Genomic DNA, 144179 nt, shown 5'->3' with positions numbered 1-144179 from the left:
ACCTGATCTACTTTTAATATCTACAGCAACATTTAGGAACATAAGGAAAAACTTTTTGATTCAGCAAAATACATTGATTAAGAAAGATACTGGTCAAAGGAAAAAGACTAAAGTGGAAATCAAGAAAATAGATGGTGGGACTTACCAAAGAGAATACTTAAAAAAGAAACATTTGTTTGGATATGGTTAAAGAAATAGAAAAGCTTTGGAATATATATATGTCATTCTAAGAGGGATGAATTCCCTAAATAATATAGTATGCTTTTTTCCCCTTTTGCTTCTCTTTCTTGATATGAGTAATATAAAAAAGTGGAAATGACTTAGATACAGGAAATGTTTTAGATACTTAAATGTGATTGAATTTAAGAAAATTATAATGGATAAAACAATGCTTTTGAATAAGAGTTAAAGGACTAGATGACTAGATGTATTAAATGGAGTGTTTAATAATTAATTTATTTTTAATTATGGTTAAAAAGAATAAGAAATTTAGGAGACACACACACACACACACGCGCGCACACACACACACACACACACACACATACACATATAAAATTATTTTTTTAAATCCCATTTATATCCTGCCCTTCTCCGAAGACTCAGGGCAGCTTACAATCTAAGAAGCACAAATCAATGTATATGCCTGCTTATTATTAGGGCTTTCGCCCCCCCCCCCCCAAGCGGCATTTTACAAAGTCAGCTTATTGCTCCCAACAATCTGGGTCCTCATTAGCTATTATTAGCTATTTTAAGTAATATGTTAATTTTTTATGTTTCTTTACTCCTGCTCTCCTTTCTTTTTTTCATTGTTTTATCTACTCCTTAAGAAACGTAAAAGTGTGAGATGGTTCATATGGAAAAATACAGTTAAATTTTTAAACGTAATTAATTTTTGAGAAAATCTTAACCCGTAAGAATACCTAGAATTTGGTGGGAGAAACAAACTAAAATAAGGACTGTAACAGGATCTATGATAAGGGAAGCTCAATTTTGATAGATAGATGATAGATAGATAGATAGATAGATAGATAGATAGATAGATAGATAGATAGATAGATAGATGATAGATAGATAGATAGATAGATAGATAGATAGATAGATAGATAGATAGATAGATAGACGGGATGGATATATAGACAGACAGACAATTTCAAATGAAAACTTCTCATAAGCCACTAAACATTTGAAGAGGCTATTTATTAATACAGCAGGAAATTTCTACCAGTACAAGCAATGGTTGCAAGAAGGGGCACCTTTTCAAAATTAATATGTAGAAGGTTACTACTTTATTTCATTCTTCTGCTCAGTGCCTAAAATAAGCCTGAAATATTGTGTTTCAATTGCCAACAGTGATGCAAGTAAGAAATTTAGGTCCTGGACTTAATGATCTTAATGGAGCTCCAGTGTAGATGCCAAAGTGTTTCTTATTTACAATAGCTTACATCAACTGACTAGTGGCACTCAGGTTGCTGGCTCTTCCAATTAGAGAAGGATTGGCAATATAGTATTTGTACACAATATAGTATTTGTATACATCAATGTGCTTTCAGGTACCTTCCTCTTCCACCCGACTTTAAAAAAATAATAATAAAAATAACGAATAAAGTTAATATGCTGTAAAACACCAGTTTTTTAACCACCATATATACTTGAGTATAAGCCGACTCGAGTATAAGCCGAGACCCCCAATTTCACCCCCAAAAACTGGAAAAAGTTATTGACTCGAGTATAAGCCGATCCGCCGTTCTGCAAGCCTCCGCCGCCAGCAGAGGCTCGATCCGCCATTTTGCAAGCCTGAATACACAGGAATACCCTGTGTGGGCGCGGCTCTCGGGGAAGCCCTGGCTGTCCGCTTCCTCGCTCCACGCTGCCATTTGGGGCCCGCGCGTTCCCCGGGCAAATCGCGGCGCCCAGCAGGCGAGGAAACACGCCTGCTCCAGTCGCCCCCCCTTCCCTCAGGAGACGCGAAGCAAGTGACCGCCCGGAGCTTACCGAGGACTTGCGCGCGGCCGAGGCTTCGGTGCTTCCAGGATCGCGCGCACCTCTCCCAAGCCGCTGCCGTCCGGAGACCTGCCGAAGTTTGGGGAGGTTTGGGGAGGTGCGCGCGCACCTCCCCAAACCTCCCCAAACGTTGGCAGGTCTCCGGACCTCCGCGCCCTGCCTGCCTGCTTCTTTCCGCTGCGGAAAGAAGCAGGCAGGCAGGGCGCGGAGGTTTCCGCTGCGGAAAGAAGCAGGCAGGCAGGGCGCGGAGGTCCGGAGACCTGCCGACGTTTGGGGAGGTTTGGGGAGGTGCGCGCGCACCTCCCCAAACCTCCCCAAACTTCGGCAGGTCTCCGGACGGCGGTGGCTTGGGAGAGGTGCGCGCGATCCCGGAAGCACCAAAGCCTCGGCCGCGCACAAGTCCTCGGTAAGTTTTTTTGTTGACTGGAGTATAAGCCGAAGTGGAATTTTTCAGCCCAAAAAGTGGGCTGAAAAATTCGGCTTATACTCAAGTATATACGGTATATTTGTTCATAATAATACCTCTGGGCTTCATTAAGTTACCATTAGGATTGTGGTGTGTGTGTTTTTTGGGTGAGTGTTTTGTTACCGGCCATATTGCAACAGTTGCCATTTTGTGATGCTGGTCATTAAGTGTTCCCCAAACTCCATATATTTCTCTGCTCCAAAAATTCTGAACTAGAACCAAGGAATTCTCATTATTCAAATAATAATAACTCTCATAAAATATATGGATGGGAAAGACATAGAAACCTTAATTGACCTATTCTTGTGGGCCTTAAATATATGAAAGAAGATATTGAAAATTATTAGGGGTTACTCAGTAGGAAATGAAAAAGGGGAGAGAAATCAATGTTTACTATGAAATAAATAATTAAGTCAGAGAAAGGAAATTACTTTATAGATGAATATTGGGAAATGAATCTAGGATAAATCATATAAAATACTACATATGATGGAGAGGACAGGAAAGGATAAATGTCCACTGTATTTATAGGAATAACTAACAAAAATAGCTGATGCAAAACACTGGTTGCGCTGAAGTGGTGACTAATGTAAAAATTCCTTCCAAATAATTAAAGACTTCTTAATTATTAAGAAGTATTATGACAAAAGTTTGCAGGATTTCTATAACAGTTGAAGTTATTTTATTTTTAAAGGAAGGGTCTCTATAGATGATTCTGCAATATAATGATATGGATTTCATTTCATTGCTAGTTTTTCACTAGAGCCATGTTTTCATTTTAAGAATTGTATACATTGAACATCTATATTTACACTGTGTACACATTTTTAGTATTGTACACATTTGAAGGGTCCATGAAGGGCTTGGGCTGCCATATCAGACGACTGAAACTGCAGAATGTTCTTATTTCCAAAGCAGAATAACCGAATAATAGAGTTGGAAGAGACCTTGGAAATCTTCCTAGTCCAATTTCAGACAAATGTTGTCCAATCTCTTCTTTTTTTAATAATTTTATTAGTTTTTGACTATAACAATCGCCAGTGCCTGGTGTACAGCGTGTTCTCTTGGTTTACATTTTAACAAGAAAAAAAAGACAAGAAGAAGAAGAAGAAGAAGAAGAAGAAGAAGAAGAAGAAGAAGAAGAAGAAGAAGAAGAAGAAGAAGAAGAAGAAGAAGAAGAAGAAGAAGAAGAAGAAGAAGTTGGAAGGCACCTTGGAGGTCATCTAGTCCAACCCCCTGCTCAGGCAGGAAACCCTATACCATTTCAGACAAATGGCTGTCCAGTCTCTTCTTAAAAACTTCCAGTGTTGGAGCATTCACCACTTCTGGAGGCAGGTTGTTCCACTAGTTAATTGTTCTAACTGTCAGGAAGTTTCTCCTTAGTTCTAGGTTGCTTCTCTCCTTGACTAGTTTCCATCCGTTGCTTCTTGTCCTGCTCTCAGGTGCTTTGGAGAATAGCTTGACTCCCTCTTCTTTGTGGCAACCTCTGAGATATTGGAACACTGCTATCATGTCACCCCTCACCCTTCTCTTCATTAAACTACACATACCCAATTCCAGCAACCGTTCTCTATATGTTTTAGCCTCCAGTCCCCCAAATAATAATTAATTAACAATCAATAATAATTAAATTTGATAATTCCATAATTAATATATTAATTAATGATACATTTCTTTTATCTTCCCTTCTCCCATTTGTATTCTCCTTCTTCAATATTTTTCAATATATAAATGATTAGATATAGGCATTTTTGATATTTATACAAATAATAATAATCTCCCTATGTAACATTTTTTTCAGCTTATTCTCATAACCATCATCTCATTAGTTCAGCATACATCCTATTTTTATAAAAAATTTTCGCTTAAATTTCCTTATATTCAATCCAATTCTTATAAGTCATAATTTCTTCATATTAGTCATTTAACTGTTCAAATTTTCCCATTTAGATACATCCTCCCAATATTTTATATCATGCATTATAAAAATATGTACTTTTATCTATCTTATAATATCTAGATATAACATCCTTTTTAATCAGTTTATATTTCACTTATATATTAATAAAAGTTACATCAACCTACTATTTTAACATTTCATATATTATAAAACATACTATATTACTTAAATCTCTTATTCCTCTTGTTATAAGGCCCCTTTGTGCTCAAAATTCTCTGTTCTTTTAGCCATATTCAAACAAATGTTTATTCACATAATAGTCAATCTGGTAGGGCGAATCAAATCTCTTGTATCTGTCTCTGGTCTTCTTCTTTTGCTGAGTAATTTTCCAAGTTGACGTAATCCGCTTACCCAGTTCCTGTATTTTTACAAATGTTGGGAATACAAAAGATGAAGTAAGTAAGATAAATACTTTCTGTCTCCCAAACTTTGATGTTTCTCCTGATAGTTCCATTTTTCTTGTTGTCTCCGAACCTTGAAGATTTTTTCCTCTTTGTGTCAAATTGTAATTCTTTCCCTTTGTTGTTTCATCAATTTGATCATACTCTTCTAATTTGTAGTCTGCTGTCTAATTTCTTTGTTCCTTTGTTGTTATTCCCTGGGTGTTTTTTAATTGTAGATTTAGATTGGAAATATACTTATTTAAATCATCAAAGTTGTTTTGGATTTCCTTGTGCTTTGAGTATATTGTCATTTGTATTTGTCCTAACATTACATATATTTCCTCCGGGAAAGTATTTATCTTGCCTTGAAGTATTGCTTCTGGAGGCCCTTGATTTTTCCAGGCTACGTCCTTCAGGAGAAAATATTGAATGTGGTATCCTGTCATTTTTTGATATGTATGTGATATCCATGTTGTTTCCCCACTTCAAATAATCTTTCATCAGTGTTTTAATTCAAAAGTCAATTTATCAGTCAGTCAAAATTACAGTACAATATGTTAAGACATTTTAAATCCTTCCTACAGATTCTCCGATGATACCACTCTAATGGCAGAAAGTGAAGAAGAACTAAAGAGCCTCATTGCGGGTGAAGAAGGAGAGTGCAAAGGTTGGGTTGAAACTTAACATTAAGAAAACCAAGATGATGGCATCTGGCCCTCTCAATTCCTGGCAAATAGATGGGGAAGAAATGGAGGTAGTGACAGATTTTATTTTCCTGGGCTCCAAGATCACTGCAGATGGGGACTGTAGTCAAGAAATTAAAAGACGCTTGCTCCTCGGGAGGAAAGCCATGGCAAATCTAGACAGCACACTAAAAAGCAGAGACATCACCCTGTCAACAAAAGTGCGTATAGTCAAGGCTATGGTCTTCCCAGTTGCAATGTATGGCAGTGAAAGTTGGACCATAAGAAAGGCTGAGCGCCAAAGAATTGAAGCCTTTGAACTATGGTGCTGGAGAAGACTCCTGCGAGTTCCTTGGACTGCAAGGCGATCAAACCGGTCAGTCCTAGAGGAGATCAACCCTGACTGCTCTTTAGAACGCCAGATCATGAAGCTAAAACTCAAATACTTTGGCCACCTAATGAGAAGGAAGGACTCACTGGAGAAGAGCCTAATGCTGGGAAAGATTGAGGGCAATAAAAGAAGGGGACGACAGAGAATGAGGTGGCTGGATGGAGTCATTGAAGCAGTAGGCGTGAGCTTAGATGGACTCCAGAAGATGGTAGAGGACAGGAAGGCCTGGAGGAACATTGTCCATAGGGTCGCGATGGGTCGGACACGACTTCGCAACTAACAACAACAACACAGATTCTCCTCTAAAAGATTAGACAAAAAGCCAAGGTTTTTCTTTTCCATAAACAGTTCTTAGATTTAAACAACAGTCCAGGTGTTGTTGTTTTTTCTTTCAAACACTTTTTAATCTTATAGCTGGCTCTTCCTTTGTTCCCAGCTGTCTTCAAGGTTATTTGCAATTCAAAGGAACATTTTTTTCTTTCTTTCTAGGCACTCTGCCAATTTCTGAGTCATTATTGTTAGTGTTCTATTCTCTGAGTCTCCACTAGATGTCAGCAGTTATTTCTTTTTTCAGTTTTTCTTTCAGTCAAAAAGTTATTTTTGTTATATATGTTTATAATTCCATAAAAAAATTTAAGGGTATAATCTTGACAGTGTTTTAGCTCCTAAATTCGTTCAGACTGAAGTATTTTAAATCAAATTTTAATATATTTCTTCCCTCCTTTAATATTAATTTGCTGCTCTCATCTGTAAGGGATGGGGATATAGTCCCATCCCTTCACTTCTGGAGGTTTTCTTGCTTTGGGGATCTTTTCAAAGATTTAGATAGCAGATAGAAGACAGAAAATCAGTACTCTCATCAATTCCAAGCACGCTGTTCACCGATTATTCTCCAAAGCGCCCAAAGGCAGGACAAGAGGCAATGGATGGAAACTAATCAAGGAGAGAAGCAACCTAGAACTAAGGAGAAACTTCCTGACAGTTAGAACAATTAACCAGTGGGACAACCTGCCTCCAGAGGTGGTGAATGCTCCAACACTGGAGGTTTTTAAGAAGAGACTGGACAGCCATTTGTCTGAAATGGTATAGGGTTTCCTGCCTGAGCAGGGGGTTGGACTAGATGACCTCCAAGGTCCCTTTACTATTATGATTATGATTTAGGTTCGTGCTCTGGGACATTGGCTGCAAGCAGCTTGGGCTAGATGCTGATCTCATGCTAGCCTTTGTCCTGTTGGGTTCGGAGGGCTTTCCCCAGATCAAACAAAGTAATTGCCATCACTTTGTGATCAACGGGGCACCCCTCCTTCACAGTCACCTCTCCGGGGCAACTTCAGATTCATCTAGGGTCCCCCAAGCAGGAAGAAACTAGCCGTGGGGAGTGGAGGTCTGCTCTCACGTGGCCATGTGCTGCAGGCACAAAACCAGAAGTCTGTTCAATCTCTTCTTAAAAACTTCCAGTGTTGGAGCATTCACAGCTTCTGGAGGGAAGATGTTCCACTGATTAATTGTTCTGCCGGGAAATTTCTTCTTAGTTCTAGTTGCTTCCCTCTTTGATAATTTCCATCCATTGCTTCTTGTCCTGCCTTCAGGTACTTTGGCGAATAGCTTGACCCCCTCTTCTTTGTGGCAACCCGAGGTATTGGAAGACTGCTATCATGTCACCCCTTGTCCTTCTCTGCATTAGATTAGAGATACCCAATTCTTGTAGCCATTCTTCATATGTTTAGCCTCCAGTCCCCTAATCATCTCTGTTGTTCTTCTCTGCACTATTTCTAGGGTCCAAACATCTTTTTTATATCATACCAACCAAAACTGGATGCAATATTACAAGTGAGGTCTTACCAAGGCATTATAAATTGGTATTAACACTTCACATGATCTTGATTCTATTCCTCGGTCAATGTGGCCTAGGAAGTCATTACTTACTCCAGGAGCTACTTTAGATAATTCCTTCTCACTGACCACAGAAGGGGAGTGAGAAAAAAGAATCAGAGGAAGAGATAATAAAAATCACATTACTTCATGGTTGTAATGAGCTACTAGAAAGTCCAAGTGATATCCACAGAAACAGAGGGCTTTTTTTGGTCAAAATATCCAAAGGAGATTTCCAGAATCACAGTGCAAGTTCTGCCATTTTTGTATGAATATCACAATACACACAGCATTTCTCCTTTCCTGATGCTTCTGGTTCTAAAAATCTTATTTCTCTTCTATTCACACAATTGATTCACACAGCATGCTTCCATAGGCCAAAAATCTGGTGTCTGCAACTTGCACAATGTGTGGTTTGATAACTTTAGACTGTTTTTGTGGCCTGATGAATTAAGCAAGCCTAGTCCATTCATTTAATCTAATGTATGTGTTAAATAGCGTGTTCTTTGGTGCAGGAATGAAGACATGAGGCTGAGTACAGGATAACTCATACTTTGTTTCTTGCTGGAACTGTACTGAAGCAAGGGCTGCAACCAGCCGCAATATATAGTCTAGCCCCTAGGCAGCAGCCAATAGGTTTGAATCAACCATTGCCGCCTGGAGCTAGCCAATTGCAGGACTGGAGACTGTTAGTCTGGGTTGCTGGAGAGCCGTTAGCTGCTCCAGCTATCCACGTGGTGTATCACAAGAGCCCAGTACATAACACCCCTCCCCTCTTAGATCAGACTGTGACAACAACAGTTAGCCTTGACAGTTGTCAAGACTCGTTAATCAAACACACACAAAGTAAAGTAATAATAATAAAAATAATAAAAAATCAATGTGGAATACAATGAGATTAAATAACATCTCAACGATCAGGCTTCCATTTGCAGTAATACAAAGGCTTCTGCTGCCACTCTGTCTGGATGCAACCTGTCCAGTTTAGTAATCAAATGCCTCCCCCAACATAGTTCTGCAGGACTTTTACCTGTGGCAGTGCAGGGCGTAGAATGCTGGCAGATCTGCCAATCTGTGATGCCAGTCACCTGTGACAATGCGCTTGGGTGCCTCCCTCATTGTCCTCACCATGCGTTCAGCTTGACCATTAGAAGATGGATGAAAAGGTGCAGACGTTGCATGTCTGATGAGATTAGCTCTAAGAAAAGCCTGAAATTCAGCAACAGTGAATTGGGCCCCATTGTCTGAAACTAAGACATCAGGCAACCCATGTGTTCCATTTGCAGTAATACAAATGTGTTGCAAAGAGTTTTCTCAGCACCTGGATGGTCCTAGCAGTAGTCATGTTAGGAACTAGAATTACTTCCAGCCATTTTGAGTGGCTATCCACTACTATCAGGAAAAGCTGCCCCTGAAAAGTAGTCTATGTGAATCCTAGACCAGGGAGTGTACGTTTCCTCCCACCTGTGAACTGGGGCCTGTAGCATTTCAGGCCTAGATTGCTGGCATGTATAACAACCATGGACTTGACCCTCAATGGCCTTATCAAGGCCAGGCCATCAGAGGTAGCTTCTAGCTAAAGCTTTCATTCTGACAATGCCTCGATGGCCTTCATGTAATGATTGTAAAACCCTGTCTCTTAGGGAAGTGGGAATTATTACTCTGTTTCCACATAAAATGCACCCTTTATGTGCAGACAACTCATGCCTCCTGACAAAATAGCTTTGAAATTCAGAACCTGGACTTTTTCCAACCAGCCCGTGTATACCCATGACAACACTCTACTAAGTATTTTATCTGTGGCAGTTTCAGCAGCAATGTCCCCTGAGTGGAGGGGAAACTCAGGTATGTCCTGTATGGACAGTATTCTAGCAGCAGGAGCTGGATCTGGATCCATTAGTGGCAGTGGTAGTCTGCTGAGGCCATCAGCATGGCCCATTTCCTTTCCCGGTTTGTGAATCAATTTAAAATTGTATGCAGATAGGAAAATAGACCATCTCAACATTCTTGGAGATAGTATGTGGGGGGTTTGTTTGTCTGTTGTGAACAGTCCCAACAGAGGTTTGTGGTCAGTGTAGACAGTGAAATCCCTGCCATATAAATAATCATGATTTTTTTTTTATTCCAGCAACCATGGCCAGAATCTCTTTGTCAATCTGAGCATAGTTGCGCTCAGCAGAGGACAAGGTCCTTGAGTAAAATGCTATAGGAACCTGTTTCCCATTTTTTTCTATGTGGCTTAAAACTGCCCCTACCCCATAGGGAGATGCATCACATGCAAGACATACAGGTTTAGACTCTATGTAATGAGTTACAGTGGACTTTTCTGACAATAGTGCTTTTAAGTCCTGGAAACTTTTTTCCTGTAAGTTAGTCCATTTCCAAGGAGCTTTTTTGTCTAGAAGCCTGTGGAAGGGCTCTGCTATTGCTGCCTTATGAAGTAGGAATGTGTGATAGAAATTTAGGAGACCCAAGAATGCTTGAAACTCTCCTTTTGATTTGGGCCTAGGAGCCATTTTAATGGCCTTCACTTTAGAATCAGCGGGGTGAATGCCGTTAGCATCAATGCGGAAACCCAAGAATTCTGTTGATGAAACCCCAACACTACACTTGTTCTTTTTTTAATTTGAGGCCTGCTTCGTGAAGCCTCTGCAAAACAGCCGTGACCCTTCTGGCCAACACTTTTGGGGATTCCCCTGCAATAAGAACATCATCAAAATAAGGGCAGACGCCCTGAATACCCTTAAGTGTACGTTCCATAATCCCTTGGAAAATACCCGGTGTGACACTGACTCCAAACTGTAAGCGTTTAACCTTGAATGCCCCTCTGTGAGTCACGATCATTCGAGCCGCGGCTGTGGCCTCATCAACCGGCAATTGCTGATAGGCCTGTGCTAAATCAAGTTTAGCAAAAATAGTCCCACCTTGCAAGGAGGCTAAAATATGGTTGACCACTGGGACCGGGTAAGCGTGTTGCTTGAGGGCCTTATTTAATGTGCATTTATAGTCAGCACAAATGCGAATTTCCCCGTTTGCTTTAAGTGGAGTGACAATAGGAGTTTCCCACTCCCCATCATCAACAGGCTGTATAACGCCCTGTTCTATGAGCTTATCAATTTTATGTTTTAAAGCAAACGGGACCCCACAAGGCTTAACCCTGATTGGGACTACGTTGCAATCTAACTTAAAAAGAGATAGGCGGGCCTGTGTATGTCCCTAGGGTTGAATCAAAAACATCCACGTATTCTTCGCACACTGACATGAGGTCTGCAGTTTGTGTCCAGTTTATGCCAGTAATCTGAATACCTAAGGCATCAAACCAATCAAGTCCAATGAGACTCGTTCTCTGGTCCCCTACTACTATTACATCCAGGTGCCCCAAAAACCCTTTAAATTTTACCAACAAAGTGGCTTCTCCCTTAACTTTAACGTGAGCATTTTGAAAATCCGTTAAAATTATATCTGGGGGTCTTAGTTTGGCCCAATTGTTACTGTGCCTACACACGAAGTTAAAAGTGTCTTGAGAAATCATGGAGACTGCAGAGCCGGAGTCTAATTCCATCTTACATGGAACTCCTTGTAGCTCTATCAATAGCTTAAATTTGGGTTTGAGGAGGCATCGAGCCCCAGTGCAGCATACACTTCTATGGCTTCTGAAGAATCCCACACTAACTGGACCCTGGGCTCCAGTACCTCTCCTAGTCGGTTCTTCCGACTGGTGTTTGAGTGGCCAGTCTCTCTGGCAGGCTCTGCAAACCACCGTGATGTGGCCTGCCCTCCCGCAAGCTCTACACGTGGCCGAACAAAATCTGCAATTGGTGCGAAGATGGTTGCCACTGCACCCCTTACATCTCGGTAAGAGAACTGCCTTGTAACCATCCTCTCGCTGGTGGCTGTTGTGGTGTTGCGCGTTGGGTTGCTTTTGGAGTCAGTTGATTTCAGGTTCTTCTTCCTCTGACGATTCTCCGGTGCATTTGGCGACCTCAAGATGGACCGATTTTTCGACTTTTGAAGATTTGGCAGGCTGAACTGTCTGCACTGTGCCCCCGGCGGCTTTGTCGGCCATCACCTTGTCCTGTGCTTCAGAAAACGTTAAATTGGGTCTAGCAAATAGTCTCTACTGAAGCGTTCTGTCCTGTAGGCCAAAGACGAGCCGGTGTCTTAATCGTTCTTCTAAATTTGAGAACTTGCATAGGCAAGTGGCCTGTCTTAGGCCTGGTATGAACTCCAAAGCTGTCTCCCTGGGTAGCTGCATTCTTTGGTCAACCTTGAACTGCCAAGCCATCTCAGACATCCTGGGCTGGAAGTGCCTGGTTAGCTTCTTTTTAAGATCTGCATAGGAGACCGCTTTGATTGGTGTCGGCGCAAAAAGATTCTCGGCCAAATCAAAGGTTGCTGGGCTGCACACGCAAAGTTGCATTGCGGCCTTCAGTCCTTCTTCCGCAATCTGATTGGCTCTGAGATAGTTTTCTACTTGCGAAAGATAAGATGGTGTACAGGTGTTTCATCTCGAATTCTCTTAATTTGCCGACCTTCGGCATTCTTCTTTCTGATTCCTGCGATCTTTGGATCCTGCTTCTAGGCTCAGGGAATGCGTCCACTGAGCACGAGGCTGCTAATGTAGCTTGCTAGCCGGCCTTGAGGGGGGGGAAATGCCTCTTCCCTCCGGCGTGTGCTGCCTTTCCCTTGTGGATTTCAGCTCTTAATCAGCAAAGCAGGATCCCACCTTCATCGCCACTGTTAAATAGCAGGTTCTTTGGTGCAGGAATGAAGATGTGAGGCTGAGTACAGGATAACTCATACTTTATTTCTTGCTGGAACTGTACTGAAGCAAGGGCTGCAACCAGCTGCAATATATAGTCTAGCCCCTAGGCAGCAGCCAATAGGTTTGAATCAACCATTGCCGCCTGGGGCTAGTCAATTGCAGGACTGGAGACTGTTAGTCTGGGTTGCTGGAGAGCCGTTAAGCTGCTCCAGCAACACACGTGGTGTATCACAAGAGCCCAGTACATAACAGTATGTATCCAGAAAAAGGGTAAATCTGATACCTTCAGAGTTATATGAATGTAGCTGTTATAATACTACAATCTTGTGATGTGGCATGAGGATTTACTTAGAAATTAATCTCACAGAATGGATTGATCCATCATGAATTATATCACACTGACTTACTCAAAAAACCTGTTTAAACAAATCATGGCTTACCACAATCTGTAAATCAGCCGTTCAAGTGGCTTTATCTCAGGTAAGTATGTATTCAACTGCATGTAGAAATATGTTTATGAATGTTTATGTATTATTTATATATATGTTCAAAAGGAATATCAATCTGAATTAAAGATGATGCCTCTCAAAAAGCAAGGGTGGATGGAAACAATAGATGCATCCATGCATCACTTTTATGCAAATATGTATGCAATAATAAGACATTGATAATTATAGTATTAGTAAAATACAGTAATATGATTAAACCAGGAGATTTAAAAGGCACAGTGAATAATCTAATGGTACAGCCGAAAGAGAGATATAACTTCTAATACAGTCCCTGTAGCATTTTATTTCCAGAACATAGAACTGCTATCATTCTTCTTGGGGTTTATTGTATTTACCTGCAGTCTGGTATATTTTTTATGGTACTTCTTTTATCTCAACATCATGAAAAGCTGACTGTTGCACTTAATTTTTAATTAAAAGACTTATAGACCACATTTCAAGATAAAAATGTACCTAATGATGAATTAACTAAGAACAAGCAGTTAAGAACTCAGTTCTCTTTCCCTGTTTAGCATTTTCTTCTGTGTAACACAATGGTAACACTCTATAAGCATCTATTTAGTTCTCTTTTAAATGGCAGTCGGTAGTGCCCTGCAACTGGAGAGGATGGAGGTGCCCCCAGCAACCATTATAGCCATTTAGAGCTGAGAAGATCCCAATCTCCAGCCATCTTATCAATCATATAGTCAAGGAAGCCTCCTAGATGATATCAACAGCCAAATTTGTGCAGGGAAAATGGGAAAACACAGTTTAAAGCATTTCAGAAGTGAGGTGTGTTTGTGTGTAAGAGAGGGGAGGGGGAGGGGAGGGGGAGGGGAGAGAAAAGAAGGGAAGGGAAGGGAAGGGAAGGGAAGGGAAGGGAAGAGAAGAGAAGAGAAGAGAAGAGAAGAGAAGAGAAGAGAAGAGAAGAGAAGAGAAGAGAAGAGAAGAGAAGAGAAGAGAAGAGAAGAGAAGAGAAGAGAAGAACGTTCTTGGTATGGTTAGGGGGATCTGATGTTGGACCTTTCATGGGCTCAAAAAGCTACAGGGATGCATATATCTATTTTTCTTTTCACAAAACTGAATCTTTCAAGCTTCAGGATGAGAACACATTTCTTTCTAGCCCTTATGAGAGAACAGTGTATATTACAAAGGAGAATATATTCTCAAAAAAAGTAGGCACTGTCCAACTGTAACACTCCTACATTCTTCCAATTCACTACAGTAATGTTACACTGAGGAACCACACAGTTGATTATTTCTGCAAAATAGTTTTTACCTACACAAAAAGCAGACATGGAAGTTTTCTGTATTCCAAATAAAGAAAAAAGAATGGTCAGAAATACTTATTTCAGCAATACCGACCAGCTTACAACTATATCATCTTCGTTTCTCATCACCATAGATATTTAAATCATCTCTCATGAAATTGTAAACTCTGTCCTGTCTCTATTGAGTCATACAAGTACCATACTTGTTCGTTCACTACAAACAGGTTTTCAATGGTTTTCTTTTAAATGCCTTAATATGAGATTGTTTCTCCAAATACTACTGAGTGTTTAGCTTAGGATTCCTTTTCCTCAGAAGAATGCTTTCCCAGAAAAATATGCAGATAATGACATCAATCCTTGGTGAGATTTTTTAGAAAAATTCATTTAAAGACATCCTTTTCCTGGAGCAAAGTAACCTTCAAATCTCTTCCCATCATTTGTTCCACGTAACATACGCTTTTACATCTTGGCTTCCTTGTTGCTGATCCATCCATTCCTAATTAACATAAACAAGAAATAACTTTTGCTTCATCTCACATTTGCAGCCAACTGGGATCACCCCTCTCTTCTGAAAGCTCCCCCTCCCCTTGATCTTCTTCCAAGAATGCTACATCCAAGAAAGCTAAAACATTTATTATTATGTTTGACTGCTCCCGTATTCCAAACCCATCTCAACTAGTTAAATCAGATTTAAGGGCAAGAGTATTGTAAGAGTATTACAACAGTGGATGTAATATTAAACTGTTCGAGCTGTGTTACCCAGCCCATAATATGCCAGTCCCTGAGGGCATGTCCCATGTGTCATGTTGACCACACTGTAAAATAACAGAGCCATGAATCACGGACTGTGAGAACTGCCCTGTGCCTCTGGGATTGCTTTTGTGCAAAGGGATACATTAGTCTAAATGTTGTGACTGGAGGCAGTGTGAAGCTATTTTAAAATCTAAAAGTTTAGACACGCAACTTACTCTTTCAGATAGCAGGCAGGCATATTTTTAAATTCACAGATGATTATTTTAATGGTCAATCTGCATAGAGGTTTGGTAAGGATAGCAGGCTGGGTGCTGTCATTGCTTCATCTTCTCTTGGGCCCTGCATCCTAATAGAGTAAAACATATGCTTCCTGTGGAAATTTTTAAAATTTATTTTTATTTTTTTATTTATTTAAATCCCATTTATATCCCGCCCTTCTCCGAAGACTCAGGGCGGCTTACAATTTAAGCACAAACCAATGTGCTTAGCAATAGCCTTCATTCTATGTATATGCCTGCTTATTAGGGCTTTCCCCCCCCCAAGCGGCATTATTACAAAGTCAGCTTAATTGCCCCCAACAATCTGGGTCCTCATTTTACCTACCTCGGAAGGATGGAAGGCTGAGTCAACCTTGAGCCTGGTGGGACTCGAACCTGCACTAATTGCAGGCGGCCCACGTGACAGGTTCTACAAAAGCAGGATAGAGAAAGTACCCCTGTTAACATGGCAATAACTCTTTAGCTAACAAGCCACTTGTCTGCTTGGACTCCCATGTCCAATGATCCCCAAAGGGCAAGGTCTTGGAGAAGCGGGCGTTCAAGCCCACTCTCCACCATGGAAACTTACTTTGGCCCAGCTGTTCTCTCTCAGCCTAACCTACATTGCAAGACTGTGGTTATGAGGGGAAAATCAAGGAAGATGCTGGAACGCTGGAGAAAAGGCAAGCTGGACATCTCACAAATAAAAGAGCTAATTCTAAAGCAGGGGTCTTCAAACTTGGTCCTTTTATGACTTGTGGACTTCAACTCCCAGAATTCCTCAGCCAGCATGCCTGGCTGAAGAATTCTGGGAGTTGAAGTCCAAAAGTCATAAAAGGGCAAGTTTGAAGACCCCTGTTCTAAAGTCTACTGTCAAACCCCACTTCTCCCTGATGGTTTTGATTTTTCACAAACTGTATTAAACAATCAATCCTCTTTTAGAGAAACGTACTTCAGCTTCTTTCCTGCTTTTCACTTTGGGCTGTTTCTTTTTCCGCCACTTACTTTCTGAGGAGGAAAAAATGTCTCTCTCCCTCTCTCTCCATGTTGCTGTTGGATAGCTCGCAAACAACAGGAAGCCCTCAACTTACGAACACAATCGAGCCCGAAATTTATGTTGCTAAGTGAGAAATGTATTAAGTGACTTTTGCCCCGCTTTTCAACTTTGCTTGCCACATTTGTTAAGTGAATCACTGCAGTTGCTTGTCAGAAGGTTACAAAAGGGGATCACACAACCCCAGGACATTACAACCATGGTAAATATGAACCAGTTGCCAAGCAATCTGAATTTTGATCACGTGACCACTGGGATGTGGCAATGGTTGTTAAGTGTGAAAGATGGTCATAAGTCACTTTTTCAGTGCCATTGTAACTCTGAACAGCCACTGAATGAACTGTTGTAAGTCTAGGACTACCTGTATTCCCCCCCCCTGCCCACCCCCCTGACCTTTTTCTGCCTTGCAACTATTCAGCCCACGGAGAAACTGCTTTCTCTGCGCCCTTTGATTTCTTAGCAAGACACAAATCCAGCCGAGGTTTCCTCGGAGGCTTTCCCGTCTTCTGGGCCTTTGCCCCGGCTCGGAGGCCAAGCGACTCGCGTAATGAATTGCCTCCCGAGTGGCCTTTATGCGCGGGAGGAACCGGAGACCCCGGAGGCGGAGACGACGCGCTTGGTCCGTCCTCCCCTTTGGCTCCAGAGAGAAAGTCACCCTCCGGCAACCTCCCGATTTGGAAAGGAAGAAAAGCCACGCGCAGGGCTCACCACGGACTCTCCCTCCCTCCCTCTTTCTGGCGAGTAACATAGCGGACATTTGTAGACGGTGCCTGGACGGCGTTGCGAGGGGGAGCTGTCTCTCCGGCGTGGCCCTCTCATCTTCAGAAGCGGCAGACAGCGGCGGCGGCGGTGGCGGCTATAGCACTCGAGGCGGGTTCCCCGGGATGGCTAGAGGTGATTCGGGAGCCGCTCAGGGCTAAGCTTGCAGGCGCCTTCGGCATCAAGAAGAGGGCGCTGGGCTGCTGCGGCGCTAAATCCGCTTCCAATCTGGATCCGGGAGAAGAACGAAAGACCCGGCGCTTCCCAGCCAAGGCGCACATGGCTCAGGCGGAGCGCTGTTCTGGCGGGGTGAGTTCGTCGGTGTTGCTGCCGCCCGGCATGTGCGCGCTACGCTGCGTCCGGAGTCCTTGGCCAGGGCGCAGCGGCTGAAGGCACCTGCCGTGCCTACAGGTAAGTGGCATTCGCTGGCGATAGCTTTGGAAAGAGACGGGGGGCCCGCCAAACTCAGACCTAGCCAGACACTCAGGTGAAGTTCCTTTTCCAGAAAACCGGGGCATCTTTTGCCCTCATTAGTGTCCTTTTTCTCACGTTCCGCTGACTCGGTTTTATCTGCAGGATTCTTGCTGAAGAAGAGCGCCCTTGAGCATGTGCAGAGTGTTTGTAGTCATGGTAGGGACTGGTCTCATCTTATGTAATGGCAGGAGAGTAGGCACTTGGAGTTCTGGAGCAGTAGTTCGGCAGTTCGATTCTCCATAGGCTCAAGTTTGACTCAGCCTTCCATCCTTCCGAGGTCGGTAAAATGACCCAGATTGCTGGGGGGGGGGGGGACAATAGGCTGACTCTGTAAACCACTTAGAGAGGGCTGTGAAGTGGTATATCAGTCTGCTATTGCTATTAATAGGAGGAGCTCTGCCCTGACTGAGTTGCACTGAGTTATTTCAGTGTTTTACTCCAGGACTTTGAATAAGAAAGAATACTAGAATATTATTCAAATTAGAATTCAAAGTTTAATAAGACAAGGTAAAACACTCCAGGAAATAAGCAATTCTTATGTGTCCCTGTATACGTGCAGTGTGTTTATTAATACAAATATTCCAAGTCATATTGAGCAGGATGGGGCCATTTTGTCTATGTTCAGGCTTTTTTTTAGAAAGTAAGTATTTTGTATTCAAACATATGACACCCCCCCAAAAAAACACCTGAAGGTTGTTGCTTTGGCCAGCAGCAGCTTGGGTGAGAGCTCTGGTAAACTTTTCCAGCAGAGCTGAGGAGGAAGGACGTGGGCAGGAAGTGTAGGCCCAGCTATCAAGTCAGGCGTCACAGAGATTGAGACTGAGAGAATGTGAACGTAGGGGGTGAACTCCAGACAGCACAGACCATCATGCCTACCCAGCAGAAGATTTATTGTACGAAAGAAAAGACAGGCTGTCGTGTTATAGATCCAGAAACTGGAAAATGATGTTCTGGAATGCTCTGGCTCTCCACCTCTGTAAACACAGCAGCCAGTTCTGGGCTTTAATGGGTCATGAAGAGGCAGTAACTGATTGCCAGTTGGGAAAAAACAGGATTCTAAATGTTTTTATTTGCACAACACATTTTTCCTTGCTGTTAAATTGACCCACTTTCTCTGTCCAAATAATGTGGGTTAGATACACATACATACATATGCAAACACAAATTCAGAGTTTGAAAGAACATGTTTCACACATTGTGCAAATTCTAAGTTCTGGACCAGAATAAATGCACCCAGTTTCCTATCTCCCTCAGCCATACTGCTGGAAGTGATTGCGGAGGATTTTTCAGCATAATACTGTATAACCCACAAGGCTGTTGTGAAAGATAAACCGTTTCTTCAGCTTTTAGGGAAAGTTAGGATATAAATATAAAATGACAGTTGCTAAGTTTCAGGCAGTCTTACTGAAATGTCACTGAAAGCATCTGTAGGACTCAATTTTCTACAGGGGTAGATTATTTGGGAAGAAGGCATTCTTCGTCGATGACCCCTACATGTCAAAATCAAAATTGATGTAAGAAATCTGATGCTAATTAGCTATGAGACATAGCACATAAATGAATTTTTCAAGACAGAGTTTGGAGAAGCAATGCAACAAATGGAATTTTAATGTGGCCATAGAAGGTGGAAGTTCAGGTCTTCACTCAACCATGACTTTCACTGTACAGCGTTCCCCGCTCTGGTGTCCTCCAGGAGGACTTGGAAATGCAGCTTCACAAATTACCCTCCAGAGAATTGATGGCCATGCTGCCTAGGAATCTTGGAAGTCACAGGTGCCAAACTGAGCCCTTCAGTTAAGGCAAGTGAAGACAATCTGTTGGACCAGCTATTGTACTAATGTAAATGAAGAGGAGACCACATGATTTTTGGCTGGAGCAAAGTCCACAAGGACACCACCTTTGTTCATTCCAGGCTCCTTGCCTCCTCAATGTTTTTAGACATGTCTTTAAAGGGAGAACCAGTTGGTTTAGTGCAGGGGTCAGCAACCTGAAACAGTGAAAGAGCCACTCGGAACTGGTTCCCTCACAAAAGGAAAAACTGGGAGCCGCAAAAAAATGTGTGCACATGCGCATACATGCGCGCATGCGCAGAACAGGGTTTGACTCAAGAGTGGAGCCAAGGCGAGATATGCACCTACCCTGCATATTTGAATTGATTGAACTTTTTTAGTCCCACTTTTTTTTTGGGACTGCACATGGCAGATGACTGGGAGCCGCAGGAGACGGCTGAAAGAGCCGCATGCGGCTCCAGAGCCGCGGGTTGCAGACCTGTGGTTTAGTGGTTAAGGCATCAGCTAAAAACCAGGAGTCTAGGAGATCATGAGTTCTAGTCCCACCTTAGACACAAAGCCAGCTGGGTGAGTCATTCTTTTTTATCCCTAGGAAGAAAGCAACGCCAAGTCACTTCTAAATTTTGCCAAGAAAATTACAGGGACTTGTCCAGCAGTCTCCAGGAAGCAACACTAACTTGAAGACATCACATGTATACATACATATATAAATATATAGGTTTTTTTTAAAAAACACAGGCCCCTAGCATCTTCCTTATTGACCAGAAATGCTTCTCTCTCTTTCTCTCTCACTCCCCTTTTGCAAGAAAGCTAGACTCCTAAGAATAAGGTGTCCACTTCAGTTTTAAAGGCTAGTTTGCTGAATTTTTACCTTCACATAAAGCCTCTATTATTTTGTCACAAGTTCAAGATTTTGCTCCGAAGATCCACAAAAGTGTAAGTGCCACACAGTTAAAAAAAATTCAGAGAGGGTTAGTAAGCCAAAATTCTACATTTCATCAGTTATTTTCTTCTTTCACTCCATTTTTCTTACTTTTTACATAAATCTAATCAAGGACTGAAAGCAGTAAATAATATCTAGTACATTAATACTTAATGGATTTTATAGGCTTTGTGTCTATTTTTATGCCATCTTTAATTTATTCATTTACTTAGTTATATGGACACAAATATTTTGCTCTCTTTTTCTTCTTTTTTGTATTGGCAACTGACCACAATGACATTCCATTCAATTCCATTCTGTTATCTGTCAAATAGACATTCTTTGCATAAAAAATCCAGTGAATTGCTGCAGCCCAGGGTTATTTTTGGAAGTTCCCCAAGGGGAAAACCCCCCCCAGAAGCTGCTAAAACAGAAGCAATCCAAAGAAGCTGGAAGAAGTGGTAGGAAGCAATTTTACCCCGCATCTTCCAGTGAAAAGGATTTTTAGTGATTGACTGTGATTACCATAGTAGCCATTTTGTGAGAGTGCTCACAGCTGTCTCACAAAATTCCACATGGACTTGTGTCTTCCTTTGACCTAGATCAGTCTCTGCCACCTTGGTTCTTTCAGGATCTCTGAGGTTGCACAGCCCCTTATCCACAGGCATTACACAAACGTGTCGCTGGAATGATGGAATTTGCCCTATAAAAGGGAAGCCTGGGGCTAGAGAAAGCCAACCTCATGCATTCTATCCTCAGGTGGGTGCTCTTGCACATCCACCCACACTGTTTTTCTAAACAGTCTATGTAGCAGACAGTCTTTTTGTACATTCAGCAGAGACCACTCCAGGCACGAATGCATAAACAGACTTCATATAGATTCAGGTATGAGCCCCCATGCTCAGTTTTGTGCTTTTGTGCTTAAACAGAAGCAGGAGAACAACTTGTACAGTTTGACTTCTCAGAAGAGTGAAGGTTGCTATGATAATGGTTGTAGAGCATCCATGGAAGTTATAAGGTACTGTCTAGAGAATATTAATATCATCATATAGATGTCAGAGTGGTGAGAAGTGTTGCAAGTTGAGAGGCAATTTATACATGGGGCTGAGAGGGAAGAAGTTGAATGGATGGTGAGTGCTTTATGTTCCATTCCTTTTATACAAATACCTTAACTGAGTTGTGCACATGAGGATGACCGCACGATGGAAACAAAGAGAGAGGGGTTTTTTGTATCTCATTTTGTATTCTCATTTATTTATCCATTGATTGTATTGCAATTTATTTGATAGTTAGAGTTGTTTAGAATCAGACAGTGTACAAGCTTCATAGATGATGATGGTGATGTTGATGGTGATGGTGATTATACAGCCCAGAGGTAGTATGCATAACCTTTTCTAACTCAATTGCTTGTATTTTCTGTTCTAAAGCAGAAGCTAGAATACATTCTATTAAATTCTTTTTTTTTCAGTCATGGGGTAAAAGAAACTGAAGGAAGTCCGAATCCTTCCAACCCCAGACATTTTTATCAAGTGATGGATTATGTGGTTGCTTGTTTGAAAATCCTAAACAATTTGTGGCGTCCAATGCTTTGTAACTGAGCAGTAGCTATATTAGCCTTTAAGACTATTTGCAATAGATTGGCATATTTAGTACAATCTAATTTTTTGTGGGCAACAATTTATTTTATTGGACATGAAGATTATTATCCCAACAGAGAAGTATCTCTGTACATTTATGGTTTTAAAAAGTTACAGCTTTTTAAACCTCTGGTGTACAACAGGGACATTGGTCTCCAGAGTTGTCTTTGGTGCAGAAATCTCTGGAGCACCAGATGGTGTTTGACTGCAGCCTAATCTGTCCTTGAAAATGAAATTAAAATGCAGGGAAGAAATTTTCCATCTGTTTTGTCCTCCTGATCTTCCTTAACCAGATGTAAAAAGAGGTAATCCTTGGATCACTCGCATTCTGCTAGCACCATCTTGCAACTGCAAAAATGTTGAGCCTCGTTTGCATTTTCGAGGATTGGAGGACCAGTAAGGGGCAAAAATCATTCTTTTAAGCCTGGGTGGCATCTATAATTAGTGTCATGGTTCCGATTAAAGAGACACATCAAAGAATAATGCATGATTGTTTATTCTAAAAAAGTCTATATTAATGAGAATGGAGCATCGGCACTCATGGATGGATGCCAGAATCTGAATTCTCCTCCCCTTGACACATCATATCCTACAGAATCTCCCTCCCTTAATTGCATGTCACGAATCACTTTCACCAATTAGTTTAACACACAAAGTTTCACTTCCCTTGAAGCGTGCTTTCTTATCTTCTTAAAACATCTGGGTTGAATTCCTCCCACACTTTAGTGATTCAAAGCCAAACAGTTAAAGCAAAAAGCTGCCTCTTATATTGTCAGTGCAAAAACATGTCAATGTTTGCAGCATTGACATCCGGCCCCCCTTACAAAAAGAACAGATCCTGTAATGTAAACAAAACATAAGTTAGGAGCTGGCTTTTGGTTTGTCGGGGTGTTTCTCATAAAACTTTTTGATAAGTCTGTCAGCTTTCACATCGCTAGATTTCACCCAAATGGCTTCAGACAATGGGTATCCCTTCCATTGTAATAGGTACTGCAATTTTCCCTTAAAGATTCTAGAGTCAAGAATAGGTTTCACTTCATAATGGGTCTGACCCACTACTACAAGGGGTCTGGGTGCCTTCTTAGGGGGAGGTCTTAAAGTGGAGGCCTGAAAAGGTTTTAGTAAGCTACAATGGAAAACCGGGTGAATTTTTCCCAAAGGTCTGGGGAGTTTCAATTTTACTGTGACCGGGTTGATGATTCTCACAATGGGAAAAGGTCCCAAGAATTTTGGTCCTAATTTCTTGCTGGGTAATTTGAGGCGTAAATATTTAGTTGACAGATAAACCTTTTTCCCCACTTGGAATGTTCTTTGGGCAGCCCTCTTTTTATCAGCCTGTTTTTTATAAGTCTCAGAAGTCTTTTTTAATGCCGTTTTCATGTTTCTCCAAACCTCTTCCCATGATGAAGATTCTTCCCTGAATCTTTGCCAGCTTCTGTCCCTTGCTAGAGACAGCGGTGGGGGCTCAGGACTCCCCAGGATGCTTGAAAGAAAGGAGATTCTGGCATGATGTCATGGTTCCGATTAAAGAGACACATCAAAGAATACTGCATGATTGTTTATTCTAAAAAGTCTATATTAATGAGAATGGAGCATCGGCATTCATGGATGGATGCCAGAATCTGAATTCTCCTCCCCTTGACACATCATATCCTACAGAATCACCCTCCCTTAATTACACGTCATGAATCACATTCACCAATTAGTTTAACACACGAAGTTTCACTTCCTTTGAAGTGCGCTATTTCTTATCTTCTTGAAACATCCGGGTTGAATTCCTCCCGTGCTTTAGTGATTCAAAGCCAAACAGTTAAAGCAAAAAGCTGCCTCTTATATTGTCAGTGCAAAAAGCATGTCAATGTTTGCAGCATTGACAATTAGGTCCTAAAGGCCCCAACTCTCTCTTGAAAATAATGCAACCCTGAGTGTGCAGTACAAAGCCTGCTGTGACCTTGTTATCATAGTGGTTGCACACTTTTATAGAGAGGAGTCATTATTGAAATAAGAGTATAGATATACAGTGATCTTAGCTGGGGTTAAAGGCCAAATTTATATGTAGCACCAATCTGTATCCCAAAGTTTATTCATTGTTTACAAAATAAATACTGAAGAAATTATGGTTTAGAAGGATGTTTGCATCCAGTCATTATTCCTAATAATGAGGGAGACTCAGACACAAAGGTACAATATGCACCAACATTTGGGGGAAGTGACAGATTTGTACTAGAAGCAGTGGTGGGATTCAAATATGTGAACAACCAGTACTCTGTGTGGATGCCGCTTCCGGGAGTCCATTCTGGGCCTGAGCAACAAAAAAATGGCTACCAGTTCTGCCGAAGTGGTGCGAACCAGCTGAATCCCACCACTGACTAGAAGTTGCTACTCTATCCCTTGGTCTCTAACCTAAGGATTGGTATCTTCTATATCCCTTGGCTCTCCTCTATGTCTCTTCTTGTTATCTTCTGGTCCCAAGGAAGAAGTGGGTGTTCCAAATCAGTTGGTATAAACCTATTGACATCTTTAGCTGGATGAGAGCGCATGGAAGGTAAGGCAACTATGCAGCTGTCTGAGGATTCTATTCATCTAAGATTAGCTATATATCCCATTATGAATAATTTTATTCTCTATCCTGCAAAGCAGCAAATTCTCATATTGGAATTACTCTTCTGCCTAAATCTACTTACATAGAGTTAATTGGAAGTTCTGGACTAAACACCATCTTTTTAAAAGACATCATCTTCATCCTCATGGTTTCGTAACCAAAACGGAGCCGATTCTTGTTTGACCTGTACTCTGTGCGGAACTATTCTTGAAGACTGTTCTGAGGCCTCAGTTTGCCCAGAATGCAGCTATCATTGCTTTGAGCAGAACCACTTGGTTAAATTAAATTATTGTGATTGGTAACCAGAGTCAGGGATGTAATTCCAGGCTCAATTTATAGAGCTGGATTTGACCTTTAAAAATCTAAGCAGCCTGTGGATCAGAATTTCAATTGTCTCCCATACTGTGAGCCTTCTGAAAACTTTGCTGGATGAAAAACCTTTCTTTGTACTCTCCAGTTGTTAAAAGTAAGTACATTAAATAAAGGGACACAAAAGGTATTTTAAAAAGACAGGTACAAGTCTAGGAAATGAAAAACCTCTATAAACACACCCTGCTGAGTTTTTAGATAGCTAGCTTACAGCTGTCACTAAGATCTGTCTCATAGTTCAGAGTTAATATTGCTGTTACTTTATTGCTGTTACTCTTTTCTGATGAGAGCAACTTTTGCATCTCATTTGGAAACCAAGGACTCAGAGTCTGGAGGAAGAATGGAGAGGCACAAACTGCAAGATGCTTGAAGTCCAGTGTGAAGTTTCCACAGTCTGTGTTGATTTGGGGAACCATGTCATCTGCTGGTGTTGGTCCACTGTGCTTCATTAAGTCCAGGGTCAACGCAGCCGTCTACCAGAAGATTTTGGAGCACTTCATGCTTCCTTCCACAGACGAGCTTTATGGGGATGCTGACTTCATTTTCCAGCAGGACTTGGCACCTGCCCACACTGCCAAAAGCACCATAGAGAATCTATGGGGCATTGCCAAGAGAAAGATGAGAGACATGAGACTGAACAATGCAGAAGAGCTGAAGGCCGCTATTGAAGCATCCTGGTCTTCCATAACACCTCAGCAGTGCCACAGGCTGATAGCTTCCATGCCACGCTGCATTGAGGCAGTAATTGCTGCAAAATGGGCCCAAAACAAGTACTGAGTACATATGCATGCTTATACTTTTCAGAGGTCCAATATTGTTCTATGTACACTCCTTGTTTTATTGATTGCATGTAATATTCTAATTTTCTGAGATTGTGGATTTGGGGTTTTCATGAGCTGTACGCCATAATCGTCACAATTATGACAAATCACGGCTTGAACTATCTTGCTTTGCATGTAATGAGTCTATCTCATATATTAGTTTCCCCTTTTAAGTTGTATTACTGAAATGAACTTTTGCACGATATTCTAATTTTTCGAGTTTCACCTGTACTAGGCTCACACACACACACACACACACACACACACACACACACACATAAAACTTTCATTGTAAACAATGGAAATAAATTAATTTAGGCCAATTTTCCAATTGTTCTACTATCGCACCATTGCACTCATTTCTCATGCTAGTAAAGTTATGCTTAAAATTCTACAAGCTAGACTCCAGCAGTATGTGGATCAAGAACTACCAGAAGTACAGGCAGTATTTCGAAGAGGCAGAGGAACCAGAGATCAAATTGCCAACATACGCTGGATCATGGAGAAAGCTAGAGAGTTCCAGAAAAACATCTACTTCTGCTTCATTGACTATGCTAAAGCCTTTGATTGTGTGGATCATAACAAACTGTGGCAAGTTCTTAAAGAGATGGGCGTACCAGACAATCTTATTTGTCTCTTGAGAAACCTATATGTGGGCCAAAAAGCAACAGTGAGAACTGGACACGGAACCACTGATTGGTTCAAAATTGGGAAAGGAGTCCAGCAAGGCTGTATACTGTCGCCCTGCCTATTTAACTTATATGCAGAGCACATCATGAGAAAAGCAGGGCTAGATGAATCAAAAGTTGGAATTAAGATTGCCGGAAGAAATATCAACAACCTAAGATATGCAGATGATGCCACTCTAATGGCAGAAAGTGAAGAAGAACTAAAGAGCCTCTTGTTGCGGGTGAAGAAGGAGAGTGCAAAAGTTGGGTTGAAACTTAACATTAAGAAAACCAAGATCATGGCATCCAGCCCTCTCAATTCCTGGCAAATAGATGGGGAAGAAATGGAGGTAGTGACAGATTTTATTTTCCTGGGCTCCAAGATCACCACAGATGGGGACTGTAGCCAAGAAATTAAAAGACGCTTGCTCCTCGGGAGGAAAGCCATGAGAAATCTAGACAGCACACTAAAAAGCAGAGACATCACCCTGTCAACAAAAATGCGTATAGTCAAGGCTATGGTCTTCCCAGTTGCAATGTATGGCAGTGAAAGTTGGACCATAAGAAAGGCCGAACACCAAAGAATTGAGGCCTTTGAGCTATGGTGCTGGAGAAGACTTCTGTGAGTCCCTTGGACTGCAAGGCAATCAAACCAGTCAGTCCTAGAGGAGATCAACCCTGACTGCTCTTTAGAAGGCCAGATCCTGAAGCTAAAACTCAAATACTTTGGCCACCTAATGAGAAGGAAGGACTCACTGGAGAAGAGCCTAATGCTGGGAAAGATTGAGGGCAAGAGAAGAAGGGGCCGACAGAGAATGAGGTGGCTGGATGGAATCACTGAAGCAGTAGGCGTGAGCTTAAATGGACTCCAGAAGATGGTAGAGGACAAGAAGGCCTGGAGGAACATTGTCCATAGAGTCGCGATGGGTCGGACACAACTTTGCAGCTAACAACAACAACGAAGAAGTGTAAGGTGGAGCAAATAGCTTAGAATCCAGTCAGCTCCACCCATTTCACCACTTTGGGGGACTTTCCAAGATTAGATATCCTTTCTTGGAAATAATAAGAGTTGTGGAAGCTAGCATGAAAGAGAATTCAAAACTGGATTTTCCTCTACAAGTTTGCAAAGTGATATGCACCCTGTCTTTGGCTCAAGGATGTTGTCTGAGAGATGATAAGGTAGTTCCATGAGCAAATATAATCACACTTCATTTTCATTCCATCCTTTCTCAGCTATCATCATCTTTTTCCTTTCTGTGTCTGAAACAACTCAGCCAATTCAGACCTTGGAGATCTCTGGCTTTTGGTTAAGCTTAGATTGCAGAATTCTGCATTGATGGATGGAAATATATAAATACTTTTTGATCCTGAAAAAGTAAAGAGAAATGGTCATTTATAACTATTATAGCTTAGATAACTAACTTAATGTGCTGGAATGTCAGGAAGACTCAGGAATGGGGGAGAATATGTAATATGTAATTTTGGATTTAATCATGGTATGTTAGTCCTATAGACAAATTGCAGCAGTTATAAGCTTGACATTACAATTGTTCTCTCAAAGTGGCTGGATTATGTTTACTTAAATAAGAATCACCTTTGCATATACTACAGTTGAATTGTATTCCTATTATGAAAATATAAGTTTTTAAAAAAACTATTTTTAAGTCTTTGGAACTGAATCTCATTTAATGGGATCTTTTTCTTCCCATTACATGTATTTCAGTTTTATTTTATTTTTTCTTTCAGCTTAACACCCTAACCATGACATCTCTTGAAAAGCAACAGGGAAAATCAATAACAAATATAATGGTCTTTCAGAGAAATTGCTGAAATAACTTTTGTTAGTGTGTGCTGGTAGGGAGGGAAAAGCATTAATAAAGATTTAATGACAAATCCTGCATGCACCAGGTCTGGATGTTGTATTAATTTCTAATTTCAAAGTATTCCTAAGACGTTGTAGAGATCCTTGATTTCTAATATGAAAGCAAGGGGACTGTACTGTCCACAGCACTCCAGTTTATTTTGCAGATAGTCAATACCTGAAACATGCAATAAGAGTTAGTGTTAGGACTGGATCCAGACAATTAATTAAAATGAAAGTATACAAAATCTATTCACTGGAGAAGAGCCTAATGCTGGGAAAGATTGAGGGCAAGAGAAGAAAGGGACGACAGAGAATGAGGTGGCTGGATGGAGTCACTGAAGCAGTAGGCGTGAGCTTAAATGGACTCCAGAAGATGGTAGAGGACAGGAAGGCCTGGAGGAACGTTGTCCATAGGGTCGCGATGGGTCGGAGTCGACTTCACAGCTAACAACAACAATACAAAATCTATACATTTTAGTTGCTTTCCTACATATATGTATTTAATTGTAACACAAAAATACTGAATTACATCAATTTGGAATTTTTACTATTCCATCCTGATTTCTGTAATGAAAGAGGGGAAAAGACTGGTAAAATAAAAAATACGTTCCTAAGTCTAAAAAAATTATGAAAAGATCAGTTTTATTCCCATAGAGAACATTGAAAGCTATCTAGATGTGGCTTCCAGAGGAAGTCTCATATATGCTTTTTTTTCCCCTCAAAAAAGCAAATGGATTGCTTTTTCCCTGAAGAAGAAGAACAAAATGTTTTGCTTCTCATTCAAGAAGCTTAATCAGTTGTGATGGCGAGGGGGCGGGGGTGGAAGGAGAGGAGGGATGGAAGGATAGGTACTGACAGTTGAGATTGGATGGTGGAGAGATGGAAGGATAGTTTCTGATTGGATGGTGGAGGGGGGATATGGAAGGATTGTTTTCTTTGCAGACATCTAGTTGTTAGCACTCTCCCTGAGAGTTCTTGAGGCCACTTGAGGGCTTATCTTTGCCCTCAGGATCACCTGAATAAGAATGCAACAGGTTGTGGAATCTTCTTGGAACCACTGCAAGGGCTGTGTTGTAGACTGGAGATAGGTAAAGGTAAAGGTTCCCCCGCACATGCGTGCTAGTCGTTTCCGACTCTAGGGGCTGGTGCTCATCTCTGTTTCAAAGCCGAAGAGCCAGCGCTTGTCCGAGGACATCTCCGTGGTCATGTGGCCGGCATGACTAGACGCCAAAGGCCCACGGAGCACTGTTACCTTCCCACCGTAGTGGTCCCTATTTTTCTACTTGCATTTTTACGTGCTTTCGAACTGCTAGGTTGGCAGAAGCCGGGACGAGTAACAGGTGTTCACTCTGTTACGCGGCACTCGGGATTCGACCCGCCAAACTGCCGACCTTCTGATCGACAAGCTCAGCGTCCTAACCCACTGAGCCAGGGCTGCTCATAAATGCCCTCTGTAGCCTTCTTTCAACCCAATGAGCCTCTCCAGAGGAAGGAATGGACTGAAAACAGCATCACTCCAATATTTATGGGAGATCTCAGATTCTCTCCCTGTCTGGAGCGGAATGATCAAAGAGCCCATTGCCTGCTCTTCATTCCACAGCCATCACCAGCTCTGATGATTGCTGATGGAATGAAGATCAGGCAATGGGCTCTTTTGATCATTCTTCTCCAGACAGGGAGAGAACCTGAGATCTCCCATAAGTGTTCTAGACAATTACTCCTCACAAGCACACTGCAAGATAGTGGTCTCTGGTGGGTTTAGACTCTCTGGTAAGACACGGGAATCTTGTCATCTTGCTCAAACTAGTTGGAGCTTTTGAAAGGCTACTTGCTTTGCATATTTCCTTATCACTTTTGGAAATTGCTTGTTAACTGCTCTTTGTTACTAAAAAAAACCAGAAACCTTTGGATCCATACATTTCACAGCAGTTGCGTTTCCTTCAATCCTTAATGAGAGAATGTTTTAACAAGTTTAAGAACTTTTTTTAAAAAAACAAAAAGTTTGTAATAGATAGCAAAAGAGTGAAGCTTGTTGACATTTTGAAGAATCTTGCAAGAAAAGAAAAAAAATGAAAAATCAAGTTCTGTGACATTATTTGAATGGATTAAAGATTAAGATTGTTAGACGTAAAAGAAGGGATTATAAAGTTGATTTATCTGATTAAGGTTAAAATAGATACGTTATTATTTCTGGCAACAGTTAATAAACCTTTGCTGACACTGGAGCTGAAATGACCATGCATTATGGATTTGTTTACAGGTAAAAGATGGTATATGGCAAGAAGAGATTGTTTGTTGTATTTTAAGAGGAAGTGATAAATTACTAAAATTGTTTATATTTATGATGAAGGTGGGAAGTCACTTCTTTATATTTTTTTCTTTATTATATTCCTAATTTTTCTTTTTTTCTTCTTTGCATCGTCTGCGCTTTATTCTTCTGTCTTGTTTAGTTTAGTTTTTACTGTTGTAATTATAATCTTGAATAAAATTACTATGTAGAACACTAACAAGATACGTCTGTAAATAAAACATTTAGACCTAGATCTTGGCTTGGTTCACAGATTGTACTAAGTGTGATTTGTTTGGTTTTCATTTTACATGTTGCACAAATCACAAATAGTTATTTATAAATCATGGTTTATGTCTTTGCATATTGTATAAACTAGCCTATTGTGATTTATTTAATTTTTTTTAAAAAAAACCATGGCATGGGGAAACAGCGTTTTCACAAGTGGAGTACTGTGGTTCATTGGATTCAACTGAATTTTTGTGGGTTTCAATAGATCTGCTGTCATTATGCTTGCAAATCTGAAACATTATGCTATCCAAACCTTTAATCTTACACATGGAAAAATTAATGACCTGCTGAAGTTATTTGTTTGCAAAATAATCAAGAAATATTACCTTCTTCAATAAAATTTCATCTGTAAAGTGCAGTGGGATGCTGCTTTGTCTGGACTAAATTCAGAATAATTTTGAAACTCACAAAAAGCAGTGTGAGTGAAACCCAAATACATATTTTTTTTCAGTGCTGTTAGGATGCTGTCATGTTACTTGAAGTGACATGCACTATTTCCGATGAGAAAGTCTGTGCTAAATTTCAGTAGGAAAATAATCTGAATCCACATGCTTTCTTCTGAATGGACTCTCAGATGTTTAATAATTAACATTTCATTTTATCTCAGTTGACATACTTCACAGAGAATTGGAGCAAGCCCATAATATCTGTAGTTGTGTTTCAGAAGCCCTAAACTACATTACCCCAGTGAATTTATAAGTGTACAGATACACACAAAAATGTTCAGTGATATGTGACAATTGTGTATATTTGCAAAACAAAATCGGGGTTGGAAAATGGTTGGATGACTATCAAATTTATCTGGATGGATTTCTGAACAGTAGTAATCTTGTTCAAAATGATACCTGGATTCCAGCTCATATTGAGCCATATTGTTAACTGGGGATTATTCTATACCCACATTTAAAACAAGCTATGGCTTAGCAGGCCCTGTGCATCCAGCTTGTTTTGTAAATCTTTATTGGTTTATATGAGCAAACAATTGGTCTAAAAATGTTCAGGATCATTCAAGCTGAATTTCATAAGCATTTTCTGAAGAGATGTCTGGGGTCTGCTTGGAGTGCACTTTCCTAGATGGGGAATGAACACCAGTTTCAAGTAGCTCATGAGTGCTACAAAAATATTCCAATTGACTTTTCCAGTCAACCGTAACGCTGTAAGGAGTTGCTTTGTGAAACATGAAATCTGAGACAAGATCTCAGGATAGGATGTTGTCAAGCTATTTGTCACTCAGCCCAGTAATGTCTGGTCAATTGCAGTTGTCCAAAATCTCCAGCTGGCATCTTTCCTCATCACTAGCCACTTGATCTTTGTAGACAGGAGACACCAGAGATAGAACTTTAGATCTTCCACAAGACTTTATGCTTGACTGATATTGATGTTAACAATGCACTGAAGGGTGACTGATTTTATTTTATTTTATTTATATGCCATCCATCTCATTACCCAGAGCAATTCTGGGTGGCTTATGAAGTGGAATAGACAAGCATTAAGTAGAATTTGAAACAAATAACTCTGGAACCATGCTGAAGATAAATTTGGGGGCATTTCCAACTATAGAATCAGTGATTTCTTTTAAATAGTTGGAACCCTAACCCTACAGTTCAGTTTCTATTGTGTTTAGATTGTGTCTTTTTATTCTTTCATGGATTAGAATCCCACAAATAAATGAGCTATTTATGTTGGCAAAATACTTAGGAGGTCCGAGATTGGCTTTTCCTATATGATCACTTCAGAAAATCAACTTATGGATCTGAGCTTTTTAGTCATCTGCAGGCATCATACCTAAACTAAGTAACCAACACAGGTAAATAGTTCAGAGAACTATGTGCTGTTACCAGCTTTTTTGCCTATCTCTTTGGGTTTCCAGCATGAAGACAGAAAGCCTGTTAAAGCAAAGTTTCTGATTGCATAGAATTTTTTTCCTACATTCAATTAGATATTCTACACAAGTCTCTGTGTAGAGCTTCCCATTCAATGAGGGGCAATTGGAGACTGCAGACAAATATGAATAAGGTAAATTGTCACTCTGGGGTATTGCGGTACCTGTTCAGGCAAATACAGATGCCAGATTTTTATGTTTTTGCTTTTAGACTTCCAGACATTCTAATTATTAATTTTTAGCATTTAGTTAAGACTGATTTATTTACATGGGCAGGTTTTAAATTTTATTTAGGAATAGCTTTTATTGCTTCAGCTTGATTTTGTCTTTAAGCCATATAGTTTCCCAATTAACTTATGCCCTTATTTGCAGCATTTACAACCTTAATATTTTTTATTCTTTAATTCTATTCTCTGATTATTCATTTATTTTTGTCTGCGTTGAAAAATCAGGCAAAGAATCTATCTGGTACCTATTTTAGATGAAAATTGTCCAGAATGGTGCCCTCTGGAAAAATATAGATTCTTTTCCTGTTAATCTCCCAACTGGCATAGTTAACATGGTTAGCAAAGTTTAGCAAATCTGGGGATCATTAAGTTAGATAAGGATTCTCTCTGTAAAAGCATCTAGATATTTATTTATCCTCTTTTCTTATATTACCTGGGCCTGATTAATCAGATTGCCTTTAAGATTAAACATGTGCAAGACAAGTAGAATCACAGAAATACACTACCAACAACTTGGCCAAGAACCATTGGAAAGCATAACTGAGTGTAGGAAATGGTGTGGTAACACAAATTTAGTTTTATTCAAAGGTGAATCATCCTTGGCCTGTTGAAGAAATTATGCCACTTACTCTGCTGACAAAAATTGGTATTTTAGGATCTTCTGTTTTGGATACAGAGCTAGAGCTTGTGGGATGTAAAACTCCATTTAGATCTGTTTGTTTGCATTGCTTTCATAGAGTTTCACCCACTGATGAAGGCAAGCATGCTTGATATGAACTAAAATCTACATTCTTCCAGATCTGCAGTCATCAGCAATTTAGTTTAAAGCCATATATACTGTCAGTTTCCTTGACTTTCCATCTTGGGCAAAATTGTTGGGTCTTAGCTAGATGTATCAGCTGTATGTTAATTTTTGTGGAACAATGCCTTGGACCCTGCTATCTGACTGGGTGTGGGCAGGTTCTAAAGACACCTGAAGCTTCTTTCTATGATCCCCACAGGCTTTTGGTTTTAATTTTCTCAGACAACATCTTATCCTTGCAATATTGAACAATTAGTCGACATTTTGAAGGAATAAGATGTCAGCTGTAGAAAAAGAAAATAAAACCTATGAATAGGCTACTGACCCAATAGCATAGCTCATTGGTACAATTCCTACCTCCGTTTGACATGTAGAAAGTCTCAAGGTTTCATCCATGGTGTTTCCAAATGAATTAGGCAGAATTCCTGCCTGGAATTCTGGAGAGCCACCGCTATTAAGTGGCAATAATTATGGGCCACATTACCTAGAATCTGACTGTATAAGGTAGCTTTCTCTGATCCTCCATATGAAAACCTTGAGGTGAGGTTTATCAATAGTTTGCATCTGAGTCACTTCCTAGCGAAAACAAATGGATGTGTATAATTCTTCTCTGTCCATCACTTTTTTGCTGTAATTCCATAGAGAAAACAGGCATATATTTCATTTCCTGTGTGATTACAGACACATCTCCTCAAAATGAAAGAAGTTGCAGCAGCTACAGTAGTGGAATGAATCAGTACCTTCTGTTTTTTTCATTCAGAATAATCTTCCCCTTCTGTTTTTTGTGTAGAAAAAAACCTGTTGGCGGTTCCATGAAAAACATAGATAGCAAATATCAGTTTTGCTCTGGATTAAAAAAAATCCTTTAATTGAAAGTGTACCAGGGGTTCTTTCTAAACTATATGATCAAAGCACATGTACACTCCTAGCTGTAAAACTAATTAACTTTCTTTGTTATAACGAACAGTCTAAATAGCTAGGGGACTCTCAGGCACAAAACTACCTTTAGATGTTTTGGATAATTGATTTTTTTCCCCATTTAGCTTAAGCAAAGAATCTTCTCTTTTCTCTCTGTTTCAGTGTTGTCTGCAGGCCAAAATAGCCCCATCTCTACTGATCATGGTCAACAGGAGATTAAACTATTGGGAGTCTGATTTTGAGGATGAGGTCATCAACATCAATGTTGGCGGCCTGAGAAGGAGACTCAGTTCGAGTGCCCTCTCCAAATTTCCTGACACTCGGCTTGGGCGTTTGCTTTCCTGTGACTCGGAAGAATCTATCCTACAGCTGTGTGATGATTATGATGTGAGTGCCAGGGAATTCTACTTTGATCGGAATCCTGGCTTCTTCCTATACGTGCTCCATTTTTATCAGACTGGCAAGCTGCATGTGATGGAGGAACTGTGTGTCTTCTCCTTTTGTCAAGAGATAGAATACTGGGGCATTAATGAATTCTTTCTGGATTCCTGCTGCAGCTATCGCTATCATGAAAGAAAACTGGAGAGACATTATCACAATTGGGATGAGGAAAGTGAGGTTAGCAGTGTGGATACATCCCCAGATGAGATCCTAGATTTTAATCATGACCTGCTTCGCTATAGTACGCTCCGCTGTGGCAATCTGCGCAAGCGCCTTTGGCTCACCATGGAAAATCCAGGATACTCCATCCCAAGCAAACTCTTCAGCTTTCTGTCTATCAGTGTTGTGCTGGTTTCCATAGCTACCATGTGTATTCACAGCATGCCAGAGTACCAGCAACTTGATGAGGAGGGCAAGTTGAAGGATGACTCTGTGTTGCAAAACTTGGAGTATTTCTGCATCTCCTGGTTCACATTTGAAGTTACTGCCCGCTTGCTTTTGGCTCCAAACCTGAGGAAGTTTTTCAAGCATCCCCTCAATCTGATTGACATTATCTCAGTGTTGCCTTTCTATTTCACCCTCTGGGTAGATGTGACCATGAAGACAGATTCAGAACTGGGAAATGTGGGTAAGGTGGTGCAAGTGTTTCGTCTTATGAGAATATTCCGTGTGCTGAAGCTGGCAAGGCATTCAACAGGCCTGAGGTCTTTAGGAGCTACCTTGAAGGTAAATGAGCTTTAGCTCATTTGTTTTTATTTCATATTTCTTAGAAAAAAATAATCAAAAGTGTAGTCAAAAGCACTTTTGTCTTGTTTCAATCTTAAATGTGTGTCTGCTTTCCACCTGGTGAAATTACTCATGCTTTTGATTTTTTTAAAGCTCAGTTACATTAATTGATTATTGTGTGATTATGTCCCATCAAACCATGTTGACTCTTAGTGATCACATAGATATTCTCCATGATGATCTGGCCCTCACCTGGTCTTTGAGGTCTTCCAGTGCTGCAGTTATGGCCACTCTGAGTCCACTCACCTTGCTGCTGATCATCCTCTTCTTTTTCTTTTCACTTTTCCCAGCATTTCTCTTGAAAACTAGATCTTTGTTAATTTTCCAAAGTATAATAATTTGAGCCTAGTCTTTTGTGACTTCAGTGAGAACTCTGGGTTGATTTGTTTGATGATCTATTTGTTTGTTTTCTTAGTTGTCCAAAATATTCCCAGGAGTCCTTTTCAACACCAATGGCATCAATATTTTTCCTATCCTGCTTCTTCAAAATCCAATTCTTTCACTTCCATAGAGTGGGAATATCATTGCTTGCCTTATTCTGATCTTTGTAGGTATAGACTCTTCACAGTATCTGACTATCTTTTTCAAGGCATTCTTCATAGTTGCTCTGCTGAGTGCTATTCTGTAGTATATTTCTGACGGCTTATCCCTTTACTGTTGATTGCTGATACTAAAAGGGAGAAGCTTTCTATCTCTTTAGTATCTTCATTATTAGTTTGAAAACTGGTTGTAATACCAGGTAATTTTCTTTATATGTATTGTTAGTCATATTTTTCACTTTGCTCTTTGATTTTTATTACTAGACTTTGTAGATCCTTTGGATTTTTAGCTTTTACAGTGGTGTCATTAGGACAGCACAATGAAGATGAAGTTACTCATCTTCTTTCAATCCATCTTCCCTTAGTATATGTTCAGCATGCAGGTTGAATAAAATGGAGAAAGTACGGTATATAGCTCTATCCCATTCCTTTGTCACCTTGAATCCAGTCTGTTTTGCCATGTGTCGTCTATACTGTGGCTTCCTGACTTCTGTGTAGATTTCTCATGAGCACAATAAGATGTCCTGGGATTCCCATTTTTCTAAGCACATTCCACAGTCTGATATAATGGACACCTTATACCTTTCTATAATCAATAAAGTACATAGTGATTTCTCTTTGGTATTCTTTGACTTTCTCAATTATACAGCATGAGTCAACAATAATGTCTCATCTTCCTTGGCCTTTTCTAAAGCCAGCTCAAATGCCTGGCTTCTCTTTTTCCATGTAGTGCTCTAATCTGTGTTGGATGATCTTGAACATTATTTTGCCAGCGTGTGAAATTATAGCTATTGTATGATAATTTACTTACTCCGTTAAGTCTCTTTTTTTGATTTTGGTATTTAGATTGATGTTTTCCAATCGGTTTGCTGCTATGTCATTCTCCAAATTTGCTGGCAGTTACTGGCAAATTAGCATACTACAGAATGAAAGTAACCATGATACAGAGTTATAAAGCCCAAATGAGTTGGAAATCCAATATTCGTTACCAAACATACAAAACTATCTACTGTTTCCATAGTAAACCTTGTTTCTATCAATAATTCCCACATATCATCAACATCCACATTTCCTTCAGTTTTGTTTATATCTATCTAGCATCATATCCACTGCAACCTCCTTTGAAAACCGAATGGAATGGAATAGAAATAGGATAGGATAGGATAGGATAGGATAGGATAGGATAGGATAGGATAGGATAGGATAGGATAGGATAGGATAGGATAGGATAGGATAGGATAGGATAGGAATCTGTATAATTATATCTGTCCTTGCCTCTATATATGCAATTAATGTGAAATACTCCTGTATCCTGTCTGGCCTCCAAAAGGTATATTTGTTTGATTTATGTAATGGCAAAATTAAGTCTTGGCATGGAATGTGGGTTAACATGGCCTGTTTGAAACGCAATATTTACACAGATTGAGCTCCTATACCCTGCAGAATTTAGGGAGAGGTTTCTACTGTGGTCCTCTGCAGTTAGCTTTGTTTCTGTTCAGGCTTTTGCTTCCTTACCATAAAAAAGAAGATATGGAGGAGGAAAGCAGACAGTGCTGGGAAACAAAAATCTTGCAAAACTTTAAACTTTCCATCTTCAGTCCTAAAACTTTGTGTTATTTTTTCAGCTTGGTTGATTGTAGCTCATTTATTTATGGGCTTGCTGCCAGGCAGCCTAAGGCTGACCTGCAAGAGCACCATCTGGCACCAGGATTTTCAGGGCCAGCTGATGTGTGCACGTGACTGGTTGTCAGAATAGGTGACTGAGAAGGGTGATCTCCTTCTTTTGCTGTCTTTATTTTTAATCTTTGCTTGTAATGTTCCGTAAGTCTAGAAAAGCCATATCTGCTTCAAAGAACTCTAATGAATTCTGAGAGAGATTCTAGCTAGTATAAAATCAAAATATTATGCGCAGAAGACTAATACACTGTATCTGGCATTCCAGAAATTCCCAAGGGATTGCTGTAGTCTGGGGCTATAAGCATCAAACAACCGGAAAGAATAGCTGAAGATATTAACTGTGAATGTCTTCCTTCTGACTTCAACTCCACAAGCTCTCTCTTAGCCTCTGAGATACCCCCGATCTTGATGAAGGAAAAAAAAATGGTTTGATGCTAGTTCACATTTATGTTCACTTTGTGCAATTTGTTGAGCAATGCCCATTTAATATTCTCCTTTGTATAACCTGAACTGCCACTTCCTTCACACAATCTTTCTTATTTATTTATTTATTTATTTATTTATTTATTTATTTATTTATTTATTTATTTATTATCTATTTATTTGTTTGTTTTTTTATAAAATTTTACATAAAATAAAAGTCAAATCTAAACAAAAAGATAAAGGGAAAAGGAGGAAGGAAAAAAGTGCCGGAAAAGAAAAAAGTAAAGAAAATCAATGCATAAAATGTAATGTGTTGTAATAATTCTCCCTCCCTCTTGAATGTTATACAAATGCCTTGAGCTTCCAACTTGTCCACATCTTTTTAATCCTCCATAACACTTTTTCTTCTTCTTTCAACAAAAAGTCCATGTAAGGTTTCAGGTCCTTCAGAAAAGTTTTTGTTTGTTTATTTATTAAATGTATATGTTGTTGTTTTTCCTCTCTCACCATATATACCTGTAGTGCTGATTGCCTTCTTACCCAAGAAGCTTAGTGGAACAGCATTTCCAAACTGCATCCACAGAACATAGAAGCAGGACATGAAACAGCAGGCAGCATACACTGCTTCCCATTTAAATGCCACTTGGGAAGGGAAGCCAACCTCTCCTTCTCTAGGCAGAGTTCCCCAAACTTTTTGTTTTTGCAATGGGGGGGAGGGGATACTTCCGCACACGTGGCAGGCACATGAATGCTCGCAGCCCCATTTGCATAAGCGGTGGGCATGCACGCCTGCCACTTGCACAAATAGAGTGTGGATGCGCACACATTTGCCCACTGTTCACACAAGCTTGTGTTCTTGTTCATGCAAGCTTGCCCACCACTTTCGCGGGCAAGTTCTGAACAGCTAAAGGTTTGGAGGTGGACTACAGCCCAGGGGCTGAGGACCCCTGCTCTAGAGGACCTTAGAATTGCAGTAAATGTTCACCAAAGTGTCACGGACCATTGTGAACTAGAAGTGTTCATTGCCTGAAGGTGGAGGGCAGTCAGTCCTGACTTTCCCAACTCACTTCCCCCAGTGAGACTGTTAAATTTTATTAAACTAACTTTTTTTCAATAATTAATTTTCACAAACCAGATGGAATCAACATCCCCAAGCCTAATGTCTGTTTGATAGGCTATCTAGAGCGTGATATGAATGGGGAAAGGAGCAGATGGGAAGCCATGCCATCTCTGTTTAAATCATGCATGATCCATGTGTGTTCATGGAAAGTGATTAGTGCTTCTGCTTCATTTGATTTGGAGGTGGGGCCTTTAATGGAATAGTTATAGTATGGAAATTTGAGTGTCTTTCCCTATCGGTCTACTTCTCAGCCATTATCCTCATCCTAAACTGCCTAGATGAGAGAACATCTTTTAACCTTTTTTTAAAAAAATTGCAGTAAGCCTCAACACTGAAAATGTATGTTCTCTCCTTCTTTAATCCTGGTTTTGAATAGAAAATGAAAACTTTTCTCCCACTCAGTTCAGTAAAAAAAGATGGGTCTCCCTTGATTCTATTTATTTACAATACTTGTAAGCTGCTTTACATGTTTTGTAGTAAGAAAGCAGAACAAAATATTTTAAATAACTGAGCACTAAATACACTGTGTGCACATTAATCTGAGTGAGTACCAGTTTGTGATTGGGATAAGAAAGACTTTAAGTCAAACTCAGCTCCTAGTGAACATATCTGTACGTTTTTCATGCAGCATTATGGAAGTGATTTGCCGTTGCTTATTTTTTAATTGGATTGATTTCTCAGTCTGATAGCTCTGGTATTCCCAGTCTAGTTTTTCAGGGACTAGACAAGATCGTTTAGGATATGACAAAGGTTGTGCAAAATTTTTGAGATAACTTGCTACATATAACTAAAACAAAATGAAATATATGTTATGATAGTTTAAATGCAGATTGGCCCATGCACAAACTGGCTAGTATATCCATTTTTAAAACAATAACAATTCCTTATCCCATTCAGGTTTAAAAATAATTATATATAGTGGAATATGATCATATGAATGCATATAACATGAAATAAGAGCATCAATGTGGAAAAACAGGGTAAATTATTTATTGTATTTGTTTTGCATGGATTTTGTTACTGTGAGACCTGCAGCATCTTAGGGCAGAGACTTCTGTTCCTTGCGCTCAGCTCTGCAAATCAGTAGGTTTGAAAAAGATTATCAATTATATTCAAACTACTATTGGGATATTAAGAAAGGATAAGTAGAAATATCGCATGTATAAATATGAGGTTGTTAAATAATACTAAGAGTAGGCTTCCTCATATTTTAACAAAGATTTTTTCTTTGTGTTTTTTAGTTTTCCTAAAGAGAATAGAACACTTAGTAAACAGTCATGTAAGAAAGGATGCCATAAAAAGGGAGTGCAATACATTGATCCCAAACCTAATCAGGATACAGTATTTACATAATGTTGATGGTTTCAATATAAATTCAAACATTGGAGGAAGAAAGTTGAAAGGAGGGAAAAGGATGCTAAGGATAATAGGAGTATAACATCCCAATTATTGAATTTCCTTCCTAGGAAGAAGAATACATTTGTTTGTTTGCTTATTACATTTCTATGCTACCCATCTCACTAATGCAACAGCTCTTGGTGGCTTACAATGTAATAAAATTTAAAGATACTAAAACAATTAAAATTAGAATAAAATGTTAGAAAGTTAAGAATCAACATGATGGGCAACCTGGGGGTGAGAATGTTATCTACCCCGTCAGCCAGCCCTAATGTAGCAGGCCAAACAGCCAAGAGCTAAGTTTTTAGACTTTTCCAGGAGACTAGGAATGTGGGGGCAGATCTTACCTCTGATGGGAAAATATTCCAAAGAGAGGGGGCCACAGCAGAAAAGGCTCTTCTCCTGGACCAAGTTGGAGTTACCTTATCGTCTTTTAAGCAGTTGGCTTTTTTACACTTTGGAAAATACATTATGACTAATTTAAGTCTATAGAGTTGACAAAAACATACATAAATGTAGCTAGATAAAGCTAAATGTCATCTCATTTGTTATTTACAACTAAAGTTCAAGTAAGCAGCCAAGGGCTTGCCAGATGCTTTGAAGGGCAGCTGTCAGAAATCATTGACCACATTAACTAGATATGATGGGAGTTGCAAACTCAAAAGACATTGTATTGTGTACCCCTGAATAACAGTATTTAAGTCAAAAGTTCTGTGGAATAGGAGGCGTTGGATAAAAGAACTGATTATGAGAGAGAGTATGAGGTATATGAGAAAGAGAAAACAGTAAAACAGATTTGGGTATTTGAGTAATAATTTGTTGACCAAACCACTGTCACATATTTTTAAAGTACTAAAAAAATGCTGCTTTTGCTTCCTCTTTTCTTTCTCCAGTGACTAAATTCACACACGATACTAAGCAAAATTATAGTGTATTTGACTATAATTTAGTTTTATGTACGAACCTGGCCATTTTGCCCACAAACATACGCTGGTAATATTGCTTATAATATGAACTTAAGCAGTCCAGTTTTTGTTAAACAAATTATAGACTAGGACAATGTACAAATCAAATCAATGTTTCATTTGAAGGAAACTCTCCTTCCTGCAGTAAGATAGATATAATCTTGATTAGACCTAGGCAATCTTCTTGGCACTGATACTTGCTTATGGGCCAGCTGTACTGGGTGGCCAAGAAGAGAGCTTTGGTTTGTTGTTATATAGGTTTGTTTTGATTATAAAGGGTTAGGAGTGAGCAGCCCATTTCCTTCCCTTACTAACAAATGGCTTCATAAAGAAACAAAGGAAGTTAAATTGCTAACTCTAATATATTATGCTTGGCTTCATCAAATAAACTAAACTGTTTCAGAAGAGACACCAGGAGTGCTGGAGATGCCACTGGCAATTTATATTGAGATCAAAGCACAGGCTTCTTGATAGAGAAAGTAGAGAGTATGCAGCATTAATGCAGCATCTGCTTCCTGGGAAGTGCATTTCTTATTGCTGCCTTAATGTTCTAAGAATGTTTTGGTTTATTGCTTTCCTTTCGATTCAAACAGCCAGTGAAGTGAGAAGATGAAAATAAATGATATGGCTTGTCTAAAAAGTGGAAATGTATTATTGATCCAGAGGCTGCAACCCATTCTATTCAAGTGTAAACTGCACATTTCAGTCTGTGCCTAATTCCTTGGTGCACATCATTTTCTCTTTCCTCAAAGCACTGGACTTCCTAGCCCTTAACTAGTCATATTATTTTCCCTTCTTGCAGCTTAACCATGTTCTCTGCTTCTTTCTTATGTATATTTGAATGAATACATTTTGAGTTGTTCCACATTTCTGCCTAGGCTGTCGGTAGGCTGTCATTTTCGTTGGCAGCTTCATTTTGTGACTAACTGTACTGGGTTGTCTCTTTCTATTTCTCTCTTGTGCCATGCCTATAAATAGCCTGCTCTGAGAGTCCTTATTCTATTCTGGATTGAGCCTATCTACTGCATCTGCTGGACTCCTTGTATATTTATGAAAAGGAATTTCAATTTCCCACCTACCATGCCGGCCTAACATTGATCGATTATCTTGGTATCTTTTGTCAATGGTCTTGGTTATATGAGCCTCACTTCCAGCAACAGCTTGTTTTGATCTTCTTGCTGGGCCTCGGAACAATTATAGTTTGATATCTGTTTTGGGAAATAGCAGATTTTTGCCCAAATAGCTCTTGCAAGTGACAAATCCAATCAATTCTGAGCATGGATTTCTTATACATATGTTACAGGAAATGTCTGTGTGTAAATAAAAAAAAACAAATTAAGATTGTTATTCTTTAATCCCTGTTAAGATTGAACTCTGGAGCTGAAGGGCTCATGAGAGTGATTTGCCAGGATACTTGCAGCTTTCTTCCCAAAGCTTCTTCCATCTTCCCTAATCATATGATTTCATGGTGGTTGTGATTGTTATGCTACAGGGAAAGCAAGGAAGGCAGAAGAGGGACTACAATGAAAGAAATCTCCAATGACAGCACAAATATTTTTTTGTTTGGGACCATAGCAACTAAAGAAGCTTGATACCTCTGTCTTCTTGGCTCAGGAACCGGAAGGGCTGCATCCTTTGATCCTTTATCCTGAGAACTGGCTATGGATATTCAATCATATTGCATAAAAGGGATAGACCATGAAAAAGATTGCCAGATTTGATCCAGGAAAATGGAAGGGGACAACAGAAACACATTTGTTCCTCAGTTATTTATGTCCTATAAAATTATAGATGCCAGATCTGAAATCAGTACATATCTTGATCTTACTTGTAGCTGTTTAGGGATCATATTGCATTCTGAATCACTGAGTAGACATCCCCGTTTTATATGTTTGCTGTAAACCTATAAAATAGGCGAATGAAAGGTATTTATTTGCCACTAAGACATCTGTCTTCTCCCTGCCAGATGCAGATCTTGCCTCAATACAAACTGAAAGGTATTTATTTGCCACTAAGACATCTGTCTTCTCCCTGCCAGATGCAGATCTTGCCTCAATACAAACTGAGATATGACTGATGGCGCCAGTCTAGAGTTCAGGAACAACTTTTGTCCTTAAAAGCAGATATTAGAGTGATTATTGCCATTACCACATTCTGTCCTTCTGTCCTTGGAAACCAAAGAAGCACCAAAGCATTAATAAGATACATTATCTGGAAAGTTTGCATTAGTCCCAGAAATGTTGCATAGAAAAATACTTTGTTTTATATTCGAACAGATGCTAAAAAGCTCATTGATCTGGAAAGTTGTCTTGCTTGACAAGAATATATGAAATGGTGCAATAGGGAGCAGATGGGTCACAATCCTCCATTCAGTTAGAATGTGTGAATCCCACTTACATAAATGAGAATCATAGCACAATCCTATTCATATCTGCTCAGAAGTAAGACAAATGAATTTGTTGAAGGTTATTCCCAAGTAAAGTGGCACAGATCAGAGCAGCAGTGCTGAACAAGTTAACTGAATGTTGGACATTCAGTTTTAATGAAAGCAAAAGATATCTGTTCCTAATTAAGTTAGCTTCCTTACAGTAGAAAAACACCTCCCCATTCTAATCTCATAAACAATAGGAAAGAAATGAGGATGTATATTACATATGTTTAAACCATTAAAATCTCAGCCACCCTCATGCACCACAAGTAATTTCAAATATTACAATTATAAAACTTGCAACTGTGTGAAAAAATGGTGTTTGTATCACAACCCAGGCTCTTCAGGGCTGAAAAGTAATAAGAATGGATGGAGCCTAGAAAGTAACTTCTGTCTGGAGATCACGGACCTTTGATCTTTATTGTTTATTTATTTATTGGATTCCTATGCCAACCATCTCAGTAAGACAATGACTCTGGGAAGTTTACTATATAATAAAAGTTACAAAATGCAAAACAAATTAAAATAGAACAAAAATTTTAAAATTAAAATTAAAAACCAAGATGATGGGAGCCTGGGAATTCTAAAATGTTAGTGGTATTGACAGTAGAAATGATGGTATAGGTCAGGGGTAGGCAACCTCGGCTCTTTTATGACTCATGGACTTCAACTCCCAGAATTCCTGAGTCAGCTATGCTGACTCAGAAATTTTGGGAGTTGAAGTCCATGAGTCATAAAAGAGCCGAGGCTGCCTACCCCTGGTATAGGTATAGGCAAGATCTCCTGGCTTCCTTTTATTAATGCAACTCACTGAAGGAATATCTCTGTTCTGAATGCTGAAGTTTTAGCATCTACCTGCAAGTAATCTGTTCCTCAAACTCTGGAATGCTACTGCCTGCCACAGTAAATGAACATTAACTGTTCCCAATACAGATGTGCTGGAGTACAACCTCCATCGTTTTCAGCGTGGGTCATTGACTGAGGGTAATAGGAATTGCAGTCCAAGCATCTGGAGGGCATTAATCCAGATGTGTTTATGCACATATCATTGAAAGAAAATTAATAAATGATGTTGGTATTAAAGTACTATTGTTTCATGCTATTTTTTAATGAAAGAGATTGTTGGAAACGTGCTAAGGCAAAATAGTGTTCTGTTCTAAATTTCAATCATGATCTTAGTCAACTGTGGTCTAATAGAAAGGGATACAACTCAAAGGGTAGAAAACCCAGCATTGAAAGAATGAGGTCTCCTTTCATACTATTTTTTAGTTATTGATCCTAACTACGTACCTCCATATTTTTTTCTTTTTTATCTTTTCTTTTTCAGCATAGCTACAGAGAAGTGGGAATTCTGCTTCTATACTTGGCTGTTGGGGTGTCCGTTTTCTCTGGAGTAGCCTACACTGCAGAAAAGGAGGAAGATGCTGGTTTTGACACTATTCCTGCTTGCTGGTGGTGGGGGACAGTTAGCATGACAACTGTAGGCTATGGGGACGTGGTACCAGTGACTGTCGCCGGCAAGCTGGCAGCTTCTGGTTGCATCCTGGGCGGGATTTTGGTTGTGGCACTGCCTATCACTATCATCTTCAATAAGTTCTCCCATTTTTATCGCCGGCAAAAGGCCCTTGAAGCTGCTGTGCGGAACAGTGACAAGAAGGAACCAGAGGAGTCTGAGAATTACCCAAGCCAAGAATCCGATGCTTTCAGTGAAGTTTACCAGAGAGATGAAGATCTCACCAGGAACATCCTTCCAGTCTACTGAATTGAAGACTTATCTAGCATCAGAAAAAAGTCAAATTGGTAGCAAGATGGTCAACAAAACCCTTAACTACATCATTTTGGATTTATTCATTAAAAGTGATCTGTTCCAAAAGCATGTATAAAGTAACCTCTTCCTGAGCCATTGCAGAAAACACACTGACCTTATACATCTGGATTTGCAGTATTCTTCCAAGCCAGTATACATTATAACTAATTCAAATCTCAGTCCGTCAAGGGACATCTGGAGCAAAATGGACAAAATAGTTTAAGATTCCGTCTGTATCGCATTCCTTCAAAGCAACAAAAGAAAGTAGATTCATCAATACAAGCTTTTCTGTCTGAGTATTGTACTGGCAATACTACTTCTAGCATCCCACATCCCACAGTGTAATTTACAGGCAGACATCCAAGTACCTGGATTGGGCTGGAAATTCAAGTTTGGAATCTAATAAATATGCAAATTATACTTTTAAAAACACAGCTTTATTTCAGCTGACATTCAATAGCTGCAGCTACTCTTCACCTCATATCCTGAATCTACACACAACCAAATATTTCCACACTGTTAACTTTTTTCATAGTATTGTTTTCTCCCCCAGACATTTTAATGTTCTGATTCATAATTTATCTTCAAAGATTGCCAAAGAAATGAAATACTGATTGTAAAGTTATAACAAATAATGTTTGTGGCTTCCACAGAATTGAGATTGTGAAAGAACTTCTAACTTGCCTTATAAATATCTGTCTGATGGAAACCATGGAAGCTACCAGCATAACCTAGAAAGATTTTAAATTGATCCAAAGCTGATAGAAGATAAATAGAAAAGATTGTAATAGCTGATGTCCTGAAGAAGGACTGGAGCAAAAGTCATGATAATGTTACATAATCTATGGCTAATTTTGCACTCCCAAATCTATGCATGATATATAGGATGATATAAATATTTTCCTTCCCTTTCCAGCTTTCCCATTTCCCTCTCCATACCTTATTCTCATTGCTATCCAATAAAATTATTTGATGGTAAACTCAGGGTACAGATTAAAAGGATGTACTTCTATTATGATGCCCTAATTGGGGGATAGGGTGCTGCTAAAAGTGCAATGATAGTCATTAGAAAAAAAAGTAAAGTGTGGACAAACTCATACACAAGGTAGATTTATCGGTATTATGGTTTGCTTTGCTGATGAGCTTCCTGGAAATATTTGATTGTCTACTGTGAGAAAAATATGCTGAATTACATAAACCTTTAGTTTTATCTAACTGGTCTTGTATTCCCTCATGATTATAGTCATGTAAAGTAAGACTCCATGATATTGATCATCCCAATGCCTCTTATGTTAAGAATGGAGAACTGGTCATCTCCCAGATGTTGCTGGATTCTAATTAATTCTACTCAGGATAATGCTGGCATTTGTAGCCCAATATTTAGAAGGATATAATTTCTGCACTTTTTGTAATACATCATCTCCAGCAACATATGCTCCTGTTTCTAACTTGATTGTTATTCTACACAGAACAAGACAAGTGTACTTGATAAGTTCAGCTTGTCTGGGTTCAGAAGCTAAGCAGAATCAGGCCTGGTTAGTACTTGGATGGGAGACACTACCAGGCATCCTAGGCCTCTAGACCAGAGGTCCCCAACCTTTTGGGCACCAGGGACTGTTACCGTGGAGTGCTTGGTTTTGTGTGCTGTCTACATCCCACGGATGGGGCTTTGTTTGTGCAGACTGGTTGCTGGCATGTTGCAGCCCAGTACCAGTCCATAAACTGGGAGTTGGGGAATCTCTGCTCTAGACCAAACTGGACAGACTACAGAGACTAGATAGGGAAATACACAGATATCCTGGAAAAAATAATGTGACACTTCTTTTTATTACTATTACCAAAATGATTAGATGGACATGTCCAAGTATTCACTGTGAACTGAGCTCAGCTCAGCACTGCCTTTTATATTCTACTTAATGAAATGTTTTTGAATTATTACATATATTTAGCTCATTACTGGAGATGGTTAATCTCCCAGTACTCATTATTTATACGGGAAATGTCCTGCCCTGGACAAGGAGGGGAGAAGGAGGCAGGGAGGGAAAGGAAAGGAAAGGAAAGCAAAGCAAAAAAAGAAAGAAAGAAGGAAGGAAGAAAGAGAAAGAAAGAAAGAAGGAAAGAAAGAAAGAGGGAAAGAAAGAAAGAAAGAGAAAGAAAGAAAGAAAGAAAGAAAGAGAAAGAAAGAAAGAAAGAAAGAAAGAAAGAAAGAAAGAAAGAAAGAAAGAAAGAAAGAAAGAAAGAAAGAGTTGTTACTGTGAATTGTAAAGCCCTACGGTCTACCAGTTGCAATCTTAAAATAGATTAGTGGGTATATGCTGATTTAATGAATTTAAAATATGTCAGAGTGATGGATGGGGAAAACCTGTGAATTCCACTAAAAGTAATTAGATGAAAGATGCTTGCTTTCTCTCTCTTCACAAGTATGAGTCCCAGAGTTATGTAATTGTTTACTGACCAAAATAGAATTTTCTCCCTTCATTTGTAATTGCTACAGGCTACAAAGAAGTGCGCATTGCCCACTGAAAATAAGAGTTTTCATTTCTGTTCAGATACTTCAGATTTTGCCCCTCTGACAAAGAAGTTCAAATATCTACCCTGCATATTTCCTATCTCCTTTTTATGGTCTAATGGGTTTATTTTTTTATTTTTTTTTAAATTAAATTTACATAGCCTCCCCCATCTCACAAAATATGACTGTGAGCAACATACATAATGAAATAAAACAAATACATAAAAACAATCATTCAAAATATAAATCAGTCATTAATTTAAACATACATAAACCACTAGGCAAAGAAGAAAGTAGATGTTAATAATAATGGAGCTATATTAAAATTTTAGCCTCCTCTGGGACCCCCAGGCCTGCTGACATACCTTGGTCATGATTCATGAAAACCACAGTTTCCTGCTAGCCTTAGGTGGCAAACAGCTGGCAAATTGAAGCCTAAGCCTTAAGATTGACGTAACGTAGTTCTTGACTTATGATCATTCATGATTATGAGCTGTGGTGGCACAGTGGTTAGAATGCAGTATTGCAGGCTAATTCTGCTGACTGTCGACTGCCAGCAGTTTGGCAGTTCAATTCTGACCAGCTCAAGGTTGACTCAGCCTTCCATCCTTCCAGGTCGATAAAATGAGGACTTAGATTGTTGGGAGCAACATACTGACTCTGTAAAATAGCTTAGAGAATGCTGTAAAGCACTGTGAAGCGGTATATGTCTAAGTGATATTGATATTGCTACTGCTATTCAACAACCGTTCAAACTTACAATGGCAGGGAAAAAAGTGACTTACAACCCAGTCATGCTTATGACCAGTGTAGCATCCCCACAGTCACATGATCAAAATCTGAAAGCTTGGCAACTGGCATGTATTTACAAAGGTTGCAGCATTCTGGGATCACAAAATTGCCATTTCCATCACTTAGTGATAGAAGTTGTGATCCCACTTGTGGTTGTAAATTGAAGACTGTCTGTATCACGGATAAAAGTAAAAACATATGCACATCAAATTTTCTCCAAAGTACCATTATCCGCTTATATCACACGCCTTCTCCCTGTGGCTGTCAGCCTCATTGCCTGCCAAAAGATGGCCTCCCCTGATCTAAAGCACTTAGAAATGGAAGATATTTATGGTAGCCCCCTCCTTAATAGCAGCTCGCATTTGGATATTTTGCTCTGATATCTCATTCTGGATATGGTTGATTTGTTAGTTTGCCTTTAATAGCTACAGTATGTGGCAGAGAAAAGATAAAATAGAGTGAGTATAATAGCTTGAGAGGAAAAAACTTGTCAGGAAATATATTCTCAAAGACCTAAAGAAGACTTTGGAGTCCTATGGAAAACAGAGGGCTTGGAATAGCCACACATTTCATGAATCACTGGAGAATTCCAATGCAGTATATCTGGAGTAACGGGTAGCCCTCAACTTACAACCAATTGCTAAGAAGTTGTGATGGATCCCCCCAGAAGGTACTTATGACATGGTTCAGGAGGTCCAACAGCTGCACCACCCCCATGGTCATGTGCCTTCACTTGGCAACCTGCCAAGTGAACTTTTCCAATTGTTTGCAGCATGCCATGGTCACAGGATCACACTTTATAATGTTTTATTTTAAAAAATGCCATTTGCTTCCAGTTGTTGGCAAAAATGCCCCATAGTGAACAATGGGTTTGTTTAACAGCCACAGCATTCACTTAACAATTGCCGCAAAAAAAGGTCGCAAAATCGGGTCAGTCGTACAATGACCTGTTTTACAACCATCATAACTTATGATCATAATTGGCAGGCTCCATTATGGTCATAAATAAAGTATTGCTGAACACTGACAATAATTGTAGTTTAAAAATACCTTTCTATAGCCAGTGAAGTTTTTAACTGGGTGCCATATTGGTTTAATGTGTGGAATAACTTAGGAAAAGGAATTCAGCAAGAAAATTAAGTCAGTTTTTTGTCAGGTAAGTTTTTGTTTCAGTCTCACTGCTCTGTAATATATTAGTTTTTGTTTTCAAATTTGATCCATCTGTATCTTAGTCACAATATTTGCAGCAAAATTATCTTTCAACACATTTTTAATTTAGAATTAGTCATTGTTTAATTCAATATATTTCACTAAAGAAAAGCCACTGTTTAACAATGTTAAGAGGAACATATTAAACTGCATGACAAATGCCAACAACAAAATCTATGAAACTGTTACGACCCATATCGCCTAGACCAGGGGTAGGCAACCTTGGCTCTTTTATGACTTGTGGACTTCAACTCCCAGAATTCCTCAGCCAGCAAAGCTTGTGGAGTTGAAGTCCACAAGTCATAAAAGAGCCAAGGTTGCCTACCCCTGGCCTAGACAGATGCAGGCTTCAATAAAGTTTTTATTATTCTGCTATCCCACAACAAATGACCCTACAATCTCCGATAAAGCTATACCCCAAACTTTCCCAAAAGCAGCCACCCACAGTCAATTCATCTTAGTCCCACAATAGTAACCAGAGTTGATTCAGAAGGCAAGGAGGAAGTCCATAGCCCAAAAACAAGACGCAAAGTCCACAAGGCAAGGCCCGTAAGTCACAAACATGGTTCAAGGCAAGATCCATAGTCCACAAACAAGATCAGAGTCCATAGGACAGAAATGCAATCTGAAGCAGAGTTACAATGGCTGGGAAAGTGTGTGCCGAAGCAAAACAATTGTTCCCAATGAAGACACCTTCCCCCTTTACTTAAATCAGCTCAAGCAAGGTGTTCCTTGTGAGAAGGGACAGGGTGTCCACCTCACCAGCAGCCTCACAGACCTCCTCTGAGCTTCCCTCTGCTTCCCTCTCCCTGCCCTTGGATCGAGTGGGGGAGGCAGCTGATCCTCATCAGAGGGAATCTGCTGTCTGTCATCACCGCTGCCTGTGTTTGTGAGGGCAGGCAGCTCCCCTTCTGTTCAACCACCTCCCCCAATGCTGGAGAGGCCTGGGACAGCATCGTCCTCAGCCCCTGATCTCTCCAAACATTCCAAGGGGAAACCTGCCATCTCTGTCGGATGGTCCCCATTCCAACTCCTCCTCCTCTGAACCAGGACCTGATGGAGACATGACAGAACAAATTCTTTAGTGAAAGGTACACAAAAGTAGGCTGGGTAGAGTTGCCAAGGATAGGCTCAAGTGAGGAATTACCCTGAAAAGTATTCACCAATTACCAGTCTAAGAGCCTTTCCCCATTTGCACTTAACCACCATATGAATTTGCCACAACAGCCTCTCTTTTTTTGCTATATTCACTTAATATTGTTTACATAATTCTCATCTGGGCAGCCTTAAGATATCCTTACGTACTGTTCTTTAGGCTGTTTGAATCTATTTCTTGCAAACTGGACTCTTCCTCTGTACTCACCAGCTCTGCAAACCTTTCCCCAGGTTGGAAACCTGGATTGTTTCACATCTAACCGATAGTGGAGGGGCATGTAGTAAAGTTGGGGACAAGGAGAGACATGGTTTAGTTTCTGTGGCTCCATGTTACAAACCTCTTCATGTGTCTCAATTATTCAAGTTGAACACAGGTCCAACACTCTTTGGAATACTACCAAATCTGCTCATCATATTTGAAACATGGGTTTAGTAATCTTCTGCATAGCACTATTTCTATTTTTAGCTTCATCCGAACATGGAAATCCAACTATCAGCTGATTGGTTCACTTTGCACCTATATAAAATATTTGCACAAAACCAGTAAATTTTGAAAGCTAAGCTATCATAGGTGCCAAGCCATCTGTCAAAACATGCTTCCTCCTTCACCCCCACATCCATCCCATATTCTGCTGGTTCATGATATTTGGTGGATGGGGAAGAAAATAAAACAGGGAACCCACCTATCGCTTTCTGTACATTAAGTTAGCATCATTTGCTACCTTGTATTTGCTAGCATTGCCTACTGCAGCAGAGGAACAGAAAATGTTATGGCAATATGATTTTCTGCTGGCTCAAGAATTGGTGACCAACACTTTGAATCAACAATAAGGAAGAGCACTTAGTGGCGGGATAATGAGTAAAGCAAGATAAATAGTACAATCCAGGAAAATGTCTCAAACACCTGGTTCATCCTATTGTTTCATCTCTTTAAAAAAAACAAAAAATGTGTAATTTGAGAGACTGTATACACACACACACACACACACACAGACACACACACACAAATCCTCTTGTATGCTTGAATATTCTCTTTTTGGGCCTTCTAATGCATTGTTGTATAAAAAATAGGCAGTGTAAGTTCCCACCCGAATCCACGTCTTAGGAAAGAAGAACTCTTGGAGACAGAATTGTCCAAAAAGGAACTTTTACTAAAACATAATTGTCAGTGGGAAATCTAGACAGGATCTGAAAACTGTGTTACAGGTTGGTACTTTTAAAGTGTCCCCGATTGAAACCCCCCTCCCCTCAGTCCATTTGGTCAGTCCCGGATCAATTAAGGTTCAGGTGTCAAAACCTTCCAAGGGAAAAGGGATCTTCCATGGCCTTACAACATTTCCTTCCTCCCTTTCAGATTCTAATCGGAGATACAAACCAGATCTCTCCCCCCTTCCCTTTCTTTGTTTTCCCCTGGACTAATGACAGCCTCCAGGCAGGCTGAAATAAACACCCTTGCAACAAATGGATAAGGATAGCCAATTAACATCTTCTCTTCTCCTCCTTGGGAATGGCAGAATCCAGTGAGAGATGTAAGATTTTAGAACATACAGATGGGGATTTATGAATGGGATATAAATGGATTCTGACAGGGAGAAGTTTACCCACCATGAAAATAATGGTTCCAGTATGTGTGTGATTTGAGGCAGAATATTGCAATTGTGAGGCACAATGAGTTCCAGGCTAAATATGTGAACCCATAAAGGGTTAGGTCCATCATCAATTTCAATTTCAGTGGGTGTACTCACTACATCTGGACCTAGCTCAATAATATGATTGCTTTATGTTATGCTAAATTTGCAGCAGAACCACATGAACTATGCTGCCATTTAAACTGCTTTTGGCAGGTTTGCTATGATAACTTTAAAAATTGCATAGTTGATCAAAATCACACATTAGTTTCCTCATGTGAGTTGCCACTTCAGTCTCCCAAGTCCCTAACACACCAGGTCCTCCATAGTTCAGGAACTTTGTTACTAGAAAAACATGGTTGTGATTTCCCCAGCCTGAATAAGGGCAAGGGGCAAGATAATCATAGTAACATAAGTAGTGCATTCATAATCATTGTATCCCAAATAGCACAGTCCTCATTACTCAGACCTCATGGGATGCAGTCACAGACAACTACATTGTACCTGCAGTAAGTCATAATATGGTCATTATAAGTTTCCCCTCAATTATTAGAATCTATCACCACTAACCACCACAGCAAACAAAATTAACTAGTAAAATTTAGATCACTAAAAACTCTTACCTTGAATATCAGGCAGATCAATAAAGCACATTTCCCTGTGCAGGCTCACCTCTATAATTTACAAATTTTCTTCTACTACTCTTTCTGAGTATTTTAATTATTTTTTTTCAATTATTTGTTAATGTTACCATAGCAATAAAAAGATGGGGACTTACTTTGTATGAAACTATTGTTCCCATAAAATAATTCTTCATCTCTGCATTCTTTGAAATATGATTTACGCTACCAATATTTTACCATATGCCAGTAGGTTTCAGCAAATTTGCTATAACATTATAAGCAGACTTATCGGTTGTGTTAATGTTGGCATATTACACTGTAAATCACAGACATTGTTACAATCCCAGGTTCTGAGGAACAATAATTGAAAACCATCACTTTCTTCTCCTGCTTGTGAGTCTCAATGCTGGAATAGGTGGATCTTTCACCTAAATTGGCTCTTGTTAATTTTTTATGACGTTTGTCTTTTGATGGTTAAGCCACAGGCATGTTTTCCTGTTGTCCCAAAGGAGATTTTTCAAGAGGCAACTGGACTTTCTTGTTTTTCTTTGAAGACATTTCGCTCCTCATCCAAGGAACTTCTTCAGCTCTAATTGGATGGTGAATGGAAGGATTTATATTCCTTGCAGACAGTTGATCATTGCATTCTTTTAGAGAGTCATTGAGGACACTTGGAGGTTTGTGTCCTCAAGAGTCATCTGAGTAGTGCAAATGGATGTGAAACCTTCTTGGAATTGCTGAAAGGACTGTTGTGGAGCTGTGCTTTCTGCAGGATGTTTTCTGCCCTGCATCCCTTCAATGTTGAACACAGGTGCAGGCTGATAGGGATGAGTCTGTGTTGTCTACATCTCTAATTGAAGTGCAACAATGGTTCCTGTAGTCTGCAATTTTCTGGATGCAAATGACCAGCTGTCTGCAAGGAATATAAATCCTTCCATTCCTCACTGTCCAGTCAGAGCTGAAGAAGCTTCTTGAATGAGAAGTGAAATGTCTTCAAAAAAACCCAAGAAAGTCCAGTTGCCTCTTGAAAAAGCCCCTTTGGGACAACCAACACCTGGATGACTAAGAATCTCCATAGATATGCCTCCCTGTTACTAAACAAAACACAGGATGGTTTTATTATGTGGTGCTATTCTCGTTCCTGCTTTCCACTAGCAGTACAGTTGCAGCCCCATCTTTTCTGCTGACCAAAAATTCAGAATTTTTGTGGAGGTGTAGATCAACACAACTCATTGATTGGGAAAGACAAGTCCCTCCTGATATGTCTGTGGGGAAACCATATAGTTACTTTGCCCTAAGCTTCTGCCTTGGATTGCTCAACCTCTGAAAGAAAGCAGACAGCTCCCTTGCCTAGCAGAGGAAAAAAAATCTTTTCTTTTGCTCCTCTCTGGTTCAAATGCTTGAATAAGCCTGGATGAACAATACTGATATTATCATGATTCACCAAAGCCTTGGACTGTTGTTTATAAAAGAACAGATTGCATAATGGCTTTTATGATCCACATGATGTAATGCAAACCTCTCTTCTTTTCAGAACAAAATAAAACTATTTCTACTGGGGGAAATTTAGATGCTCACTTAGGATGCTGCCCTGGTTTAAAGAAACAATGTCCACCATTTCCCTAATCCCTGGGCTGTACTGGTGGGGCTTAGCTTAGTGAAAAATTCATTTTGCAAGTAGACAATCACAGGGACAAACTATGCTAACTTCTTGCAGGGTTAGGAGAGATGTCAGCACTATCAATAATATAATCTGGATCAACCAATAGTCTGCTTCAATATAAGGTAGCTTCTAAACAAACAACATGAGAGAGAACTCTTCATACTGATATTGAAACAGACCATATAATCTTTCCTAATTATTCAACTGATGATCCCAAATACAAACTCTCATCACTATCAATTCACAGTACTAATTTGATAATCCATGATACCTAGTTGCTCCCTTATTATATTCCTATATGGGTATGTCTTGTTTAATGAAGAGAAGGATCAGGGGTGATTTGATAGCAGTGTTCCAATATCTCAGGGGCTGCCACAAAGAAGAGGAAGTCAAGCTATTCTCCAAAGCACCAGAAGGTAGGACAAGAAGCAATGGATGGAAACTAATCAAAGAGAGAAGCAACCTAGAACTAGTAAGGAGAAATTTCCTGACAGTTAGAACAATCAATCAGTGGAACAACCTGCCTTCAAAAGTTGTGAATGCTCCAACACTGGAAGTTTTTAAGAAGAGACTTGATAACCATTTGTCTGAAATGATATAGTGTTTCCTGCCTGAGCAGGGGGTTGGACTAAATGACCTCCAAGGTTTCTTCCAACTTTTTATTATCATCATCATTATTATTATTATTATTATTATTATTATTATTATTATTATTATTATTATTATTATTATTATTATTATTATTAATTTGATGTTGTTGTTGTTTTAATCCTGGATTCTTCTAGAAGTATCTGTACTATCACCAATGCAAAAATTCTTCCTATGCTTTTTTGAAATTGTTAACTTCTTATAAAAAGTCCCAAATCGATTGCCTTTCAACTTCCCCAAAGTAAACGGCAATGGCTATGACCTTTAACTAGATTCTTGTCCCATTCTTGTGCAACTCAGCATGCTCTGAGGCAAGAAAATATCTTCCTACTCATCTACCTGCTCAAAAGCAGTTGTATGAAACAACCTTTTGCTTTGTTGCCTATAGCAATTAAAAATTGTCTCCAGGCAACTGGGCAGAGATGCTTTTATAAACTGGGAATGAGTTGGTCCTCATACATTGCAGTCTTTGTTTTCTTCCTTATGGTTGCTTTAAATGACAAAAAAAAACCATTTTTAATGGTTGTAATTAGATAAGAGCTAGTTAAGCTACTGGAAAGATGATGAGTGGGTGAGAAGTGGAGATGTCTGAGACTGTGACGAGTGTTGATCAAGGCCAGGGAGACAAGGGTCCCTCCTTCCAAGCAAAACAGTAAATGTTTCCCTAAACTGAACTCTTTGGATAGAAATGATTTTGAGAAGTCTATTGCCTTGATTATTTTGAATGGTATATATGCCATGCACCTGGCATTGCTTTCTGTTTTTACTTAGTAGTAAGAAAAGCAGGTGTTTCATTCCTTCTATTAACTACTTATAGCCATCTCTCTTGGAGTCTTTATAAGGCTCTGAGAAGCCCAGGAGTAACATATCTGAGCATCTCTCAACTCTTTTTTTTACCACTCACTACGATTTACTTCATTGTTATTTTCTTCTCCTGATGAAATCAATGGCCCAGTAAATGGGACTTAATGAAAAATACCAAAATAACTCCTGGGAGTAAATTATAAATGTTCATTTTTCTGCCATCCATTTAAAAAATGTGAATTCTTCCAACTGTTTAAAATATTGAACCTTGCTTTAGGTCAGTCTCCCTCTGGAGAAGGCCCAAAGGCACTTGCTTATTACCACCTTAAAAGAAAGAGTTTTCTTATGATAGGGATGTCTAGGCTTCTGGATCATGATCATGACTAAATGAATAGCTGTTCTCTCCAAGTCCACTTTACGAGTTACTAAGGAAAACCTGTGGGACCCCGGTTGTTCAAGAGAGCTGATTTTGACTGAGGAAAGCTCTTCCCAGAGCTCGCTTTGCATTCACTAACAATGCTCTGCCAGTGCCAACTCAACTTAAAAATGAAAAAAGGACATCTCTGGAAATACTGCAAATTTATTGAGCAGGGGAAACAGCTAATATCTGAAGAATTAGCAGCAAATTTCAAGGGGAAGAACTAGAATTATTATGGATCCAGTGTGTGAGAACATGGGAGGGAGATATTCTGGGTTTTGAAGTCCAGATATTTTAAAAGTTGCTAAGGTAGACAAACACTGCTGTTTATCAGGGAACTAGCTATTGTCTAGCAACCAGAAAATGCTGGAGAAAGATCCATAACTGAATTCATTCTGGACTTCCATTTTAACTGTAATATCTACAACGACAAGATCTACCCTGTTTAAATTTAAGCACTAAAAGCTAAGTGTAGGTGAATAAATCTATATTTGTCACAAGGGGCACAAACTGACCAGGGGAAGCTGAGATTAAAAATAAAAGGGAGAAGTGGGAGGAACAAATTTAGGAAAATGTCTATGTTATTATTTGGGTGGTTCTCCAAATACATATTGGAAATTGAGTGGATGCTTCTTAGCCACTGCTAATTTGAAGATCTGCTTTTAGCAGAAACTTGTGCCAAAAGGTAATTTAGTATCTTGTTCATGGATTCTCACTATTGGAAATTGTTCTGCAGCTATATACCTTCTGGACTTAGAGTTACAGGTTACCATTAAGCAGGAAAGACGAAGCAAATGAAAAGGGGGGGGGGTTGAGAGGTAGTGGTGGATCTTGACCATGTTCTACCCTCCCATTTTTTCTCCTTCCATTTTTTCAGAATCCCAGCTGAGAGCCAAAAGTGCAACACAGCTGGGGGCAATAGGTTGTAGATAATCTACTTCTTCATTTAATTATAGGGCAGGTCCTTTTTCATCATCTGATAGCAAGCAAACATGGAAAACTAATGTATCTGTCTCCTTGAGCTGTGAATGCTAAATGGATGGAGAAAGTGAGAAAAGTCAAAATAAATGTAAGTGTTCTTGTTCCAAGTTGCCAAAAATTGCATTAAGCTACAATATTGATGACCAAGAGTAGCTAATGATCCTGAAACCATCCCCAAACGAGGAAAGCAAGTTAGAAGTGATCAGGGTGAGCACTGCAGTTCAGAATGGATAGCCATTCTTCTTTGTAAGAGTGATGAAAATTGCTTTGGCTTTTCTTTGAGCGCCAAGGCTGCATGTACATAAACAAACACAAATTGTTACAACCTACAGAAGTCCAAGCACTGGAAATAAAGCATATGTATATAAAATCACTAGCCCAGAAAAATCACATATCCATTATCTGCTTATTTTGCAGGAATAGAAGGGAATTCTACCTGCAAGCCAACTCTTTCATGCATAGCTAGTTTTGGGGAAATGGAAGCTTCTTGATCATAATTGTAATGCCTAATTCTGGATTGTCTAGTTTTCATTTTGCAAGTATCTCTTGGCTAGATGGCTTATCAGTATTTGGTTATGTCTACTGTTATCAGGCAAGGTTTTATCACTCCAAACTTGTTTTTTCAAGCAGGCCAAGGCTTTTTAAATCTGAGACCTGTATGTGCTTCTAATCATGTCAAATATTGTGATAATTTTGATTCATCCCATATGTTTCAGCCAGTGTTCCATGTTGCCCATTCAACTGTCATCTAACTGCAGATAAACAGAGAAATCATTTGTATAATTAACTGTACTGTGAGGTATCTTTTCTACTTTTTATATGGGTCTTATTGATAATATCACATATCCAGCAAACAGCCTTGGTAGCCCCAGGTTCTTCCATAAGGCCCAGGTTTTCAAAGATTTCAGTTTTAACCCTTGCAGCACCATTAATGACAGCAAGAGGGGAAAGACAAAGAGAAACAAAGAATCCAGTATTTTGATTGGCATTGATCAGGGGACTGCAACCTTGACAGCTTTAAGACTTGTGGCTGGCTGATGAATTCTGGGAGCTGAAGTCCACAAGTCTTAAAAGTTGTTAAGGTTGTAAACCTCTAACATAAATAATCTGATCTATGTGGAACACTTCTTCTGGTGTGAATATCTCTTCTGGTGCACTCGTCTTTCTATTCTGCCTGACTTTATTTGTAATGGGTAGGAGACTTCTAATAAAATGATAATTAAATGGAAACATGGCATCTAGAAAAATAAAGCCTTAACATTAGACATCATCTTAATTTATAGATTTAGATCTACTTAAGTAAATGAATGTTATGTGACTAATTGACAGAACAGCCATTTTGTGACAATTCTTGTGACATACTATCAAAATTATTGACTCAAAAAAAAGGATGGCTAATAGACTAGTAGTTGACTTGATATAAAGCCATTCAGATGCTTAACTGCTATCCATTCAATTAGAGGCTTGGGCAAACATGACCATCTGTGCTGTGTTGCACATTCAAGACATTTTGAATTGTCTAGATCAGTGTTTCTCAGTCTTAGCAACTTTAAGATCTATGGTTTTCAACTTCCAGAATTCTTCAGCCAAACATATCCAACCCCATCCAGAAGTAGCTATTATATATAATTCAGAGGCATCTAATTCAACATTTAGGTCAAAGGTGAGAAGCCTTTGGTGCTGCTGAACTCCTGCTTTCCATCACCACTGGTGATGCTTCTCAGGATGTTAAGGATTAAGATTCTCCATCTTTGTTTATGTCGACTCTGCCTCCTTTCCAGTATAATCCATTTTTCCTTTTCTGCTTTTCATCTATCAGTATCATTTTTCCTTGTTCATCTCATTGCTAGTTGCATCAGATGAATGCAATAAATTATTTGTGACACCTAGGAGTGAGTCAAGTAGCTTTTATGGTTCTTAAAACGACACATTTCCTATATAGTATTGTTTATGAGAATACTGGGGAAAATAGGCTCTTGGGGACTATATCATTTACAAATCCAAGAAGGAAGATAACCTTGTATGCCATATTGGAGGAAATTCCTATCACAGTAATAAAAAGCAATACAGTAAATAACAGAACACATGAATTTGTTAAAGAGATTTCTCCCTACTTCTGAAAAAAGTTTAAAAATCTGGTTAATTCCTTCAGCTGTCTTAAGTTTTCATGATAGCACAGATGATTAAACTCTGGCTACTAAAAACAATTTATATATTTGTTTGTTTATTTATTTATATCCCATCTTTCCTCCAGGACAGGGGTAGGCAACCTCGGCTCTTTTATGACTCATGGACCTCATGGACAGCATAGCTGACTCAGGAATTCTGGGAGTTGAAGTCCATGAGTCATAAAAGAGCCAAGGTCTCCTACCCCTGCTCCAGGAGATCAAGACAGCACAAAACACTCTCCTTTCCATAATAATTATCTGGATTATATTCCTGTTTCAGGTGATGCTATGGGATGTTAATGAATAATTGTATTGCTTCAATGTCTACTCATATGACCAACCACTAAGTACGCCTAGCCTTACATTGTAATCTATCTGAAATATTATGAAAGTAAAAATACTGACATTACTATTCTTGAGCTTGGAAGGAAGACAACAGTCATGTGACTAATAATTAAAAAGGTGAAGTATCCAAAAATCCTTAGCTATTATTGATATGAAAATGCTGCTCATAGTGCTTGCTGTTACCACCTCTAAATGTTCAAAGTACAACTTAGCTAATAATGACTGGGGAATGAAAATTCGGTAGTTAAGCTACGCATATTACAGCCATATCTTCCTAAAAAGGAAGCAGGGTTGTATTCAACAGACGTCATTGACAGCATCTGATTCAAAACAGATTATTTGAAGAAGTTCAGACATATAAAGAATAAATGCATTATGCCTTTCTGATAAAGATGTTTTTAAAAAAAGACTAAGGAAAATTTTCCAAATCTTCATATTAGATTCCAATTGTCCTGGTTTTTCATTTTCTTGGAATAAACAGGTTTTCCAGCATCCATTTGAAGACTGCTTACATTCTATGTTTTTCCTCATATCTTGCATTTTTCTTTAAACAGCTTTATGAAAAGATTAGCCTCTCTTTTTTTTTTTTGGTTGCTCTCAAGTTGTTACATATCTTGTCTAATCTGACTGATATTTTAGAAAACGGCCAGAAAAGACTTGACCACATAGTCATAAAGTGATGGCTTAGGTTTAGGTTTTCTTAGGTGTGCCTCATGTGGTTTGCAAATCTGTTTTTTTAATATATATATATATATATATATATATATATATATATATATATATATATATATATATGCAAATTATTACTCTTGTGGGTGTCCATTTCCAACCATACCAGCCCCTTAGGAATCTAGTCATTAATCTAGGTGTGCAAATACCACTATTTTTCTTGCAGCTTGGTTTTTAAGAAACAGGTCTAGAATATAACAGCCTGTTTAGTCTCAGTCCTTAGTACAATCATTTACATGGTAATTTCAAGAGATAACATTGAGCATAAAAATATTAACTGGTGACACAAGTCATCTGCTATGGGTTTACTGGTCTTGTTCATCTTGATGGAGTTTAACTTCTGAAAAAGGATGCTACAGATCTGAATATAAGAGTTTCCTCTTTCTTCTAATAAGTTCTGGAATCAAAATATAATATGCAAGTCAAACATGTGAATGAAAGTTGTTATGCAAATAGATAAGTATGTATAGTAATTGTTTTATGTATGGAAGATACTAAAATTTAAATTGATCAATCATGGAATCTGTTTCTCTTATTGACTTGCATGCAGCCTATCAAAATACATAAAACATTTCAAACATGAAGGTCAACCAACATTCCATAAAACAATGAGAAAAACCATTTAATTTTTTCAGCACTCTTATCATTCTGAATATAGTCAAAATTATGAGATTTAGGGAGAAATCTGGCTTGGACTGAAGCCACCAGATGCTTAATTGGATTTTATTCTGCTAATTAATATTCCTAAAAATCCATAGAACATCTTGTAAGCCTGAATTAACTAAATTCTATTTTCAACTTTATGGAAGTAAAATCTAAGTCAACCCTGCTCCCAGTAGACTACAAATGATAGAAGTTGGATCATACACTAAATCATATTGCAGTTTCTTTAATTTTAGTTAAGCATATTGTGTGAATTCAGCCATTCTGGTTGTAACAATCATTTGGCATTAAATGTGAAAATGGGTTGCATGCCAACTTCATAGTTTTACTAGCATGCCAAATATTTTCACCATTCACTGTCCTTTTGTTTAACATCCATCCTAGGGTAGAGCACTAAAGCACTCATTCTTTTGTGACATTTGGCTGGCTGGAATATATTGCAATTACAATTATAAGCTTTCCTTTTGACAAATGTTCTGTTGATACCAGTTAAAAACTATTATATGTAATGCTCAAATTTCAGGAAAGATAGCCTTCTGCACTTTTCAAATGCATCTGTTTATGGTCATTCTTCATGTGCAGGCTGCATTTTTTTCCCCAGCAAATGAGTGGAAAGGGGAATATTTGTTGTCATGGTACTTACAAGTCTCTTTCTAATAGAAAAGAAGATATGTAGTTTGGGATTGAATTGGTGGGTTACTGGTTCATTCCTCACATCCATAAATTCAGACCTAGCAAAAGAATTCATTGCAGCATTACTGCACAAAATAACCTGAAACAGTGAATTCACTGAGCTTTATCTTATTACCTACTTTTAACTCAATGGATAATTATACCAGCAAAGCAAAAAAACCTTTCATGGATCCACTATACAGATGACAGCTTCTTCATCATCAGCATAAAAAAGACATACGAGACAAGAACATCTTTAAAGAAAGAATCGGATTGAGGATGACAGTATCTGGTCTAAACAGCTTAGTACTGTAAGGTTCCACTGGTGTGCTAGAACTCCATACAGTGATTTAGACTGACAATGATTGTATTGTTCTGGGAGATGCTTTATTTTAAATTTTGAATTTACAGAAGCATATGGAGCAGGGGATCAATAATATCAAAATGGTGGGCAGGCCTGGGCTATCAAAGCCTCACTTCTTTTTACATGCATTTAATATGCAGCATACCTGCTAAAAAAGGAGGTAGGGCTTTGATTTACTCACTTGCACCCATAATTATTTTTGCATCACTGTCTTCCTCTTTTGAATTTGACTCCACTTTGTTCTGTTTTATTATTAGCTTTAATTCTATATCTCTTGTGAGAACCAGTATATGCTGAATTGGTGACTGAGGATTATAAGAATTGTACTCCAACACATCTGGAAGTTTGGGATGGATCTTGTAAAGTGTAAATCAATGGCCACACCATTCCCACCATGTTTCTTTGCCTTGTTTCAATAGGAACAGCAATTTTCAAGTTTTCTGTTGATTCAAGGTAGCATTTCAACTTACTGTAGCTGGAGGCAAACTAATATACAGTTACATTAGTGCTTTGTTTCCATGGCTACTGCCCATTTCTTTTGCTCTCTTCTATGGACTGCCACTCTTTTTAATTGCAGTTCTGAAACAGATTTCTTTATATTGCTTCTAGGACTAGAGGTGCTCATGTTGCCTTAATCATTTCACCCGTGCTTTTCAGAAGTCTTTTGAGGGGCAATGTTAAAAACTAAAGACTGACCTTTTTGTTTATCATATACCACAAGTCTGAGTTGATAGCATTTTCAAATTAAGTTATTAAAACTTTTACAGTGCATGGTAGAAATGTTAGCCCTCCTAACAGTAGACATAGTGAATGCCAGCTATAAATTTTCTTTCTTTATTTTTTACCTTTTTCAATCATACAGGATGTTTCCTGGACATAACCACTGAGTAGAATCATATAGATTTTCATTAGAGATGCTGCAGATCAATTTACTAATGGGTAGGGCAAACTAAGAATTAGGGTTTCTCTTGACTAGCAACTTGCAGGATCTTCTAATATATCTGAGCTCCATTACAAAGCCTGTGCTCATTGCTGTTACATTTGATGACTGAAAAGGGCTTATACATAATCACTAAGGCTCAAATAGCCCTAAGAAAATTTCTAAAAGTGTATTTCTCTTACTTCATCTTTGGTGATTTTCTTGAAGAATCTTAAAATTATATACTTTAGTGCCAAAGCTTAGTGGTACTGACTGGGCAGGTGCTTCATGCATTTTGTATACTTGCCCTTCTACAGAATCATTAGCATGCCATATTGCAATCATAGGAGCTGTAATCTTAGCTGTTACATTTAACACACAACCATGTGTCATCTTAAAGTTTGCATTATGAAAGTGATTAGAGTTTAAGAAAAATTAAGATTCCAAAGACGTGGAGAAAAAATTCTGTATGTGCTGGTTGAAACCAGTAGACAAATGTGAATGTCCCCAAAGCAATTTCTTCTGCTCCTCCTGCTTTTCTCTGCCTACATTTGGAGACAAACAATGCATAGAAAGGTTCAGTGTGGTAGTATAGCAGCTGCTGTCTCTCCTTTTAGATCTTATATCTGAAGAGACAAAAGAAACAGAAGCCAAGAACACTTGCATAGTTTATAAACTACAGTAGATGCATCAATACATTTCAGGAACAGTATGTGAGAATTTGGCTGATCCAAATCTTATGAACAGACTCCAACCCATTGATCATCACCAGAGCAAATAAGGCAACACTTTCTAATAAACCCCATAGCCAGATTAATCACTTCACAAGGAACAGGCCAACCAGCCAACATATCAGTAAAATCTTCAACAGAGGAACTTTATAAAAAGCCAGCTAGGTGGGGTTGTCCCTCTCTCTCTCAGCCCAACTCACCTCACAGGATTGTTGTGGGGAAAACAGAGAGGTGTGTTGAATATGTTCGCCACCTTGAGTTATTTATTAAAATAATAAAGGCAGGATACAAGTAAATAAAATAAATAAAAATAAAAATTATGGTAATTTCAATGTTAGTTTAGATCTAGGATAATCCTGTGGGAGCATACATACACTTGTGATTTGCAGGGAATAGCCTTCCTGATTTTTTTGTTTGATCTAGCAGAGTTGCAGTTAACAGATATTTCAGGATACATTTAGCTTTTAGAATATCTTCTTTCCCACTTTCATTCTGGCACACCAGCAGGGCTCCATTCCCTCTCTCTGCACACCACAGTTTTTCTTCAGAGTATTTTGTTTCTGGCTGGTTAGTTCACTGCTTGGATGTTGGTTGACAGTGTTCTTGAAATTCCCTGGCTCAAATAACATGGAGCGTCTTCTTTCCAGATGTCTATGAACCCACTTTGTAGAATAAAAGGCAGCCTTTCATCAAAAGATTAGACAGAATGGCCAAAATACAGGTTTCTGAAAGGTTTACTGAGATTAATATAGAAGGCCATATTCTTTGACCAAGCAATGGGTTAATTATCTTACTTTTTTATTGATTCATTTATTTGTATCCCTCCTTTATTATTTTTACAAACAATCCAAGGTGTTATATATCCATATCCATACACACCTTCTTCCTTATTTAATTCACAACAGTCGGGTGAGGTGGGTTGGGCTGAAAGAGTGTGACAGGCCCAAAGTCACCCAGCTGGCTTTCATGGCTGTAACTTGAACTCATGGATTCCTGCTTTTTAGTCTGGTGCCTTAACAACTAGAGTAAAGTGGTTCTTGCAAATTCCTGGTATCTTATAAAAGGAAGTTTGTCTTATCGTTTATAAAGACTTCTTAATTATTCCTATAACTGTTCTGTTTTCTACCAATGATTATTCTCCTTTGCTGCATTAAGTTCTCTGATCACATAGCTTAGTTTGTTCTTTTACTTTAATCCTCTCTCTGTGTGCCTATTTTCAATTGGTTATCATGCCCCTGATAAAATAGATCAGGGGTGTTAAACTGCCAGCCCGCGGGCCGGACGTGTCACGAAGAAACTGCGCCTACCCCATTGCTGGCAATGGGGAAAAAGTTCCGATACGTCGCGCGACGTCACGTGACGTCGCGAGTTTGACATGCCTGAAATAGATTATGGCCCATGAAGATTGTATTATATTGCTTAATTTTCAAGGTATCACAAAACTTTCTCTTCTTATAACTTCACTCATACAGAGATGCTGTGGGAAAATATAATTTAATGGAGTGGATTACAAGAAGCACCGAACATAATTAACAACAGAACCAATCAGCTGCTCAGAATTCAAATATAGCTCCAAACAAACAACCAATCGCACGACCAACTGACCACACTGGCATACAAGACATTTATAAGCTAAGGAGAATAGGACAAGAAAATCCTGCTGATGATGTTACCTAGTTTGGTAATGAAATGTTCAGAAATTATATTGAAACAAGCTTGGAAAACAAACCATAACCAAAAACTGAACATAATTTCCTATTTCTATTTCCCTATTTATTATTTTTGTTTTAACTATTGTTAATCTATTGTTGTTTGTATTGTATTGTTATTTTATTTTAATACACAAGATTCCATGTTTTATGGATGTTTATAATCACTAAACATCAGAAAACCTTATAACTAAATAATCTTTCAGTGGTCAGATTCTGTACTAATGATTTTTTCTCCTACAAATAGTAGAAGCACAATTTCATCCTATGTTATCCGTTACCTATTATTCCAATTATTAATAGAACAGCTTTACTTTCTGAAGTTTTTCTTCTTAATTTTCATTACATTTGCGTATTTAGTCCTGTGATTCTGGTAAATTACTGATTTTAGAGAGTTGAATAATTAGTAATGAATACTATTTATTACTATGCAGGAGGAGTAGAGAAGGCAGATTAGTACAAGGGCTCTGCATCTCAGTGCATCTCTCCAGCTAAAATCCGAAAGAGACCAACACTGTGGCTGTACAAAGATGAAAGTACAAAATTCTGTGTGAAATGAAAACTGCCAGCCATAACACATTTATTTATTTATAAGACCTATGAGACAAGTCACTTTTCAATTAAACAGTACCCAAAGCCATGAACCATGATAAAATTTACATGAAAAAGTAATGCTACTTATAGAAAATCTCAGAACTGGTCCAGCGCTGAAAACAGACCAAAGACTGCCAGTGAATGATGATAGCACCATGGCGTAACTCTTGGGAAATCAGTTCCAGAGAATGCCATCATATATTTTAACAACTAGGAAGTTGTATATGCTTCCAACTGTGCCTGGAGTGCCTTTATACGTGTTGTTTAAGTTTTTATTATGTTTTATTAAGGTTAAATACTTTAGGAGTTCTTGATTTAAGACTTATTTTATACATATAAGTATTGTTATTCCAATAATAAAAGGAAAGATAAAGCTTCCCTTGAACTGAGCCTCAATGTAGTTCATCTGAAAAATTCCCAGAATGTATTAAGGAGATTACCTGATTTTTTTTAAAAATGAGACCTTCTATTTTTGAACGTTAGTCTCACATTCTGATCTTTACAATGTCAAGTGGAACACTCATTTTCTTTTGGAGAAAGCTGAACCAAAATACAGGTGGTCCTTGAGTTACAACCGTAATGGAGTCTTCCCATTACAGTCTAAGACATCACGTCATTTCACAACATTTTCTGCTTGTTACGCAAACACGCAGTCATTAAACCATTATCACTATGGCACAGTTTTGCTGAAAACTGGAAGTGATGGTTTTCAACAAAACCGTTGCAAAATGCAGTCATGTGACCATGAGAGGCTACAAGCAGCCATAAACACAGCTATGTTGCTAAGTTCCTAAAGTTCTGTCACATGAGAGAGACGGGAAATAGCCATAGGAGCTTCAGATCTGGGTCGCAAGTCCCTTTTTTCAGATACAGTAGTGGCCAAAATTGTGGAAACCTTTTGGGAAAAGTGTACAGTAGAAATGCCACCTTTTTTTTTTAAATCCCATTTATATCCCGCCCTTCTCCGAAGACTCAGGGCGGCTTACAATTTAAAGCACAAATCAATGTGCTTAGCAATAGCCTTTATTCTATGTATATGCCTGCTTATTGGGGCTTTCGCCCCCCCCAGCAGCATTATTACAAAGTCAGCTTATTGCCCCCAACAATCTGGGTCCTCATTTTACCTACCTCGGAAGGATGGAAGGCTGAGTCAACCTTGAGCCTGGTGGGACGCGAACCTGCACTAATTGCAGGCAGCTGGTGTTACTTAAGGAGGCATTAGCCCACTGCTCCACCTTTGGTTAAGTTTCCACCAATTTTTCTTCTAATTTCTTTATAACTGTAGCCTTGTTCACTTAATAATACTATTTTACATTGCTTTCTGGGCAATCAGTCAACTCTTTGCACCATTACTTTAATTTTACTACAGTATGTTTTACAAGCTCACTAAATGAAAGAACACAAAAAAACCCAACCAACTTGATAGCGATCACATAACACACTGACAAATGTTCTCTCAGCTTCAATACATGACATCAATAACTGAATCCTTCTTTTAATGGGCTAAGGGGAATTTTTAAAAGATATAAATTGATTTTATATTTAGGATCTAGATTTCTAAGGGAAATGAAAATTAGCTACTAGAACATAATTTTGAATTATATCACAGAATGATACAACAAAAGATACTTTTCTAATAACTGATGAACTACCAAGATGATAAACAGAATATATTTGTGAAATTAAAATAAGAATCCACTTAAATGAACAATGTATGTATTTTAGATATAATTACTATATAATGAAATAGGGGAAATTTGGGTTACGTGAAAATTAAGTCTTCTAGATACTAAAGGCTAATTTGAAATGAATGAACCTTTATTGTCAAAGTACAACCATGTATACATTGAGATTGGCTGAGCCTCCCTTCGTGCCCCCACCCCCAACTTACAGTGACACAATCCCTCCATCTTATTACACCATGTGACCTAATTGCACAACGCACTGGCCTTGCAAGTCAATCATGCATAAAGTTTATAAAATTATTTCCCGTTCAAGAGCCTAACAGCCCATGGATAAAAGCTGTTCTTCAGCCTGTTGGTACGGCTGGCTATACTCCATATCTCCTACCCAATGGTAGGAGAGTAATGAGATATTGTCCAGGGTGTGAGTCATCCCTGAGAATTTTCCCCACTCTTCCAAGGCAGCGAGCCCTGGCAATGTCATCCAGTGGTGTCAGGGGACAGCCCACAATGTCTTGTGCTGTGCTCACTACCCTCTGTAATACTTTCCTATCCGCGGCTGTCAGACCAGCATACCAAACCACAATACCATACGAGAGGACGCTCGCTATAGTAGACCGGTAAAAGAGGGTCATTAGCCGTTGTTCTACCCTGTTCTTCCGCAAGACCCTGAGAAAGTGAAGTCTCTGTTGGGCCTTTCTGGCCACCTGGGTTGTATTAACTTTCCAGGTAAGATCTTCGCAGAGGTAGACTCCCAGAAATTTAAAGGACACTCTCCACACAGTCCTCCCCGATGTAAAGTGGAGCACAGTAATTGAAATTAGGTAAAAATTAAAAACAGGAGTTGGAGAAGTATAAGTGAAAATATATTAAAATTTCTTCAACTGATTGTGTCACAACTAGAAATGTATTAATTTGATATGATATTGTAACTAAGGGAATTGAAGAGGGAACTTTTGTTGATGTAACCTGAGCTATGTAAAAAAACATTCTGTTACTGGACTTTTGACTACCCAATCACCACATTGCTTCATAAATATTTGGATGTAAAATTAGAAAATTAATAAAACTTGGTTGTTGTTTTTTTTAAAAAAATAACTGAATCCTACTGCGATCTGATTGGCCCATTGCCAAAACAAGATGACATCTGATTGGCTCTCTAAACACTCATGCTCATTGGCTACAATCAGATGAAGGAAAGCTACCTGATATCAACCTAAGCAAGTTGTGCTTCCCTTTTGTGGTTATTTGGCTATAACTTTTCATAGAATACAGTATAGATAATTGAATAAACTTTGTTGCATTACATTCTTGATTAAATTATCTTTCCACTGATATATAATTTTATGGAAAGTAGCCATCAAACCTCAAAAATACACTTTAACCAAAAGGTTTCCACAATTTTGGCAACTACTGTAGTTATTTAACTGTGAATCCATTTGGTACATCCATCCCGTTATTCAGTTTTATTAAGGAAGAGACTATGGCCAGCCAGCCAGTCAGTCTTATCAAATGCTTTACACCTCTTAACTAGAAAGGAAAGCCCACAGTCTATGTGCTACCAAAGTATGGCAGCAAAAAAGTACAACCTGCAGCTGTAAAAGGCTTTTTTTATAGTTTGCATTTTTTTTAAAAAAAAAGCAAGGTTGGCAAAATGATTGAAAACCTCCAATGTAATTATTTCCTATTGCTGTCTTTTACATATTCTACAGGATTTTGTTCATCCATGAACATTAATCAAGAGATTTTAAAATATACAATCCCTGCTAAAATAAGAGTGCTCCAAAAGTTACGTTTTGACCTGTGAATCAAAGACAAGTGGCAAGCAAAGATTGCTGATGCATTTTGCCCATCAGTGAGGGAAACTGGGACAATGACTTATGAAAGCATGCTTCAAGTGAATATAGGCTGTGCCCACATCTAGTACAACTAAATTACTCAATTTTATTTTCTGCTATGTTGAACGAACTTAGATTTCATGGTTAGTTGGTGGTTCAGTGTAACATGTAATTCAACAAAGTTAGACTGAGCAAATCAAGATTAATTATGGGTATAAGTATTATGAAAACAGCCATAGCTTGCAGCTTTCATTGGTTTATGTGCACAAAATTGCCTATCAAAATGTGCAACTGTAAATTGGTAGAAGCAAAATTCTGGGTCCAGTTAAGAGCAGTGGTACCTGTTGATACAAAAGAAGGATAATTGTTTTACATGTAAGAATCAGCACATTATTTACAGTTGTTCCTGATGCTTTCATGTACTTGGCAAGAAGATTCAATTGTTTAAAGAGGAGTAGCTTAAAGAAGCAACTAGCAGCTGTGAGCCTAGGACACGGATGTCAAAAGCCCACCCCATTGCCAGCAATGGCGAAAAAGCTCTGATACGTTGCGTGATGTCACATGACATCGCGAGTTTGACATGCCTGGCCTAGGAAGATCCCTAATGAATATACATTCAGTTCATCTAGACTAGCGGTGTCAAACTGCTGGCCCACAGGCCGGATGCATCATAGTGAAACCGCGCCCACCCCATTGCTGGCAATAGCAAAAAAGTCACGATACGTTGCAACACGTCACGTGACATTGCGAGTTTGACACCCCTGATCTAGAATCAAAGCCAAAGAATTGCTGGTTTCAAATGGTATCCAACCTGCAGCTATTCTACATTGTGGGATTGAGCCTGAATGCTGCTGCCTATAACTTCTAGACAAAGGGAGTTCAAGGAACCCCAAAATAATTGGAGCATGAAGAGCAGAGAACAGGACTTGGGAGCAGAGTTTCCAAAATGCATTATCCAGTGGTGCTATAGAGCATTTAAATCAGATTTACCCCAGGAAAACAGTTCTTATGACAGAAAAAGACAATATGTTATAATAAGCAGAATAGTTTATTTTTTCCTATAAAACAAATATTTAAATCCAAAAAAAGTTTCCTGAATTTAGCTAAATAAGATAAAAAATTATCTTCATTCATGTACAAACTAAGGATTTAAACAATTATATACAAAACAACCAGATCTCTAAAAAAAGAGAACTTCAAATTACAGTGGTGTAACTTTTATTACAAAACATTAAAGCTACTGGCTTCACATTTAATTTCTCACAGAACTAAAACTAGACATGGATTTAAGACTGAAAAAGAAAAATGTGACAGTTTATTCAAAAAACTTCAGTTGGTACATATGATCCATGAGAATGGAATGTATATATCCTTTGAAAATACAGCTTAGATGACAAATGAAGTGATATATTCTTGTAAAAGACTCAAAAATAGGAATCAGAATCTCCTGTTTCAGCTGGGGTTACTAAAAAGAATAGGTATTCTGAACATAATCCTCAATTCTTGTACTTTTCGAAGTTGAGGAAGCAACTCGACTGCTATAATTGCTACACTTTTTCATTCCGTTTTCCCCCCTACATTTTACCCACAAAACAGCTTAGAATCTAGTCCTGTCAGGCACAGATCTTTTCTTACCATTGAAGTGAAGTATAATCACCGATTACTCAGTACTATATGTTAAAATATGTCCAACCAAAGAACCATCTTTTCAATTTACATAGGATTTTAAATACACGAGTCACATCTGCAGGAGCATCATTACTAAACCAAAATGTCTTCTATTTAATAGTTTACTAAAAAAATCCCATTTTATTTGGATAGTGGAATTATACAGGAATGAGATCTCTACAGAGGGAATATAAGAGTAGAGGCTAAAGAGATAGTTGGAAAGAGAATTTAATTGGGAAACATGATACAGAATTTAATGGCACAGTGAGCATCCAGTTTTATTAATTTGAATAGCAAATTACAATGTTTCTAGTCTTTGTGGCAAATTTCTGTAAACCAGATTGTTTAACTAAGAGAAACTGACAAGTTTAGCTTGTATGTGGTACCTGTCTAACATTGTTTTATACAGAACATGTATACTTCTGTTTATTATTGAACACTTCCTTTTTCAGCCCTGAACTTATACAAAAGATTTGCTAATTGAAATAGATCAATTATCTTGGATTTTCCTAGGTTCTCTAATTCCAGGATGAATCAATGGTATTAATGGAACAAAATTTTTAGGAAGAGAACTCAATCAAACTGTTTTTGAGTGAGCCAATAGCAGTATTTCCTTAATATCAATACCAAAAGGAACATGGCTTACTTAGAATTATCATTCTCTGAGAAATAAGAAGGGCATGGCCCAACTCAACAATTTCCCACCTGATAGAAGATAGACAAAATTGTAGAAATGAAAATTTAAATTAAATTTAAAATTTGAATTCGTGGACCAAACAAATCCTTCTTTCCTGTTCTGTGACAACACAAAACGCAGTTCATATATCCATATGACAATCTGCAATTTGGTGTGTTAAATAGCAAACAAATGTTTCCAGTCTTGAGCAGCAAGGATGTAATCATATATTTCCATTTTGTTCCTGAGGGAAGTTATCAAACTGCAGTGTCATAAATTATAGACATTCATCAGAATTAGCTGTAGGCACAGTCTTCCATACACAAGTATGATATTTCAATCACTCCCTTTCTGTGTATCCTCTGCAGGTCAAAAGGACCTTTGAGGATTAACATACTAGGCACAAGAGGCTGTTGCAAGGCTGGAAGAATTTCAAGTCGTTTTTCACACTCTGAACTCCACTTAATTATATAGACCTCTTTGTAGTTTGGTTGTTGCATTCCAATAGTTGCATATATATTGCAGGTGGAAGGAGGAAGATTTCTATGGACACTTATGAAACCTGAAACTGTCAGGAACACATTCCACCATAAATTTCCCTTAGTACAAATTGAACCTTGAGATTTGTACAAAACATCTATTCAGGAGGCAACTGTTTTATCACAGATGTATTATGGTGTGTTTTTTTTAACTAAATAGTATTTGGAAATTAATTTGGGTCTCAAGATTTTTATTTAGATCCCAACTGATATATTTATTTTTCCAAATAAAAGAAAATGCTTACTCCAGTTTAAATTCAAAACTAGTACCACAAACCTCAGCTTGTAGTAGCAGAGAATACAAAATTTCACAGTTCCTTAACTATTTTAAATAACTTTATTATAAAAAAGATACAAATTTTTCCTGACCTGGGGGGAACTGACATTCCTCTGCTACCACAAACTCTGAAAAAAATACTGAAAATAAAATATTTATTATGTTTTTAACTGATAGACATCACTGAAAATATATTAGCATTCATTCAGAGTTGATTCTAGTAAAAATAATAAACAAAGGAAAAAACATAACACTGAAAAGTAATACTTTCAAAAAAGAAATAAAAAAGCATGGAGCTCTTAGAGGTTTCTACACTAGATAAAAGTTCATATTCCTTTTCAAATGCTGGAACAGGATATGTAAACTTGCTAATAAATCACTTCTTTTTTTAAACTCATTTCCAAAGTTCATTTTTTAAACTCATTTCCAATAGAGCAAAATGAAAGTAAGCATTGTTTAAGATCAAGTGGTTGCTACATATCAGTGATGATGGATGTTTTTTGGATCAATTTAGATAATAGATTAATGTGTAAGGACTCTGATTTCACAACATTTTTAACAGTTCAACGAAAAAGCAAAAATTTGAATTTCTATACTTCATCTAAGAAAATCAAGTCAAAATTATTCTGTTTACTTGGGTTTTTCATACAAAAATGTACTACTTATTCTGATAAGTATACTATATATATATTGTTTGAAACTGAACTGTAAAAACTGTAAAATCTGAGTACCAACCTTAATCAAATCCATTTCCTACTTTTGTATGAATTTATAATACAAAGTTTAGCTCCCAGCTAAGTCAAGATTTCTCAAAAGCAACACACAATATATCTAGAATCTATCTACCATTCATACAAAGCATGATCTCTTCATGAGGACTCCATTCAATGGCATACCTGAGTTAGAAAAGGTGCTATAGCAAATAGAAATAGAAATCCACCTACACAGTAGTCATAGAAGAACAGTTTATTGTAAGGAATGATGGACATCTATTCTATTGCCATGTTTTCCTCAGAAATTCTGCTGGCGTCTTTTCTTTGCTTCAATGGCATCTAGAATTGGTTGCCGCTTTGACTGATACCTTTGGCGAACCTCTTCTATCTCCTGCTCCATCATGGGATCGAGTGACCCAAGTCGTCTTTGAAGTTCGTCAACTGTCCAGTTCCTCAACTAAAGAAACAGGAAAAAAAGGAGAGAGAGAAATGGAAAAAATGTTACCAAACATGTATTACACAAAATGGTTTGCTAAAAAGTAATGTGGGGAAATTTACTTTTGGCAAATGCATGTAATGAAATTTAATGTTAACTCTTAAGATCTAATTACTCTTTCTAACTCCAACTGCCTTGCCAAAAATGCCCTTTTAATCATGACTTTTGTAATACCTAATTCCCAGGTAGTGGGAATATTTTCCCTTTATTATATAACAAATGATGTGCTATTTTGTCTTAATTCAGCAGAAAGCAACTGCATATCATGTGCTATATTAAATACTTGTCCAAGAGAAGACATTATAGTACAATGAATATCCTAAATTGTTAACTAATATTATTTACAGGTAAGTTCTTGACATATATCTGTTCATTTAACGACCTTCTGAAGTCATGAGGGCCTTAGAAAAAGTGACTTGTGAGCTGTATTTGCATTTACAGGTGCCCAGAGTCATGTGATCACAACTTGAGTGCTTGGCAACTGGTTTGCGTTTACTACTGGTTGCAGGATCCTACATTTATGTGATTACTATTTGTAAACATTTTTGCCAGTCCCTGGGAAAATATACCCATTGGGGAACTTGGATTTGCTTAACAACTGAGTGATTTGTGAAATAACCACAGTAATTCACTTAACCACCATTGGAAAAAATTGCAAAATTGAGTCTGACTTGACTTACAACTGCAACAACAGATGACAGAAAGATAATATGTCATCCATACACAATAACATGACTTTAGCCAACAATCCTTTAAACATATTAGACCAGCTAAAATTTTACACTAATCTTGCAATATTTGCTTCAGATATAACACTTCAATATGCAACCCTCAGGAACTGAAATAATAGAATGAAATATAATGCAAAAAAGAAAATATTAATTCAGGGTTGAATGGAGTGTTTTGATTAAAAGTTCCATTGTCTCAAAACTCTAAAGAGCTGTCTGGTTAAAATATCATCTTCTTCCAACCTTACCACTTTTCAATAAAAATACTGAATGTTTCCAAGATTAAGCCAAAGGGTCCCCATTTAATACATGCACATTTAAATAGAAGGATTGCCAGATAGAAACACATGCACATACAAAATGCACAAAGAGTAAGGGAGTATTTTAAAAGAATCTTGACTGACTTTTCATGATTGAACTAATTAATTTCTGGCTTTTTATTTTTATTTTCTTAAATTGCAATGAGCCAGAAATTGCTTTAATGTTGATTTCCTGCAACAATAAGCCAGATTTGCACGGGAACAAATTAACTATAGTGAGTTTCTTGTCAATTTTCATATATTCATACAAAATCCACAGGGGCAGAACACAAAAACAAGCCAAGAGTAAGGCAGGATCTCGTTTCAGACACAAAACCAAAAAAAAATCAAAATACCAGTAGTTTTTCAAAATTTCTGTTGCTAAGTGAGACATTTGTTAAGTGAGTTTTGCTCCGTTTTATGACCTTTCTTGCCACAATTGTTAAATGAATCATTCCAGTTATTAAGTTCGCAACATAGTTATTATGTGAATCTGGCTTCCCCATTCACCTTGCTAAAAGGTGATCACATAACCCCGGGACGCTGCAGCCCTCGTAAACATTGGGTCACTTGCCAAGCATGTGAATTTTGATCACATGACTAGAGGGATACCACAATGTCATAAGTGTGAAAAACAGTCATAAGTCACTTTTTTCAGTATTCTTGTAATTTCAAATGGTCACTAAACAAACTGTTATAAGTCGAGGATTACCTGTAATTCAAGTTCTCAAGAGCACTTCACTCAATAACTTTAAAGTATCATATAATATTTTGACCTACAGAGACCAATTTATAACTGCAATATGGCTGTTTTCTCAAGATGGAACAGGAGAACTGCAAGCATTGCCAGAACTATAATAAAATGGAAGAGCAGGAAACTGAAGCATGGATGTGTGTGTGATGCAGCACATCAGTACAGACCTCTCCAGATACAGTTTAAGTGGCACTACTCCATTCCAATATGCCATTAACATCTTCCACAGATTAAAGTTGTTGGACCATAAACTAAGTCCTGACAGTGGGCTGACACATTAGTCTTATTTCCATTCTCCCAGTAGACATTATTCATACATAAGTTCATTCTGTCCATTTCCACCCAGGAACAGCACAGAACAAAATATTGAGAAGTGTGAAAATTAAACAATTATCTTATAACCAACAAACAAATCAGGAAAACACAATAAAGCTCTTTACTTAATAACACAGATCAATTGTAATATCTGAGCACCTACTCTGGCAGTCAACCTTGTTGATTATATGAGACTCAACTGAGTCTCAACTCAACTCTCAACTAGTTAATAAGAAAAAGAAACTTAAAATTCTTGGTCAGTCAGTAACTTTATTAGATCCCCTAAGTAAGGATATATTGGAAGAGAAACTAACAGGCTGAGCTAAAATTGAAATCATGAAGTCTACGTGAAGATAGAATGAAGGAAAAATTGAAGCTCAAATGAATTATTAGACTCTACCAGGGGTTAGGCAAGTTTCAATATACATGGGAATTTATCTTCATGCTGTATTGCCTGGGACCACAAAACTCTGCTCTGAAGCATCTTATAAACAGGCTGTGTCTAGCCTAGCATGCATCAAAATTTTGAAGCCTTAGTACAATCTCAACAACACAGGTGTGGAGCAAAACGTGTTACGTTGAAAAGAAAATAACACCACCTAGGAGGACAGGCATTAAGATAGCTTAATTTTCCACTATCATTTTTTATCCCATTGTCATATGGGGGAAAAACTGTGTTAAAAGTTGTAAGTAATCATCCTATTTTGGGGGGAAACCTCTATATGGAAATGTACTAGGTATATAAATTATGTTTCATTCCAAGCCAGGTAAAAATATTTTTCTTCAAAATGTTTACACTGTTAAAAACTATTTTAGTGCTTTTACATCTTCTGCTTTTCCCCCAGTTTTGGTTTTATATGTCAAATTACTTCCATTCCTTGCTATTATTTTAAATGTATCGTCATCCACATATTTTGTTGAACCATTGTTTGGAATTTTATGTTTTAACATAACTGTTCAACATCCAGAAAATGTGGTTATAAAGCAAGTTGGAACTATAATCAATAATCCAATAATAGCTATTCTACAAGGACTAAAAATGACAGTGGGCATGCTTTAATTATCAATGTTCTAAATAAGCATCACCATTTAAATCTGCTTTTGAAAATTTTCAATTATGTCCTGAGATGACTTCTGACATTAGAAATTACATTTGTTCCAATACTGCTAAGGACCCAAATATCATACATAGTATCTGCATGCCTGATAGGTGTTTTTTTTCCTAAAAACAGTGAAAGCATTTCCCAAAACACAAGGATTCTTTGCCACAAGAACTACTGGGGGAAAAATGCCAGTGACTCTCAGCTCTTCACATGCTCATCAAGTTTCTCTGGACCCAAGCACTGTTCCATTGCTGGGCCTGTTTTCCTTACAAATTTCACTCAACACAACTCCTCAAATACACAGAAGACGGCCCTTCCTTGTGCATACAATAAATAAATTTCTGAACATAGGAGTTTCTTCAAAATAATTTCTCCCATTGATATCCTTAAAATCCTTCAGGTGAAAAAGGTCCCTCAGATAGTAGGATAGTAGGCCATAAGCCATTTTAGAGTTTTAAAATGTAATGTCAAAACTTTAAATTAGGCCTGGAAAGTAACTGGGAATCAGAATAGATCTTTCAACACGGGCACCAGTTGCAAAATTCTTTAATTTCCAACTTAAATTAGGATTAAGTGGTGAAAAAAATTTCCTTGGAGGAGTATTGTGTCTTTTGTAGCCTATCACTGCTCAAAGGAGGTACAGCTTGTTACTCCCAAAGCAATATTCTCAAAAATTTGATGCATACACAGGGAAACCAATTCCTTCCCCTTCACAAACACTTTTTCTTAATGTAATGAGGAAACAGGGAAGCTTGCTAACTGTATTTTTACTATGAAATTGAGGCTGTGCACCATATTTGATGCAGCAGGCAAGGTAAAAATTACACACCATTATCAAAAGAGAATTTGGTTCAGCCCACCTGCATCACAATGCACATAAAAAGAAAGAACATATCATTAACCAGGGATTCTACAATATTGACAGGTCTTGGGGTTCATTTTTCTAGTATGTTAAACACTTTAAAAGTCCGTAGCACACAATCATGAACACAGGATGATGTCCTAGAAACAGCAATCAGACCAAGCATGAAGTAGCTGTCACAGCTGAACACAGAAATGATTTAACTTTAGTCTTTGGCAGAAATATGACTATTGCTTAATATCTATATATCCCAATTTTTATAGACAGAGATGAGCAGATGCAGAGGTTTGTCTGCTTCCAGGAAACTTCAAACACTTCTTTAGATATAACTGCTGGACAACTGCAAGCCATCATAAAGATACATTATCTCAGACTTTTTAAATTAAAAACCGTTGTCACTAGAGGCTAAGGGCTCTAAATAATATTGGATGAGATTAATTATGAGAATCCACTTCCATTTGATTTCATCCTTTACAGAGAAACTACTTCAATTACTCTGATGTACTATATGTCAGGAGACAAGAGACAGAAGAAATAATTCTGGAATCTATTCTTGTAAACCTCTCAGCAGTTTTTTTAAATAGTTTTGATAGTTGCTTTCTTATTCTACACTGTCCTGATTTTTTTAGATTGAAGAGAAATTTTCTGAAAAGATGAGTTGTCACTTTTTCACAAAAAGCCACATGATGATGATGATGCAGACCCATCAAAGATATTTTAACTAACAGGATCAAGTCTGAAGTATTAATGAACATATATTCTAGCCATTGCACAAACTGTGAAGTAAGATGATGTGACAAGAAAGTATCACAGACTGGAAACAACTGAAAAGGAACATCAAGTGCTACTTGGGAATTCCTGTAAATTTACAACATGGAAAGCTATTAATATTTTAGAGGATCTAAAAAATAAAAATCTTAGCACAAGCATCTACTCTTAATGCAGCTTAATAATTTAGGCATATTGGATGGAGAGATACTGTGAACAGAAACATGGAATACATTCATAACACTATGTGTATTGCATCTTGGTTCAGGATATTAGAAAGTGGTGGGGAAAACTACTTTAATCTAAACTGCAGTTCCCTTATCAAGGACTGGAAGACTTGAGAGACTTTAATATATGTTAAAATTTGGCATAAAAAATAGGAGAACACATTTACCATGTGTGAAAAAGTTGCCTAGAATATTTACCGGTAGTTTGGGTTAAGTAGCAGCTCTCTTTAGAAGACAAATAGCCACCTAATCAGTAATGTGGAGGCACATAATTCTTTAGGCTCAGCTAACATCCCAATTTTTAAACAAGGGGAGGGACTCCAGATATCCTGGGAAAGAAGGAAGATATTATCTGGAGAATTCTTTATGAGGAGTTATTTGTTTTGTTACCAGGCAACTGAATTAGTGTTTCTTCATTCACAGGGGCCCAGAGGAGAAAAAGTATGTATTAAATATGAACATCTTTTCCCAGTCTTATTTACCCAAACCACCACAGCGAGGAGGCAGGGAATACTACAAGTCTCCTCTCTTAAGGAGGTCCATCTAGTAGGATCAAGAAGAAGGATCTTCTCCACGGCGGCTCCCTTCCTGTGGAACATCATCCCTGCAGAGATAAGATTGGTCTCCACTTTGGCATTCTCTCACATGGCCCTGACGGCATGATTCTGCCAACGTGGCTGGAGATCCCACAGTGATACAGAGCCCATCAAGTGACTCAACTGACTGTTGTTGCCAGGGTGATGGGGAGGGTTGTTGTTTTTTTGTACTGGGAGTTTATTCTTATAAGTCGCCAGAAGTCACCAAGAGTGAGTTGGGCAGCCATATAAATTTTATTAAATAAATAAGCATCACCTAGTTCACTAATTTGTTGTGACCAGCACTCATTTCATAATGATTTAAGTTCAATCAATCTGTTATTTTGATATTATTTTGCCCTGATTTTTAAAAAAATGCAGGAAAAGAAGTTGGGAGTTTAAAGAATAGTAATCAGACTCTATATACTTATACAGTTCACAACCAGGTTTCAGCACTGTTGTGACGATTTAACACAGAAGTGTCAAACTCAATTTCATTGAGGGCCGCATCAGCATTGCAGTTGCCCTCAGGGGGCCAGGTGGGTGTGGCCTGGGTGGGCGTGGCCTACTGGGTGGGCATGGCTAGAGTGCGTATGGCCTACTGGGTGGGCATGGCCAGCTCTACATCGTTCGCATCAAGGGTGCCTATGGGGGCCTGGGCAGGAGTGGGACAGATCTGAGGGTCTCTGGCAGAAGGAGGGTCTCTGGGCCAGGGCCAAGGCAGTGGGGGCCGCTCCCTCACTGTTTCCAGGATGGCTTCGCGGGCCGCATGAAACCACTTCACAGGCCGGATCTGGCCCCTGGGCCTTGTGTTTGACATGTCTGATTTAACAGAATGTTAAGTTGAATCCAGGTACATGAGTAAACTTGCTTTTAGGTCAAATTCAACAGTCTTTGAGAGCAACTTTGAGAGATCCCACTCATTAATAACTAACTTATCAAGATGTATTCAATAGGATATCAGATGTGGTACTCCTGAAGTGTAGCTAGTCCACTGCTTACTCCCAAGTTCAAGGAATAGATTTGTCTTGCTAACCCAGTTTTATGAGACACTTAAATACAGTGGCTTACTCCACAAAAAATAGGACAAACAATATGATTCATTTGCATTTTACATAGCATGCTACATAACTGTTCCAAAACAGTGATAATAGTTTACAAGTCACAGTGTATGAATTTGTAAATAACTATGTTGAGCTTATGAAAGGGCATAGCACTGGGGAAATTCAGACTTCTGATTGTAAGCTGAACTGAAATCCTGCTGTGCTTCTGAAAAGGAAACATGATTTACTAAAATCAAGTCATAAAAAGAAAACGACATTAATAGAATATTTATTCTCACTTGAACAGTTTGATGCCTCTATTTGTTTGCCCAATTCTTCTACACAGTAATGTAAGCAGACTATTAGAAATGTGCTACTGGGTTAAAGAAATTATTAATATTTAAACAGTCACCCATGTGATCCGGAGTCATCCATACATATGACTATTTAGTATTTTGGTTTACTCTCAGCTGTTAATAGATTCTAATTGGTTATGGCTAATAACATAAGTAAAGCAATTATAATAAATAGCCTAACTTTGCATTAACAACAAACTGCAATGATAAATTGTCTAGTGTTGCCATTATTCAGTCAGTCCCAAAGATTTCCAGGCAGGATACGCATCATGGCCATGCTTTATTTCTTTGTTTATCAGGTATTGCCTCAGAAAAAGCAGCAATGAGCTTGAGCTCCTGTCTTCGTATCTTTTCATTTTCTAATGAAAAATAGATACCCTAATTTCATTCTTACAGGACTAGAAAGATTTTAAAGTGCATGATTTCATGACTCAATTCCTTTTCATGTGTTATATAGGCTCCAGACTTTCGATACGTCTCATTTTAATTCTATGCAAAGAAATCCTAAGTAAATAGAATTTTCTATACTATAATTTTGTATACTAATGAATTAAGTTAAGAATAATGCTAATGTTAGCATTCAAAGATATATTATGGGTATTTTGCCTGATCTGAACTACCTATTTATAACTACTTCACCTTTACAAATTATTTAACTGATATTAAACTAAAAGTCCCTGCTTAGATGTAAAAGAAAATAATAATTTTAATACAAGTGTTTAAGGGGAAAAAATGATGAAGAAATGCATATAAATGCATATAAAATATGTCTAAATTGGATCAGTGCTTCAGTTTGCCCATGCTACAATATTTTTATATCTGCAAGTATTTAATTTCTGCTAGCATTTTGATACAAGCTTGCTTGAAAGGGAAGAAATGTCAAGGTGCCTCAACTATCTTGTTTCACAAAAGGCAGTTACAAGCATTTCATCTAATAAATCTTTAAAGGACATCAAAAGGCTTTGATAATTTAATCTAATAACACACAAAGGACGCTGTCTTTCTTCCATTATTGAATTAAAAAAAGCAAAGGTCAGCATCTCAGGATCAACAATAATGAAACACAGAGCTTTTTCACATAGTCATTTATTGTAGTTGAAGCATTAAAATACTTACAATTGAGAAATGTTGCCGTTTCAGAAGGCATATTTTGTCTTCAAAATAAATACTTTGTTTTCTGATTTTTAGACAGCAAAGTAGTTAATACTTAACAAAGCAATAAATCAAATTACTAAACTTATATGTGAACTAATAGACACAAACCTCAAAAGTTTAGCCTTCAAAATTTTTTGCTCCTATCTGAACAAAATCATATTCCTCAGAGTCCCTGAGGAAAATGTTTTTGCTTACTTGCAAGTTGTAGTTATTATTGTCATTCTTTATGCTGTTTACTATGAATTGTATTATGTTATTTATTTATTGTAGGTTTATATTGTATTTTTATATACAGTTGTAAGCCATTAAGGGTCCAAAAGATTCAGTACCATACCAATTGGACAAATATAGATCAATAACTTAAATGATATTTTAAATGATTTAAATGATGCATTTAAATTCCCTTTCTGCAGACAATATTCATTCTGTTATTGGGAAGTGCTGATAGATATAAATTATATAGATACTGAAATGCAAATTTTTTAATAGGGAAGGGACATTCATAGAACACAGAATATTTAAGCCACAGAAGACTTTGTAAGCTGCAAGAACTGATTCCATAGCATTCACAATTGATGAGAAATCAAATCTTGCAGTTTCAATTTACCGAGACATTAACCATATCGAGCTTCTAAGAGCCTGAATCAATCCACTGCAGGAAAAAAATTATCTGGCCCATGGGATAGTTTCACTGAATTGGATTACATTAATACATTTTGAATTACACGTGAGAAATTATGCTTATAGCCAATAGTAAAAAGAAATCACAGCTAGTCTAGCTTTCAAACTTAGATTTAAGAAAATTTATTTCATATATTCCAGTACTTGCAATACTTTTCTTGAAGTCATTTTTGGACTATATTAGAAGACAATATTTTAGTTCAGGGTTCAATTGGGGGGAATCTTTGGTGCTCTCCGAGCTTGGTTGTTTCTGTGCAGACATTTCATTACTAAACAAGGTAACATAACTGCTGCTAGCACTGATGATATTATTTAGTTTGGTAATGAAACATCCACAAGAAAACAACCAAGCTCAGAGAGCACCAAGGACCGCATGGAACTATGTTAATTTCCCAAAACGAGAAACCTGAAAGGGGGAAGGAGTGGATAAAAGTAACTTAGGAAAATCTACATACACACAACATTGGAATAAAGAAAAATAATTACACTCCTTGAAAATGCTTCACAAAGGGGCAAAAGAGGCTTTATTATAAACAGTTGCAGTATGATTGCATCCATAACTATCCTTCCTACTTCTAATTTTATATAGTATTCTTCACTTCTGACATACTTTTGCTATTTAATTTAAACTAAAGTATTAAAGCCAGTTAATCATCATGATCTCTATCATTCAAATACTACCAAACAATCTTACCAGGATGTGGAGTGCATTTTATTTAGAAATAAAGTTGCCCAACTCTATAACAACTCTGGAGGGTGTATAGTAAAAATAGCAAATACAATTTTAAAACTCCAAATACTTTAAGAAGAACAACCATTAAAAGATAATCAAACATATCAGATTGACTACCCACTCTAGCCCAAAGCCTGGATTACATTTTCACACGTCTTTTGAACATAGCCAGGATGGGGGCCAGGTTTATCTGGCAGAAGGATGGTGTTCCAAAAAAGCATGCCTCCTAGGTCTCATCAGATGACCATCTTAATGGATGGGATGTGGAACATGTCATCAGCATACAGGATGGAAGAGTACCAAGGTTTTCATCGGACTGGTTCAAAAATGGAGAAATGCAGTTCAATGTAAGAAGTGTAAGCAAATGTAAACTGCTGCACAAGGAGGAAAAAGGGGAAAAAAGAGAAACTTCTGATATCTCCCATATATTGCTGATAGTGATTGTGATGGAATATGCACCTGAAAGGGTGTGTGTGTGTGTGTGTGTGTGTCAGGGGAATTGTGACAGGAGCACTGCAGTTTCCCAAGGAGAAGGCAGTACATTGCAGAGAGAAGCCCAAATTAAGAAACTGCAAAGTCCCAAACTTGATGGAGGAAGAAGGAAGACATCTCTCAGGATATATCCATTAGGTTAGAAGGTTATAGCTTTAGTTTGGCAAGATTCTGTCTATTAGGTTTAAGCAAATAAAGAACTGGGTTGATTGGATTCGCTGTGTTGTCTTTGGATTTGGGTCTGGCAATAATTGACAAGGAAAACTAATCTGGATTTTTGGTGGATAACTTGATGATCCATGTTGCTATCATGTTGAGAATGCTGTGCACATAACTGTTAGAACACGAGAAACACATTGAAGAGCAGAAAAAAAATACTCTGGAGGAAAACTATAATGATGAATTTTCCAGACACCAAAATTAAAATATTTGAGAATAAAAGGATGGCAAAATAAAGACATATAAAATTATGCAATGTGTGAAAGTAAACAGAAAAAAGCTTCATCCTATCTCAGTATCGACCCTGAAATCTTTTAATGAAATTGAATAATGCAAGACTTGGAGAAATTTGTGCCAATAAACTTTCAAAAGGACTTAACAAATATATACAAGCTGAGGCTATCAGTAACACCAGTTATTAGCTATGTATTGCCTCCAGAATCAGAAGCAATATACCTCTGACCACCATTTACTAAGGAGCACAAAAAATAGTATCCTGTTTTGTTGTTTGTAGCCTAACATAAACATCTAATTGGGCAATATGAAGAGAGAATATTGGTCTAATTAGAACTTTAGTCTCATCCGGTTGTCTTTTGTTTATATTTCATGTTGCATTCAACTTCAGCCTTACGAAGATTTTGTAATTAATGGGAAAAAGCTGGACTCTGATTACATTAAAAAAATTAGTTCTCCAATCATGAAACTCACTGAGTTTTGTCAATATTCTCATTCCAAACTATCTTGGAGAGCTTTTTGTGAGAAATATAACTACCAAAGCATGCTCTGACATGGCCAATAAACCAAGGAAGTGAGTGGCTTGATTCCTTTGATCCTTTTATATTAGTGATGATGTTAAATGATTTATAAAGGAAGTAAAGAGCCATTTTTCAAGCTAATGTCCCTGCTTAGTGAATAGAAGTTCACTGTAAGACATACAGCTAGAATGAGATCACATTTCTCAAGCTTGTAGAACACCTCAATGACACTGCTGCACAAAGACAGGAGCTAATTGGGAGCTAGGTTCACTAAGGTCAAGAAAAGAGTCTATTTCAAAAATAGATTGGCAAACATTGCAATCAAATCTTCTATGTATGTCAAACCTGTTTTGGTAGCTTCTGTAAGTGACATATTTTGTACCCTTATTTTTAAAAAATTATTCCTTACGTTTGTTTTTGATTTTGTAACTCACCTTTATTATTTTTATAAGTAGCTCAAGGTGGCAAACATAAAACTGAAAAAGAATATAATCTCACTAAACTGAGAGCTTAAATTGAATCAGTTCAGCTATTCAGGAAAACAAAACATTCTTAATATGACCTTGTGTTAGAAACAATGTTTAAGCCCTAGGAGTCTTTATATTAAGTCGGGTTGCAAACATAACAAAAAAAACCATCAATGAAAAAAGATTATATTTTTGCAAATCGTATCAGCGTCTGTTTTCAAAATTGCAAAGAGGTATTAAGGAAGAGCCCCATGGTTATATGATCACAATTTGCTACCTTCCCTGCCAAGCTTTCCATAAGCAAAGTTACAGAGGAGCTGATAGGGAACCTCCAAGTCACTCTGTTAAGAGTCCCTGGCTTCCCTGTGCTCACACCAATGCAGAATCTCCTTTGTCTGGTCTCCCTATGCTTTTGCAGTGTCACAGCCTCCTTCCCTTGCCCTCAGGGCACTTATTTATTTATTTATTTATTCGGTTTATATACCGCCCTACTCCCAAAGGACTCAGGGCGGTTTACAAGGCAAAATTTAAAAACAATACAATATAAAATTAAAATTAAATTAAGTCTAGCCCCAAAAAATTAAAATCACAATTTAAAAACATTAAAACCCCTCAATCCAGACCAGATAGCTCAAAGAGCCAGGTTTTTAGGTCCCGGCGAAATGAACGAAGGTCGGGGGCAGTCCGGAGTTCCGTTGGCAGTTGATTCCATAGGGCAGGCGCACCCACAGAGAACGCCCTCCCCCTGGGGATCACCTGTCGGCAATCCTTGACCGGCGGTACCCTTATGGACAGCCTGCATCAGTCCCCACCCACCCCCATTCTCCTTACCTGGTGTCCCCACTGCTTCCTGTTTTAACAAGCCACACCCCTTGGGGCTATAACAGCAAGCTGGACTGCTAAGACTGTTGCCGCTAAGCAATGGGGTCATGTGATTTGTGCTTTACGACCAAATTGCTTAGTAACAGCAATGCCAGTCCCAATTGCCTTTATAACCCAAAGACTACCTGTAAACCTTAGATAATTATATGCTAGTTACCAAAAATTGTTTTTAAAAATTAGACATTGAGTTATCTTAATATGGAATATTGTTTTCTTATAATCTTTTAATCACAATATTTAATCTTTTCATAATCTGCCAATGTTATGAAATGCTATGGGTTCCGACTGATCTTTTCAAATGTTACAAGCTCAAAACAAATTCACATATGTTCTCAGTTTTATTTTGACGTTAGAACAACATACACCTTTTGTTTGATCTTAGAACAAAACATCATTGATCTGGAGGCTTCTAAATGCAGCAAGTGGAACAAAACTTGGTGGAGCAGTGGGCTAATGCCTCCTTAAGTAACACCAGCTGCCTGCAATTAGTGCAGGTTCGCATCCCACCAGGCTCAAGGTTGACTCAGCCTTCCATCCTTCCGAGGTAGGTAAAATGAGGACCCAGATTGTTGGGGGCAATTAAGCTGACTTTGTAATAATGCCGCTTGGGGGTGTGTGTGTGAAAGCCCTAATAAGCAGGCATATACATAGAATGAAGGCTACTGCTAAGCTTGTAAGCCGCCTTGAGTCTTCGGAGAAGGGCGGGATATAAATGGAATTAAAATAAAATAAATAAATAAATGAACACAGCATTCAGCCACATAAACAATTAAAGCAGGACCATTTACATCTGGGTGAAATCAATATTAAATCATTTTCTTTGTTTAAAAATATTAACTTATCACAAAGATTTGTTGAGTGATTATATTGTATGGATCTCCCCCCCCCCCCGCATGTATTTGAAAAACTAAGTCTCCAGTGTCTAGGTTGGATTTCTCCCCCTTTGCAATCAGCCACAGGGAAAGACAAAGAAGAAGAAAAAATCTATCAGACTCAGTGACAAGTCCTGCATTTACCCCCCTCCCCACTACCTCTCGTGCAACCATTTCACATTCACTGAGATTCTCCTAAAATGCTATAAGTTGTCTTAGGGGCAGGAAGAGACTTCCAAGACCCATTGCAGCAGTGAAGAACATAGGAGATGTGGAGGAAAGGGCAAATCATGTAGTTCTTCAACACTGATTTCAAAGGAGACCCTTCCCACCAAACTAAATGAAATAAGGGAGAAAGAATTTTCTAAGAATTGAGTATTGCCATTTTTAGCTATGTTATGCTCATATGTGAGTGCTGAGTTTTCCTATGGATCGCCATTTGATGTTTCACTGTTAATTACCCAGAGTTGATTGGGGCTATAAAATAAAAATTATATAAATTGTGCTTCTCTTGTGGATATGACCTCTTTGTGGTAATCAGATTTTAGAAAGAAACTTGTTTGGATTGTCCTCAAAATTTGATTGCTGCCAAGGAGGATTAGGAAAAACATCAAGTTTAATTAAAAAGAAATTTTGTTTGAGTGATGTATATAAAAAGAAAAGAAGCAAGATACCAAGCCATTCATAAGACAAAAAAAATCAGCACACAAAAAAGTAATATATCATCAGGCATGTTGGTCTTTGTAAACCAGAACATATTTTCATTAATCAATAAACAGTAAATCACTTGGCTTCTTAAAAGGCTTCACTATCAATCATTTCCATAAATAATAATAGATGTTTCCTCTGTGCAACTGGTAAGACCATTAACATTCCTTGGAACTCTTCCCAAGCATTTAATATATCAAATCTTGAAAGTGAAATATGCTTGGGGATACTAAAGTTTTGACTACTTGACCTTCGTTACAGCCCTATTCTATTGTAAAAGTTTTCTATAGAAAACACAATGTGCATACTAAAGATTCGAAACTTGGTCTTCAGCATCCTATGTAATTGGACTGGAAGAAGCTTTAAAGCTGCTATTGGAGAAAAAAATAGTAGGGACACAAGAATTACTTAATGACCTAATATAAAAATCTGCATAATTTAGCCGGTACCTGGAGGTTTACTACATATGTTAAAACATATAAAGCCTCAGAGAGTATTCAATATTTTCTACAGCCTAGCTTGGCTAGATGTAATATTTGTTCTCTCAAATGTTAAGGCACTAAGTTCTCTGCAATAAGTTCCATGACTGAGGACTGGCCTTGATCATACTGGCCTTTTGCAAAGCATTGAAGACCTGGATGTACTCCATGGCAGCAAGATTAGAGGTTAGCTATATGAGATGTTATTGTTCTGCTAAATGGCCATGGCAGCTTTTAATGTTTTGTTGAGATTGGATTTTTTTAATTGTTTATAATTTGTTACTAGCTGCCCAAGGCCATATTTGCAAGATGCAGGGATCTTTAAATTGATTTAGTAAATTTAAAAATGGAATAAATAAATGCATAGTACATACACACTGCTTTCAATATTTTGTAAAATAAGAGCATGAATCACTTTCTTTGCTCTGCATTTAGAAAAATCAGACTTCACAAAGTTCAATGTGGGCAGCAGAAGGACTACAAAAAGCTTTGGATTTGAAGTAGTAGTTCTATGAGCTAGACTAGATCAGAAAACTGGCTCCACATGAAGGCTGGAATTGCATTTTAGTGAGGTAGACTACAGAAACAGTTCTGCTAGTCTGCTTAGTCAGAAATGAGTCACTCAAGTCTCTTTCTAACAATATCTCCTTTCCCTCAGCTTCAAGAATGTGCCTGCCCTTGATGCTTCTGTATATTCCCTTCAAGGCCAACTTTATGGCTCTCTACACAGAAGGAAACATCTATTTCAGAGCATCTCTCAGCAATTCCTTAAAGCAGGGTTCCTCAAACTTTAAGACTTGTGGACTTCAGCTTCCAGAATTCCCCAGCTGGCTGGCAGCCATTCAGTCCTGAAGAAAGAATACAGCTGTTAAAGAAGTAGCTGAAAGATGCAATAGGGGTACCTCCCTGTAATCCAAAGCAACATTTTTCCTTCAAATCTGAAATACTGCATTGCCACAGACAGCACCAAACCAGTGCTGAATTTATGCAGTTGAACCAGTATTTAATACTTTTTGTTAAAGAAGTAATATGTAGCGTCTGTATCACGGGTGGGTGGGGGGAGAGTCTCTTTTGCTAAAAGAAGATTTAGTATATCACAGAAAAACTGGTCTCTTTGGATTCAGGTCAGAGACCTGTAATAAAAACACTTGAGTTTGCTAATTGATGGCGTCAAAGTGACTTTGATTTCTTAGGTGGAAATCTCTAGGGAATCCCAGAGCTGCGAGTTAGATGAGAAGTCAAAAAATGATTGTGAAAAAAGGCTTAGAGTAATGGCAAACAAATCCTGAACTTTTGTCAAGAGAACTACATGAAAACGTCCAGGAGTTTAAATTGAATAAAAGGAAACTACTTTTTTTAAACTGATGAAATGTAATAAAAATACCCAGTTAATCTTTAATGTGTTTCAAGGGCTACAAATTTTGTAGAAATGAAGGCAGTTATTCTTAACGGTGTTTCCCAAAAGTAATTTTTGTCAGTTTACACTAAGGGACAGGAAATGAAAAAAATGTCATCTTTTAAAATTCCTTTATTAAACAGAACTTAAGGTAATAATTATAATTTCCAAGTTCATGCACACATCTAGGCATGAATATTCATATCTTTTTCCATGACTATTATGAGTAAACCTGCACTGAGTTTTACAATCCTCTTACATCTCTTTGACGTCTCCCAATTTAAAAATGAAACTGAATAGGCCAAATAATCTTAAAGAGGTTTTAAAGCTAATTAGAAATGCAATGTAAAACTTTTCTGTATTATAAAAATCTGAGCAGTTTAGGAAAGATGGGAAAGAAACACTTATCAACAAAACCTAGTAAAGTAAAACAATTTGTTCAAAACTGCAAGGATTTATAGTAATTTAATAGCAAGACTTGACTAGCATTATATCAGGTTATGCAATGAGTGTCACTAATTGCATAACCTGATATAATGCTAGTCAAGTCTTGCTATTAAATTACTACAACCTTGCTATTAAATTACTACAAGTGCTCTTGATTACTGTAATCAGTAATGCTGTACACAGAACTCTTCCATCCAACACTTATCACCTACAAATTTTCATGCTAAAGTTTTGCTGTATTTCTTTAACTATTAGCTATAAAAAGAAAAGGTGAAGGTTTTCCTATCGTGGAATGCTTATTCAGATTCTTACGCACCTAGCTAGTCAACACAAATCCAATTTCTTACACAGATCCAATTTCTTACACCAGCTTCTCACAATCTATCTAAGGTAGACAAAATTAGGATGATTTTCCAAGCTCTGTCAATGTCAAAGTAATTATTTATTTATGGCATTCATACCTTTCTTTCAGCCACAAAGACTCCAAGAAAGGCTTACAAATCAATAAAAATGAGAGACAGTCCCTGACCTCAAATTTACAATCTAAAAAAAACTGGCCTGAAGAAAAAAAAAGAAGAAGAAAGGGGAAGGAAACAGAAAGCAACTAAATCCAGGCCCAGGATCTTTTGTGCTTAGCTCTTGTTACAAGAATTATCTTTAAAAAGCCAAAGTTGTCAGTCATATGATCAACTGAAAAAGAAGAGTCAAATATTTCTGGGCTGTCAATTGTGCCCAAGAAGAGCCTTCTTCTGAACTCCGTCTGATAGGAAGGGCTGCTAAACAATATTTAGGAGACAAATAAAGAGAACTGATGGTCGCTTTGGCTCACTTCTCTTTCTTTGCTATGGTTTGAAAGAATGACTTAGAGAAAGGTTCTATTAAACATGCTGCAAGAAACACTTGCTAAAAATCTACCTCTCGATAACAACATGCTTATTATATAGCTTCAGGTTCGTTTGCCTGAAGAAGATCATTTTAATCAAAACTAGTTCATGGAAGACAAATAACACTGTAACAGTCCAAACAAACCAAGTCAATTAAATTAGGTTCTCTTATCTTAGCATCTTATCAAAATGTATTATAGGATAGAGTCTAGAATTTGGCTGCTGAGAGATCCCATAACAACAGTGGCCATAATAGTGGTATCCATTTAGCAACCAAATTGTTATTCAGGTAGTCCTTGACTTATAATCATTCAATTAGTGATCATTCAAAGTTACACAGCACTGAGAAAAGCGATTTATGACTGTTTTCCATATGTCTGCTGCAGCATCCCCTTGGTCACATGATCAAAATTTGGATGCTTGGCAACTGGCATGTATTTATTACAGTTGCAATGTCCTCAGGTCATGTGATCCCTTTTTGCAACTTTCTGATGAGAAAAGTCAATGGGGAAGTCAGATCTACTTAACAACCATTTTACTACCTTATCAATTGGAGTGATTCACTTAACAAATATTGTAGGAAAGGTCATAAAATGGGGCAAAATTCACTTTACAATTGTCTTGCTTAGCAATGGAAATTTTAGGCTCAATTGTGGTCATATGTTAAGGACAATCTGCATACTATTTTCACAATAAATGAATTAATCACAATACAGCCATAAAATAAGTGTGTTGAACATTTGCATTCTAAATGTTTTTAAATTGTATGCTTTAAATAAACACTCCTTACATTTTTGAATATTAAAATGTTTTATGTTTTCTTTTCAAGTTTGCCTCTGAAGAGGCTATATGGAACTTTGAAGAGTTCCATATCAGTAACAACAGAAAAAGTTATAATTGCAGAACAGGACAAAAGTATTTTACTTACAAATTCATAATCACCATCCTGAGGAACTCTCCAATCTGAAGAACATCTTTCAGATACCTGCCTTCCATAGTTGTTTTGCCAATTCTCTTTTTCCTTTTGTTCAAAATAGTCAAGGAAAGATGGTCTGACAGCCTGCATGGTTTCATCTCTCCCTACAAGTAAAGACACATTTATAGATTCATCAGAGATGTTTAATAAACCTTTTAAAGCAAATTTAATATTCAATTAACTCCAACTTGTGACTAATTGAAAGTAAATATTAAAAATCTGATTCACAAAGAAATTTGCAAATATGGCCTATCGGCCTATCAGTGAATGTGGTAGGCTTGATTTCACTGCTATTATCAACATAATCCTATACTATGTTCAGTCATTTTTGTCTTTTGCACTACTCCTCTAGATGTCATTTTACTCGCTTCATTTCTCAGAGCTTCTTGGAGAACTATGACACTCCCTATGAGTAAAGTCCATTCAGGAGCAAATTCATCCACTACTCTTCTACTCTATCTTATCCACACTGCAGAAGGACTTCTTCCATCAGGGATGGATTTTTAAAATAGGAAATAAATGCTTGGTGATTCTAATAATGGAATGTATGTATGTATGTATGTATGTATGTATGTATGTATGTATGTATATCACACCTCTCCTCCGTGCGCTGCACTGGCTTCCAGTTGCCTTCTGGGTGAAGTTCAAGGTGCTAACAATGACATACAAAGCCCTACATGGCATGGGTCCGGACTACCTACGGGAACACCTTCTGCCAATGTCAACACCCCACCGCCCTGTGCGCTCCCACAGAGAGGGCCTCCTCAGGGTGCCACCGCTCAAGGAATGTCGGCTGGTGGCCCCCAGGGGGAGGGCATTCTCAGTGGGTGCGCCAGCCCTCTGGAACTGCTTACCAACTGAAATCCGGATGGCCCCCGACCTCCGCACCTTCCGGCGCGACTTGAAGACTTACCTATTCCAGCAGTCCGGCCTGGCCTGATAGCGCTAATTGGGGTCCCAGTTTGTTTTGTTTATTGTTTTTTTCAGTACTGTTTCATTATGTTTGCCTACCTTACTCTGTACACCGCCCCGAGTCCCTCGGGAGAAGGGCGGTTTATAAAAACAAATAAATAAATAAATAATAAATAAATAAATAAATATGTATATGTATACGTATATGTATATGTATTGGGAAGAGGAACGACGTGCGCGATATGAAGATAAACAGTGCAAGCATTCACAAAGTACCTCATTGTATCAAATCCAAGATTGCACCAACACACAACCACCCTGCAATGTTGAACACAGGGAAGAAGAGCAACAACCATTTAAGACCCCTGGCATGAGAACACGGGCAATGACCAGAGCTATGGCTACAACACATGGAACTATCAGCAATTCACTTTTAACAACAGATACCCAGAGACAACTACATCCCCCAAAAACGGATACACGACAACTCAAAGAAATATGGCAGACCTCAACAAACAGACCGGTGCCGCGCTCCATGAGCAGAATAAACGCAATCTCCCCACCTCAGCGTCTCCATCCTGACGACGTTGGCAGTTAGCCAACGAAAGCTTGATTTTTTAGCAATAAAAACTGTTTTAGTTTTTTAATTCCATCCCAGTGTTCGTTTGTTTGTTAATTTTAAGCCTGGGATTTGCATTTTTAATCTTATCAAGGAATGTGTGTGTGTGTGTGTGTGTGTGTGTGTGTGTGTATCAGATTAGAATTTTTAGAATCATTTCCTACACCTTAAAAGACACATTACATCTATGCATTACACATTACAACCAGATTGTACTGAAGTGCAGAGCTCCTAGAAAAACAGGGTATAAATTTAACAAATAGAGAATGTTGGGTTTCACTTATAAACCATTAAACCAGGGATGTCAAACTGCTGGCCCACAGGCCGGACTGCACCCACCCCATTGCTGACAGTGGGGAAAAATTTCCAATATGTCATGCGACATCACATGACATTGCAAGTTGACATGTCTGCATTAAACTATTTCAGCAACTATTTTGCTTGTATTCCAAAGAATTTTAAAGAACACATTATTAATGTTATCAAGGAGCTATGTATCCAAAGCGCCTGAAGGCAGGACAAGAAGCAACGGATGGAAAATAATCAAGGAGAGAAGCAACCTAGAACTAAGGAGAAATTTCTTGACAGTTAGAACAATTAACCAGTTGAACAACCTGCCTCCAGAAGCGGTGAATGCTCCAACACTGGAAGTTTTTAAGAAGAGACTGGACAGCCATTTGTCTGAAATGGTATAGGGCTTCCTGCCTGAGCAGGGGGTTGGACTAGTTGACCTCCAAGGTCCCTTCCAACATTATTGTTGTTGTTGTTATTTCATTGTAAATATTTAGGTATCATTTAGATAATGCAATGTCATTTAAATAATACACTAGGAATTTGTTTTCAATTATCTCCATTTCACACAGAGAAGAATAATCAAGTGACACATTCAAGAGGAGGGAAAAATAACTGTATGTAGCTAGTGTTATTTATTTTAGCATTTACTAGCAATAGCCCACTCTGATATGAGATGTGGAAGCTTATGCAAATAAATGCCTCATTCTATAACTAGCTCTTATTTTAAACATATCCTTTAAAGTTACCAATCCAGAATTAACAAAGAAAGTATCATCAAAAGTCTGAGATTCTCAGCACAAGCAATGGAGTTGCTTCTCTTTTTCTATTCTACAACTTGATGGAATAGTTGTAAATTAACTGAGAAAGGGCAAAAGGCAACAGATAGTGGAGAAAATGTAATGTCAAGCTTCTGTTCACTCCCATGACTATTCAATTATGAGGAACTCATATATGACAACAATCCATGCACTGAACAAAATACAAAGCACTCTCAGAAACATTCAACAGATTTATCCAAACTAACAAAAAGAAAGGATGCTTTCATAAAAGCTTTTATTTCAGTTAAATTATCCTTCGATGAATTTTAAGAAAGGTCCACATGATGTTGCCCACACTTACAATCCACTCCTCTTTCCACAAAACGCAAAATTATTGCATGATATTTAAGATTGGTAAACCTTGGTGTCCACCATGTCAATGCAGTTTATGTTTTATGGTTATCTAGAAGCTGCATAATAAATGCCAACTGAAGCATTTAGTCTGCAATTTTATATGCACTTATATGCCATGACTGTGATTGGGCTTCTCAATTAACATGCATAAGACTGGCCTAAAATTACTGTATCAGTTTCAATGCACAATATTCCAGATTTTGATGATTCTTCTTTTAAGACATATTAAAGCTCTTATGTAATAAAGCAGGCTAGAAACATAATTTCTGCAGCACAAAACGCAAACTGCATGGCAATCTAAAATGTGTACCCATCTGTGAAATGGAGCAAAAAAAAAGTAAGAATTGCAATCTCTCCAATATATTTTGAAGTTTCTATAAAACTCACAAAAATATTTTCTAAGCACAATGATGCTCAAAACCATTATTTAATAACAAACTGTAACACAAAGAGTGCAAAATGTTTATCTTGGCCCAGGACAGATGCAAAAGTTTGCTGGCATTTGCATTACCACATTTGCGCTGCCTGCTCACAAATACAAATTTTGGTTGATTGATTTTCCCTTAATGGAAATTCCACAACATCAGGAAAACCACTAAAGAAGTATCACTCCAAGTCCTTATTAATCTCTGGGAAGATTATCTTATGTAAGACCTTCCCAAACAACATCAATGGTCATAGAGGAATCTATAAAAGATAGTATTGCCTTCAGTGATATTTTAGGTAAAATATTTTCACGTGACAACCATGTCCTATTACAAAGCCAACTAAAATCAAGTTGGATTCTTGTACATTTTTTTAAAAAATGTGATCTACTAAAGAGGCTGGCCCATGTAAGTCTAGAAATATGCTGGCAAGTTCACTGGTCTGAATAAAGTCAAATTGATATGCCCTACAAAACATCTCCATGTGAATGGAATTCATATAAAATGTCTGTCAAATACAATATCTGCAAAATACATTATAAAAGGACATAAGATAAAATGATCAATACTCCTAGCTTATTTACCAAGATGATTCATACATAAATGTGATATTGTTTTGAAGAGTGATGGATTCCTGCATGTAAATTGCCACCCTCACATATTTATGAGTTGCTCTGCAAGATCAAATCAATGTGTCCAAATTGTTAAAGAAAAAACAACAAAAAGAAATTTTGCAGTGTTTCACATAGGTAGAATGTGTATTTTTTGAACATTTTTATTGGTCTTTAAGTTGGTAATATAAAGTGCGGTTAGACACAGGGGTTATCACAGGCAGTCTAGGAACTTGCATATCAGATATGGATCTCAGTCCTGGAATACAAACCACTCTTTAAGCCAGGGGTGTCAAACTCAATTTCACTGAGGGCCGCATCAGCATTGCGATTGCCCTCAAGGGGCCGGGTGGGTATGGCCTGGGTGGGCGTGGCCTACTGGGTGGGCGTGGCTAGAGTGCGTATGGCCTACTGGGTGGGTGTGGCCAGCTCTACATCGTTCGCATCAAGGGTGCCTATGGGGGCCTGGGCAGGAGTGGGACAGATCTTAGGGTCTCTGGCAGAAGGAGGGTCTCTGGGCCAGGGCCAAGGCAGTGGGGGCCGTTCCCTCACTGTTTCCAGGATGGCTTCGCGGGCCACATGAAACCACTTCACGGGCCGGATCCGGCCCCCGGGCCTTGTGTTTGACACGTCTGCTTTAAGCCAATACAAGGTTCACTCACAAAGCCATTTTTCCCACACATACTTCCAAAATGCAAATGCAAATGTTGTACATACATGCACAAAAAAACCGTTCACCCAGAAAATAAGTAGAAACCCTTGTGCTGTTTCTCTTCTCTTATTCATTACTTCTCCTCCCCCCAATTCAAACACCCCATTTTCCTGCACCTCTCTAGCACTCTACCAGCTGATGCTGTCCCATCATTTACGCTGTCCTCTAATACCCTTTCTTCTAGCTAAGGATTAGACTTAGAATAGAATAGAGCTGGAAGGGACCTTGGAGGTCTTCTAGTCCATCCCCCTGCTGAAGCAGGAAAACCTACACCATCTCAGACTGGTGATTGTCTAGTCTCTTCTTAAAAATCTCCAGTGATGGAGCACCCATCAACAACCAGTCTTCAACAGTCATTTCCATGATGTGAGAAGGCATTGTTCAAAACATAAATTAAAATAACAGTAGAGATACTGGTTCTTTAGTTTGGAAATATAGTCCAGCTATTTTTCATTTTTATTATTTTAAAAAGGGAGAGACTGGCCAAGTCTCAGGGATAATCCGGAAATTCCAGATCTCAGCAACTATAAAACAGGTATGTGCAAATAACTTTGCCCAGAACCAGTCTTTACTAAACAATCTTAAACTGAAGCAGCAGATGTTTAATCAACTCACCAGGAATTCTGACTTAATGTAATATATGAAAATTAGCAGTGTCTCATTTCCTGGCATCTTAGGCTAAAAGAACTGGAAAAGTCATTTACTTAAGATCCCTCCTGCCAGATTATATATTACTCAGATAAATAAGAGAGGTCTAATGGCTCAGTTTGTCAGCTGCAACAGTCAAGGGTGAGCCCCCATTACTTGCCCCAACTCCTGGCCACCCAGCAGTTCGAAAGTATACAAAAAGCAAGTAGATGAATAGGTACCACTTCAGTGGGAAGGTAACAGCATTCCGTGTGCCTCGGCATATAGTCATAATAATAATAAACCTTTATTGTCAAAGTACAACATGTGTACATTGAGATTAGCTGAGCCTCCCCCCGTGCTCTCTCCCCCCAACACACAGTGACAACAAACCCTCCATCCCACCACACTATGTGAACCAACTACACCACACACCGGCCTCCCAAGTCAATTCTGCATAAGATTATGTCCCATTTAAAAGCCTAACAGCCCATGGATAAAAGCTATTTTTCAGCCTGTTGGTACGGCTGGCTATATTCCTATATCTCCTACCGGATGGTAGGAGAGTAAAGAGATACCGTCCAGGGTGTGAGTCATCCCTGAGAATCTTCCTCACTCTTCCAAGGCAACGAGCCCTGGCGATGTCATCCAGTGATGTCAGGGAACAGCCCACAATGTCTTGTGCTGTCCTCACTACCCTCTGTAATACTTTCCTATCCGCAGCTGTCAGACCAGCATACCAAACCACAATACCATACGAGAGGACGCTCTCTATAGTAGACCGGTAAAAGAGGGTCATTAGCTGTTGTTCTACCCTGTTCTTCCGCAAGACCCTAAGAAAGTGTTCCGCAAGACCCTAAGAAAGCCTCTGTTGGGCCTTTCTAGCCACCTGAGTTGTGTTAACTTTCCAGGTCAGATCTTCACAGAGGTAGACTCCCAGAAATTTAAAGGAGGAAACTCTCTCTACACAGTTCTCTCCGATGTGAAGTGGGGCAGGTTCCTCCTTTTTTCTCCGGAAGTCTAACACCATCTCTTTCGTCTTGCCGATGTTTAGGTGCAAGTTGTTGTTACTACACCATATGGATAGTTTTTGTACCTCCGCCCTATATGCTGTCTCATCCCCACCTGTAATGCTGGCTACATGACCACAGAAATGTCTCTGGGCAATGCTGGCTCCCTTGACTAAGAACAGAGATGAGCACCACCTCCTAAAGTTAGACTCAACTGGAGAGGGGAAACCTTTTACAGATAAAAAAATACATGTACCACCAGATACAAAACAGTTATATCATGTTGCTGGACTATTTATTTATGAAAATAAATAAAAATTGAAGTAGCACACAAATGTAAACTTTTTCTTAATGTTTCACAGGTGGTTCATAACCATGAGGTTTCAGGCAACTTATTGCACAGTACTTCATTTTAATGTAGCTCTACCTGATTTTAATGTAACTGTGTAAAGGACCTTAGGAAGTTTCTTAGACTTTTAACAAGAACAGAACTGTAATGCATAGGAAGAAAACAAAAAAGAGATTTGCTTACTCCCTGAATGAGCCAACCTACCTAGAAAGTAGTGCAACATTTCAAAGAATCAGTCACGGTAATTCCAGCCCCAATAGAGTTTATTAAAGTTGCTGCAGTTGAAAAGCACTTGGATCTTGGGACTGAGCTGGTGGTCTGCCTCAAGGTGAGCTATTCCCTGACCCCTAACCTCTGTCTCCCAGCACTCCCCCAATGCTCTTAACCAAATGCCTATCCCATCTGAGTTTTTTCAAATGATTCCATATTTTTTTTGTGTATGTCACAAATACCCTACTTGGTGCTAGCAAACACTCTGGGTGCTATAGTCAAGAAGAGAGTGGGTGCCTCAGAGAATGGATGATGGCTTGAAAAATATTGCAAATTCAGAACATTCTTCCATTGTCTGCACAGATAGCTACCTCTCTACAAAAGGCTCTTACCATGAAAAAGAAGAAAGGCCTGCCCTAATAAAATCAGAAATAAACTGGGAAGTGAAACATTTCGTTTTGGGATTTCTGTAACTTCTATCTTTTTAATAAACCTAGTTAGAAAAGCCTATTTGAGAACCTTAGTTCAGGATGGCTGTCCAAAGTTTTGACACTATGGGGTGAAATCTTCTGGCAAATGAGAGCTCAGCAACTGGCCATTACCCATCATTGCAGCTACTCTTTGAGGTCATCTCCCGTATGTTATAAAACCATAATTCCAAAATTTTAATGAATCAATTTTTATTATTTGTAATCCTATATGTGTGTTGTGACAGACAGCATGAAAAAAAACTTTATAAGGATAATGTTCTATTCATGGCAGAGACAAAAGGCAAAGTAAACTGCCATAAGGAGGTGGTCAATTGTTAATATTTCAAGGTATGCAAGATAGTCTGTGCATACCGTCTAAAATATTAACATAAATCTTTAAAATGACAATAGCAATTTAACTGGCATTCCTAGAAGTATTCAAGTATAAAAGTAAACTATAGATTTCTGAATTATTAAAGACAAGAACTTTTTCCTGCTTACTACAAACTCATTTTACTGAAACTCATTTTACACAATGATATGCTAAAGTACCACAAAAGTACAGGTGCAAAAAAATTTGGGGGATGTCTTAGAAATGAGGACCACCATAAGTCTTACATTTAGCAATGAGAGACATGTGCTATTTTATTAGACCATAATAATGGATAGCAAAAGTAAGTCAATGACTATTTTCATATGAACAAGATACTATAGACTAAAGAGAATACAGAGAAAAAATTGAAGTTGCAGGGAAAAAAATAAGGAGATTGAGGGTAAAATATCTGCAGGTCCCAGACTGATCCAGGCTGTGTTTCAATGGTTAGATAACCTAGCCTTTGGTCTCTGAATATAGATGTTTTTAAACATTCTTATTTTATTGTGTTTTTTTAATCTAGGGAAACCTTATTGGTCACTCTTGAAGATGACTTCCAAGGGGACCTGGATTACCACTGTGCTGATCCTGTTAGGTTGACTCTCAATAGCCCAGAGCTTCAAAAAGAACTCTTCTGAACCAACTGCAACACTTGGGATTGAAGGAATCTGTTTTACAGGAATTCTGCTCCCCCCTAAGCAGTCTTGAAAGTGAAGGAGGAAGAAAGTTCATGGTTCTAATCAGCCCAGTATGGGCTGACCCAAGGCATGGCTGATCCCCAACTTACTTAACATTTATGAAAGCTCTAGCAAAAATCATCTGTTGGTCAGTGTTAAGATTATCATCACTATGTTGATAATTAAATCATTACCCTGGGCTAAAAGAGAAATTAAATGGATATCCTGACCCGGGATCTGGAAACTGTCAGGGACTTGATGGCTCGAAACAGGCTCAAGTTGGATTCCTTGCAAGACAGAGTGGCTGTTTGTTCAGAAATCTTCTGGTGCCTGAGAAGCTCCAAATTTGGCTCTGTATGTGGTTGCTTTCTCCCAGAAGGAGCCGTTCCCTGACCTAAGACTTCAGCAGAACATCTCTGTTTTGTTTAAATATTGCTTGTTTGCTTTTGTCTTAGCAAGTATGAAGCCAGCCATTATGTTCATAATTGGGGGTTATTCAGTAAACCTTAGTTAAACAAACTTTGTGTAGTGTATAAGCCAGGTCTATAATTAAAATAGAAAGACGTGCTCAGTACAAAGTCACCAGCAGTTATTTATTCCTATTTTTTAATGTACTCAATAAAACAATTTTGTGATAAAGTGCTAAATGGTTAGACATTAATCTCAACTTCATGAATCAGTGTGCAATATAATAATGCTATATGATTTCAGTATATTCTTAAACTTTACAACTGGTAAGATTTTTTTTAAATGCATAAAAAGCCATTCTGGAAGCAGAAAGAACTTATCTGTAACCATAATAAAGCCACCTCCTATAAAAGTTTTTTTCAAAACTGGAAACCAGGCAAAAAATGTAACAGAAAAAAAACCTGTTATTAAACCACCTTCAGCTCTCCCTTAAAAATATGTGATCAATCATGCTTTGTCTACACATTTAAAGGATGCTGTTCTGAGGCTCCTATAATTATACTGTTTCAGATCTCCAATTTTACCAAGAAAATAGAGCCATTGCTCTGTATGAGAAATTACCAAGTGAAAAGCTTATTGAACGAAGCAGATGAGCTTTACTTTTCTAATATAATGATATGTGAGAATGACCTTGGGGGACAAAAGGAAGAGCTGCATTTTGTCATGCTCCCCTGGGTTGGGGCAAATTCTGTCCCAGTTGTTCTATTAGTTTTATGATAGCATTCTGTAAATTAGTTACTTGTACATACATGTGTTGTTGGTGTTGTAACAATGCAGTAGCTAGGTGTTTGGTGGATGTAAGTGTCCTCTGAGCACTGGAGACCATTACAAAAACTCCAATCAAAATCTTCTGCCTCTCTTAGGAAGAAAGGAAGAGTCTTAAAAGATTGACGTTAGCCCTTTGAGATAGTCTAGATAAGAAGCAGAACTAAGAGCCCTAACTAACTCTTATCTTTGTTGTAAAAAATTATGTTGAATGAATCTTGAAGGCTGGGGAAAAATTCTCCCCACATCTCTTTTTACTCTCTGGAAAACTAGGTTTCTCATCTTCTATGGATTGCAACTCTTCCTCTTGTCTCCCACATACCAAAATAGCAGCCACAATTTTGTTTCTAGTCAAAACTGAAGGTCCTCATTTTACATATGGGTGCAATGCACAGTCTTATACTATAGAACCATTAGCTTATGGAAGGGTTCTTGAAAAGGAATATTTGTGCAATCCAGGGACTGTCTCTATTTTAAAATAAATAAATAAATAAACCATTTCAGTCTCCAAGTTCAGCAATAGAGGTTCCATCTTTGGTTATGGGAGGAGAGGTGTTACCTCCCGTTGATAGGGCACACAATTTAGGCATCCTCCTGGATTCACGATTCAGTTTTGAAGATCATATTGGAGTCGTGGCCGGGGGGCATTTGCCCAGGTTCGCCTGGTGCGCCAGTTGTGCCCCTATCTGGACCGAGATGCCCTCTTTATCTCCACCCCGAACCAAGCCAGTGATGCCCTCGATGTGATGTCCCATTGCCTGGAAGCGGTACGGATTTGGATGGGGAAGAACAGGCTCCAGCTCAACCTGGCCAAGACTGAGTGGCTCTACGTACCGGCATCTCGACTTGTCCAAGAGGTTCCATCTTTGGTTATGGGAGGAGAGATGTTGCCTCCCGTTGATAGGGCGCGCAATTTAGGCGTCCTCCTGGACTCACGACTCAGTTTTGAAGATCATATTGGAGTCGTGGCCAGGGGGACATTTGCCCAGGTTCGCCTGGTGCGCCAGTTGCGCCCCTATCTGGACCGAGATACCCTACGTACGGTCACTCACGCACTCATTACCTCCCATATAGATTACTGCAATGCTCTCTACATGGGGCTGCCCTTGAAGACCACCCGGAGGCTCCAGCTGGTGCAGAATGCGGCCGCGCGGGTAGTGATGGGAGCATCCCGATACTCCCATATTACACCCCTCCTGCGTGAGCTGCATTGGTTACCAGTTGTCCTCTGGGTGAGATTTAAGGTGCTGGTACTTACCTTTAAAGCCCTACATGGCTTAGGCCCGGGATATTTGCAGGACCGTCTGCTGCCAGGAATGATCTCACATCGCCCAGTACGCTCACACAGAGAGGGCCTCCTCAGGGTACCATCGGCTAGACAATGTCGGCTGGCGACCCCCAGGGGGAGGGCCTTCTCTGTGGGAGCGCCAGCCCTATGGAACCAACTTCCCCTTGAGCTCCGGATGGCCCTGGATCTCCGGTCCTTTCGCCACGGCCTTAAAACACTTCTTTTCCATCAGGCTGACCTGGACTGACGATAGGGATTTTAAAATGTTTTTTAATTTTTAACTCCAATTTTAATTTATTCTATTGGGGTTGTTAATTTAATTCTTTTTAACTTTTGTATTGTTGTATTTTATTGTTGTTAGCTGCCCTGAGTCCTTTGGGAGATAGGGTGGCATATAAGTCCCAATAATTAATAATAGATAGATAGATAGATAGATAGATAGATAGATAGATAGATAGATAGATAGATAGATCGATCTTTGAAATTTGAGCATTTGCTACTTTTGCAATGTCACAATCTCATCAGTCCGAATGTTCACTCTAAACACAGGGCTCTGATACGAAAAGATGAAAATTGAAAAGAGCACAGTGAACTATATATGTAGTACAGGAGAAAGCAAAGCAAGATGGCAAAATTGCACACAAGCAGAAAGGAATCTAAATCAGAGTTCAGGGGAAAGTTCTAAATGCCATAGATTTTCTTGGGATGTTCAGTCCTGTAGGTTTAAGACACCCCAAGAGTAGTTTTAACAGCCAAATTGTAATGCCTGCATTGTAAGGGTGAAATGATTCCCCTATTTTTTTTCCTGGTACACAGTAGTAATATGAGATAGTGGCAAACATTAAAAAGGAAACTAAAGAACATCCTAATTCATGTCAATAAAACTTATATTATTTTTTCAAAACATAATACTTATTGGAAGGAAGCAAATATTTTAATTCACTCAGAGAAGTAAAAAGCATTGAACTCCCTTGTTGCCAAAACCAATAAATATGAAAGAATGTAATTCAAGCACCGACCTTGAGAAGAAATGTACTAGCAAGTATTCCACCTCTTGGTCCAAGCAATAGATCAAAAATAATACCAATGAACGTTTTCTTAGCAGGGCCTGTTTTACTTCACAACGTTTTCTGTGTTTCAAATGTTTTTATACCAGCCTTCATCAAAATAGATTTAAGGATGATATAATCATGGAGGACACAGACTTGCAAGAACCAATCAAAACCAAATACAAAATGCCAGACAAGAGTAGAAGATTCCCTACTCTCCCCATGAATCAAATGTTACCGTAGTTTCCGGCGTATAAGACGACTTTTTAACCCATGAAAATCTTCTCAAAAGTCAGGGGTCATCTTATACGCCGGGTGCTGAAAATTTAGGGACAGGGCTGGCTGGAAAACCTGGAGCGGATCTTCCATTTAGTCTGCGCAGGGAAAGCGGGACCAATTGGAGTAGAAGCTGCAGTCTGTGATTTTTTTACAGGCTGGGGTCTGGGCGTCTTTCCTTCTAAAGTTGAAGAGCAGATGTAGGCAGGTGGGGAATGCAAGAGCAACTTGAAAGGCAGGTGGGGAATGCCGTAGCCAGAGAAGCTGCTTAGCTCTAAGGACACATTTGACTCAGGAACTGGGCGGGCTTGCTGGAAAACCTGGAGCGGATCTCCCATTTGGTCTTTTCTTTTTAATCCCATTTATATCCCGCCCTTCTCCAAAGACTCAGGGCGGCTTACAATATAAAGCACAAATCAATGTGCTTAGCAATAGCCTTCATTCTATGTATATGCCTGCTTATTAGAGCTTTCACCCCCCCCCCCAAGCAGCATTATTACAAAGTCAGCTTATTGCTCCCAACAATCTGAGTCCTCATTTTACCTACCTCGGAAGGATGGAAGGCTGACTCAACCTTGAACCTGGTGGGATGAGAACCTGCACTAATTGCAGACAGTTGGTGTTACTTAAGGCTCTGCGCAGGGAAAGCTTTAGAGTGAATTAGGAAAAGTGAAAAAGTGAATTAGGAAAATAGGAAACGGTTGCTGGAATTGGGTATGTGTAGTTTAACGAAGAGAAGGGTGAGGGGTGACACGATAGCAGTGATCCAATATCTCAGGGGCTGCCACAAAGAAGAGGGAGCCAAGCTATTCTCCAAAGCACCTGAAAGCAGGACAAGAAGCAATGGATGGAAACTAGTCAAGGAGAGAAGCAACCTAGAACTAAGGAGAAACTTCCTGACAGTTAGAACAATTAACCAGTGGAACAACCTGCCTCCAGAAGTGGTAAATGCTCCAACACTGGATGTTTTTAAGAAGAGACTGGACAGCCATTTGTCTGAAATGGTATAGGGTTTCCTGCCTTAGCAAGGGGTTGGACTAGATGACCTCCAAGGTCCCTTCCAACATTATTATTATTATTATTATTATTATTATTATTATTATTATTATTATTATTATTATTATTATTATTATTATTAAGTTTAATCCACTTGCAGTTTTATGTTTACATGTTTGATGACAAACAGCCTTATGTTTATAAGTGACAGTTTTCCTACTAAGTACCTGCATGTAGAATGCAGCCGCGCGAGTTGTGTTGGGAGTCTCCCAATACTCCCATGTTACACCTTTGCTCCACGAGCTGCATTGGCTACCGGTTGCCCTCCGGGTGAGATTCAAGGTGTTGGTAATGACTTACAAAGCCCTACATGGCATGGGTCTGGATTACCTACGGCAACACCTGCGGCTGGTGTCAACTTCCCTCCGTCCAGTGCACTCCCACAGAGAGGGCCTCCTCAGGGTGCCTCCGATCAAAGAATGTTGACTGGTGGCCCCCAGGGGGAGGGCGTTCTCTGTGGGCGTGCCAGACCTGTGGAACCGCTTGCCGGTCGAGCTCCGGATGGCCCCCAACCTTCACTCCTTCCGGCGGGATCTAAAAACTTACTTATTTGAGCGATCCGGCCTGGATTGATGGGGTTGGGGGTTGGGGTTTTAACATGGTTTTTAATTATCGTATATATCGGGCATAATATTTAATTGTTTTTTAACTTTTGTACTTTGTTTTTTAATATTTATTGCCCTGTACACCGCCCTGAGTCCTTCGGGAGAAGGGCAGTATAAAAATTTAATAAATATAAATATAATATATGTCATAAGCATTTGAATTAAAATTACCATATTAAAATCAAATCTGATGTTTTTTAATTTTTATTTGGTGTGCGTTGGAAGAGGGGTAGTCTTATACGGCGAGTATAGCCCAAACCCTGTAATTTAACAGGAAATGTAGGGGGTCGTCTTATACGCCCAGTCGTCTTATACGCCGGAAAATACGGTACATGTTTCTGATGAATAACATTTTCTCTGAAAGTATATCTAAGAAGAAAAAAACTCAGTGTTAGGCCCAACAGATAAAAAACTGGTATGTATCACTTTTATCACATACCTATTTTATGAGGAAAGAGTTTATAATTCATTTTTTCCATTTAATGTTTTTCCACTTAACACGAATAGAGTGGCATGAAATATGAGCCACTATTGGATATTAATGACCTCAATCCAACTGCATTTAAAACACCATTTAGTTATAGTGAGCATTAAAAACTATTTCCCATGAAGAATCCTACACAAGGCTGATAAATTTTTACAGCTAAATCAATTTAATGAAATGTGAAATAAGTTATTGCTGCAGAAGTGATAAGGAGAAAAACAGAGCTTTAGAAATAAATGTATGTGGAGTACTCCATATATTGAATATGGCACAAGTCACCTTGCAAAAAATGATATTCATCTCTATGTTTCAGGGCCACAAAGACACTTGCAGGTCAACTTGACATTGGTTTTCAATGGATAGGAAATAGTAATCATAAACATTCTTCACATACTGTGTACAACAGTGTTCCTCAACCATAGCAACTTTAAGACAAGTGGACTTCAAACTCCAAGAATACTCCAGCCAGCCAATTTTGGGAACTGAAGTCCCCTCATCTTAAATTTGCTCAGGCTGAAAAACCCTAATAGCATAGCTGGCTGAGGAATTCTAGGAACTGAAGTCCTCAAGTCTTAAAGTTGTCAAGGTTGCAGACCCCTGCCCTAGTATACCCGGTTCCAGTTTTAATCCATATCATTTGTGGATGTGTCCTTTTTAACTCATTCTTCTGAAAACTACTGCTTGCACTCCATAATATATTTGTCTCCACACACCCACACCTCTCTTTGCACATCTATGTCACAAGCTTCCTTCTTCCTCATTTCTCAGCTTATGAATCTTCACATGCTATTAGTTTTTTGGGGTTTTGCTTGCTTCACATTCCAGTACCTCTTAAAGAAGTGGTAATAGTCATGAAATCGTAAGAAAATATGTGTTTGAGATGTCAACATGGTGCAACCTTGCCCACTCACCCCGATTCATCAACTCATTAAAAGCATATTTTCCTGGATCTGCATCTAAAGTGTATCCCAGGAAAAGGTGCAGATATGAAGGCTCAGGCACATGAACCCAGACTCTCTGAAGCATCTTTGCTGCTTTGCAGCCAAATAGCTAAATATCCCTAGATTTAACATGACAGAAAACTCAGAAAAAATTTCCTGATGATTGTAGTACTAACACAGGCATTTGTCTCAGTCTCTCATTAACCCATTGTATATGTGGTAGAATGTACAAGTAGTCTGGATTCCCAGACGGGAGGTTCTACATTCCAGAGAAGCAAGAGACAGCAAAGTTAGATATTTTGGTTAAAGAAAGAGGATCAAGACAGCTCCTTCCTAAAAGTTCTGAATATATTTTAATGATGCAAGTAGTTTGCTTCAGTTTAGTAAAATTTCTGTCTATCAGCGAAAAACAATAAAGGAAACTGCTTAGAAGTAACTCTCTTGTCTCTTTCCTGGTTTTTGGAGCTTGACAAAATAAATAAATATTAGGGACATACTATAGATGCATGCCAAATGATCCTTATGCAATAGTTAGAATAATTAAGTAATTGTTTTTAACATTGTTAATAACACGAAGGAGAAAATAAGTTCTGAGTCAACTTTCTACTAATCTATCATTTGAAGCTATGTTGGAGCTCCCCCTTTTGATTAACTGTTCTCACTGCTGTATCTTTTAGTTGATGCTCCACTGCATCATTTTTTTCTGCTAAAGCCAGATAATATTAACATAAAATTACATTAAAGTTCACAACTCAGTACAATCCCTAATTTAAAGTAGGAAGATTTCATGCAGAATGCAAACATCATATTTAGAAATAAAGTCCTGTAGGCCAAGAAAAATTGAGTGGAAGCTGCAAATTCTATCATGTACTGAAAGATCACATGAATAGAAATTAAACAATTTAAATCTTTCATTTAAATCCCAAACTGTTCCACTTTTTTTCACTGAAATATTACAAATCCAAAAATAAATCATAGACTTAAGGAAAAAAAATCTGCCTATAGCAGAAAAGACAAAATATTCCATCTTAAATTCCTTTCTTACAATAATGTGCTTGAAAATAAGTATTTAATAAGGCATTTATTGATATGCTCAATAATCTGGGGGAGCAATAACCAGAGTTTAAGCAAGCATTTTATAACCATGTCCATTTGTAGTATAAGCATCTGTAAATGTTCTATATAGTAACTATTCTCTACTACACATCACTCATCACTTCACTTTTCCTTATTTAAAGCTTAAATTTTGTATTAATCTCAATGGCAGATTCAGATAGCTGATTATCTTTTTGTTTTTGCTTTCCATTAAGCTTCACAACTTACTATGCATTCTACACCGTCCTAGAGACATTCTTAGTAACATAATCTCAGTAACATTCATAGCCAACTGGATCCCTTAGTTACAAACAGATAAACATTTAACAAACAAATACACTATACACATTATAGCTCTAAAGCAAAAACTCTGCAAACAGAAGGTCATGGAGTATAAAATACAACTAAGACAACTACAGAACTGAGAAAATGCAAGAGGAAACAAAAAGGAAGATTAAGAACAGCCATCAACAAATTACCTGTTCAACTAGTACTAATGAAAGTGAAAGAAACCAGAACTAGGCCAATAGAACCTAGATGATGTTGTAAGTGCAGTTGTTTTACCAGTTTCTGGTGAGCATGATGGGCACCCAGACTTTCAGAGTGGGTCAAGAAATTATCCCTGAACTCTCAAGATCTCAGGCTTTTTTCTTACTTAAATCAGAGTAAATACAGAGATATGGTGATTACAAATGCACTCAGCTGCACTCACTTCCATTATGATGAAGTGCTTTGAAAGACTGGTAATGGACTATATAGTTTCATGCCTTCCCCCTACATTTAACTCATTACAGCTTGCCTATCAGAAGAACTGCTCTGTAGAAAATGCACTTTCCTGTGTGCTTCATCTTAGCTTGGCACACCTGGAGGGGAAGAAAACTCATGTGTGAATGCTGTTTGTTGATTTTAGTTTGGCATTCAACACAACCATTCCTCAGCATCTGGTGAACAAACTGGGCCTATTAGGTTTTAATACTCCTTTATGTAATTGGATACTTGATTTCCTTATTGATAGGCCCCAGGTTGTGTGAGTTGGAAAGAAAATTTCTAACTCCATCTTCTTGAGTATGGGTTCCCCACAGGGCTGTGGCCTGAGTCCACTACTGTTCACCTTGATGATCCAAGACTGCTGTGCCAGGTCTGCTATGAATCACATTGTGAAGAATGCAGACAACATGGCAGTGGTGGGGTCTTATCCGGGATGACAATGAAGATACTTATAGGGAAGGGGTGAAGGCTCTGGTGGACTGGTGCAATAAAAGTAACATGGTTCTAAGTGTTGATAAAACAAAGGAGATCATTGGTAGATTTTAGAAAGAGCCGGTATAGTCATACTCCACTCAGTATCAAGGATGCAGCTGTAGAGGTGGTCAACTGTATTAAGTATCTGGTAGTGCAGATAACTAACAATCAGAATTGGTCTCTTCATATGTCATCTTTAGTGAAGTGTGCAAACCAGTGTCTGCATTTCCTGCATCAGATAAGGACATCACATCTCTCTCCTTCTGTGCTGCCCAGTTTTTACAAAGGCACGATTGAGAGCATTTTAACAATTTGCATTACTGTCTGGTTTGGTGGCAGCAGTGCCTCAGATAGAATGTCCATACAGAGATTGGTAAGGACAGCCAAGCTCACAGGAAGCTCACTCCCTGGTATTCAGGTTGCTGCTGATAAGCGCTAGGTGCTTAGAGCTCAATGCATTGTTAGAAACTCCACATACGCACTTTATGGTCTGTTTCTGTTGCTCCCCTCCGGGAGAAGGTTTCAAAGTATTTCTAGCAGGACTATCTGATTCTGCACAGGCAGGATTTCAAAGAGGCAGAGGAACTAGAGATCAAATTGCCAACATACGCTGGATCATGGAGAAAGCTAGGCAGTTCCAGAAAAACATCTACTTCTGCTTCATTGACTATGCTAAAGCCTTTGATTGTGTGAATTGCAACAAACTGTGGCAAGTCCTTAAACAGATGGGAGTACCAGACCATCTTATTTGTTTCTTGAAAAACCCATATGCGGGTCAAGAAGCAAAAGTGAGAACTGGACACGGAACCACTGATTGGTTCAAAATTGGGAAAGGAGTCCGGCAAGGCTGCATTCTGTCACCCTGCCTGTTTAACCTATATGCAGAGCACATCATGAGAAAGGCAGGGCTAGATGAATCAAAAGTTTGAATTAAGATTGCCGGGAGAAATATCAACAACCTAAGATATGCAGATGATACCACTCTAATGGCAGAAAGTGAAGAGGAACTAAAGAGCCTCTTGATGCGGGTGAAGAAGGAGAGTGCAAACGTGGGCTTGAAACTCAACATTAAGAAAACCAAGATCATGGCATCCGGCCCTCTCAATTCCTGGCAAATAGATGGGGAAGAAATGGAGGTAGTGACAGATTTTATTTTTCTGGGCTCCAAGATCACCACAGATGGGGACTATCTGATTCTGCACAGGCAGGATTTCAAAGAGGCAGAGGAACTAGAGATCAAATTGCCAACATACGCTGGATCATGGAGAAAGCTAGGCAGTTCCAGAAAAACATCTACTTCTGCTTCATTGACTATGCTAAAGCCTTTGATTGTGTGGATCGCAACAAATTGTGGCAAGTTCTTAAAGAGATGGGAGTACCAGACCATCTTATTTGTCTCTTGAGAAACCTATATGCAGGTCAAGAAGCAACGGAACCACTGATTGGTTCAAAATTGGGAAAGGAGTCTGGCAAGGCTGTATACTGTTGCCCTGCCTATTTAACTTATACTATGCAGAGCACATCATGAGAAAGGTTGGGCTAGATGAATCAAAAGTTGGAATTAAGATTGCCAGGAGAAATATCAACAACCAAAGATATGCAGATGATTCCACTCTAATGGCAGAAAGTGAAGAAGAACTAAAGAGCCTCTTGATGCGGGTGAAGAAGGAGAGTGCAAAAGTGGGCTTGAAACTCAACATTAAGAAAACCAAGATCATGGCATCCGGCCCTCTCAATTTCTGGCAAATAGATGGGGAAGAAATGGAGGTAGTGACAGATTTTATTTTCCTGGGCTCCAAGATCACCGCAGACGGGGACTGTAGCCAAGAAATTAAAAGACGCTTGCTCCTGGGGAGGAAAGCTATGGCAAATCTAGACAGCATACTAAAAAGCAGAGACATCACCCTGCCAACGAAAGTGCGTATAGTCAAGGCCATGGTTTTCCCAGTTGCAATGTATGGCTGTAAAGTTGGACCATAAAAAAGGCTGAGCGCCAAAGAATTGAGGCCTTTGAACTGTGGTGCTGGAGAAGACTCCTGCGAGTCTTGGACTGCAAGGCGATAAAACCGGTCAGTCCTAGAGGAGATCAACCCTGACTGCTCTTTAGAAGGCCAGATCCTGAAGTTGAAACTCAAATACTTTGGCCACCTAATGAGAAGGAAGGACTCACTGGAGAAGAGCCTAATGCTGGGAAAGATTGAGGGCAAGAGAAGAATGGGACGACAAAGAATGAGGTGGCTGGATGGAGTCACTGAAGCAGTAGGTATGAGCTTAAATGGACTCCAGAAGATGGTAAAGGACAGGAAGGCCTGGAGGAACGTTTTCAATGGGGTTGCGACGGGTCAGACACAACTTCGCAACTAACAACAACAACCTGATTCTGTAATAGCTTTGTTCCCTATGCCATCTGTCTGGTAAATTTGCAAGATTTGTTTTTTCGCCATGCACATATATACATAATCCAAACTAGACAGTGCTGTTTCTCTGTCGTATTTATGTATGTATGTATGTCATATTTATGTAGTGTATATTGGAGGTGGTGACCCTAAGAGCTATATGCAATGAAATTTCATTCTAATATGTGCCAGTTAGTATACATTCCAAGTGAAAATAAAGTTTCTATTCTATTTCTATGCTATCCAGATGTTATTTTGCAGGAATATGAATGATATAATGGAATAAAATATTACTTTGAATTTTCATTTTCATTTATACAATGGTATTAACAAAATGTCAGGATGTTAAACAAAAACCAACAGATGCAACTACATACTTTAAAAATTACTAAATGTTTTTTTAACTTTATTTTGATAGTAATAAAACTCTCCACAGAGAGATCAATCATTGAGCAAGATAAACGAGCCTGGCTATCATTACAAGAAACCATTTAGGTCAAAAGAACAACAATTCTAAAAGTTTCTCATGAAAAGAAATAATCAGAAGAATCCAAAATATGCAGGAAAAAACTTTATAACAGCCCACAAGAAGTTAGCAGCTAGCTACATTAACTAACTGATGTAATTTGAAACCACAAACATATAAAGTAGGTCATCTGCCACTGGTGTTGCTCCAAAAGCCACACAAAGTCTTTTCCCCTCCTCTATATATCCCCTATTAGGACAGGATTTAGGATAATGGCATAATCCTTTCAGTTCCATCATACCTCAAATTCATAAAACAGCAGCAATGACAACTGCGAACTGATGCTTTTCAAACCGGGTTGCCAGAAGACACTTAATATCCCAGAAACATCTGTGTTTCAAATATAGTCCTCTCATTAGCACTTTGGGATGGCTGATATTTGAGAAATATAACCTGGTAACCCGAAAGCCTCTTTAGGGGCCATTTGCTGTGCTAATATTAAACTGAGAAAAAGAATGTTTTACTGTAATAACATCATTGTTTTTACAATGTCTATTCATGTATAAACCTATCTGTGGATAAGCTGACTCACTTTTTTAACCAAAATGCATCATAAATGTGCCACTAAGCTGACCTGCCTTTTTTATAATACTGTAGTTAAAAATTCAGGTGTTGGTTATCCACAGCTGGGTGTATCCATAAGCATCCATGGAAAATGCTTGTACTTGTAAAAAAATGTTATTATATATACTTGTGGATAAACTCAACCAGATGTTTTGGGTGGATTTTGATATTAAAAATTCTAGATTTATTCAAAAGTATAATGATTTTGTTCAACAGCTAGCACCATATTTATTGTACATAAAAAGTTCATTCATAGAGTCTTTAAAGCAATTAAATTCATGTGTCCAAGTTGACAAGCATTGGCTACCTCCTTCTAAAACAAGTTCTTTTCTTCTTACCTAGCAGAAACAACCAAAATTACATGAATTGTCACCTTTATTGGCAATATATTTTTAATATTTTTTTTCTACACTGAATTACTGAGTATCCTTGCTCCTGCTTTCACTGAATAATTTTAAAAAGCACTTACTTTTCATGGTTCCCTCATCTTCCTCATCTTCTGCATTTATGACCATTGTTCCTAATTGTGTTGCTAAAGTGTCATTGTATTCTATCATGGTATTGACACCTTCACTCATTCCACAAGCAGCTCTGATTGTACCCGTCTCTTGTCCCCTTGCTCGAACCATGGTCCTAGAATCAATTTCATCTTCTTCCTTCATCAAGAGACAAGAAAAACTTCTAACTTAAGGAAGGTAACTCCAGTCATCTAGAATCGTTCAAGGCATCATGATTCTTCAATTACCATAGCAACAAAAGTGAAGCAAAACTATGTGGTTTATTTCCAAACATATTTCTAAAACTCATCAAACAGCATCATACAGGTAGTCCTTGACTTACGACAATTGAGCCTAAAATTTCTGTTGTTAACTGAGTTTTGCCCCATTTTACAACTTTTTTTGCTGCAGTTGTTAAGTGAATCACTGCAGTTGATAAGTTAGTAATCCGGTTGTTAAGTGAATCTGGTTTTCCCCACTGACTTTGCTTGTCAGGTCTCAAAGGCTGATCACATGACCTTAGGATACAGCAATGGTCATAAATATGAACCAGTTGCCAATCATCTGAATTTTGATCACATGATCATGGAGGTGCTACAAAAATTGTAACTGTGTAAAGTGGTCATAAGTCACTTCTTTCACTGCTGTTGTAACTTTGAACGGTCACTAAATGAACCGTTGTAAATCAAGGACTACCTGTTAATTTGTTTTCTTCTCTTGGCCACAAATGGATGGTAAAATATCATGAGATTTTGTTACTGGAAGACAAGAGGATGACCACCAGAAACGTGATTGGAATTACAGTGGCAATGGGTACACTATTGGAAGACCTGAAGGACCATGCTGGGACAAATCATCTTGGAGGAAATGGATCTATGTGGTCACTGATGCTAATTTGATGGCATGCAATTCTGTCATTAAACATCAAGAATGGGAACTAGGGATATTAAGAAATTTAAATTATATCTAATGAACTGCAGAGAAAAAACAGCTGTAACAGAACAACCATGTTTCTACTCAACTGGCTTCCATATATCAAAATTACCCACAGATAATAAGCTAGGATGGCCAAAACAAAAAAAGAGCAGCAAACCTATGAGGCAGCAAATGCTACTTTTTGAAGCTGTTTCCTCTTTGTTAGAGGAATTAACAAAGATCACAAAAATGACTGCCACGTTTAGAAAATAAAATAGAAGAAAAAAGCAAACTTAGAAGATGATATAATTCTGAAGTAGATGACATAACTGACAGATTCCTCACAGTTCAAAGCAGGTGTCAACAACCTTGCCTTCCTATAGTTTGTTAGACTGCACTCCATCTTTCCTTGAGGACAGGGGTAGGCAACCTCGGCTCTTTTATGACTCATGGACTTCAACTCCCAGAATTCCTGAGCCAGCTATGCTGGGAGTTGAAGTCCATGAGTCATAAAAGAGCCGAGGTTGCCTAGCCCTGCTTTAGGAGCTCAAAGCAGCATTCATGAGCTCCTTCCCCAGGTGCCTTATGGGGCTGAGCCTTGGCTTTCTGGAGTTTCATGGAACCTGCCAATATCTCATCACTCTCAATATACAAAAGGCCTTAGAGGGGTCGAGTGAGCACCTACCATCCATAAAGCAATGATCCTGTTATTTCCTCCTCCTCATAGGATAGGAAGGAAAGAGGTGGGGGCTCAGACCAGTGGGGAAGACTGTAGCAAATTCATCTTGCAGTCTGCTGACGCTTTCACCTTCAAAGAGGTGGGTTTTTTTAAAGGAAAAGTTACCAGATTTAAGAAATTAATTTAAAACATTTAAGAAATTAATTACTGTATTTTTAATTTTCAGGTTGTTATCTAATACTCAGAACTGGTTGGAACAGATTGGCATAGAAATACTAGTAATAAATAAATATTAAACAATAGGACGCTGAGCTTGTCGATCAGAAGGTCGGCAGTTTGGCGGGTTGAATCCCAAGTGCCGCGTAACAGAGTGAGCGCCTGTTACTTGTCCCAGCTTCTGCCAACCTAGCAGTTCGAAAGCATGTCAAAATGCAAGTAGAAAAATAGGGACCACTACGGTGGGAAGGTAACAGCGTTCCGTGCGCCTTTGGCGTCTAGTCATGCCGGCCACATGACCACGGAGACGTCCTCGGACAAGTGCTGGCTCTTCGGCTTTGAAACGGAGATGAGCACCGGCCCCTAGAGTCGGAAACGACTAGCACGCATGTGCGGGGGAACCTTTACCTTTACCTTTACAACAGTATGGGGAAAAAAGAATTTATTATGCTACTACAGAAAACTTAATGGCTTTAGCACTCACTGAATTTTCTTCATCATCATGAAATAAGTCACGCTGTTGAGCTTGCTGAATTTTTAGTTTAATATCCATTGCCTCGTTAATCATATCTCGTAAGATGAAAACTCCTTTGGCGTTTTTTACAAAAGGGTGCTAGAAAACAGATAATTTTTAAACAAAAAAGTTAAAGGTGGTAAGAAAAAAATCAGAACCAAATATTATGTCAATACAACTCCAAAGAGCATGCCAGTAGTAACTTTAATGCAAGATCAAGTCAATTTTGTTCAACTTATATAATTTATACAAAAAAGGAAAATCTGATACACTATTCTATAATACTTTAATAGCCTAGAACAGAGAGGTCTAATCTCCAGGATTTAGCCTGTCCCTTTTACCATCTTTAGAAACACCCAAAATTCAGGGACACAATTTTTCAAATTTTGGTAAAATGAAATTGAAAGCCCCCCCCCCCAAAAAGGAAAGCTTCTCATTCTCCTCTCATCCCCCATTAAAAACTCAGAAGAAAATTCTACTTGGTTAAGCTCTCTAAAGATGTATGTGGAGGGAAGAGCTCCATATTTCCTTCCATTCCAAAAGAGCAGATACTAACCTGAAGCAACTGCGTTGCAGTGGCCCTTTGTTCTGGACACTTCACAAGACACTGTTTTACAAAATCTGTAAATTCATCTGACCATAGTTCTGGCTTTCGAAATGTTGGTGGTGGATTTGTTGGAATCATGAAAATTGCCTGCAAATAACAATATTGTTTTTTGCCCTTTGCCATGTTATAAGTAAGCAAAAAATAGATACATAGACTGTCATTCTTGGCCGCGCAGAAAATATTAAAAGATAACAATGTCCCGCTTCAGAGCACAAGGCTGGAACTGTACATTACTGCAGTCTTCCCCAACATATTAAATGCAATGGCAACCCCAATTATTTATTTTTATTTATTTATTTTATTACATTTATATACCGCCCTTTCCCGAAGGACTCAGGGCGGTTTACAGGGTGATTAAAAACAAAATACAAAAGTTAAAAACAGATTAAAAAAATTATATTCGTACCTGCATAAGTAAAACCCCAGTTAAAATTAAAATTAAAACTAAAATTAAAATTCTCAGCCTGGGCCAGAGAGCTCGAAGAGCCAGGTCTTCAGGTCCCGGCGGAATGAACGGAGGTCGGGGGCAGTCCTAAGCTCCACTGGCAGCTGGTTCCAAAGGGCAGGCACACCCACTGAGAAGGCCCTATCCCTGGGTGTTGTCTTACCGGTGGCACCCTGAGAAGACCCTCCCTGTGGGAGCGCACTGGACGAAGGGAGCTTGATGCCGGCAGCAGGTGTTCCCTCAGATATCCCGGACCCAAGCCATTTAGGGCTTTATAGGTCATCACCAGCACCTTGAATCTCACCCGGAGGGCAACCGGGAGCCAATGCAGCTCGCGGAGTAGAGGTGTTACATGGGAGTATCGGGAAACCCCCATCACAACTCGCGCGGCCACATTCTACACCAGCTGAAGCCTCCAAGTGGTCCTCAAGGGCAGCCCCATGTAGAGAGCGTTGCAGTAGTCTAAACGGGAGGTCACGAGCGCGTGAGTGACTGTGCGTAGGGCATCTCGGTCCAGATAGGGTCGCAACTGGCGCACCAGGCGAACCTGGGCAAAAGCCCCCCTGGTCACGGCTCCTATATGGTCTTCAAAATTGAGTCGTGAATCCAGGAGGACGCCCAAGTTGCGAGCCCTATCAACGGGGGTAACACCTCACCCCCCATCGTTAGAGGTGGAATAGTCTGGTTAGCCCGAGATGCCGATATGCACAGCCACTCAGTCTTGGCGGGATTGAGACGAAGCCTGTTTCTCCCCATCCAGACCTGGACTGCCTCCAGGCAACGGGACATCACGGCGAGGGCATCGCTGGGTTGGTTCGGGGTGGAAAGAAAAAGTTGGGTATCATCAGCGTACTGATGATACCCCACCCCGAAACCACGAATGATCTCACCCAGCGGCTTCATATAGATGTTGAACAGGAGGGGCGAGAGAACCGACCCCTGAGGAACTCCACAAATGAGAGGCCTCGGGGCGGATCTCTGCCCTCCCGTCAACACCGACTGCGAACGGCCCAGGAGATAGGAGAACCACCGTAAAACAGTGCCTCCCACTCCCAACCCCCTGAGACACCGCAGTAGGATACCATGGTCGATGGTATCAAAAGCCGCTGAGAGATCTAATAGGACCAGGACAGAGGAACAACCCCTGTCCCGAGCCTGCCAGAGATCATTCACCAGCGTGACCAATGCCGTCTCCGTGCTGTATCCGGGCCTGAAACCCGATTGGTACGGTTCCAGATAATCAGTTTCCTCCAGGAACAGAGGAAGCTGATGCGCCACCACACTCTCAACAACCTTCGCCAAAAAGCGAAGGTTGGAGACTGGACGATAGTTATTTAAAACAGCCAAGTCCAGGGCAGGCTTTTTGAGGAGGGGGTTTCACCACCGCCTCCTTCAAGGCGGCAGGGAAGACACCCTCTTTCAAAGAAGCAGTTATTACTGCCTGGAACCAGCCTCGTGTCTCCTCCCGGGCCGCATAAACTAGCCAGGAGGGGCACGGATCCAACAAACAGGTGGTGGTGCTCAGCCTCCCCATGATCCTGTCCACATCATCAGGGGAAACAGGGTCGAACTCAGTCCAGATAACATGCTCAAGACCGTCCGATTCCTCCACGTCAGACTCTGCCCAGTCAGAGTCCAGACCGGTCCGGATCTGAGCGATTTTGTCCGCCAGATGATGACTAAACTCCTCGGCTCGTCCCTGTAAGGGATCCTCCCTCACCTCCTGATTAAGGAGGGAGCGAGTTACCCTAAACAGGGCGGCCGGGCGATTATCTGCGGACGCGATGAGGGCAGCGAAGTAGTTAGACTTCGCCGTCCTTATCGCCGCAAGATAAGACCTTATAAAGGTTCTTAGCTGCAATCGGTCAGATTCGGATCGGCTGGACCTCCAACCGCTCTCTAGACCCCGTCTCCGACGCTTCATCTCCCGGAGCTCTGCAGAGAACCACGGAGCCCAGCGGGATCTGCGCCGGGTCAGAGGTCGCAAGGGTACAACACAGTCAAGTGCCCCGGCGGCCGCCCTTTCCCAGGCATCCACCAGGGCATCGACTGGGCTGTGGGTAAGGGTGATGGGTATAGACCCAAGCGCCATCTGGAACCGTTCCGGGTCCATTAGGCGCCTGGGGCGGAACCACCTGGTCAGTTATTATCTGAATGGCCCAGATTGGAAAAGCTGTCCTAGTGGTCTTCATCCTCTGTTTCAGTATACAGATAGTCCTCAACTTACAACAGTTCATTTAGTGAATGTTTAAAGTTACAACTGCACTGTTTTTCACACTTGGCAACTGGTTCATATTGGTGACGGTTGCAGAATCCTGGTGTTATGTAATCACCTTTTGCAACCTTCTCACCAGCAAAGTCAATGGGGAAGCCAGCTTCATTTAACAACTGTGTTACTAATTTAACAACTGCAGTGATTCATTTAATAAATGTATCGAGAAAGTTGTAAAATGGGGCAAAATTCACTTAAATGTCTCACTTGGCAACTCAAATTTTGGGCTCAATTGTTGTCATAAGGATTAACTGTAATTAGCAACGGTACTATGATACATTTAAATATAGAGAAGATTAACCCTGACTGCTCTTTAGAAGGCCAGATCCTGAAGTTGAAACTCAAATACTTTGACCACCTAATGAGAAGCAACGGAACCACTGATTGGTTCAAAATTGGGAAAGGAGTCCGGCAAGGCTGTATACTGTTGCCCTGCCTATTTAACTTATACTATGCAGAGCACATCATGAGAAAGGTAGGGCTAGATGAATCAAAAGTTGGAATTAAGATTGCCAGGAGAAATATCAACAACCAAAGATATGCAGATGATTCCACTCTAATGGCAGAAAGTGAAGAAGAACTAAAGAGCCTCTTGATGCGGGTGAAGAAGGAGAGTGCAAAAGTGGGCTTGAAACTCAACATTAAGCAAACCAAGATCATGGCATCCGGCCCTCTCAATTCCTGGCAAATAGATGGGGAAGAAATGGAGGTAGTGACAGATTTTATTTTCCTGGGCTCCAAGATCACCGCAGATGGGGACTGTAGCCAAGAAATTAAAAGACGCTTGCTCCTGGGGAGGAAAGCTATGGCAAATCTAGACAGCATACTAAAAAGCAGAGACATCACCCTGCCAACAAAAGTGCGTATAGTCAAGGCCATGGTTTTCCCAGTTGCAATGTATGGCTGTAAAGTTGGACCATAAAAAAGGCTGAGCGCCAAAGAATTGAGGCCTTTGAACTATGGTGCTGGAGAAGACTCCTGCGAGTCTTGGACTGCAAGGCGATAAAACCGGTCAGTCCTAGAGATCAACCCTGACTGCTCTTTAGAAGGCCAGATCCTGAAGTTGAAACTCAAATACTCTGGCCACCTAATGAGAAGGAAGGACTCACTGGAGAAGAGCCTAATGCTGGGAAAGATTGAGGGCAGTAGAAGAAGGGGACGACAGAGGTGGCTGGATGGAGTCATTGAAGCAATAGGCGTGAGCTTAAATGGACTCCAGAAGATGGTAGAGGACAGGAAGGCCTGGAGGAACATCCCCCATGGGGTCGTGATGGGTTGGACACAACTTTGCAACTAATAACATCAACATATTCGCATTCAAATAACTTTGAACTTTACCGAATCTAACTTCCTGCTTAAAGTGGGTTGAAAATGATAAACCTTTTATTATCTAAGAAGAGTTAACAGAAACACATAGCTGTTACACTTATACAGGCAGTCCTCACTTCATTATGACAATTGGGACTTCACAGTGATATGATCGTAACATACAATGTCACATGACCACACTGATTTAACAAGAGCAGTTGCAGAAGTCCTAGTTGCCAGCATTAAGTAAATCCCATGTGGTTGCAGCATCCTGCAGTCACAGGATCACCATCTGCAACCTTCTTCTACATTTTCCATAGACTTTACTTGTCTGAAGCTGGCAATGAAGATTGCAAATGGCAATTATGTGACTACGGACATAGTGACATTGTAATTGCAAGCTGAATGCCAAGCACCCAAATCACAACCACATCACCACAGAGACACTGCAAACACCCCAAGTACAAGGATTTGTCGTAAGTGAATGCATGGTCATTCAACGAGACTGCCTGTACTGCTGATCACAAAGGAAGGGAACCTGAGGCTTCAGGCAGGCCCTAAAAACTTTTGAATATAGTCTCTATAACTATTCTAAGAGTAGACAGTAAACTGTATTTTTAACAGGATGAGAGGAGTTATTAAGTGTATGGGGTATAAACATATTTAGTAATCAAATTTAGTTTTAGTTTTATGCCTGAAAAAAGTTAGCCAAATCTAATTTACTACATGCAGGATCATCACCATGCACATGGAACATTATTAAACAGATGTTAGAGATTACATCTAAAGACTTCCGGGTTTTGCATCTGCAGCGCATGGCCACCCATGGCTACTTTCTTCCAAAGTTGCCCTGGAGAGATGACTGTGAAGGAGAGGTGCCCTGTCAATCATGAAGCGACGGCAATCGCTTCATTTGATCCGGGGAAAGCCCTCCGAACCCAACAGGAGAAAGGCTAGTGTGAGATCAGCGTTTAGCCCAAGCTGCTTGCAGCTGAAGTCCCAGAGCACGAACCTAACATCAGTGAACAGCATGCTTGGAATTGGTGAGAGTACTGATCTTCTTTCTTCTATACTATTTAAATCCTTGAAAAGATCCCCAAAGCAAGAAAACCTCCAGAAGTGAAGGGAGGGGACTATATCCCCCTTACAGACGGAAGCGGCAAATTAACATAAAAGGTGGAAAGAGATATACTAAAACTTGATTTAAAATATTTCAGTCTGGACAAATCTAGGAACTAAAAAACTGTCAAGATTATACCCTAAAAAATTCTGATGGAATTATAAAAATATATAACAAAAATAACTTTTTGATTGAAAGAAAAACTGGAAAAAAGAAATAACTGCTGACATCTAGTGGAGAATCAGAGAATAGAACACTAACAATAAGGACTCAGAAATTGCAGAATGCCCAGAAACCAAAAAAAAAAATGTTCCTTTGAATTGCAAATAACTTTGAAGAGAGCTGGGAACAAAGGAAGAGCCAGCTATAAGATTAAAAAGTGTTTGAAGGGGAAAAAAACACCTGGAATGTTGCTTAAACCTGTTTATGGGGGGAAAAAACCCTTGGCTTTCTGGCTAATCTTTTAGGGAAGAATTTGCTGGAAGGATTTAAACTGGTTTAATAGACTGAATCTGTAATTTCGATTGACTGATAAATTGACTTTTGAATTAAAACACTGATGAAAGATTATGTGAAGTGGGGAGACAACATGGATATCACATACGTATCAAAAAATGACAGGATGCCATATTCAATAATTTTCTCCTGAAGGACTTAACCTGGAAAATCATGGACCTCCAGAAGCAATACTTCAAGGCAAGAATTATATTTTGGCTAAGGTTGAAGAAGGAAAATACAAATGGGAGAAGGAAAGATCAAAGAAATGTATTATTAATATATTAATTATGGAATTATCAAATTTAATCATAACTGACTGTTAATATTACTGTTCTTTTTTTCTTGTTAAAATATAAACCAAGACAACACGCTGTACACCAGGCACTGGGGATTGTTATAGTTAAAAACCAATAAAATATCTATTAAAAAGAGCAAAGTAAGAACAAACCAAAGATAATGAGAATTAGGGCTCAACTTTACTTGCGCATTAAAGTTACAATCATCTCCGCATCTTGGACTAGTTACCCAGCATTTACCCTCATTGGATGAATATCAGCATATGGAGGTTTTCCTTCAGCCATTTCAATGGCGGTGATACCCAGAGACCAGATATCTGCCAGACAATTGTATCCAATTTCTTGGATCACTTCAGGTGCCATCCAGAATGGAGTTCCTATCACAGTATTTCTTTTTGCCATAGTGTCCTATGAACAGAGGGAAATATTTAAGGAAGTTAGTTATTTAAAAGGAATCTGGTGAAAATATGTGGTAACCAATTGTTCAAATGCTTTCAAATATTCTATAAGCTACATTGTGAACTTTATAATTACAGATATTGTAAGCTATATTAAACGTCCCTGCACCAGTGAGGTGCAGTGGTGAATATGCTCCTCTAGAAATCCGAAGACTATGAGTTCTAGGCCTCTCTTAAGCAAGAAATCCCACTGGATGACTTTGAGCCAGTCACTCTTTCAGTCCAACTCACCTCACAGAGTTGATGTTGTGGGGAAAATAGAAGGAAGAAGAAATATTAGGTAAGTTAGCCGTCCCGAGTTACATATACATAACAAAAATGGGATAAAAAAATAATAACCCATCTCCTAGAATTTTCAAAATATTTAATAGAGATGGGCAAAATACTCTGTACAGAGTAGCTTCTACTGGAACATATAACTTCATTCCAGGAAGGAGGAGGAGGGGCAAAGAAAAAGCCAAGGACATTAGAGAATAAGAGAAGAGAAAGGCAAAAAAAGAGCAGGAGATAGGATATGCCCTTCTGACGCTGCTGGCAAGGTCAGTCAGAGAACTGGCAAGCTGACAGGACTTTTTGTGCTGGGCTATCAGTGATGCTTCCAATCCAGCAGAGTGGCACAGGGGAGAGTAAGGGAAAAAAAAGTGGTGAGAAGATTAGGGATGGCCAAACCGATGAGATATGCTGGGTTAGGAGCAATGCACATCAACCTTGTCCTATTCAACCTGTCTGGATTTTGTTTCATTCAAAATCTAAACAACCAAAGCATTCTGAATTTCAATTCTTCTGAATGATGTCTGACCTGTACAAGTTAGCAAAACCTGCAGAATCTGATGGTTCCGGGTTGAAAACATTTTCCCCTGCTTTGTGCACATCCAAATAGAAATAGATTCAAACGAAAATATATCATTTCTAAAAATCTAAAGCTTACCATTTCAGAAAATCAGATTATTTACATATGCCAGTAGTTCTCTGTTGACCGTTTCATATTATATAGTAATGTTTGATCTAGAAAATATACTCCTGCTTGGTTTACATAGCCATTAAACCAGACATGTCAAACACAAGGCCCGGGGGCCAGATCCGGCCCATGAAGTGGTTTCATGTGGCCCGCGAAGCCATCCTGGAAACAGGGAGGGAACGGCCCCCACTGCCTTGGCCCTGGCCCAGAGACCCTCCTTCTGCCAGAGACCCTCAGATCTGTCCCACTCCTGCCCAGGCCCCCATAGGCACCCTTGATGCGAACGATGTAGAGCTGGCCATGCCCACCCAGTAGGCCATATGCACTCTAGCCACACCCACCCAGTAGGCCATGCCCACCCTGGCCATGCCCACCCGGCCTCCTGAGGGCAACCGCAATGTTGATGCGGCCCTCAATGAAATTGAGTTTGACACTCCTGCATTAAACTATAATGTTTATTTGGCATTTTGTGATGTTTTCATCCAGTCATTATAGTTTGTAAACTATTGTTAATAGATTACTATGCCCCCAACTATGGCTTTTAAAAGAAACCAAGTCTTTACACAATATAGGAAGAGGTGTATAAGTACTTTCTATACTTACAGTAAGCTGGCCGGCTACCCCAAAATCTGCAAGTTTAGCATGTCCTTCTGTATTAAGTAATATGTTGCCAGCTTTGATGTCACGGTGTATTTTCCTCATGAAATGTAGGTATTCCAGTCCTTTCAGTGTTGATTGTATTATTGTAGAAATTTCATCTTCCATCAACTGTCGAAGGAAACTTACTAAATAGTTATTGCTAAGACCGTATTACTGTCACTTAAAATCCATGTCTTCTATTAGGACAAAGGATGGAGAAGGCTACAAGAGGGTAATGCAATTTATTGATCTCCAGTAATAACAACTTCCAGTGGAACATAGAATGTTCAATTTCTGCACTTTCAGATCTTTTATTACTCAATAAAGCAGGCCAATGTTTATAACTTTTATCTAAAAATTTTATCCAAACAAACCCCCTCAAGTATTTATTCAGATCCCGAAGCAGCACATACCGTTTTATTTCGTAGTCGAATTATATCAGACACAGATCCGGCACCGCAATATTCCATTACTATCCAGAGGTCCGTGTTCTTAAAATAGCTGCCATAATATTTGACTACATGAGGACTAAGGAAGACAGAACGTATTACTGAATTGACTCAAGTGCACATTTGCAAAAAAATAAATAAAAGCTAGCTATGAATCAGCCTAAAATTCTAGGATCGGGAAGTATTAGGAACTTAAGTAAAAGCATTAACCTATAAAAATGAAATTCCATCCTTTGGTTTTCAGTTATGCATTTCTACTCCTATTTGTGCATTTTTTGGCACAAGGCGACTCATGCAAGTGCAAGAGTTTGATTTAGCTGGCTTGCTCTAGGTATTGAGCTGGCAAGGCAAAAATCAAAGAGCTGCAGACCTGTAAACATGGGGCAGCATTTTCCAAATTCTGTACTGCGAAAACACTGTCAGAAATTACTGATACCATGAAAGAGCAGAAGAACGATATCTAGGATTTAAACCTTGAGTGCCCATCTGACTGTCTCTTTCTCTCACACATACAGGTATATGCCCCAGGCAAAGCTAGATTCCTGTATTCTGCAGCAATTATGTAGCTATGTCTTTTTCATTAGCCATAAAAGTTTTATTTAATGGTGTTAAGTCTTTCAAACTCTTGTTGTTATTTAACTATGACTATGAGAATGACAGCTGAGTATCTGTAGAGTCTTGCTTTTGTGAAGCCCAGCACTTCCAGCACCTACCCAATTTTTAACAGGGAATATACTAATAAAATAAAATAATTCAATTCAGGTATGAAAGATTATTCAAGTTGAGAATTTTTATAACAATTACATTGATATTAGCAACAACTTTTCAAAACATATTCCTCTAAGAATACTTTAGTTTCTTATAATAGTATATTTAACACAGAAAAATGTGCAAGATATGTTTTCATTGTTTTCTGTTATCGTACTAACATTTAAAACATTCCTTTAAACACCGATATATGGTGAAAACAATCAGCTAACCAGAGGTTCCCCCGATGTATTGTTCTGTAGAAATTCTCCATTTGTTTCAAAATAATAGTGACCATGAATGAATGGTTCATGTATGGTTTACATATTTTTGCTATAGGAAAGGTGTGTCCTTTCCCTACTCCCCCACCCAACTTTCTTGCTTCCTCTGTAGACGAGTGAACATTTTCTCTAAAGCATTTGGGGATGGGGGAATTCTTGTAAGAAGTTTAGACAAAGGCAAGGAAAAACGTTTTTTCTCAATTCTTTCATCAGATCTCAATCTCTTCTGCAAATGGAATAATCAATCAAGTGGGACAGCATCACAGTTTTAATATATTTCAGATTGCTATGCTTACTCATTATTAATCTACTATAAATGCAAATACGTAATTAAAGCATGCAAACACCTTTCAGCACCAATAGGTTTCTTCTAAGTTTACACATATTTTTAAAAATTATCTGAACTTTGGAGAATCTACAAATATTCCAATAATTTTCCAATAAATCATTTCCATGTAAAAATTCTAAACACAACATTTAAGCTCATTAACCACTTTTTTTTTAAAAAAAGATACTGTAGTTCAAGAGGCTTGTGAGAAATTAACAGAACTCTCTTATTTACTAAATTCAAAACAACCTAAGGAAATCAGACTACATAGATCAATATAGTCAAGTTAATAAAACATCTGGTGTTTATTTATTTATTTATTTTATTTTATTGGATTTGTATACCGCCCTATTCCCGTAGGACTCAGGGCGGTTTACAGGGCGGTTTACAGGGCAGTTAAAACCATGAATACAAAAAAATTAAAAACAATTAAAACAATTAAATTAAATTCAAGCCCCAAGAGTAAATCTAAAACCCAGTTAAATTAACAACCCCACAGTCTGGACCAAACAGATCGAAGAGCCAAGTTTTCAGGTCCCGGCGAAATGAGCGAAGGTCGGGGGCAGTCCTAGGTTCTGTGGGTAGTTGGTTCCATAGAGCAGGCGCACCCACAGAGAACGCCCTTCCCCTGGGAATAACCCGCCGGCATTCATTAACCGGCGGTACCCTGAGAAGGCCCTCCCTGTGGGGGCGCACAGGACGATGGGAAGATGATGCCGGCAGCAGGTGTTCCCTTAGATAGTCCGGACCCAAGCCATTTAGGGCTTTATAGGTCATTACCAGCACCTTGAATCTCACCCGGAGGGCAACCAGAAGCCAATGCAGCTCACGGAGAAGAGGTGTTACACGGGAGTATCGGGAAGCTCCCATCAAAACTCGCGCGGCTGAATTTAGAGTATAGACTTTCTTGATACCAGTTTAGCAGGATGGGAATATAATAACTAAAAGGTTCAGATGTTCAGAAACAAGAGAAGCAATAGAAAAGGACATTTAACTCTATATTAAAAATATCCACATCTGCCCAGATATCCAGAGTAATGATCTAGGCCGTGCTGTTGAGAGCATCTTTATTAAAATAAACAGGCCCTGCTGGTGTCCACTGTTATGCTTGGAAATTCCGGGAAATTCCTGACAACTTTCACCTTTAGAGGGAAGAGACAGAAGAAGGGAATATGCTAAACGTGTCTTGAACTTAACTAATATAAAATATTTGGTAGATGAAACTCATGGAAACTTTGAGAGAAGTTACAAGATACTGTAGTTTCTGCTATCAAGAGAAACTACTGCTAAGCTTGTAAGCCGCCCTGAGTCTTCGGAGAAGGGCGGGATATAAATGGAATTAAAATAAAATAAAATAAATAAATAAATAAATAAATACAATTGAGTATTATCTTGGACTTCAGATTTAATAAATTCAGAACAATGAAAAGTGGACCCCAGAAAGATGCTCAAAATGGATGGAAGATGCTTAATAAAATACTAAAAGCACAATAATAATGACTAGTTCCAGCAGAAGATTAAGGAAAATAGCAGAAGCACTTAATGTGGCAGCCCAAAAAGTTTAGCAAAAATTAAGCAAGGAACATACAGAATTAGGACTGTGGGATAGGATGCAGAGTAATAGCAGGTAGCCAAAATCTGCAAGTAGTATCATGAAAGGTCAAGCTCAAAATGAGCCAGTTAGTAAAGGATGCCAAGAATGACAAGAAGGATGTCTAAGGAGATTCTCAGTCATCCAACTCATGGTTGTCCCAAAGCTGCTTGTTCATGAGGCAACTAGACTTCCTTTATTTTTCTTTGAAGACATTTCGCTTCTCATCCAAGAAGCTTCTTCAGTTCTGAGTTCTTGGATGAGAAGCAAAACGTCTTCAAGGAAAAACAAAGAAAGTCCAGTTGCCTCTTGAAAAAGCACCTTTGAAATGACAAGAACGGCTTTTTCAGGAATGGGTAAAAGGAAGAAACCATGTAACAGGTATTCAGTGAAAATGACAAAATCGTAACAGTTAATGAAGAAAAAGCAAAACTATTTAATTCCTATTTTGATGTAATCTCTGAGAAATCTTAAGAGAATGGGGGGCAGTCCCAATTCTGTCCAACTGTAGAAGGGCAAAATGGAATTCTGAAAAGTAGAGACTATTTCATCTAAAAATTTTAACAGGAAACATTCTACAAAATATTTAAGTTTGATCTGTAAGAAGCTTAAAGTGCAATGGTTTGTCCAAAATAAATCTTACCAGACTAAATTTATCTAGTAATTTCAATAGTAGATTGTCACATGCTAAAGAAATAACTAATCTTAACTTTGTATTTAATGAGAACTGAATCATTACCTAGTGAAATAGGGGGAAAATAACAGAACAAAATTTAAGAAAGAGGAATGCAAAGTTCTTAAATTATAAAATAAATCGAAGGCACAAGTATAAGTCTCCCTGATAACAGCACACATGAGGTATAGAGGAATAGTACATCACCAAATAACTACCACCCAACAGCCAAAACAGCTACCACCCATAGCTGCCAAAAAACAAATGCAATTTTAAGCTAAACCAACAGGAATCTAGTTTATAAATCACAGGAACTAATAATTCCACTATAGGTTGCATTCCTTTTAAATACTGTATGTAGTCCTTGGCCCTACATTTTAAGAAAAATCAGATGCAGAAAAAGAAAATAAGGGACATTTTATCAGAAGACACTATAGGAAATGACTGTGTTTAGCTCTGATAAAAGAAAAATTATGAGGGGATATGATAACACTTCTAAAGTATTTGAAGTTGTTGGTTACTATATTAACACTATAGTCAAAATAAAATAAAAACTTTCCTTAGGTAAAAGAATGGTTTCAATTGTTTTTTGCCATTTTGAAGCATAGAGCATTGCAGGAATCCTACTTCTTCACTCTATCTCCTTAGAATCATACGTGGGAAAGAATAAATCCATCCATTATTTCACCCAAAACATAATCAAGAAACAATCTAGAGAAGGACTTCCGGTTAGGCGTTGCGGCATAATGGGTGCAGGAAGATGTGGATGAATTGGGTGAGACTTTATCCTCTTTTTATGACCTTAATACTACTCTCCTGGGGAAAAAGAATGCCCAAAGCAAAGAATCCTCCCCGATGAGAAAGGGAAGTTTTTGCCCGCTCCCTCAGGAAAAGAAAACAGCCGAATTAATTGCTTTGGGGGAAAATAGAAAAAACTACAAGATCAATTTGGAACTAATACAGATATATAGCTTTGAAATTTGGGGACTAAAAATACCTTTGAGACTTTTTTTAGAAATAGTCTTGGATTTGGAAAGCTGGAAGACAGTGACAATGACATCTAGTGGTAAATCATAGTACCACAATTTATTATGCTTAAAGGAAACTTGCCTTGAAGCCCAGACTTAAATAAAACTCTGTTGTTCCTGGAAACTTTCACTTTTGCAGACGGCAGCTGGGAAAAGGGGAAAAAAAACTCTTGGGCTGCTCATCTGTTGGGGACCCTATTGAACTATAAAGACTACATACAAAAACAAAATGGGTGTTCATACTTAGCCTCAAATGGTAAAAAAACCTTTAACACTTGTCTCCGAAGCCTCCAGCTTGATATACATTCAAGAAAATGTTAATGAATCTCAGAAATTATTTCTATGTTGAAATCAATCCAAGAGACAATTGTTTTATTTCATGATGAGACTAAAAATAATGCAAATGAGATAAAAGAACAAGTTTCTAACCTAAACTTACAAATCCAAACAATGATGACAAAGAAGGAACTAGTAACCTAGAAAACAAAAGGAAAATTAGAAGAAATGAATCCAAAGTTGGAGGACCTAAAGGAAGGAATTAACAGACAGATACAGACAAATGAAAAATTAGAAGATGCAGTGATAACACCAGAAATGGAAAAGATATCTTACTTGTCAAGATGTCAGAACACATTTGAGGATAAGGAAGAAAAGCTGATCGAATGGAAGATAAAGCTGTTAGGAGAAATCTGAATATTGACAAACAAGAAATGAAAAGAAAAACTGAAGGAGAAGTATGGAGGCTGTTTAATGAATATAAATGGGTTGAGCATTCTTCCAAAAATACTTCATTTTTTCTTCCTCATTCCAAACAATATATACAAAAACAGAGGAAGAATTATTTGATTATTCAAATGCGCTGACTTGGAAAGTTATTTGGCAAAGGAAGAAAGCTGGAGTAAGACTGAAGAAAATAGAAGTTTTGACCTATTAGATGAGATATTATACTATTAAACAGATGTTTGAATATGGTTAAGAAAATAGATAACTGTTAGAAATAAAAGTATTATTATAATTAGGATAGGATTTGTAACTAGATTATTATACTTTGTTATGAGATGGGAAATATGAAAATTCTAAAAGGGTTTGAATAAGGGAAGCTTTTGGTTTCCCAAATATAATTTATTATGAAAAAATTATAAGCAATAGAGATATTTTGAACAATGATGGGAAATTAAACAATTTTAAAAAGCGGGAAAAACAGGATATTGATTGAACAAATGGATCTTAAGTGCAAATGCAATTGAGATATGTTCTGGCTAGAAAAGATATTATAAACTGACACTATTGATATTATGTATAATACCAGAAAAATGTGATGAAGATGTCTATATTTAATCGTATATGTATTAACAGTAACAAGAATTTTATTTACCCAGTGTGGAAAAATGCATACCACCGGAAGAAGAGAGGATCAAGGAAGCACTGGATGGTGTAGTATTGGAATGAGATTGGGAAAGTTAATATGTACCACTGAATTACCAATGGACCCAGACAACACGTTGTTTATTAAGTACTCATGATTGTAAAATTAGAAAATTAATAAAATATGTATAAAAAAAGAAACAATCTAGAGAAAAAAGTGACGTAACTTCCCACATATTTTTAAGAGTCATTTTTAGAATGAGAAAAAAGAAATTTCCCCCTGGTAAATGAAAATTCCAAGTGCTGATACTTACCTATCACATTGTTGCATTATTGATATCTCCTTAATAATCTCCTGCAAATCAGACTCAACAGGAACTTGCTTAATTGCAACAACTTGGCCTGTTTCTTTATGGATAGCTTTGAATACGCTGCCATAGGATCTGTAACAAGAAACCCAAACTTGAAACTCAGAAAGGACAATAAAAGAAGCTTGATCATTGTGCTGGAATGCCTCATGTCAAACCTTGACTCCTGAAAAGTGCCATGTAGCCCTCAACTAAAATCAGTGGATTCATTCCTCAATAAATCAATGAAAATCAATGTTCTGACTCATTTAATTGGGTTCTTTTTATTTAATGTTAGGACTTATGTGGAGAATAGATTATACCATAGATCATATATGCAGAACTACTGAAAATTAAAAAGGGTTCACCCACCTTTAAGTACTACTATATATGAGAAACGTTACTGGAATAAGCTGTTTTAATATTCCTAATATGGAAAATATATATTTGCAGGAAAAACATAACTTTTGTTCTCAGAAGCTGACTTTTTAGTTTTTAGAAGCCAAAAGAGAGACTATCATAAATATTCATTGTTAATCAATATCTTGATTTAGTGGGATACAGATTATGTACCAGTGACATTACTTAACTTTAAATGTGCCAATGATTAATTGATTTGTTTCATTACTAGAAATGAGCTGTGGAGTATATTTTGCATGCTTAATCTCACTTTTGGAAAAAGTGCAGTCTAAATCATGCATGGCACTGCTGGATATAAAAGAAAATTTTGGAATATTTACAGCCTTGTCTCAATTCTTTTAACTCAGACTGAGAAAGTGAGGCTTTGCACACAGCACAACTTCCTCAATTGCTAGAAATGGACAACCTGCAGACATAGCAGCCCCACCTTTGGAACCCTTCTAACAACTACAGAGTTTCCTACTGCCTTGAGGCAGGAAACTTGCAGAACCTAAAATAGGCTAAACAAACAAAACACCAGAACATAGGGAGAAGGGAGAAGCAAACAAAAAACAATAAAATGTTATGAAATCATTTTAAATGCTACTAACTTGATTCATGTAAAACTGTTTACTATGTTTTGGAAGACAGGAACTAAAATATTTATCTTCTAATATATGTCTGTGCACTATCAACTGCTATGGCAGTATGGAATATTTGACATTACAGGAGTAGCAGCAGAATAATCTTTAGGTCACATATTGCAAAAATGAAGATCGTAACAAATGATCTGTATAGAAATGACAAAATCATTTCATGGACCTCACTAATAGTACCCTTTTAGGCTTTTTTCCCTAACCATGCTGGAAAAATCTTAATGGTTTCCTGGCCGGTTTAGAAACATAAGTCTTCAGAACAATAGGGGTGGAACCTTTAACAGAATTCTGCATATATGCAGGTAGTCTTGAGTTACGATGGCTACCGGTAGCAGAATTTCTGTTACTAAGCAATGCAGTTGTAAGCAATTGTAACTTTGGTAACTAAATGACCATAAATCAAGGATTACCTATACCCAAAAGCACACAATCATAAACATCATCAGCAAACATAACGTATGTAATTTAACAAATGTACTAATTTAACAAAGAAAATCACAGTAACTAAAGTAACAAAAGTGTAAAGTAAAACAATGTTTTTCCTACATATCAAACTCATGAACCTATTTTAATTGGTAGCTATCTCCCCCAGTCCCAATCCAGCAAGGCAAGTTCCAGAATTAAGTATCATTTGGCTAGGTCAAACATGGAAAAACTCCATGACACAAAGATCACTATGGTCAATTTTAGACTGGCAGTTGCTCTATTTCTTTACAAGCTTAGAAAGCTAGTTAAAATGATCCAGCCCAGTTCTTCTTTTGTAATGGTTTAGGTCCTGCCTAAAAGTGGTACTGGAGGAATTACTTTTCAACATCTGAATCACTTACCTATGGTGTTCCAAAAGCTTGTCTTATCTTCCATGCTGTATAACAGGGGTCCCCAACTACTGGGCCATGGCCGCTTGGCTACCAGGCTGCGTGAAAGAATAGCCAGTGCACGAACCAGCCTACCTTGAATGTCCCATCAGCGCTAGCGCCGCCCCGCCCCTGAGTGTCCCACTGGCACTAGCGCCACCCCAAGCATTCTGCTGGCACTAGCGCCACCCTGCCCCCAAGCATCCCACCGGCACTAGTGCCGCCCATAGCATTCCACCAGTGCTAGTGCTGCCCCATTTGCAGCACTCGTGCCCGCACAGCCCCATTTGCATGTGTCCATGCACTCGCATGCGGCCATTTGCTCGTGCACATGCACGTGGGGCTCATTTGTGTGTGTGCAGGTGCGCAGCCCATTTGTGCGCATGCACACAGCGGTGCCTGCCTCCCTTTCTGGGCCGCGAAACCAAAAAGGTTGGAGACCTCTGCTGTATAACATCTATAGGAAATTAGTGGGGGAGTTTTGGGTTCCAGAATGGAGTGCCATGTATTTACTGATGACACCAGGTTCAACTGTTCCCTACCAATTAATTTCAAGGAAGCAATGAGTATCCTTGGATCCCTTCTAATCTTAATAGTGGACTAGATGAAAGAGTACCACCTGAAATTAAATCCAGATTAAGAGAAAAGTACCATTCATAGGAAAAAAGATAGACTGTAGGACTGAAACAAACATTCCCAGAAAAAGCAGATTCAGAGTTTGGGGATGCTTCCTGAACCTCACCTATCACTGAGTTTGCATGTGTAGGCAAAAATTATATATGCATAATTACAGTTCATGAAGCTATGTGATCTTTCCTCAGGGAGTAATTTAACCTCTCCTCATTACAACTCTCTTGACTGTTTGGATGGGGCTACCCCTGAAAAGTGTTTGGAAATTGTAATTCAAATAAATTGTGGCAGCCCTGCTAGCTATATGGTGCAAGATATATGGAACATTTGATGCTACAATAAAGCAGCTTGACATTTCCTGTCTCCTAGAGTACAAGTCACTCTATAGCTAACTTTCTCTACTGCAGTCTATAAAACAATGTTTTGCTCCGAAATAAGCAATCTGGTTTATTTAGTCTTCAGAATGACTTGCTGTTTCAAATAGTTTAGTTTAACAGTACATATCAGGAAATGACATCAATCCTATATGCACAATTATCTATGGCAACATTATATAGGCTATGGTAAGGGTATTTATGTGGTTTACTTACCCTTCTCCAAGTTTTTCCAACACATCAAACACTTCTTCAGGCTGTTTTGTCAAACTGTCTTCATCTAATTTTCTTAGCTGCCTGGAATCAAATAATTAGACATGTTATCAGGTTTTGATGGCTGGACCTTCAATATCAACTTAATTCCAGCAGCAAATATAGTTTATTAACAAATTCTTTTACCAATACTGAGCATAATCCATACATACAAGATTGCATTTTTTAAGGACAGAAGAGAGACTCTCAAAGTTCTCAGGCAGCCTGACATTTGCATCAGTTGTATCTCTTGTACTAGGAAGCATTCTAATTCATAAAATATTTTTCATCCAAAATGCACAATTAATTATGAAATATTTTCTACAGTTTCCTGAAAACTAGGTATTCATTTTCTGAATGCAAAAATATAAAAAAAAATCAGCAACATATGCAAAACAGATAATGATTTTAAAAGAGGAAATATTACTAAGGTTCTATTCAGGAAATGGTGAAACACAAAAACAAGCCTTAATGATAAAGCTTTAAGATTACAGAATATAATCTGGTTTAGAATAAAAAAAACAGCAAATACACTGTAGATATACACTATCTTTCCCAAATTACTATTTGGGTAATTGTTAGCCCACAAACTGTTCTGTGTATTTTTAAACAAGCCATAATTAGGTATTTTCATATATCACAGTGTGAATTCAAACGTCTTAATCGCTATAAGCTACTAGTTATCACAACACATTTAGTAGCTACCTCTATTAGGAATTTTTAAATTCTGTAATTTTATTTATTTGATAAGTTTATACAGGTAGTCTTTGTTTACCACCACAATTGGGATCAGCACTATGTAGGAAATGACAATAACTTGTGTTTTCTGGCTCAAAATTAACAACACTAATCAGTTTCACACTTTTCACTTTTGTTTGCCTCCTTCTCACTTCCATACCCTTTGAAATGTGTATTCTAGTGCTAGGATAATTAACAAGGAATTAATATTTTCATTTACACTCATTGTAGATAAAGATTATAAGAGACTAAGCAGGCACATAAAGGGGGAATACCATCAAAAGCAATGTACTAGCATCAGCAGCTGCGAACACACTATCTGTTATGTGCCTGGTTACTCTCTTGTAATCCCTTCTTCTCCAATGTCTCCACTCTGCAGGTGGGGGACAAGCAATTTCTCCTTGGTCTGATCTATTCCCACTCCTCAAAGGAGAGAAACTGGAAAGTAAACAGCATAGTGCTTTTGATGTGTATTTCCCACTATGTGCCTGTTTATTCTCTCATAATGTTTTTCTCTTCAATCTCTCTGTTCTACAAGGTGGGGGGACAACAGCTCAGGAACAAGATGCCTAGTAATTCTAATGGCGATCATATAACTGTGACGATCATATGACTGAAGGACAGCATGGCTGTAACTTTGAGTGGTCACTGAACTAGGCAGTCAGTGAGGGTTACCTACGTAGATGCCCATTTCACAAACATGACTCTTTAGTCTAAGTGGCCATCATCAATTTTAGAATCCCTCATATAAACTCTTTGGGTATTACTTCATTGACTAATTGCCTCAGCTGAAATATCACTAGTCAATTCACATATTAGAGATTAGTCATTTTAACAGAAAACATTAACTCAATTTTAAAATCACTTGTGCTTGTAAGATCATTGACTGAGATGGGTGGATATAAAAATTGAATAAGTAAATAAAGTTGTTTGAAAAGTGATTATAATATCAGCAATGTAAAGAAATGCAAGTATATTATATGTAGGAAATACAATTCAATGTATACAGTATAGATTAATTATGATTACAATTATCTATTTATCAAAATAGAGAAATGCTACAAACCAAGTAATACATCAAGTAATCAAAAACTAAAAAGTTTGAAAAATAATTGGCAATAAAAGAAAAAAGGGAAAGAAAATAAATTTGAGAATCCAAATTGTTCATACTCAAGTGAATATGAAGAGGCTGAGATAGTGAGACATACACACACAAACAAGTATATTTCTCTTATCCTATCACTATTATGGTTCTTTTGTTCAGCATGTAAATGCATTATCCAAAATTGAAAGCAGCTACAATCTGTGATAACAAAGTTAAAGAATTTCCTGCTGACCTCAATTGTCTTTAACTTGGGATTGTTTTCCTATTGCAATGGGTAGAGTACAGGCAGTCCTCGACTTACAACCACTTGTTTAGTGACTGTTCAAAGTTACAGTAGCACTGAAAAAAGTGATTTATGACTGTTCTTCACACTTACAATCATGGCAGGATACCCAGTCACATGATCAAAATTCAGATGCTTGGCAACTGGTTCATATTTATAACGGTTGCACAGAGGTCATGTGACCACCTTTGGCAACCTTCTGACAAGCAACTCAATGGGGAAGCCAGATTCACTTAACCACTGTGTTACTAACTTAACAACTGCAGCGATTCACTTAACTGTGGCAAGAACAGTTGTAAAACAGGGCAAAAATTCATTTAAAACTGTCTCTCTTAGCAGCAGAAATTTTGCAATCAATTGCAGTCTTAAGTCATAGACTATACTATATTTTGGTTCTCTAGATACTGAGTTACAACTCCTATTTATTTATCTATCCGTCTGTCTATCTGTCCAATCATCCATCCAATTTAGAGGCCATTTGATTTCACAGAACTTATATATTACAAAATAAGAATAAAAATACATTGCTAAGTGCAATATTACAACAATTTAATGATCTTACTTCAGCTGTTCTTTGCATTACAGACCCACAAAGGTTGTAAATGTTAGGATTGGTTACAAAATTACTTTTTCATACCATCATAATTACAGTCACTAAACAAGGCAGGCAGTAAATTAGAACTACCTGTATTCTGGAAAATAAGAGCTCTTTTTTCCAATATAATCTTTACTCTTTTACTTTTATAAAGATATTCATACAAACATTATGTATGCTTTCAAAGGGATTTTAATAAATTCATACCTAAAATATACAGCTGGAAGACAACAATATGTTATACAAGACTAGTATGAGTTAATATCAAGATGAAGTATGTGCAAGAGGTTATATTAAGACTAAAAAAAATTTCAACCCAAATTAGAAGGTTGGATAAATCACAATGTATTTCTGCATCTGCCATTAAATGGTTAACATCAGACCTGTTATGATATAATATATAATACCTGTTATGATATATACTTAAGCAAATATGTAATATTGATATGAAATTAGCATTCTCTAACCATGGAAAACCTAATTTGACACCTGATAATCATCTTCGTAAGGAACTCTATGTTTTAAAATAAAGAAGTATCATGATTTCAGTAACCTCATTTTCATTTTAAGTATTAAATCTGGAAATATAGTTGCATGCAAAGATTAAGGTAATCTTTTGTACCACAGCAGAAATGTCTCTTGGCATCACCAAATGTAGGTCCTGGCTATTTCTACCAGATAGAATGGCACAGGCTGATGTAATTGGGGAGAGGTGGCCCCTCAGATAATTCGGTCCCGTGCCACGAAAGGCTTTAAAGGTTAAAACCAGCAGCTTGATTAGAGCCAGGAACAAACTAACAACCAATTCAGCTTGCCAGGTGTAACATGTGCTGTTCTAAGAGCACACGTAACTGCCTGTGCCACTGCATTCTATACCAGTCAAAGCTTTCAGATATTCTTCAAGGGCAGCCCCATGTAGACTACATTGTAGTAATCAATTCTGGAAGTGATTAGGGTTAAGTGACTGATTATAAGCAGGGCCTGGCAATCCAACAGCAAGTGCAACAAGTGCACAAGTCAAAACTGTGCAAAACCCCACCTAACCACATGTTACCCCACTCATCAAGCAGAAGTCATGAGTCTAAGAAGACCCCCATACTTATATTGCATCTGTTTGGTTCAAAGCAACCCCATCCAAGCACCAAAGATGCCATAGTGCTGGAACCACCCAGTCTTGTCAGGATTTATCTGAAGCCTGCTGTTTCCCAACCAGATCCTCACAAACTCCAAATACTAGGTAATACATTCCTAGCATTGCTTGATTTGGATAGATATAATTGGGTATTGTTAGCAAACTGATCATACCTCAGCCCATGGCAACAGATGAGCTCACCTAGCAGCTCACATAGATGTTAAAGAGGAGACAAGAAAGCAAATATCTTATTCTGCTTCTGGAAAATAACTTTCAGATAACAGTAATTACCACTATCAAGCAGTTTGTTACAAGTCTCAGGAAGTATTATATAAATGGTTCTAGACATCTGCAGATATCAAATAGCAGTGTTCACAAAGTACTGCCACTAACATAGCTTTTGTTACTTTCATGCCTATATTATGATCAAACTTTTTTTAAAAAAGGTGGGACAAAAATCTAGTAATAATTCAGGAAATTATATAATTTTCAATCTACATATACAGAATATTTAATACTTTAAATGTTTAAGCCACCGTTTAAGCAATTAAAACTGCACAAGAAACTGATTGCCAGTATTTCAGGATTTTGACATTTTAGAACTTCCCTTTGTGCATTTTAAGACACTGGGTGCTCCTCTACGTATTCACTTCCCCTTACTATGTTTTTAAGCAAGCAATGAGCTTTGGTAACTAAAGATACCAACTTCCTCTGTAGATGGCGTCTAAAATGTCCAAAGTACATCAAAATGTACACATGTGTGCCCATAACATTTTTAATTTCCATTTACGCTCTACCTCCCACAGAAAACCTATTTCTAAAAAGGCAACATATTACTTGGAAAGCCTTGCAAATCCATAAAGCAAAACTTTTCCTATTAACTTCTCTATTCTTCTGTTGATGGGGTTAACCCCAAAACTTGGAAACCAACCTGAACTGTAGGAAGCCCTGTTTTAAATACCCAGGCAGAAATTACTTATGCCAAGGCAGAGATTGATTATCTCAATATTTGGAAAACTACTGGACTAGTAATCAATATGAGATTTCACCCTAGGCCACCCTCACTTAAGATGCCAAGTTCGTATCTTTAGATATCATCAGTTTTATCACACTAAGGCAGGGGTAGGCAACCTCGGCTCTTTTATGACTCATGGACTTCGACTCCCAGAATTCCTGAGCCAGCCAAGCTGGCTCAGGAATTCTGGGAGTCGAAGTCCATGAGTCATAAAAGAGCCGAGGTTGCCTACCCCTGCACTAAGGGTACCACTGCATTTCTGCTCTTGATTTTTACAGCGGAAAAACCTGTACCGTGGTACAGTGACTAAGGAAAGCAGATACTCAAAATATACGTATAAGGTGACTCAATATGGTAGCTAGGACTTTCAGACGGAACTTAAATCCAAAGAAATAGTTGGACTAACGCAAACCGAAGGAGCAGACAAGCTGCAAAACGCGGACCCGACTCCACCAATAGGAAACAAGCTGGGCACCCAGTTTGAGACAAAGAATTACAGAAAGACGCCGGTCCTTTTGAGCACAAGGTGCAGGAAAACCCCGACCAACGAAAGCCAGGGGAGAAAGGTCAGAACTTCTTCTGCAGAGAAGACCGAAGAGGAGGTCTCAGAAGCAAGAAACCCCCCCCCCCTTGCTCTATCCTCGACAATTCTTCCACCATCCTAATCGCAGCCCCCCCAAAGTCCGGCTTCTCACCGGCGCGGGTGGCGCAACTGCACGGTCTCCATGGCCGCAGGAGCAGCAGCCGGTAGACAAGGGCTGGGATGATGCGGAGAATCAAAGAGTAGCGGCAGTCACCGGTGCTCCATCCCGCCCGCTTTCTTGCAGCTCTACTCGCTCTGACTAAAAGCAGCGGCCCCGCCCCCCGCCCCCCCCAACCAGCGGCTGCACTTCCGCTTCGGAACAGCCTATCCAGGCAATGCCCGCCGGCCTCTGCAAAAAAGAAAAAACGAAGCCAATACGGACCCCGCCCACCCGGCAGCTGGGACTGACGGAGGACAGCGCGCGGGGGCGGGGGGGGGGCGGGGCGGGGGCGGAGATGTAATTCACAGCCCTGCCCACGTGGTTCGCGCCAATTCTCTGCTGTCTTTGGAGGGCGTGGCTACGGGGATAATTAAGTCCCTCCTTTTATTCCTCGGTTAAGCACAAGAGAGGGTGTGGTGGGCACGCGCTTTCCCGAGGTTTGGGTAAGATGTGGCAAATCCATTAAGTTTGGAGGTAGTGGGTTCACACGTTGCATTGAAAGATGATTTTTTTTTTCAATCATCCTGGCGGAATTCACACCTTTCGCTAATTTATATCCTTTATTACCGCGTAAGTTGGTTTCTTGTTGCCCAGGATGTATCCATAGCACCACAAAACTAAATAAAACACTTTAAAAAAAAAGACACAAAGGACTGAAATATCCTGAAACTGTCATCTTGTAGGATCTGAGGCAGGAAGTTTTTAAAAAGGGGGGGAAGAGGGGCAGGTACAGCAATCCCCTAAGATTTTAATATTTTTTGAAAATGTATGCAAACTGAAGCACCAGAGTGCAGTGCAGCCATTGGCTATCAGCGAGCCCCTGAGCACAGGTTAACAATCAATGGGCTTCTTTGACACACAAGGACAACTTAGCAGTGCTAAGCTTGTAAGCCGCCCTGAGTCTTCGGAGAAGGGCGGGATATAAATGGAATTAAAATAAATAAAATAAAAATAAAACTTTTGTGGCTTATATTCCAATGTAATGTACAAAATTTTGTTAAGTCAGCATGTTCACAGTAACTGGCCCAACCTATCCCTCTAAGTTACCCAGCCTGAGTAAATTTTTGAGCCTATTCTTATCCAATGTTAGCTTTTGTACAGTGGGGGTTTAACTTACATGTGGTTGCAATCTTATACCTAGGACTATTTATCAATATTCATGATTAGGATACTATAAATATATGGTTGAAGTATATCAGGTTCAGAAGAACAGTCCTGATTATCTGGGATTATTATTACCTGGATTCAGTTTTCAATCCATTTGGAAGAAAACTCTTGAATTAAGTGAATTTTTTTATTTTATTTTAATTCCATTTATATCCCGCCCTTCTCCGAAGACTCAGGGCGGCTTACAAGCAGTAGCCTTCATTCTATGTATATGCCTGCTTATTAAGGCTTTCACACACACCCCAAGCGGCATTATTACAAAGTCAGCTTAATTGCCCCCAACAATCTGGGTCCTCATTTTACCTACTTCGGAAGGATGGAAGGCTGAGTCAACCTTGAGCCTGGTGGGATGCGAACCTGCACTAATTGCAGGCAGCTGGTGTTACTTAAGGAGGCATTAGTCCACTGCTCCACCAAGGAATTGTGTTACAATTATTAAATAATACAGAGAATTAAGGATTTATATATCGCAGTATGCACTGGCTTAAGTAGAATGATCTTACTGGGGCAATTCTAGCAACTCCCAAGAAAAGTATTTGACATTTTAAATTACATTTAAATTCCATCAGACAACTCAATTGTCTGTGGCATAAAGCTTATTAACAACAATCTGTTAGCCAATTACACAAGAGGGGGGAGAGGAAATGGTTAAGAATTGGCCCATTTTTTGTAAGTTTGAGGAAAAATAAGGACCAGAATGAGTATGTATGAATGAAAAAATTCAGCTTTGCTGGGACTTAAAAACATTAAATGGGTATCTTAACTGTCTGCAAAGGTTAAGGCACTCATTTTGCTTTAAGAATGGTATATCACGAAGAGTCCTGGTCTAGAAGACCTCCACGGCTCCTTTCAATGCTATGATTCTGATTTTTTAAAAAGATTAAAAGGGGGATTATGGGGTTTAGAAAAGGCCAGGAGGGCCACTAGGAGGTTGTGTGTAGTCTGCAGACATCTGCTAGAGACTATTCTTGTACTATAAGGCAAAGAGACCTTTCATTGATGAATAGGGGCTGGGTGGCACAAACAGATATTCCTATAAATAAATCTAATAGCAATTATATAGAACTCATATTATTGTCATGTATTTAATAATTCTCCCTTCTGTTACATTTCAGTAATGTAACAAATTTGGTTGGGACCACTGCAATTTATGGAT

At 38.6% G+C, this 144179-nt stretch overlaps 2 protein-coding genes across 4 annotated transcripts; one reads left to right on the top strand and one right to left on the bottom strand.

Annotated features, from left to right (window-relative positions):
- The first annotated feature begins 34843 nt into the window (after window positions 1-34843).
- On the top strand, window positions 34844-49380 carry KCNS1 (potassium voltage-gated channel modifier subfamily S member 1). Its single transcript, XM_081325045.1, has 2 exons — window positions 34844-35827; window positions 45765-49380. The coding sequence occupies exons 1-2, from the start codon at window positions 34862-34864 to the stop codon at window positions 46197-46199; spliced, it is 1401 nt and encodes a 466-aa protein (XP_081181171.1). The 5' UTR covers window positions 34844-34861; the 3' UTR covers window positions 46200-49380.
- Window positions 49381-71313: 21933 nt separating this feature from the next.
- Window positions 71314-141945, bottom strand: STK4 (serine/threonine kinase 4). 3 transcript variants are annotated; one of them, XR_014026092.1, is made up of 12 exons: window positions 141809-141945; window positions 136210-136290; window positions 133048-133176; window positions 126685-126799; window positions 126236-126400; window positions 124457-124624; window positions 118227-118364; window positions 117641-117769; window positions 115319-115505; window positions 93586-93737; window positions 75193-75418; window positions 71314-71429 (listed from the first exon to the last, which is right to left on the bottom strand). XR_014026092.1 is itself a non-coding variant. In XM_081325043.1 (11 exons), exons 1-11 carry the CDS (start codon window positions 141838-141840, stop codon window positions 75260-75262), a joined length of 1455 nt encoding a protein of 484 aa, XP_081181169.1. In that variant the 5' UTR covers window positions 141841-141945; the 3' UTR covers window positions 72132-75259. The 3 variants fall into 3 exon arrangements, 2 of the variants coding, with proteins under 2 accessions (XP_081181169.1, XP_081181170.1); XM_081325043.1 differs by lacking the exon at window positions 71314-71429 and having other exon boundaries at window positions 72132-75418; XM_081325044.1 differs by lacking the exons at window positions 71314-71429; window positions 75193-75418; window positions 93586-93737 and adding an exon at window positions 107821-107970.
- Between the last annotated feature and the right edge of the window lie 2234 nt (window positions 141946-144179).

The sequence above is a fragment of the Vipera berus genome (assembly GCF_964194415.1).
Source record: "Vipera berus genome assembly, chromosome: 3".
In the NCBI taxonomy this organism is placed as follows: domain Eukaryota; kingdom Metazoa; phylum Chordata; class Lepidosauria; order Squamata; family Viperidae; genus Vipera; species Vipera berus.
Note: the sequence above shows the minus strand (reverse complement) of the source record. Positions and strands in the feature narration are given on the sequence as shown.

Bases quoted from the DNA above. Each gene is read 5' to 3' on its own strand.
- KCNS1 (XM_081325045.1), top strand. From the start codon at position 34,862: ATGGTCAACAGGAGATTAAACTATTGGGAGTCTGATTTTGAGGATGAG. The intron at 35,828-45,764 runs GTAAATGAGCTT...TTTCTTTTTCAG, and splicing joins CTTTAGGAGCTACCTTGAAG to CATAGCTACAGAGAAGTGGG.
- STK4 (XM_081325043.1), bottom strand. From the start codon at position 141,840: ATGGAGACCGTGCAGTTGCGCCACCCGCGCCG. The intron at 133,177-136,209 runs GTAAGTAAACCA...TTCTTGTTACAG, and splicing joins TTGGAAAAACTTGGAGAAGG to ATCCTATGGCAGCGTATTCA. The intron at 93,738-115,318 runs GTAAGTGCTTTT...CTTTACTTGTAG, and splicing joins AGATGAGGGAACCATGAAAA to GGAGAGATGAAACCATGCAG.